The sequence below is a fragment of the Silurus meridionalis genome, chromosome 17 (assembly GCF_014805685.1).
Source record: "Silurus meridionalis isolate SWU-2019-XX chromosome 17, ASM1480568v1, whole genome shotgun sequence".
Classification (NCBI taxonomy): Eukaryota; Metazoa; Chordata; class Actinopteri; order Siluriformes; family Siluridae; genus Silurus; species Silurus meridionalis.
In genome coordinates, this window is record NC_060900.1 from 17,738,361 (window position 1) to 17,879,259 (window position 140,899).

Sequence of the window (140,899 nt, forward strand, 5' to 3'; positions counted from 1 at the left end):
TAGGAGAGTTTTAAATAAATGTGCTGTGGACAACTTGTAAAATGCAGTGTCACTCAATACATGAGCTAAAAGGTCACAAGTACTGACAGGTCTCCACTTTAGGTCACACTTATGTGTTGTCTGTCACACTTACACATTAGATCTGTTTATTTAATAGATACACCAACACTACATAGCAACCGAATGCAGACAAGGACGTAAAATATAGAAAATTAACTTTATAAATAACAGTTACAAGCGGTCATTTGTGGTCAGATGTCTGGAATGCTCACTAGTGACCTCTCTGTGTACTCTTTCATTGAAGATCCTGACAAACAACGTTTATTGTACTCACGATTTCGATGGCTAACGGCGACATAACACCTGCAGGTAAGCGGGACTGTCGGTTGTTTATTAACGAGCAGGAAGGCGCCTGCGGTTCTCCCAAAGCGACTACACAAACCCAAACGAGATGACAACGCCATCTTGTCACACATGGACCATAAGCTTTCTCTCCTTCGCATTTCCTCTGACCGAGTCACCGGAAAATTGTTGACGCGCTGCTGCCACCAAGCGGACAGTCACAGTACTACGTGTGGTACAAAACTCAAGCTTTAGGGCAGGGGTCCCCAAAGTTTTTTTTTTCTGGGAGTACCACATTATTTTTCTTTTCTTTAATGGGGGGCCGGGTCCTTCTGTAATTGGAGAATTTATTATGATTATAAATTATTTATTATGCCTCCTAATGATCCTAATAATAAAGTTAATTATTTTGTTATGCACCGAACAGACAAATGAGCATTATTTTTCTAGAGATGTATAGAGCATTATTACTATTATAATGACATATTTTATATTCATTGCTATAGAAATAAAAACTTTTACGTTTATGTTGTGTTGAATATAGCATTCTGTTGATTGGTTGGTGAATTTAACAATTAATTAGGCTATGTTAATAACTAAGGGAAATTTAATTTTAGTTTCAAAATCTATCATTGTTCAGAAGGCTGTAATAAATATGGGGGTGGGCCGTATTCAGCTGTATTCGACTCACGGGCTGTAGTTTAGGGACCCCTGCTTTAGGGGCTATAAAAAGTGAGGCAGTGAAAAGTTTTTCATTTTATTTTAAAATACTTTATTGATCCAACAAAGAAATTCTTATTTCAGCATCCCTGGAGCACAGAGGGTTAAGAGCCTTGTTCAAAAGAGTGGCAGCCTGATGATAGTGGGGCTTGAACCCCTGACTAGTAATTTAACAATACACGTATTCGTAAATAAATTTAAAAAATGTAAAATCCTTTTACATGTGGAAAATCAGAGTTCACTCGGGAGCGTAATAAGTGGCAGACTGCACGTTTGTTTTGTCTCCACATCATACTTTAAGTGCATTTTCATCATTCAATCTTATTAAACTATACACAACAAAGCCAGTGGTATAAAAAAATGAAACTAGCGTTAGCGCAGTGTCACTGTGGCTGCTCACTCCATACCAGAAATATGGAACCAGGAATGCCAGGAAGTGGCTAGCGGCTAATGCTAGCACTATAGATTCTTTAGCGTTTTATGTTCAGCTTCAAGAATTTCTCCAAAAGGAGAAAATCCTGACAATTCCTGGAGGAATGAAGACATTTGTTAAAGTATGATGAAATAAGTAAATCATATCTTAAGAAAATTCAATATTAAATGTAAAACACACACAACTGTATTATCCAAATGGGGTCTAACAGATGTACTATTGATGTCCAAAAATGCTAATAATAATAAACTGTGTTAAAAATATATATAAAAAAATAAAATGGTTTGTTGTTTTGCATTTCTTCCCCCCTAACGGTACCAAAATTGAACATAGGATTGAACTGAACAAGACTGAATAATTTAAATACAAACAGTTGTTTTTGGACTTAAACCATTTATTTTAAATGTCTTATCAAAATAGAAAAATAATTATAAGAATTTAAAAAATTTAATGTAACTGAAAGCAAACAAACAAAGCACAACAGTAACCCCCACAGAACCTATGGTTATGCTTCATGGATGTCACTTGAAAGCCACTGCCTTGTGATACATATGGAAGTACTCCATGAAAAATACCTACTTCACATTTTAGAGTTTTATCTGCTCCCCAATGAATCGGCTAATTACCAGCACTTCCTGAGTTTCTTTTAGTGGGTGTGTTAGATTTAGTTAGATTTTGTGTGTGTGTGTGTGTGTGTGTGTGTGTGTGTGTGTGTGTGTGTGTGTGTGTGTGTGTGTGTGTGTGTGTGAAATGGTTAGAATTAAATCTATGACTAAAATGATCCAGCCATGAGCAGGTCCCCGGTCCAAATCTGACCCCTTTTACTTACTGCAAGAAACATGAACAAAATATTGGTATGTAATATAAAGTTTTTATTTATTGTTTGTTACCAAAAGGAGATTATAAATAAGCAAGTTTATGAATACAGGATAGATACATCCCTCATTATAAAATGTGGCTTTTCAAATGTAATAAAGATTATAAAACACATAAAGAATGGCAAGATGATTTACTATGCATGAGTTCATTGCTCTGTTTGGCACTGTTTAATACGAACTGATCTAATCTACCACCATAATAATGTTCAAACAACTATGCAAATAAATAATATAAATAAACACAAACAAACAAATATATATATATACACACACACACACACACACACACACAGTATATACACAGGGATCGCAGTATTTATGATGCATGTATTTCAAATAAAAAATAGAATTTTGTCAATTGTATTTGATAGGGTTGATGAAAATGCCTTTATATTTTCTATCAAAATACTTTAGTGTTTTGTATTTTTGTAGTTTTAAAATACTGTAAAATACTTTAGAATTCTACATGTTGACATCATAAAAATGCGGCCTCTGATCGGTGCCTACTCAGTAGTAGTAGTTTGCCCAGACTTGTTGAAATCAGAACAGAGAATGTATTTATATGGAAGAAGGTGGTGAAGGTAAGAAATGTGCAGGCTGCCAGCTTTCAAAAAGGTGTCCAATGATTGATAAATAAATATTTGTTTGCCGAATATTGTATCCTATTTGAAGCAACTGTTTAGTAGGATCATGATTTTGCACACCAATGCATGAATGACTGCCTGACACATAATCTATTATTATATTTATAATTAACTATCAAATGATTAACTATTTAGAAACTAGTTGATATGAATAGAGGTGCCATCAGTTGTCTTTTTATGAATGACTTGTTTGTCATTAAGTCCGTGTTGCTGATGCAAAGTAGCCCTTCTTTACCAAACACCAAGTAACTAAATTAGGATACAATTATGAGTCATTCGCAAACTGTTAAACATTAAACTGTTGATTAAAAACAGCTTAACAGATAAAAAGCTTTAAAACTAACCTTAATCTGGGATATATTTCAGATTTATTGCGTGAATCGGCCAGAGAAAAGCTGTTGCTATTAAACATTGTTGCTATTAAACATTAATCAACCGAATCAGTTTACTTAATCAACCGAACAGATCAAATATGCCAATTAATGGTTTGCACAGAAATTTCATCCCTTGTGAAAGTATTTTTTAGAATTTTTAAAATACAAAAATACAGTATCTTATTTTGTATATAGTGTATCTGTTGTATTTTGTAGTTTATTTCTTAAATAAATTTTGCTGTATCTTTGCCCAACCCTGTGTGTATGTGTGTGCTATAATGTATAAGATAAAAATATTAGTACAAGAGGAAGAACATAGAAATTAAGTAATAGGATTTGCTAATCATCTACCTAATATTTAAATATCTTATTAAATCCGGTAAAAAGTCCAATACTTGAGTAGTTTCATTTTATTATGAAATACACAATACAATCTGCACGGGCTCATAGTCACTATGAAAATAAATCCAGTTCTATTTGATTGGGCAAATGCAGGCTGTAGTTATCTGTAAAATATTTGTCGGATCTCCCGCCCTAAACACTAAACCTAATTTTCTCATATGACATAAAGTCTATCGGATTTTGCACACAGTTGGTGTATAAACCTAGATAATACTGTATATGTGCTAAGATTTGGGTTTTATTTACTACATTATTGCATTTTTAACATTTAATTTTGTATCACCCTTTTACTTGAAACAAATCTGCATTATGATGGCAGCATGTTTATGATATTTAATCTGTGGACTACAATTCAATCCAATTAAATCAATACACAGGTTTGAATTTTTTACTCCGCCTTTGAGAATCACCCTAGGTGACCCTAAACAATATAAAAGCGAGCCAGATTGAATCCATATCCATCTGGAAGTGGGTTTTAGTGATTTTTTCCAAATCATTGGTGGAATGATATGGTTCCAATTAAGGAGAAGTGTAAATCAAAGGTTTGTTCCCCAGTTTAACTCACCAAGCAATGCTTTTAAAAATACCTTAAAATCCTTCATTTGTGTAAAGACAATGCAAAGTTAAATATAATACTTTAAAAGTTTGCATGTGCAATACAGTGTTCATTGATTAAAATTAAATAAAATTGTCATTATCTAATCATTAATACATTTGTTTATATACTAATATTGATATAATTATTTAAAATTATATATACATACAATGAAGGAAAGTAGATTATAGGTCTTGCTGCTTACTCTTGGAAGAATGAATTGTTTAAAGAATCCACAGAGAAAACTTGGTTCTAATGGTGCTAATAGTGCTCATGTGTGTGTCCATACTGATGTTGTACTGATGATCAGATAAAGTCCAGATTTGTCAGAGGTTTTAGTTCTCTACTCCTCCAATGCATGAGGAATTCACAGTGAAGTCATGTGGAGGTGCCCACCACCGCAGATGCAAATTATAAATTATCTTTGCTTCCTGTCCATCTAATCTCTTTACATAGTCTGTGTTTACATAATAATGCGGTATACAACCCAGAGGCCAAAGGTCAGCCAGTGACTTGTCCAGTTCAGTTCGCTCCATTTATAAATAGTATGATTGGCCATGCCGTCCTGTGGACCAAATAATCAAAGATAAATAATTTCATGTTTGCTATGTATCTTCATGGGTCATATTTGTGTTGCTAATAAAAAAAAAATTAAAAGGAAATGCATTACCTCATCTGAGTCTGTATCATCATCACTTGAGCCGAAGACTGAGGCCAGGTAAGTGAAGTGCAATACTGCTAGCACACTAAATGCTCCATTAATAAAATAAACCCAAAATGCCTAGAGAAAACAGGAGAGACAATAGCAGACATGCTCATTAGTACAATCATTTGAAGCTTTAGGATGTTTTGTGGACACAAAAAAAAAGATCATTATTTAATCAGAGACGATGAAATGTTTCTCCATTGCAGCGAGTCACCATAACTAATCATAGCGTGCAGTTGGAAAGCAAAAGCTGTTACAGGGCATTGCTTTCTAGTCTATTTTATTAATTTATTACAGATAAATGTTAAATAACAGCAAGAAACAATGTGTTAAACTGCACTTTAATGTTGTGCTCTTTAAATGCTACAAAATTAAATGAAATGCTTCATAGCTTTTTTCAGATTACACTGATAGATCACTGATAGGTCAGTGCAAAGAATGTTTTACCAATGATTTACCAATTGTAATATGAAAGGTTTAAATCTTCTGACACTTGAACATGGAACTCAGAACTAGAGATGTTCAATAGAATCAGGATCGTATGGAATCCAACAAAATTCATTTTCATAGGAATGTGCAAATAGTTAGATATGATGAAAGGCCACAGTGATTAACATGGCAGTTTAAACTTTTTACTAATTTGTTTGTCCATAGATTTATCTTTATTTAATATTTTATCCTGTTCATGGCATTGGTGTTAATCATTGATTTGTTTATATATTTTTATTAGACGCTATTGTGGATGAATAGAAAAATAAAAAAGGGCATAAAGGACATAAGCGATCATAAGAGTGTCATATGCTCATATCATATTTCAAGAGTACAGAATGATCATAAAATTTATATCAAAGTTCCTCAAATTTTTCCAATTGTAGTTTTACTCAATATGAAGTTAGTTGTAGTCCTGGCTTCATTTCACCTCAAATATTTTCTTTGCCATCTAATCCATTATTGATTCTTCACTGGCTACATCAATATCAGTCAAATCACAGTCAACAGCTCCCCACAATGGTAACGCTCAAGTATGCATTTTGACTGGTCAACACTGCCCCTAATTCATTTGCAATAAATATATTTCATCTTTTAAGTTCTCTTCTGAAACACTGCAAAAAATATCCTTTTTATAATTTTTTTTAAAGAAATACAAAACAGGCTATAACAAGCATTTTAAATGTCAGAGTGTGGTACGTGTTACTTTGGTGGTCGGATGTAAAATCTTTTCCCCACCTTCTTGTTTTGGTGTTTGCAGTCTGATGGACATCTCTTGGAAAGGACACATGCATTTAGCATAATGGACAGTTTTTTCCTCAATTCTGCAAAGATTAGAATGGGAGATTAATGCTGAACAAATGCCCAGCTATTACTCAATAAATATATATGCAATATAGTTTACAATAATATTTTTATTCTGATTTAAACATAAATATTAAAAAAAAAATTACTATGCATACTCACCATACTCAATATATGTCAGGAAGGCGAGGCTAAATAACACAGCTGCAATGTGAAAGCTTAATCCCTGAAGATAACAACAGATGAGTCACAAACTCTGAAATGTTAAATGTTGGGAAAACTTTGAGGGTTTATCGCAGTGACACTGCTAAACGAGGGTGCAGAGACTCACATGCAGCAAAGTGCTGGTTGTGTAAGTGATGAGGATGGCCTGAAATGTCCCGAATTTGAGAGCCTTCTTGAATACATCTGAATATGCAGATTCAAGCACATTAAAGTATATGTACTAATTGCAGTTAAATAAAGTACATGTTACATGAGCTCAAAACCAACACCAACAATTTAACTTACAAATATTGAGCCACTGAGACATGGGCAGGTTCCAGGAAATAACAGCCTCTGACATAGACCTGGGAAACTCAACATTTATTGGATTAGCCATTGAAAGGTCCCTGCAGAATAAAAAAAACACAAATAGTGATTAATAAGGCAAGACATACTTAACCTAACACTAGGGTGCAGTGTTATTTTGTTTAGTAGAAAATTGCGTTTGTACAAACCACTTGAGGTGGTCCTTCTCTTCTGTAAAGCCTGCACCTGACAGTGTGGTTGTGGTTTCGCTCAAATAGCTTACAAAATAATTGCTATAAAAGAAGCCCATCCTGTGTTGATAGCCCATTAACCACCTGATGAGAAAAAAATGGAGGGCATCATAGACATGAGAGAAACAACAATTAGCTGAGATACTTAGGTGCAAATTGAGAAAGGGAATACAAAATTTGCTTTAAAATTTTACCTTGCAAAAAAACCTCTGAATAGAGCAGTAGTGTGAAAAGAAATTCAATAACTGATTAGAAACGAGGAAAAACAAATGCTGCCATTTGTAAATGTGATGTAATATACACTGTAAATTATGCATACACATACAGTAACAGAAATTAATCAATTTTAGACAAAAATATTTAATTATTTATTTCAGAATCTTTGCGTTAGTATTTATGTCACACACATACACACACACATTTTATATATATATATATATATATATATATATATATATATATATATATATATATATATATATATATATATATATACATATATATTTGTTTTTTGTTTGTTTCTTTGTTGTTTTCTTACCTGTAGAGTTTATTGTTATACATAGAACTTGATCTTAGTTATACATACTGTACAGTTCAGTATTGTACTGTACTGAACAGTGTCTCAGAAACTTTCCCTCTCATACCATTCACCTTCACATATCTATTTGTGCAATTGAGACCTGCATTTCCAGATTCTAAAGTGTTCACAATTAATCATGCAATGTAAATAAATGTAGTAGTACCTGTTCTTTCTCCTCTTCTTACTGCAGTAATAATAATTGGATAAGTTAATTTCAAAATGAAAGCACCACAATAACTGTATGCAACAAAATGTGGCTGCAGTTTAAAGGCTAAGCCCACAGTGTATTTTACTGTTTAATACTATTTATTTTCTGACAGAAAAAACATGCACCATATAAAAATGATTATGCCCATAACATGCAGTATGAAACCAACACAATACTATTCAATTATTCTATGCTCTTATCTCACACTTTGACCAGATCTATTATTTACTCACTTTTTCTGTAGTTTGTCTCCAAAGACAGGAATGAAGTAGGGAAAGAGGTAAGGAGCAACACAGTTGGAGATCACCAGGCAAACCTGGCTCTTTATCCAGCTGCTGATCACCTTCACCAACCAGGAGACACTCTATTGAAAACAGGGCTGAGCTTTACAAACTGGGTTCATACAGTGACTGAGAGCTGCTTGGAAAAGATTTGATTTGAACAGTGATTCAATGACTCACAATCTCTTTGCTTTCTACTGCCTCCCTGTAGCTGCTGAAGCTTATCCAGGGCCCAAATATGACAGTGCCAACAAAGTAAATATAGCCCATAAACTCCACTGGAGAGGGAACCTTTTCCACTGTGCCTTTGTCCAAATCAAAGGCAAGAGAGATCGCCTTCATAGCAACTACCATCTGAGAACCTAAAGAGAAATGACAATTATTAAAATATTTCTATTTCTTTACAGTTGGAATTCCCAATGTATTTTATTACTACAACATTACAAAATGATCGTTTGAAAAGCACCGTTCGAAAAGCACTGTTAAAATTAGAATAACATTCAGAAAACTCTTGCCTCTCATTTTGTGCCAACTGTTCATGTCCATCATATGCAGCTCCCTGAAAAACATTATAGATTAATTTTTTTATAGATTAGATCTTTTAGGCAGTATGTGGACATAAAGGTACAATATGGTCGTGGCTTATTGGTGAATTTAGATTTTTTCCTAAAGAATATATGATACATAAACCTTCTAAAAACGTACAATGTTGTCTCTAAAAACATCTCTAGAGCATCATGTGTTTGAATATTTGTATGTTACACACCCCAGCAGGAGGTAGATGAGAACTGTGATAGAAAGAAAGGGGCCACGAGTGTTGGAGTGGCGGCACAGGAAGAGGATGAGGTAGCAGAGAAGACTGAGCAGCACCACCCACACCATGTGCAACTCAAAGAACAGGTAGAGGGTGTAAAAGCCACATGCAATTGTGCTGAGGTGCTTTATGTATGTGGGCAGGTGACCTGTCAGTAGTGAGAAGGACAGAGAGAAAGAGAGAGAGAAAGGGGGGGTGGCGGGGGTCCCACAGATAGTTAGAAGTCAGACACAGATAAGAGGATGTAAGTAAAATCACTATGTGGCTTTACAATCATTTAGTACCACCTTTATTTTATAATAAGAACAAAAATTTTCAACCCACATTCGTAAACCAATGTAAATAGGCTAAATCTTTTGTAAAGAGAACTTTATACAACATAGAAAAATACATTCATCCCAAAATTGTAGAATGTACTCCTTTTGGTTAAAAGTTATCTGCTGTGTATATACATGGTTAATCAATTCAAAAGCTATTTTACAAACATGATGCCAAAACAGACAAGTAAATAATACTGAATGCTTAATCTCGCCACTCAGTGTTGGTTAATTAAATAAAACTGAAACAGATATATCAAAATACAAAAAACTCATTGCCCTGATATCTCTGTTATGAGATCCACATAATAAAACACAAACTGAATTACACGGAAGAAAAGGTGTAGGAATGATCCATTACCCTAATCCTGATTCAACCTCGCAATAGAAGGTATGTTTTTGGATACGTCTGTATAAATCATCCCTGCCTCAATCCTTCATCTTACCAATTCTCCACAGGAGTCTGCAAGCTAAACACATGATCAGCAGCTGCCACACTTGCAGCAGACCCTGCTGAGCAGTTGGAAGCAAGCAGCCCAGAGGAAGCTCCTCGAAGAATTTCTGTCGACTGAGAGCCCCCATGGTTTTCTTTTAGTTGCTGTGGGAAAAGAATAAATAGTTTTTTTATCATTATAAATGACTAAAACTAGTTCATTTTTTAAATGTGCATGACATCTTTGTAAGGTGAGTGACTGAAATTTAGATTGTGACTGCACACCACACCCACACCACATCCCACGACAACAGCTTCAGGGTCCATGGTTCACATGTGAGCATAGGTTATTTATCTCTATGGAGTTATATGTGTGCTACTGTGTCCATGTAGGTTTGTTCAGTTTCTTTAAAAAAACTTACTGAACATTTTTGTAGATCAATCATCCTAAATTGACCTGAGTGTGAAATGTGAGGAAAGTGGTAGCTCGGGTTAATGGTTGGAAGGTCAGGAGTTCAAGGCCCAGCACCACCCAGCTGCCACTAATGGGCTCTTAAGCAAGCCCCTTACCTTCTCTGCTTCAGATGACACAGTATCATTGCTGACCCTGCACTCTGACCCCAGCTATCAAATAAGCTGGAAAGGAAATTTACTGTTCATGTACATGTGACCAATAAATGCATATACAGAATCTATATGAGTTTGGACTGGCAACCCATACAGGGGTGTCCCTCACTCATGCCCAGTGTTTCCCCTGTGATTCTGACCAGAATAAAGTGGTACCAGACAGACTGATGGATGGATGAATTGATAGATGGATGACTGGATGGATGAATAATGAATGAATGTCCATATTATCAGAACAAAAACGGAAACAGTCTTCCTCCTACACACTGGCTGTTTTCTAAAGAGCACAACACCATACACAATATAAACAAACAATTCATTACAAAACGCTTCTATAATTATAGGAGGAAAAGATACATAAGGCTTCGTTTAAATCATTCTTACAACATTATTTGCTGAATGAATAACCTTAAACAATAGTAAATTAAATATAATTGCTCAGTCAGTAATATTCATGTCGAGTATAAAGGAAGGAGAAAACCCCATTAGCATCCCCGCTAGCGGCTATGTGAATGAACCCGGACTGCACTATTCACCGGGAGATGAAACGTGTCAGATTTCTGCTCACCCAGATTTCTCCCTTCTCAGACTGGTTTGGTTGCGGAGGCGGAGATTCCGCTACCGTGTCGGTTTGGTCAGTAAGATCTACACCCTGCACGCCTGGTCCTGATGATGCTCTTATCCTGATCTACACTGAGGAGCTCATGTGGGGATGAAGTTGCAGATCATCACGTAAGCTCAGAAACCAAGCAACCAATCAGCTTCTAGAACTGGTCATGACTGAACCAATCAGAACAGACCAGGCTTGCGCTGTTGCTGCTGCTGCTGCTGCTCCGCTCATCCCCCATATGCTGGAAACTCAACGCATTTTTGACTCTTTGCATTTATTTTTTTGTAGTAGTAGTAGTAGTAGTAGTGGTAGTGGAAAAAATTAATTGAATATTGAAATATTATAATATCAGCATGGTTTAAATGTATAATTTATATACTATACATTGCCTCCTAGTTCTATAGTGTATTTATTTATTAAATACAAATATAAGGCACTGCTCATCTCTGAAATGGATTTGGTCTATGTATATAATAAATAAGTTTATTTAATAGTGCTGTTGGATGCGTGATTTTAATTGGTCAGAAGGTGAAGGTCATAGTGGTGCTGACTACAAGGCATATCATGCTTTCTTACTGTTTATACTGCATATCACATTGTTTGATTGTTTTTAATTTCTTTAAAATTCAGAGTCAGAGCTTCGTAGCAATCAGAAAACTACAGGGTAATACAGGGGGTGAGGAGCAAGCTACTGAAGTTATCTTCATTAAAAAATATATAATAATATAATGAAATCAATATAATTATATCATCCTTCTGTCCTTCTCTATACTTTACCATCAACATTCAAGACAAATATTGCATCTGTAGTGCTCTTCCTCTGCATGAAACCATACGGTTGCTCACAGATGGTCACCTCTTCTCTCAGCCTGGCTTCCACTACTCTTTTTTTCCATAACTTCATGGTGTGACTGATCAACTTTATTCCCCTGTAGTTACTGCAGGTTGCACATTTCCTTATTCTTAAAGATCGGTACCAGCACACTCCTTCTCCATTCCTCAGGCTCTCACCTTCCAAAATCCTGTTAAACAATCTTGTTTAAAACTCCACTGCAAACTCTCCTAAACATCTCCATGTTTCTACCAGTATGTCATCTGGTCCAATCAACTTTCCACTCTTCATCCTCTTAATTGCTGCTCTCACTTCCTCCTTACTAATCCTATCCACTTCCTGCTTCACCATCTCCAAATCATCCAACCTTCTCTCGCTCACATTTTCCTCATTCATCAGCTGCTCAAAATATTTCCTCTATCTTCTCAACACACTCTCCTCACTAGTCAACACATTTCCATCTCCATCCTTTATTCTTCTAACTGGTAGCACATCCTTCTCAGCTCGGTCTCTCTGCCTGGCCAATCGATACAAATCCTTTTCTCCTTCCTCAGTGTTCAACTTCTCATACAGATCCTCATATGCCTTTTTCGTGGCTTATGCCACATCCCTCTTTAGCTGCTGCCTCATCACCTTGTACTCCTGCCTACATTTCTCATCACTCTGTCGATCCCAATTCTGTTTTGCACAATATATTTTTACAAAATAATATACAATGCAGTATAACAGCATGTAGGTTGTCTTTGCAACAGTTATATATTACTTTTTAGAGGTTTTGTGTGACTCATCTATGTGGATAATAATAAAAAAATAAAACTGTAAATTGAACTATAATTTTATATTAAATGCCGTTGGAGTTTTACTACACAAATATTAAAATGTGCGTCTCAGAAGATCGACTTCATGCTTTTTACTGAGCATTGCACTTTACAGACTACTGAAGTTGGACATAAAACATTTGTGATTAAAAACAATTAAAGTTTTTTTATATATATAAATAAAATTCATTGCATTAAGCAAACAATCGAAAGTACAAAATGGAATGAGAAAAAGAAGAAGAAGAAAAAAAAGCAACCCTAAAGGAGTTTACAATAGTAGTGATTGTATAAGTCATTTTTAGTTGGAGATTTGTTTAGGACTTTTATTTCAGCAAACCTGAGCCAATCAGAGGCAGCAGCGCGGAGTGACTTTGACTCGCGGAAGTGGCAGCTGGATGAGAGATGAATAGAGTTTGGTTGAGGCGATCGGTTTTATATCCAGGAAAATACGAGTTAAAGTTTGAGATCAATTGAATTTGGCAATTTATAGACAATCCGCTTTACCTTCTATATAAAGAATTAATTAGATGACTTTGTAAATGAATGACCTTTTGTCCACAGGTAGTAAGTAAGCAAGTCTGCGGGGACATTGGCGTGTGTTCAAGAGCGCAAATTGTAACATTACGTTTTCAAACATCGGACGCCTTTACCCGCTTTGTATTAGCAAGTCTACCTGTTCGTTTCTAGTCTAATTTTGGCTTGTAAACATTAATACTTAGTTAGCTAAAAAATAAAACTAAAAGATGGCATATATGTTGTGTTCTCAAATAAATACAACACTGAAGCCCCTGGCATTGAGGGCTGCTTGTGCTTGGTCGGGGATACCTGTAATTCACCGTACATACAGCAGTAAACATGAAGGATCCGAGTATTTGCACAGGAGTATTGTTCCGACTATGCATTACCAGAAAAGTTTACCGAGGTAAGGAAAGCTTGATTGGAAATTGCATTAACCAAGGGCAGTATTCAGGACAGTATCATTGCTGGACATATCACAGCAGGGTCTCCTGGTACATCTGCATGTGTTCTGAGAGTCATGTGCATGCTGATATATCTAGGTTAAAGAGCACAGTGTAAACTTGTGGGGTGGGACTGGTACTTATTACCATAGACAGATCAACTGAATTTTATTTCATTCATATACAATACACACATCTGTTATTAACATATTGCTGATAGATTGCCAGTTCCGAAGCTGGAGGACACAATGAGGAGATATTTGGCAGCTCAGAGACCCCTGTTAAATGATGAACAGTACAGGTAAGTAGTGAAGACATAATCCTACTGGTTTTCTCAGGATTTACCAGTGACAGTGTGTGTGTGTGTGTGTGTGTGTGTGCGTGCGCGTTTGTGAGAGCAGTAAAACAGAGAAGCTGGGTCATGAATTCCAGAATGGTGTTGGAAAGCAGTTACATGAGGAGCTTGTGGCTCAGGATAAAATGAACAAGCACACCAGCTATATATCAGGTGAGAAAGTGCAGGCTACTCTCATTCAGAAATTCTAATTACATTACACATAATTAAGTGTCTACTATGTCTGTGTGATGCTGGTTTTATGAGATGATCCCAAAAATATCAGACTGTGTAGTAACATGTTACCTATGTTAAATTACAGTGCCTGTCAAAAGTTCGGAAGCATCTAGTGTCTTATCATGTTTGAGAGACACATGCATGCACCTTTCTTTTGTTTATATGCAATAGGGCCGCAACCAACAATGATTTAGATATTCGATTCATCGAGCGGTTGATTTTCTTCCTTGATTAATCGGATTACCAAAGATTTTTTTTAATGAGATGTTTTGCTTATTACAAGTATATAAAACCCTAATTTGGGGTATTTATGTATCGTGGCTGCTTGTTGAGGAGTGCATGGGCGATTTCTCCTTTAACAAATTCACTCATGATGGGTTGTTTCTGTAAAAAAAACAACAGCATTTGAGTATGCAAGGTGAAGCAATTTGTGAAAATCAACATTTGTATTGTACAGGGTTATTATTGAAGAATGAACTGATTTCATGACGCAATATTTAATTAAGGAAAAGTCAGCCAAGTCACATAACCCTGTATTTTGCAGATGGCAAGTTGACAACCAGGCTTAAAAAAAATCTTTATAAAATTAAATACAACATTGTTCTGACAATTTGTGTTTAAAAAATACACACACAAATTTTGTTCAGTTGTGAAGATATAAGCATCTAGAATATATAATTCATTTAATTTTGTGTAATAATTGAAACATGTAAAATAAGCATTTGAACGTAGTAAAGCCGGAGTAAATCACGTTTGAAAACAGAGGTTAACAGAAAAAAGCTATAAAAAGAGAATGAAACAGAGAAACGCTTCATTAAAAAGAAGAGATTTAAAAAAGTGCTTCGGTGTAGAAATGCATAATCATTCGCTGAAAATCACAACAGTGACTGAAAAGTCATCTTTTAATGATGCCGTTATTTGCTGCTTTTAGATTTAGTGTTTGTTCGCACCGTTTTAATTGAATCCATCACAATGTTGCGAGCGAGGTGATTGCGCAACCGAATGCTCACGAGTCCCGCCAGAACAGATCCAGTGTGACTGTCCCGAAGTTAACAAACAGTTTCCCACAATAGCACTTCATTAAACTATACCATTTTCACATTAAGATATGAGGATTATATCGTTTTTACTTTGCGTGCTAATGTTTTTTTTCTCTCCTCTTCTCCATCTTACACAAGTTATTCTGTTTGTGCCAGTCCAAATGTCAAATTTGGACTCCTGTCTACAGAATTATCTTCCAGTTATTCACTGTCTAATTTTTGTTTTTTCTCTTTTACCTTGTTTGTTGCATGGAAACATACGTGTCGCAAAAAAAGAAAAAAGACTAGGTTTGAAGAGACTTGGTGTTTTCAAACTTTTGACAGGCACTGTATAGGATAAAGATACTCTAATGGTAGACTTGTGATTAAATGAAAAATGCTATGTGTTTATATCATCAATCAAGCTTTATAAAATAGGCTTGCAAAAGAAACATTCTTCAAAGTGACCCTGAGATAATAAGGATAATTTTTTGATCATTAGTCTTTGTTTCATTATTGCCACTACTATGTGTAGCTGTCCTATGAGTTTTGTCATCATATACCATACTCTTATTGGTGGTGTATAGACCAGCATCATAGTACTGATCTAACTTTGAGATTTTAACTTTAACATCTCAAATTAAAATTCCTATTGAGAATGTAGCCAACAAATATACGCCACAACTGTAGATCAATCAACATAGACACATTAGTTGGATAAATCTATAACATTGTCTTTGGGGGTGTCCATGTTTTACTGCCATTACTAAATTCCTGCTTTAGACTTTCCATTTCTGAGTTAAGTCTAATACAGCACTATTTGGCTTTCAACCACATGAAAATTGTACAGTATAAACCTGAGTTCATGGTAAATCGTGCATTATATTAAATATCTTGTCCTATCTTTGTCTTTTTTATTTTCCCAGCTCCATGGTTTGACATGTACCTATCTGCCCGTGAATCTGTGGTCTTAAACTTTAATCCTTTCATGTCATTCAACCCTGATCCCAAACCTGAGTACAACAGCCAGCTTGTTCGGTCTGCTAACATGGTGTGTTCTGCAGTTCGGTTTATGAAGACCCTGCGTGCTGGACTCCTTGAACCAGAAGTGTTCCACCTAAACCCTGCCAAGAGCAACACTGATACTTTTAAAAAGCTCATCCGATGGGTGCCATCATCCATCTCATGGTTTGGAGCTTACATGGTGAATGCCTATCCACTGGATATGTCACAGTACTTCCGTCTTTTCAACTCTACAAGGATTCCCAAACCCAATCGGGATGAGCTTGTCACTGATCAGAAAGGTCGCCATGTGCTTGTCATTAGAAGAGGTAATATGTATATATTTGATGCTCTAGATCGGGATGGGAATCTGGTGAAACCTGCAGAAATCCTGTCACATCTCAAATATATTCTTGCGGACACGACACCAGCTCCTGCTTTTCCTTTGGGTGTCCTGACGAGTGAGAACAGGGATGTTTGGGCTGGACTAAGGGAGAAGCTTCTACAGGCAGGGAATGGTGAGGCTTTAGGTTTAGTGGACAATGCTTTGTTCTGCCTGTGTCTTGATGATGAGGAAATGCAGGATCATATACACATCTCCCACAATATGCTTCATGGGGATGGCTGTAACCGATGGTATGACAAGTCATTTAGTATCATCATGGCCAAAGATGGACAAGCAGCCATTAATTTCGAGCACTCTTGGGGTGATGGTGTGGCTGTCCTCCGTTTCCAAAATGAAGTCTTTAAAGATACCACAGAAACGCCACTTATTGGTCCTGGCACCCAACCTGCTGCTGTAGATTCAGCTTCTGCTGTCCGGAAGCTGCAATTCAAGCTAAACCCTGAACTTGAACATGGGATCAGAAAAGCCAAAGAGAACTTCCAGGCTGCTGTTTCACAGCTTACTATTGATGCCATGGAGTTCAAGCAAGGGGGAAAAGAGCAGCTGAAGAAAAAAAAGCTCAGTCCTGATGCCATTGCACAACTGGCTTTCCAGATGGGATTCCTGCGGCAGTTTGGGCAGACCGTAGCTACATACGAGTCCTGCAGCACTGCAGCTTTCAAACATGGCCGTACAGAGACCATCCGCCCTGCCAGTATTCACACACAGCGCTGTGCCCAAGCCTTTGTTCAACAGCCTGGTCAGCACAGTGTGGAGCAGCTCATGGGTCTGCTGGATGCATGTTCCAAATATCATGGGCAGCTCACTAAGGATGCGGCCATGGGTAAGTGTCATCACTATTGTTTGTTTTGTGAACAACAAAGCCTTGTAGACTTGAAGGCATTTTAATTACTATGCCCTTAATGTGGTTTCTTAAGAGAGCTGATCAGGTTCACATAACATATATACTTTAAATAAACTTGAAATTATTGCATTTGAAAAAACATTTTGGTTTATAAGCAAATTGAATTAAATACTTCTTATTTGGGACAGGGGTGTTCTATTTTTAAAGTTAGATCTTTTCTGATCCTGATTTGAGGTGTGAAGGGAAATGGGAGCACCTCAAAAAACATCAGTTACATTACATTTAAAAGTTAGTGCACACACATTCCTAATCTTTCGTTTTGTGTAACCTTTCGATCTTTCCAACTAGGACAAGGATTTGACCGGCATCTTTTTGCCATACGCTACTTGGCAAATTCTAAAGGAATGCCTTTGCCAAGTCTGTACCAGGACCCAGCTTATGCAGCCATAAACCACAACATCCTGTCCACAAGCACACTCACTAGCCCTGCTGTCAGTTTGGGTGGCTTTGCTCCTGTGGTCCCAGATGGCTTTGGAGTAGGCTATGGTGTACATGATGATTGGATAGGTTGCAATGTTTCCAGCTACCCTGCCAGGAACGTCCATGAATTTCTCAGATGCGTTCACAAATCTTTGGAGGACATATTTACTGTTCTTGAAGGAAAGCCGATTAAATCCAGCTAAGTGTGCATCAGTAAAACAAGAGTGGCTTTTGAGGATTCATACAAAGGACTCATTTTAGAATTCTCATAAGTTAATGTTTTCATCAAAATACTGTTTTTTTTTTTTGTCTGCAGTTAAGTAGGCCAGTTCCTATAGACATTGTTCTAACAATAAAGGTTTCTGTGAAGTTGTACATGACATGAATGGTGAACATTTATTTTGAGGACGTGTACACCATTTAAGGTTGTGTAAGGTATAGAAATTTAGTTAATACCTTTTGTACTTACTTGAGTGATTTGTGCATTTGAAGGCAGTGCCTTTTTAAACAGAATAATTAAAGTTAAGACTTCAGAAATGAATTGACAATGTTTTATTTAAAAAAGAAAAACTGCAAACAAGCCAGAAATTACTGTACAAAATGTTGTTAAACGAACTAAAATGAACTGTGTAGAAACTGTCAAACTTAGATTGGCTTGATCTTGAAGTGGAGGCCGATGAGACTGAAGACGAGACACTTAAGATCCTGTACCAGGTAATAGAACACTCTGAGGCCTTCTGGATCCCTGAGTAAGAATAAAACCACAAATATTTTAGCATGAATAAATACATAATGCTTCAGAATCTGACGCACTTCATTTAAGTAATTTTTAACATTTAGGAGAATAGAAATTTCATTGTAATGAGTTTCCATGTGTCTAGGAGTTTCCAGTTGCTTCGCATGCACCAACATTTCAATTGTTTATTCAAATTGCCTTTTTGATGTCCTGTCAGTTGTTTCCTTGTGCATGTGCCCACCCACTTTCACTCAGTGTAATTACATGGGAGAAATATATATCCAGCAATGTTTAATAAAAAGAAGGTATATTACAATTATCCCACAGTGCATTAACAGTAAGCTTTTTTTTTTACTTCCAATACTACTTGTCCCAACTAGAGCATGTCCCATAAATATTTTTCTGTGCATTTAATTCCAGGCATTTAACTGCCAGGGGAAGTTTAATTGCAGTGTAAATCATATTGATTTTGCCACATTAAAGAAATTTTCCACAATCCATGCATTTAAACCAAATTCCCTTACGTAGTCTTAAATATGGTAAAATCATTTTTACATGTTCTCTGATATTTAAACATGTGGACTCACAAAATAGTAAACTTATACAAATTATTCTCAATGAAAAGAAGTATTAAGCAATAACATGGATAAAATATATATAATTCTGGTCCCAACGTGATGAAATGTGTTTACTGTATGTAATGAATCATTAACTGTGAGAACGGCAGGACTCGCACAACAACTAACTAGGCATCTGTGCACTATACTCACTTAGACTGGTTGACATCGATCAGAGAGCCAATTTTGGAGGTTGTGAATGAGATATGTTCGTCACCGATGACTATCTCCAGTTCCTAAATGAGAAAAGAAATTAAAGGATGGAAAAGTGGGTGGTTTTCCAAAACATCCTGTCATGCAGTAAACAAAGAGAAAGAGTAGAAAATTCAGTCAGTGGAGAGTACAAACCTGTCTGCCCACTCTGTCAGGAGGCGGCCAAAGGGCATCGTCTTCCTTCGTGATTTCACTGTCATCAATGATCCTCTTCAGTTCTTCCATCACGCTCTTGTGAACATATGCCTGAGATGAAAATTACATGTTAGAGGGATTGCTTTTAAGCAGAACGTGGTAGAAATCTGCACAGATCTGCGTTACCTCTTTCCTGATCATGACGTCATTTTTGTAGTTACTGTTGTTCGCGTATCTTAGCTTTCCTGCAATTAAAAGAGAACTGCTTATGACAAGTTACAACTGGAGATGGAACTAAATGGCTGGTCATTCGTCACATGCATTAGAGCAAATTGATATTTCTTTGCATATTCCAACTTTTTGGGAAGCTGGGACCAGAGTGCGTGGTCAGCGATGATACATATTTAAGGGCCCAACAATAGTAGCTTGGTGGTGCTGGGGCTTGAACCCCCGACCTTTCGATCAATAACCCAAGGCCTTAACAAACCATTTCCACCTTGCGTTCAGGCATCTATACAATTGCGGCGCATTTTCGGAAATATCCTCAAAAAACAAGCCAAATGTGCGCACATATAACCAGAATTACGAAATATACCGCCGACACATTAAACTCGCTCTTTCAAAAACGACTTAAGGCATTTTAAAGCGTAAACGCAATTAGCATGGTTAGCTAGCTAGTAGTGTAACTAGCTAGTTTACATGGCGCCTTACTTACCGTCCGGCCTGAATTCAAACTCCAGAAACTCGTGACCGAATTTCCCTTTGTGTCCTACGTAATATCTTAAATAAAAGTCGTTCGAAGACATAACTGCGTAAATAATACAAGAATGTTGTATATACGGCTATATGACTTTACCACCGTTTCCTGAACAAACGACTGAACCGTCTCACCGCCGATTAGCAACTCGCATACGCGCTCACAGGCAGCGCAGAGTAATGACGTCAAGATGTTCGCGTTTTGATGATGCGCGAAAAACTGCTTGCAATGACTGCGTCCACCACATGGTGGTAGCAACGTTGAAAAAAATCGACTCGCATGCAATGGACGGTACAAAAATGTTTTTATTTTTTATTTTCTATGTTACATCTGTTTATACATTTCCGTAAATTTCAGTACAATGAGAAACACTATTACAAAGGAGTGCAAACACATGACCCATCTTGTCTTTCGTTTTTATATAATAGTGTTTATTTATTAATATTTATCAATGAAATTGATTTACTGCAAGACACCAGTCACAGCTCTTCATCCACTGCCAGTACCTTAACTCTTGACTTGCACTTCTATCATACTGGTCCATTTTTAAACCTGCTTTATTTTCTGAATCAATACATCTACAGTTTGATTATATAGACACAATGATGCACACAAAAAAAATGCAAATATGTATTAATAAATGCATTGCACAATAACTAAAAAGAATATTGTACAACAAAAATGGATTGCCCCATAATGAAAAACTGCATACTTTTTACATAAAGATACAAAACGTGAAATTGAATTGCAGCTGTTATAAGGCATATTGTAATTTTCTACAGCTGGTGTCTGAAAGACTTAAGGTATATATTATAAAGGTTTTTTTCTTTTTGCATTAGTATTTGTAAATACAAGCAGCACCATCCACCAGGATGCAGTTGGCAATTCAAGATTAACATTATACTGATCTGTGTCATGACATTTATGCCTAAAACATGAAACAGTGGCAAAAAGTTACTTAAACAACATATATTTAAAAGGGAAAGTCCTTTTAACACCATTAAGGAATGACTTGCTATTTGGCCCTGAGAGCAGAGCGCATGTTTTATTGAACTGCAGCCTCCTAAAATTACAGAAACATAAATTCTCTTGCTTATATCACCACATCATTTTTATAATAAAATTGCATTACACTATTCAGCCATTTGCCAGTTACCCTGTAACATAGCAGCAGTGTAGGTATAGATGTGTAACAGGGGGAAAAAAGTGGAAGTATGTCAGGACAGAAAAGACCATGCAGGAACATCTACAGTACTGATTCATTTCTGAAAGTAATATAATTAGAAATAATAATAAATATAAAACAAAGTCTGTTATAGTCTAGACAGAAAAATACTCTCAGAAGAGGTCCATATCAATGAGCCCTTGTAAAAAAAGGAAATGAAAGACACTGGATCCTGAGTTAAAGAGAAAACCGAACCAGTGTTTCCTTCCGCAAAATGACTAAATAGATTTGCCGACAATTTTTTTTGGGTTAAATAAACATACATACTGAGTAAAAAGCTATCATAGTCTGTGCTTATATTTATAGCTGACAATTAAAAAAACTTTATTACAGAAATAAATTTCAAAATAAAAATTCACAATCTTTTTTTTTTTTTTGCAATTTATCATCAGTATGAGTGTTGTTTGGAAGGTGTAAAAGTACTACATTGAATAGAGCAGACCAACTAATATGAGTTTGTGGTTTCTTTACTGAATATGCATATACTTTAAGCTGTGTTAAGAGAACCTGTTTTTTGACATGCTGCATAGGACCTGGAGATCATCTAAACTTCTCTTTGAAGTATCTCTATCATCTTAACATACTCTTCCTTACATGGCACTGAGATTTATTTTACAGTGCAAGATACAATACGAACCCTGATTTACTTATAATAAAAATGGAGGTTAGCAAAAATTAAGTATTAAAACAATTATTCTTAGAATCTAGTCACATTGCTCTTGGAATAACTAACATAAAACACAGAAATGCTGAAATGCTTTGGAAGCAATTAAATTAATACAAACAGACAGAAGTTGTACTTTAATCTTGTAAATATGTTGAAGTTTTTTGTTTAATTCAAGTCATAAAACTCAGGTCTTTATCAGCTATGGCCTTTGGCAAATTCTGAAGTGACCCATACAATTTTTTTTTTTTTTTTAAATACTCATAATCTGGGGCCAGATGAACAAAATGCACAAATGAATAAATTAATAGGACAGGAAAATTGTTTCGACCAATTGTTTTCAGCAAGGAACATTTGCTTCCTCACTAATAAGTGCAGCAGTCATTCAAAACAAACAAACAAAAAGAAAAAACAGTAACACTAGCAAATCAAAGAAGGCATTTCTTGATTTTTTTTTCTTTGTTTTAAATACAGTTTGCAAATTGTCAGTATATACACAGAACTGTTCTTCAAGTCCTTTGTCCATTGCCACTCTTCTTCAGTTCTCTTGTAGGGTCTATTAGTGTGGCCTGCTGCTTGACTCTGATGGCTGCCGCTTGCGAGGAGTAGTGTGGCCATTAAGACAACCGTTCAGTCGCTTGGTCAAGCCACCATTCAGAATGTCCTGGATGTGCTGCACAATCAGGTTAATGGCAACTGGAAAGAAGGAATGAATACATGAATAAGAAAAATCTCATCAAATTATCAAAATATTATTCAAATATTTGTAAAAGCATAATGTTAACTTTGATTATAACATGGCTGCTATCCAAGGTACTACAAATCCCAATTCTACCAGGCATAGTGCCTTATCTGCAATTCAATTTCTTTTGGGCATCATACCAAGTAAGATTTTAAATGAAACCAGGACTATTATAGAGCATGATAAGTCTAAATGTATCTAGTTTTATTAATAATATCTCTTTAGGGCCACTAAACACGTGAGAGTGGGTGGAAAGGGCAAGGCAGCTAAAAGGAATGTGTAGAGTCTGGGAATGGCCTTGCTGAAAAACATACAGCATTCCAAATCAGAAGAGGTGATAACTAGTACCAAAACATTTATGTAGTTCCACGGTCATACACCAATCTCACCTAGATTATCAGCTCCCCTTGGGATGATCACATCAGCATACTTTTTTGTCTGGAAAATAAAAACAAGAAGCATTTCAGGAAGGTTCTCAAGATAAAGAGGAACGCCCATGTGCCCAGGTGGCTTTTGGTCAGGGTTTCATAACAATTTCCTGGCTGGCACTATTCCAGAGATTTCTATTGTAGACATTTCTAAAGGAAATGGAGATCTTGTTAAACCTGCTAATATTCTTATGGCTTTTAAAATAAATGTTGACAAAGGGCCTACAAATAGCGATACAAAAAGAATAACATGAGATATAATATACCATAATTCCGCCGACAGTGGGAATATTTCTATGTTACATCAGCGAAGAAAAATTTACAAATATAAAGCAGAGACATATTACAAATATATACAGTACAGTGAATAAATAGTTATATAGTATACAGTAGTTACACTTTTAAACAAATTGCACTAGGTAGGGAGCTGCTGCAACAGGCTGCTACTCTGGCGGTGCCATCTTAGTGTGAGAAAACCTAGCAAGTAGAAAGATCACTACATTTCAGAGGTCTTAGTGCATAGCACCAAACACCACAATTATTTAATACACAAATAGCAATGGCCACACTAGACACAAAAGAACGTGTGCACATCCTATTTTGGCATGCCCTTAATTATAAATACTAACTAAGATAGCCAGACACGTTAGTAGTCTGCTCTAATGTTGCACAATTTACAGCCACCTTATGTTATATATCCAGGAGCAACTTCTTGACTTCACCAACTTTACTTATACAGGTACTAGCTAGCTGGCTAACAATTACACTGTATGGACCCACAGTCAAATTTATTTGAAAGCTAGCTACCTATTATACAATATCTCACAAAGTGAGTACAACCCTTACATTTCAGCAACCATTTTGGTATATCTTCTTAAGGGACACTTGAGGATGCCGCACAAGTGCTAAATATGGCTCAGGTTAGAAGACATACTTGGCCACTCCATCACCGTCAGCATCCTCAGCAAGGCAGTTGTTATCTTGGTGGTGTACTGCGGCTATTATTTTGGAAAACTGCTGTTTGGCCTAGTTTCTGAAGGGAGGGAATCATGTTGTATAGTACACAGTACATGTTGAAATCAATGTTTCCCTCAATGAACCGTAGCTTCACAGTACCAGCAGCACTCATGCAGCCACAGACCATGATGCAACCACCACCATACTTGACTGTAGGCAAGACACAATTTTCTTGGTACTTCTCACAAGCACGTCACCACACATGCTGGACACCATCTGATCCAAACAAGTTTATTTTAGTGTCATCAAACCACAGGACATGGTTCCATTAATTCAAGATCTTGGACAGGTTGTCTTCAGCAAACTGTTTGTAGGATTTCTTGCCAGCTTCAGAAAAGGCTTTCTTCTCAGACGACAACCATGCAAACAAACTTGTAGTGTGTGGCGTGTGGTCTTAGCACTGACAAGCAGGCCTTCTGCTTCTGCAACCTCAAACATTGCTGGCAGAACTCATGTGTCTGTTTTTTTTAAGCCAGCTTCTGCACCTGACCAGTTTCAGAGTGATTCCGATCTTCTTATAGCCCTGGTCATCTTTGTAGAAAGCAACAATTCTAATTCTCAAATCCTCAAAGAGTCTTCGCCATGAGGTGCCATGTTAAACATCCAGTGGTCAGCATGAGAAAATTGCACTCAAAGCACCACATTTTAACTGCTCTAATACAAGACACACACATTTGTAAGGTCCTGTCAAGCAGACAAAAACATGAACATGATGAATAGGACATGGCTTTGCATGGTTATACGATGTACAGCTGTCATCACTTAGGATGTCCTCACTTTTGTTGCCAGCTATTTTGACAGTAAATATACAGTATACTGCCATACAAACTGCATATTGACTACTCTAAAATATATCCAAGTTTCATTTCTATAGTATTGTCCCTTGGGAAGATATAATAAAATGGTTACCGAAATGAGAGGGGTGTACTCACTTTTATGAGATACTGTATTTTGCTAAACAAATTCCAAGATCAGAACTCTGATTAGGCTAATAAAAAGACTAACATATAAATCATTATAATACCATTAAACAAGGTTTCTCTCTATTATATTGTGCAATCTGGTAGCTGTTCATCAGCAACCATTTTAAGTGCTAGGTTAAGTGTTATATTATGTAAACTAATAACCATGTTTGCTGGCAAGTTTGGCCCCCATTCTGCCAAACTGGTGTTTATGGTGTAACAAAGAGACAATATAACTACACGATGAGGCGTAGCAATGATTATATCAGGTGCAACTGTGTTTTTTTTTTTTACAGCAGGTTGCAGGTAGCATCAAACTAAAAGATTTAAGCAAAAGAAAGACATGTACAGACAAATTAAGGATACGCAGTAGCAATAGCTGAGTTATTTAAAGAGATACAAGAGAAAACCTGGATTTCTTCATTTTAAAAATGTATTTTAATTGTTTGCTGATTAGCTAGCTTTCTAGAAAAACTGTCAGCCAAAAAAAAGGTAGCTAATGTTATTTAATTGTAAAGTTATACATCGCTGAAGATGGAATGCAGGAATAAGGTAAGGACATTTATTTACACCAATTCCAAAACAGTTGATACACTGTTTAAAATGTAAATAAAACCAGACTGCAATGATTAGAAAATCTCATAAATCCATTCTATTCACAAACATATCAAATGTTTAAACGGAGGAAATGTACCATTTTATGGAAACATTAGTGTAAGCTTGAATTTCATGGCTACAACATGTCAACAACATGGCCAAAAAGTTGGGATGGGGAAGCATTTAGCAGTTTGGTTAATTGGCAACAGGTCAGTAACATGATTGGGTATAAAAAGCAGGTAGAGATCCAATGTTCCTTTCCTTTCATTGCAGATCAATGCATTCTGTTTTTAATTTACATTTTACACAGTGTCCACAACTGAAATCGGGGTTTTAACTTATATAGTAAAGTAGCATTTCATTTTGTAAAAGATTTTGTGGGAAAAAGGGAAAGAATGCATAGCTGGGTATTTAGATGTGATATTAACACAAGAAAAAACAGGAGCCGGAAACACCTGCTTCAGGAAGGAGCAACGACAGTTGAAGCTCACTAGTATACAGGAAGACAGTTACACCAAAATGTAAAAAAACAAACAAACAAAAAAACAACAACATTGTGTCTATCTGATCAGGTCTCAAACAACCTCCTTGTTCATTTCAAGAGACCTGTCTTATTTTCTTTTGTATATTTAGTATTGCTCTTTAATAAAGAAAAGGTATGTCTTATCCGATTATTCATCTAAATAATAGGTAGAATACTTAATTACTAATTCTAATAAATAAAACTACTTGTTTAATTTTTCCAATAAATTATATTTATATAATATTTTGTAGTCATCTTTATCTCTGACTTATAAAACACCAAATATATATTTAAATAACAGTACAAACTGTTATTTAAAACTATAAACCTTGTTTTATAGGTAAAGACTTGTTTCACAATTGTGAATCCGCATATTTGATTTGGCACGTTTGATTTGGCACGTCTCTGGATGCCCTTCCTAACACAACCCTCCCCATTTATCCGGGCTTGGGACCGGCACTAAGAGTGCACTAGCTTGTGCAACCCTAATGGCTGGGTTGTAAATAAGAAATTATACCCTTTTTTTTCTATATGCAAACAATGTATTTTAAAAAGTCAAAATAAAAATAAAAATCAGGTTTATGATTTCTCAGTTTTTCACCACAGAAAGGTAACTAACAAATGGGAGTTTTTGTATAGAGACATTACACGAGAAACATTTCAGCACTTACTGGCAGGCAAAACTCTTCAAACGCAGGCTTCACAAATGTGATATATTGACTCAAGACCTGCTCCAGGTCCCGTCCTCTCTCACTGATGTCACGCAAGACTGAAAGAAAAAAACAAACCAGGAAATTAATAACATTTATTTGATGTCAAAAATAAAAAAAATGGCCTTGGCATTCAATAATGCCATACAAGTTCTAAAACTATAAACAAGACTTAGTAACATTAGTGCTATCCTTTCTAACCTCTGCGAGATAGTCGTGTATCAGCGTCTGTGTCTACAAACAGCTTCATTTGGAAGAGATCCCGGATTTCCTGCGAATAAAACATAAGAATGCCTTCGAACAGCACCACGTCAGCTGGGTACACTGTCACTGTTTCCTTTTTTCTATAGAGAAACACAGGACAAATTCTTAAGAAAATCAAACACTTTCTGAGTCACTTATCACGTGAGACACTGCATGGACTTACCTGGAATGGGTTACAAAGTCATAGACCGGGATCTGAACTGTTCTTCCCTCCACGATGTCCCACAGAGTCTTAACTATTAACTCATTATCAAATGCATCTAAGGAAAATAAAGAATATGGTGAATGAGAAAAAACTAACCAAAGCTTGCCAGGTCTACAACTGGTTTAAAATCAAAACAACATCTCTGAGATATCAGGAGCCTTTAAAAAATATTCCAGCTCCCAATTACATTACAGTTACCTGGGTGATCAAAGTTGAACTGTCCTTTAAGAGCCTTGGCTTTTTGTTCTGGGGTAAGAACTTTGTAGAAACTGTCCTGACTCAGGATGGCAACCTGCCGCTGGTGGTGGTCAATTTTATTCTGGCCAAGAAGCTCCATAATCTTACCACACACAGATGACTGTATGGAAAGATATACAAAATATCATTTAAATAATCTAATTTAAATAAATCTGCATGATGTATCCATTTGTGCATCAAATTGTTTGCTGTCTGTTTAAGGATATTTGAAATAATAATGAAGCATTTCTGTAAAGTCTTCTTCTACGTATTATATGACCACTGACTAACAGGAGTCAGCTTATTCTTTAGACCGTAAACACAACTGAAGGGCACATTGATTCAACATGGCATCATTCAAGTGAAAAATACACTATATCATCAGACTTATGTGTGCTTTTTGAAAATCTTATTGTTCTATCCATGCTGACATGCTGGGAAGGATTTCTACATACATTTTGGAGTGTGGCAAAGTCTTAACAATTATGCCACAAGAGCTAGTGAGCTCAGACACTGAGTCAGGGCAAGAAGATCTTGGGTACAGTTAAAATTCATCCCAGTGGTGTGCATTCAATTTCTTCCACTCCAACCTTGGCAAACCAAGACTTTATGACATTTATTTTGTACACATGGAGATGTACAGGTTTGGTGCTTAGTTGCATTGAATAGACATCCTATACAATTGTGTGCTTCCTACTTTGTGGCAATAGTTTGAGGAAGGCTGAAACAAGAGGAAGGGTCCATAAACCCTTAGTCCATGCGATGTACATGCATTGACAGACTCTTCATATCCTGTGCTTTTTAATATCCTCCATTACAATGTAGGACTATTCATAACCAAGCAAAAGACAAAGCATATATGAATGTGTTATTACTCATATATTATTACTCGAATATTAAATGTGTAATAGCTAAAACAAAAACAGTTGTCACTGTCTACACTGTGAAACTAGCATCTCCCTCAAATCTACTTAAGTCAAATAAAGACGAGCAAATATACTGTGCATTTTATAATTAATTATATTATTTTCATCATTAATTATTATGTATAACCTCATCAAATGCCCTAGAAGGAGATGTTTATACTTAAACCTATAAATAAATTGTGACTTCAAACGTTAGACCACATGTTACAGCTTATCAAAGCAAGTTTTAAAGTATTTTATACTGTATCACTTAATTTCTTAATCCTGATTGATTTTTGTTGGGTCTCTCATTTTACAGTTAACAGTGTGCATGTCATTTCATGTGACATATCAGTGCAAAGGTGGACTAGTTATAAGATATTTAGATGTGTTCTGGATGCACCATGCATGAAGATTTTTGCAGAAAACAATATACATACAAATACAGAATTATGGGCATGTCTGTTATGCAGTTATTTAAAAAATTCTAATGAACATATAACTGAACCATTTTCCAACGTATGGATAGCCCTCTGAAATTCACCTGAGAGTTCAGTACCTCATAAAATGTCACATATTACTTTCGGTTTCATTAAGGAAACACAGAGAAACCACATACTGAGGTAACACAAGGGAACGTTACATTTTAGAAAGCTATTTTGAGAGGGTGTCATTATTTCTTTACAAAAATGGAGCTATAGTTCAAAAAAAGAAATAGGCAGTCTTATAATTGTTTTGTTAAATTGTACACATTTCCAAGGAAAGAATAAAGTTACAAATGTGGCACTTCTGAGCTGTACATGTGTAACTACAGAGATCATTTTGATATTTTCCAGAAATGTATCACCCACACAGCAGATACCCTTATCTGTTTGGTGCTTTAAAGAATTACCTAATAAAAGTGAAAAATCTAGCTCCTTTAACCAACAACACTTAGCAACATTATAGCAATATGCAGAAGTTATTTCTAATTTGTACATAGTTTTACATTTGTTATATGGGCAGAGAAACCTATGTTTATCAATGATTACAATGCAGTATAAATACAGCTAATAACAAGAGAGAGCATGAATATTAATTTATTGGTTAATTAAAGTCATAGTACTTGCATGTCAGAAAGAGATTATAGTAAAAAAAGATTCTTAAAGGCACAGTCAATAATTTCACTGTTTTAAGATTTCAGAAAGCTAAAACAAACCAAAGATTATTCACACTGTTTTTCTATCCATCAGCAAACATTGTTATAGCTGCTTATTGCTAATTGTTAACTGCAAATCAATATCACATAAAAATTTAAATAATGCTATGTTACCAAAAAATTGTTATTCCATGACCACAATGTTTGACATACACAGAACTCAGTTTGTGTGTCTTTCTCTCAGGGCTCTTTCACCATGACTTCCAAAGCTTTTATCAGCTGCAATGCTACTTGCCTCAACCCATTTAACATAATCTGTGTGCATCTCCCTCAAGTCATTACTGGGCAATTCTAAGCAAATACAAACAATCTTGATCATTTAAGAGAAACTGACATCATAAATAAGTAAACTTTAGGTCTTAATTGATCAGAATCCTTTGTACATAAATATTGGGTAGAACACTACAGAAATTAAGAATATATATTTTTGAGTTTTATCCTTTGGATTAAAGTCGTTATATTCTAACATTATTTTGCAAAATGCTAAGTATCAAATAGAACAAGTTTAAAAACTGACAATAATGGTATGCAATTGCCCTATTTTTATGTTGGAGCTTTATTGCACCCACTGACCCAACACTAAAAACTATCGCATGCTGCATCAGGGCACAAAAAAACGGCAGCTGACCAGCCCTCATCAACGCTGACTAAACATTCTTCTATCTCAGCCTAAGGCCCAGTACAAACAACAGGCTATGCTACACTTTGGAGATCCAATGCCAGGGCCAGTGAGGCTGTACTCAATACTTTAATTATGGTGTCATTTCATGAATTTATAACATTTAAATGTCTGCACATTTTTTGACTGCTGGAGCCTTTATATTTATGTGCTGTACATATATTTACACACACACACACACACACACACACACAGGAACACACACACACATATATATGTATATGTACAACATGTTATATTATATACTTACATATTTATCTGCACTTGTCAATTTGCACAACTGCTACTATTTGCACTTCCGGCAGATGCTAAACTGCATTTCGTTGCTACTTGTACTATGCAAAATTCTGTCTCTCTCTCTCTCTCTCTCTCTATCTATCTATCTAACATGAGACAAATGAATCACAAGAACCAGCAATTCATGTATCCAATATTAATAGGCACACTGTATTAAGCCACATATCCTTAAATCTAATTGCAAATACTTTTACAAAATGCCTTTATGCATCAACACAGTGTCCTTACAGAAGCTGTCTGAAGACATAGCATACCTTTTAAGGTCTATAAATAAAAGATCTAATCGAACAAGACGAGGTCAGTAACAAGCTATATCTTAGGCAAAGCAGTCAAAGCACAAACATGGCCACAATAAAACTTCAAGTAAGAAAGAGGGATGTAGCAAGGCCACCTGCCATTTGGTGAAATGATGACACAGAAAAGCAACACACCAAACACCATAGACAACTTAATGTATAAAGAATGATAAAACAATAAATTCCTAAATTATAAATTATACAATAATAGTAAATACATTTAAATGTTATAATATTTATATATATGTAATGCACTTGTTGAGAGTCCACTGTTGATAAATCTTGTGGTAAACTGAAAGCACTAAATATAATGTAAATGGATAACTGAGAACTTAACTTATAACTGTCATCCTCCAAGTATTACAAAGTAGGGTAAGGTAGGTTTTTGCAATGTTCAGATTACATAACAGGTCCTAACCTTTAAGTAACATATGAATTATGTTTAACAGTTTAACTTGGTTATTGTACTCTTTTTTCAGTTTTACTATCTGCTCAATCCCTTGCCATGTTGACCCATGATGGATTAAATATAGCCCGAAAGAGACTACATTTTAGAAATGTCTGCTATAATGCAGCTTAATAAAAAAAACAATTGCCACAGCTGTCATTGGCAGTGAATCAAGCTATCGTTAGGCTGAAATATCAAGCCACACCCATATAGCAAAAACCTTAGCTGGGGCCAATTCAGCTCAAAACCAAAAGATCCAGGTGTGATGAACCACCTTTTTTTATTTTACTAGTGAAAAAAATCCATTATAATAGTTGTCTAGATAAAGACACTCTAAATTCCCCCCGTTGTGAATAACATCCATCAAGAATTATTCTCCTGCCTGGTGCCCAGTGTTACAGGGATTGGCTTCGGGTCTAAAGCAACCCTGCTCAGGATAAAGCCATGTTATGTGTATCAGGAATTTATTACATCAATTGTGTAATATTCATCTTTTGATCTCGAACCCAAATGTCTTCAGCATACATCGAAAACAAAAATAATGACCTTGACATTCCAATACATTTAGAGAACACTGTTTATAAAACACAGCGATAGGAAAATGATTGTAGCATGTTGTCTGAAATCACACATGAGCATTCAATTGGGTAGATGGCAAAATCTTAATGCCATAACATGCAATTTACACCATTTCCCACATCTGTTTAGTCCTCGTGTCCTGTAGACAAGTCAACTTTGTCGTCCTCATAGAGGGCACTCGCAACAGGAAAGAATGGTTTCATCATAGTATGAAGCTGATGAGTCAGAAGAACTTTGCATTGATTTGAGGGGGACAAGTGGACCAAAATCATGCCAGAAAAAAATGCCTTCCAATGCATAAATAGGATACTACTTTTTTTTCCCTTTGTCATGCATTGGTATGTAAGATGGAAATGCTTTTTTCTCTTGTTAGATATTTGGAGAAAAAAAAAATGTTAGGTGTAAAAAGTATCTGGTGCACAGCACGTGTCCTCTTTGACACACATTATATGTGCTACTGACCCCATTACTCTTTACCTACTGAACACATCCAGTGAAACATTTAGCTTTATCTTTTATATTGCTTTAATAAAACATCCAAACACTGTAAGAATAAATAACGGACATACAAGTGTGAAAGCCGTGTTCCCGATCAAACAAAGGATGTTCTTTGTGAATGTGTCTAACCGGTAAATCCACTGCAGGGCACTTGGGATCTTAAATCATAAAAATGCATGCTTAATGGAGTATTTTGTGCAACTGTATATCTAACAGTGGTCTTTTAAGGGAAAGTTGTTACCTCGTTTGACCGAAATGTTTAGATTGATACTGTCGGGTATCCGGGTGAGTCAATCTGATGGAATCTATAAGCGAGCAAGAGAAGTGCGCGTGGCGCTTCACACAGTAACAAAAGCTAGCCGGCTAACTAACCTTTTACATAATAACATTAACCTTGAAACTCCACGAGATACAAAATAAAATGGATTTTAATGTATTACATCTAATTATGCTTCACATTCGTAGTACGTGTTTGTGAACAGGGTGGGTCAGTCAAACGTGGCTGTTATAAAACATTACACGATATTACACAAGGATGGGATTGAATAACGTCGCCTGTGATCAAAATCATCATCCTGGGCTTTGTGATTGTTATTGTATTATACAAAACTGTTTGTGGTAGTTGAACACAGCTAGTTAGTTCAATTCATGTAAAAAAAAAAAAAAAGTACAAATGCTATAATGGGAGTGCTGTATAAGTATATGACGCTGTTAGATTTGCTTTAATGGTCGCTATATTAGGTATCAAACTAATCGTGATGCCGGAAAAACCCGAACAGATGGTAAGGATACGGTAAGGTCTGGTGTGAACCACGCGGTCGTGAGATCACTCTTTCTCTCTGCCTTATAGCTACACAAACCAAGATTATAAGATTGCAGGAATAGTTCAAAACAGGTCGGGGAGAAAAGGATTGCCGACCTTTCCGCTGGCAGTGCCCCCCGCCACCCCGATGAGGAAAGGCTGTCGGATGGTGTGTGTGTGCTCGGGTTCACGCTGCTCCAGATCGGCCTCGCTTTCTCCTGCCATGCTGCCGGTCAGTGTGAACACGATTAGCGCCGCTCCGAGCAATGGAACATCAGCGCTACTCCGCCTCCTTCCTTTTTCCTTTGTGTGTGTGTGTGTGTGTGTGTATATGCGTGAGTGCGCGTGTGTGTGTGTGTGGGTACGTTTTCTTTTTTAGCTCCAGATTAGATTAGATCAGTGTTATTCAATCTGTTTTGGTGATACTGTTTATAATGTTTCAATCGTGAAGTTTATAGATATGATCGAAATTATAGGCAATTAAGTATAGTCGGTTATCTAAACATCTACCATAACGAATTGTTAAAATTGCTACATTTATTCCCCAGTGCGATAGAATATAATATAATAGATAGAATAAAACATTTCATGTGTATAGTGTTTTAACAGTAGACACTGCATCAAAGCAGCTTTACATAAATAAATAGATTATAAATATCAGTCCTAACTGTATGAATTGGTTTCCAATTTTAGCCCTAATGAACAAGCCAGTGTTGACATTGGCAAGGAAAAACTTCCTGATATGGTATGAGGAAGAAAACTTAAGAGAAAACAGACTCAAAAGGAAATCCATCCTCTTTTGGGCGATTTCTAGGCATTTATGAAATAGAATATGTAAATAAGTAAACAAATTAAATTGGTATTCATGAAATTCCATAAATTCTGAGAATCTGAGATGATTCTGAGGATGTTTGTGATCTTTGGGCCCTCTGATGGCACTGTATTCGGCATGATGTTCTCTGCATGGGCTCAGAAACACCTTTAAAAATCATAGTCTGTGAACACAGTTTGTTGTGTCTTCCACAAATGCAGATTAAAGCTCTATCATACAAAAAAGGGAGTCATATGTGAAAATGATCCAGAAACACTGCTGTTTTTTTAAAATGGACAAAGGCAAAGTGAAAGAAGTGTTTATTGATCACATAAATCTAAATGTGAAATTCTTTTTGGAAACCATGTGCCATCTGACTTATTATCAGTGCTCAGGTCAAAAGCCTACATTTCTGATGGTATGAGGGTACTTTAGTGCCTATGGAAAGGGCAACTGGCACATCTGGAATGCCACTATTAATGCTGAAATGTATATACCTGTTTTAAAGCAAAATATGCTTCCAACCAGACAACATCAAGGGAAGGGAATACCTTGCTTATTTTAGCAAAACAATGCTTAACTGCATACTGCATGTATTACAACAGCATGACTTTGTAGTGGAAAAGTCTGAATCTTGAAGTGGCCTGCCTGCAGTCTAGACCTTTCACTATTTTAAAAACATTTGGGGCATAATGAAATGTAAAAACAACAACAATAAAGACCTAGACCTGTTAAGTAGCTAGAGTTCTCTGTCACAGTTGTGACAATGCTTCTTGTCTAAAAACTCTAACAACTGTTCTCCTTTGTTCCCAGATGTATGCAGACTGTTGTTCGAAGAAGAGGAGATACTACACAGTGGAAAACATGGCCAACATTTTTTGAGATGCTTTGTGACCAAAAAAAGTAAACATTTTCCTTAAAGTGTACATTTTCTCAGTTCAAACATTTAATGTTTTCCATGTTCCATTGTGAAGAAAGGCCAACTTTTTGGAATTGGGGTTGTGTTACTGACATTCATTTACACAAACCCATTATAAATAAAGTAGTGCTGATTTTTAAACGGAGTCTGTGCATAGCCATAAATGGTAAACAAATGCATTAACTAGTGAAAGATTTAGATTTAGATCACTGACTATTATTAATAGTATATATGTAATTGGATAATTTGATGGCATCTAAGTGAGACAAAATAAATTACACTTCTGCTTTTATTGATGACATTTATGCTCTCTTCAGTGCTTGGCTAACGTTTGGAGTCTTTTTTCTTTTTTCTATAACAAAAGTGTCATCTTATTAGCAACTTAATCTAAATCCCTTTAAATCTGTTTTTGGGAGTGTCCATCATTTCATGAAAACATCGCAAAAAATGTGGAACGATGCACACGATGCAATCTATATATTTTTTAATCCAGGTATTACACTTTATTTAAGAAAAGTTACAAAGTTCAGTTTCCACAAGCACAACTGATAATCCCAGATCTCACCTCTAGATGGCACAGTCACCAGCATGCTGATCAGTTTAGCCAGCATCTTCTTCAACCATGTGTATTTCACACATAAATGATAATATGGTTTCTGGTGTTAAACATTTTGCCTACTTTTGCGATTTCTATTTTTGTTTGTTTTCTTTTTAAACCTAATCTTTCAGTTTGGATAATTTGGCTGTTAATTCAGGGAAATTCAGTTAGTTGTATTATTGTTTTGCCCCCAAAAACTAATACCACATAGCATATGTTTTGGGGCATTGTTTGGAAGAGCAGGATTATTATTATTTTTTCTTTTTTTACAATCCTGTTAGTACATCAAAGCTCTTACCCCAGTGCACTAAAGTGTTATACAAAGGACCTATACAGAGGTATCTCTGTATCACAGTGTAAAATCTAAAGTTCAGTCAACTTTATAATAATGGTCCAAAAAGAAAAACCCAATACAACACAAATTGTTATTGAACCAACTGTCTTTATATGGGTAATATAAAATAATTAAGAGACCGTTTTCTATTTTTATTTCATCCAGCATTCTAGTTTGTCATCACAAATGTAGATTATCACTCCATTTTTAAAGTAACCTCTAAGATAGCCAATCTAAAATGTCACTAGACTGTGGTAGCAATGATAAGATGCCACTAAAGACCCTTCTACTTCTTTTGACCCCAATTTCCAGACAAACTGGGATATAAAAAAGGAAATCTTTACTTCGTATTTGAATGTACATACAATACAATACAAAATAAAACAATACAATCAATAATAAATGAATAAAATAACAAAAACATGGTTTTTATATTATGTATATGTCCAGCTGGTTTTATTCACTATTGTAGAAAAAACTAAATACAGTACAGAACAACTACATGTCCTGATAGAGGGCGACATCGCCACTTAAAAAAAAAAAAACAGCGGTCGCATATTGATGATGTCACTTAATGCTGACGCTGTTCTTCGACAGAAATATCCCACCGTTAGCTATAGTGCGGTCCTGTAATCATACATTTATTCAAAATGAGTACTATGTTCGCAGACACAATACTTATTGTCTTCATATCTGTTTGCACTGCGTTATTGGCTGAAGGCAAGTATATGTTACTATATTTTACTATTCGTCACGGGTTCAAATGTATAAAATACAGCTCGTTAGCCCATTAGGTGGCTGGACAGGTTTAACCATATATGTCTAGCCAGTTATGTTTGGTGCATTTATAGAGCTTGACGTTTTTTATCGTTTCTCTCTTTTTAAAATGACTAGGTATAACATGGGTTTTGGTATACCGCACTGACAAGTACAAGAGGCTCAAGGCTGAAGTAGAAAAGCAAAGTAAAAAATGTAAGTATGAACTGAGTTAAATATCTGAATACAGGGCTGCGTACATTGATTAATGCCTTGAGGTCAGAAGATTTCATTCTCTATTTTTCTATCTGTTAAAGTGGAGAAGAAGAAAGAGACAATTACAGAATCTGCTGGTCGTCAACAGAAGAAAAAAATAGGTGAGTGGGAAAAGAGGAAAATGTATTTCTTTTAAATATTTCTGCAGAATCCTATTACATACAGCCTTGTGCTGCTGCTGAGATCTGAACTCATAACCTTCTGATCATTAGTTCAGAGTACTAACTAAGGAGCCGCTACTGTAATTAATGTCATATTTTTATTATGCAAAATTTGGTGTCATATGTTCTCTATATTTTCAAATGTACAAAATGATAAAATAGGGAGATCATATGTTTGTTTTTGCTCTTGTTCTACAGAGAGGCAGGAGGAGAAACTCAAGAACAACAACCGAGACCTGTCAATGGTGAATCAATTTTATTTAATACAGCTTCCATCTTTCATTTATATTTTGGCTGAAAAAAGTCATTTCTTTCTTAAACTAAAATGATCTTTCATTACAGGTCAGAATGAAGTCAATGTTTGCCATTGGTTTCTGCTTTACAGCACTAATGGGCATGTTCAATTCCATGTAAGTGGGTTAATTGGTTACCTTTAAATGTTAAATACCATAAATTAATCGTTTTGTTTTATTGAGTTCTGTTGACTTGCTTATCAAAATGTAATGATTTTTTTTTATTCTTTCACCTCAGCTTTGATGGGAGGGTTGTAGCAAAGCTTCCGTTTGTTCCCCTGTCCTATATCCAAGGCCTTTCTCACCGCAACCTTCTGGGTGAAGATTATACTGACTGCTCATTTATCTTCCTGTATATCCTGTGCACCATGTCTATTAGACAGGTAATTTCACTGTCACTCAACACACTGTCACTAGTTCACGGAGAATAGTCAGAGGGACGTTATTGAACACCATCAGTTACATGAAGAAAGTCAAAATTTTGAAATTGCACAGTTGTTGTTAAAATTAATGCTACTGCATTTGTGTAGGGTATTTATTATGCACTTTATTATGGTTAAAAAAAAAAACTTTTCTTGTCTCACATTTAGAACATCCAGAAGATGCTGGGTCTGGCACCATCTCGGGCTGCCACCAAACAAGCTGGAGGCTTTTTGGGACCCCCTCCACAAGCTGCAAAGTTCTCATAATATTATTAAGCAGTATGCTCTGTCTCTTGTTTTGGTTGCAGAAATGCTTTGGACAGACTTGATGCAACCAAACTCACTCTTGACAAAAGAGAAAACAATATTTAAATGCAGCTACCACTGCCTGTGGTGACCTCACTGTATATATGTTTTTTCTATGTTTAGATTTGGCTTAATGATTTTATAACTAGAATGTTTAAATGATGGCAAAAACCTAACCTTTTCTTTTCCTTACATTTTGTTGGTAAATTAATCTTCTTTTTTTTTTTTGCTTGCATACATTTTGAAAAAAACAGCTACATTTAGAATATTAATCAGTAGTATAAATTGGGTCACCTGTTACCAATCCCAAGGAAAAAGACAATTCTTTTAAAATACTTTGATATTAGTTATTTTAAATGTTAAATGAAAAATTATGTATTTAACAGTGTCTTGAAATATGAACGATAATAGTGCTGTATTAAAATAGAACAGTATTAGAAATGATTTCTTCCAAACATCTGACATTTTAAATGCCACATACAGGTTTCTGTTATTCTAAAAATAATTCCATAACTTTAAAATAAGTTTTCCTGCTCAATGTTGGACCATACAGACTTTATATATTATTGAATTGTTTTATATGGGGTCCCCAAGGACAGGAAAACTGTACTAGTTCCCATAGGCTTTGGCATCATGTTTGTAGGCTTTTACATAATTTCAAACTACATGCTAGAGTTAAGAAGGAGCACTGACCTGGGAAAATGGGGTAGGAGTCATCGAATGTTTTCATTTTAATTTGAGTACTTTGGTTATGCAATACAAATTCCGGGTTCTCTGGGTCACCACATGACTGCACTAAATAATGATCAGATTGTGGGCATTCTCTTTTGTTATAGTTTCTAGATTAGTGACCTGACAAACTGCTACGCTTTCTCCATTTTCTTATTTTATTTGAAATGAAAGACTAATTATTGGTAAGGAATTTATTTATGCACACACATGAACATGTGTCCTAGAATGATTAAAGGTTAAATTGTATGGAATCTATTGCTGTAATTTTTGCTTTTGTAATTGTTTTATGGTGATCATGCTTGGTGAATAAAAATGGTACAGGTGTCTCACATGGTTTACTTTATTGTCAGGAAAATTATTCATGTTGGAGCCACATGCTCTTGGTCAGATTTGCACTTGGAATCATGCAATTAATATGATATCCCAAAGCTAGATGATCAGATGAAAATGATCTGATGATTCATGTCTACACACGTAAAAGGATCAGTTTAGGAGAAAAAGAGGCTTTTTACTTGTCACATGTACATTACAGCACAGTGAAACTCTCTTCACATATCCCAGTGATGTTAGCTGGGGTAAAAGCACAAGGTCAGCCATGATACAGCATCCCTAGAGCACACAAGGTTAAGGGCCTTGTTTAAGGGCCCAAGGTGCCATCCTGAGGTTCGAACCACTGACCTTAAGATCAGTAGGCCGAATCCAGAACTACTGAGCTACCACTTTCCCACTTAATTACAGGTTCCCAACCGTGGTCCTGGAGTACTCACTGTCCTGCACATTTTAGTGTTCTGTCTGTTATAACAGCGACTTCAGTTCAGGAAGTTCTGTTGATCAGGTGTATTCAGGTAAAGTGCAGAACAAGGGTCAGTGCATGAGCAGGGTTGCGAGACTGTGATGTAAAGGTTTACTCAATTTGCACAAAGAACCCTTTCAGGAAAGGTTTCAAGGAGGACACTGAGAAACACTTTTATTCTACTAGTGCACATTTGACCCATTTACGACGTGCAACGTCTTTGAAGGTAATGATGCAATGAAAGATCATAATCCTACAGATTATGACCATAAAACTGCAGATTGTAAAATTATATTCCCTAAAACGTGATTGGATGTTCGTGTGTCAAATGTGCTGACGTGCCAGAATACAAACCAGTGAAAGCGCGTGTTTAGTTCACAGCCCACCCTGTTACATAATCATGACTTGATAAATGGATTCGCTTTGACGACATAACTGCACGTTGAAGCGCCACGGCCATTTCATCTCAGCTCCAGGAGGGTGAAGTGAAGTAGCTTCTCACTTGCTCACGCCGCATTTCCACTAAGAGACCATCTCCTATCCTACACGGTAACGTCAAATTTACTGATGATTTCTAGATCAAATAAAGCATGTGATCCACAATGAAAATGGCACTCAATTCAAACCGTTAATGCATATCGTAAATCGGGTTGATTTATCATTTGAGACTGTTTTCGTGCTGTATTTTCATGCATCACAAACATATTTTACCGCTTAAATGTTTTGTGTGTGTGTGTGTGTGTGTGTGTGTGTGTGTGTGTGTGTGTGTGTCCCTGACATACTTTTGTTTGTTACTTTTTTATTACCGCGTATGAAAGAATAGGGGGCGTGTTTTGTTGTGCAACTTCTTCCCAACTTAGCATACTGGTTAGCATGTTATGAGCAGACAGGGCTGTAAAAGTGAAATAAATGCACAATCTGAAATCACAAAAACGGCCATTAGATAACCGACTGGCTGAGCTGTTCCTATAGAAATATAATAATAATAATAATAATAATAATAATAATAATAATAATAATATATATAGGAATTCTTGGAAAACCTCTGTCGCCCATTTTGGCGTTGCTTGTTATACACTACTGCATATGTTGTATGCAAATACTGCACTATAGCCCTATTATCCCCCTAAAGTTATTTCCCAGCTTTACTTTTCAAGTAGTGAAGACGGATGTAAAAAAAAGACAGATAAATAGCTCATAATACAGTCTCTCTGTGAGAAGGAAAAACAAAATTACTTACATTTTATACATATTCTTTTGAGCAAATCTGCTTATCTCTTAACCACACCCTGCTGAAGCCCTGCATGCAGGACAGGCCTGTATGAGTAAAGAGAGAGGGGTTGGAAATGGGGGCCCCTATGTAGACAAATGGCCCAAGCTGTCTAAAGGAACAGGAATAACAGGAATAATCTGGGAGCATAAACTTTCTTTTCGATACAGGTCTCATATTCCTGCTAGCACACCATGCTCTGGTGATTATAATCAACTTTTTTTCCACTTTCAGCAGTCTAAAATGGCTCAAACACCACTTCTTTCACTGCCTGAGTTTCGCAACGTGTCTACTGGGAGCCTGGTAGTGAAAGAACATCTGAATTTCTGGGGTGGAGCTCGGGTTCAAGGCAAGGACACAAAGAATTCTGAGCCAGTATATGAACCTGCAACTGGTAAGTGTTTGAGTGTACATTTACAACATTTTTGGACGGCATAGTGGTTTTTTTTTTTATTATTTACTTATAACTGATTAAAGGGCTTTGCCCTGCAGGTTGTGGACCGTATGTGAAAGTATTCCTAAAATATTTAGACATGTTCAAACATTTTGTGTTTGCATTAAACAATACTTTGCAATCTCCAGGCCGTGTGCTGTGTGACATGATACCCTGTGGGGAGGAGGAGGTTGATCAGGCAATAAAGAGTGCACACGCTGCCTACAAAAAATGGAGTAAACTTGCCGGTATAGAGAGAGCTCGGATCCTGCTCGAGGCCGCACGCATAATTAGGGTATAGACTTTTATCCTCAGTGTTTCCTAACAATAAAATTACAAGATCCCAAAGGTTCTAGCTGGGTGTGTATATAAGATACTGTATAACATGTAATGTATTGTAATATTTATGTATATATTTAAGACATATTTGTATTGTTTAAAGGTCAATGCAAAAAGTGCAAATGATATAAGTGAACAGCACGTGGCACCTTTTTAGTGAAATGTAGTCCCCCCTGAAAGTATTTGAGTGGAATGGGAAGTATGCTGGAGACATTTGTGTTGGACATAAAATGAATTATAAAAAATTCTGATTAAAATAATGTAAAAAGCCAAAGTATGGAGGGTAATAAAAAAGATCTGCTTGTGATGCAAAACATATGAGCTCATAGGTAATACACAGGAGCTGTAGTTTAATGGTTTAAACAGCAACAGAATGAATTGAACCCAAAACAGACTGTCAACACAACAATGACTTCTTTGGGTTGGGAGGATGAAGATTTTATATCCTGGCCAAACCAAAAAAAAAAAACTACAACTGAAGAAAAGAAAAATGTCAGAATGCAACAGTTGGGCAATTATTGACATGGATGTCAATATTAGATATAATTCTATATACTATTAGCTCTCTAACCCAAATTTGTTTCAGTTTGGAGCAACAGCAATTAAATTGACTGTGTTAGATTTATATCATGCCCAAACTAAACTTGATTCTTGGAGAGGTTTTCCATACGACCTGCGATGCCCGTAGGCCTTTCTGAATTCAGGGAAGAATCACACCTCTTAATACTAACACTATGCCATTCCAATACTTTCATGGGAGATTGTCTTTTATAGGCTTAATATAGTAAAGTGAAAATCTGCAATAATATTTAAAAATGTGTCTTGATGTTTAACAACTGACAGGAGAGGTACAGTATGTGTCGAACACTCTCTGCTACACATTAAGTAACACTGCAAATTGGTGTCAGCACATCGATAGCACTGTGCGGCTGGTAATTCATTGGGTGTAATCTTAATCTCTGCATGAAGTGGCTTTGCATATGTTATCTGCTTTTAGGTTGAATTTGGAAAGTAAATTGTAAACGTTACTCCATGTTTCATTTAACAGGAGCGCAGAGATCAAATCGCTATACTGGAGGTGATGAATAACGGAAAAAGCATCACTGAAGCTAAGGTGGACATTGATGTGTCCTGGCAGACTATTGAGTATTATGCTGGAATTGCTCCTACACTAGCTGGTATTTTTTATTGCTATTCATTGTTAAACTACAAATGCATTTATTTGCAATATCTTATTCAGAACATATCTCTATGTCTACAATATTGCATTTGAAAACACATGAAAATGTTTGTATTAGGCCAGCACATTCAGCTTCCTGGAGGATCTTTTGCCTACACTCGCAGAGAGCCACTGGGTGTATGTGTGGGAATTGGAGCCTGGAACTACCCTTTCCAGATTGCTTGCTGGAAATCAGCCCCAGCACTAGCATGTGGTATGTAAGGAAAAGTTAGTTACTTCAGGCAACTAGAGTATATCCATTTCACAGCTTTCGTATCTTATATAAGACTCCAACATTCGAACTGGTACCGACTTTCTCTTATGTTTTCACTTGCATAGGTAATGCCATGGTGTTTAAGCCATCTCCAATGACACCAGTGACTGCGGTTATTCTGGCAGAGATCTATAAAGAAGCTGGTGTGCCAGATGGGCTGTTTAATGTTGTGCAGGGAGCAGCTGGGACTGGAACACTACTGTGCCACCACCCCATGGTAGCCAAAGTGTCCTTCACTGGTAGTGTGCCTACTGGAAAGAAGGTAACAACTCTAGAAGATTCTGTTTATGAAAAAGTTTTTGGCCTTTTTATTTTATTTTTTTGCCTGCCCCTGGAGTATTAGGGAGAAGACTGTCTGCTAAAGTAGTACTTTATTTAACAGGTTTTTGTTGGCCATCTGTTTTAGGTAAAATGTCTTGTTCTGCTGCACCACCCAGTAAATACAGAATGCCTGTGTCCCCTTGTTTCATGTATGATTCTTGCTTAAGTAAAGGAGCTGTCAAAGAAGCAACCAAAGTTTTAAATGTGGTTTTATGCTTATTTCACATGAGCTGAAGCATGACCTATATAAAATATTAAGGTGCTGTTTTCTTTCCATGCACACTTGTCACAACATGGAAAAACTTAAATAACTGTAGCAACAAGACAAGTCAAAGCAATGGTATTGTCACTGGTGGTCACTAATACTGCTAATTTCACACACAAAAAAAGTAAAAACGTTACGTTAATGTTAGAATACAGGAAGTGAAGATTAGTGTTGCCTGAAAAGTTTAAATGCCTTGTGAAAATATGTAATCTGAAAGAAAGCTTCTATACCACCAGAGCGTGTTTATATCCAGGGTATTATAATGGAACATTACATTTCATTCTGTATTCCCTGGGTGTAAGGTCATGGAAATGTCTGCGAAAGGTGTGAAGCAGGTGACTCTGGAGTTGGGAGGAAAGTCACCACTTATCATCTTTAAGGACTGTGAGCTGGAGAATGCTATCAGAGGAGCTCTAATGGCTAACTTCCTTACCCAGGGAGAGGTAATAAGAATTAATATCAGCTTGGTTTAAAATGTGGTTAGAATATAATATGTGGTCAAATATTTGGTTATATCTAGATGTCCTTCCCCAAACTTTGAAAATTAAATAAATAAAATGGTATGGGGCATTACTGTATGCAGTTGACTGGGTATGCTAAATTTGGTGTGGAATAACTCAAGTTGCCTAAACAAAGCCCTGGCCTGAACCACACTAAACAACTTTGGAATGATTAGGAACACTGAATACATGCCAAGTCCAACACGCATCAGTCTGATGTTACTATGTTCCTAATGCTTTTGTGGCTAAATGGGCAATCCCCTCAGCCATACTACAATATCTAGTGGTAAGCCTTCCTGAAAGAGTGGATGATATTATAACTTCAATGAACAATCTAAATCTAAATATTTGATAGAAAAACCATTATGGATGTCAACAAATTTTGCCTTTTTTTCACCAGTTATTAGAGTGATTAGTAAGCTCACCGTTGCTCTTTTTTTAAGTTGACCTTAAATAAGTACAGTCATACTGCAGGTATCATGAGTGTTCTGTTTGTTGCAGGTGTGTTGCAACGGGACAAGGGTCTTTGTGCAAAGGGAGATTATGAAGCCATTTATAGAGGAGGTTGTGAAAAGAACAAAGGCCATTGCTGTTGGAGATCCTTTACTCGATGGGACACGGATGGGAGCTCTGATCAGCAAACCCCACATGGAAAAAGTGCTGGACTTTATTAAACAAGCTAAAGAACAGGTATAACTGCACACCAGCTCAAGTGTTTTTTGTTTTTAATCTAATTCCTTTGTTAAAAAGAGAGTAGAACACCTTAGGACCACTTCAGACTATGGACTTGCATTAATATAAATGAACATTTCAGTGATCTGTATATGTATAGATTTTCTGTGATTCATGACATGACTTGTATCCAACAGTTACAAATCTTCCCCTGTAGAATAATGTTGGCATGTGACTACACTATCAGAATTTTAATTTGGTTTATGATTTTCATACAGTTAATTTAATTGTGAAAGTTTCCAAGGTAGTACAAGTTACTGTTATGCTGATGTCTGATGAATAGAACAATAATCTAATCAAAACAGGTGACTGTACACAGCAGTAATTGTAGCAATATGTAAAATAGAAGTGTAGTTATATTGTCTTGCTTCTTGTTTTAGGGAGCCACAGTGCTTTGTGGTGGAGAGCCATTTGTTTCCAGTGACCCTAACCTGAAAGGAGGCTACTTTTTGTCCCCTTGTGTACTAGGTAAGTAACATTTACATGTAACCCTTAAAAACTACAAATATAGAACAACAATTATGTCTTGATTGTATTCACATGAGTAATGTTACATTTAATGTTCTGCCAATTGGAATTATTATTATTATTATTATTATTTTTTTTTTTTTTTGCACATTGTAAACATGAAACCAGTTGGACATTTATTTTCATATGTTGCCTCGTTTACAGATAACTGCAGAGATGACATGACCTGTGTGAAAGAGGAAATCTTTGGGCCTGTGATGTCCATTTTGCCATTTGACACAGAAGAGGAGGTTTTGCAAAGAGCCAACAACACAACTTTTGGCTTGGCATCTGGAGTTTTCACCAGGTAAAGTTTTTTTGCACTAATGTCACCTTCAGATATCAAATTAGTCTATATCAGAAAACTTAATGTAACCCTGTTTTTCACATTTTGTTTCACATGCATTTAGGGATATTTCTCGAGCCCACAGAGTAGCTGAAAAGCTTGAAGCAGGAACCTGCTTCATCAATAATTATAATATCAGTCCAGTGGAGGTCCCATTTGGAGGCTACAAGATGTCTGGTATAGCTGCTGCTGATTTTTTTTTTATTTTATTTCAATTACAATGATACTTTTTAAGTCTTTGTTTTTATTTATTTAAAAAATTTGTTTTCTTCTCTTTAGGATTTGGCAGAGAGAATGGAATGGTGACCATTGAGTATTACTCCCAGCTGAAAACTGTTGTGGTGGAAATGGGAGATGTTGATAACTACTTTTAAAAGGTTATGTTGTATTATTGCAAAATGACAGGTTTGCCATTCAAAAAACTATCCAGTTGTTTATACAAAAATACAAAAACCCATAGCTGAACATTTAGTAAACTTGTACCTGAATGACCAGTTTCAAATACCTCAATAGTTCTGAGCCAAAACCATATTACACAGAAGTGCCTAATACACTAGTCATATTTGCATTAAAGATTTTTATAATGCATTTCTGAGGTTTATCGTTAATGACTCTGTTCTGAAAGATAAATAGCAATATTTTTTTTCTATCATTGTAGAACTTGTCCATGATTCAGCTACATTTTCTGAGTTTTGCAACATTTGTTGCAAGTTTGTTTGCCTGTTCCTATTTATATAAACATGTAAATGGGAACTGGCTCCTGTGATAGTACTATCAATCAGTGTAGATTGTGGTAATGTCACCTTTTTCACATTTCTGTCACTTAGAATTAAATGGGAATGTTACGAGTCTCTGTATTTGTGTAATGTTGATTCATGTACTTTTAGTATGAGTCTGAAGATGACACTTGCAAGGTGTGGGTTTTTGGGGTTTTTTTTAGAAAAATTAATATGGTAATTTAAACTGTCAATTGAGCAGTTCAAAACAACAAGAGAAATTCTCACCTGTCTTGAACAGGGCACTTTTTTTTTTTTCTTTCATATGCAATGTGGAAGATCAAGACACTTTTTTTAATGTCTAATTATGCAGACATTTATCATGTGATGCATCAAGGATTTCTATAATTACTATAAAAACTAAAATAGTTCATATGAACATAAAATCTCTTCTCAACCTACTCCCTACTCTCGCCACAAATCATATCATCCGCAAACATCACAGACCAGACTCTTGTCTGACCTCGTCCAACAACCTGTCCATCACCACTGTAAACAGGAAAGGGGTCACAGCCCATCCTTCACCTTAAACCAGTCTGTTGTTCCTACTGCACACATCACTGTTGTCACAATGTCCTCATACATGTCCTGCACCACCCTCACATACTTCTCTGACACACCTGACTTCCTCATACAATACCACAAATCGTGTTTTCGGCACCCTGTCGTACGCTTTCTCTAAATCCACAAACACAATGCAACTCCTTCTGATCTCCTTTATACTTCATCAACATTCTCAAAGCAAATAATGTGTCTGTGGTGCTCTTCCTCGGCATGAAACCATACTTCTGCTCACAGATTGTCACCTCTCAGCTTTGCTTCCACTACTCTTTCCCATAACTTCATGGTGTTTAACTGATCAGCGTTATAGCCCTATAGTTACTGCACATCTCCCTTATCCTTAAAAATTCGTACCCGTGCACTCCTTTTCTATTCATCAGGCATCCTCTCACCTTCCAAAATCTAGTTAAACAAACTAGTTAAAAACTCCACTGCCATCTCTCCTAAACATCTCCACACTTCTACAGGTATGTCATCTGGTCCAACCAACTTCACTCTTCATCCTCTGAATAGCTGCTCTCACTTCCAGCTTCACCATGTCTACATAATCCAACCTTATCTTGCTCATTTTCCTTATTTATTAGCTCTTTAAAATAATCCATCCACCTTCTCAACACAATCTCCTCATTTGTCACCACATTTCCACCTGCATCCTTTATTACCCTCACCTGCAGCACATCCTTCCCAGCTCGGTCCCTCTGCCGGGCCAATCGGTTTAAATCCTTTTCTCCTTCTTTAGTGTCCTACTTCTCATACAGCTCTTCATATGCTTTTTCCTTTGCCACATCCCTCTTCACTTGCTGCTGCATCTCCTTGTACTCCTGCCTACTTTTCTCATCACTCTGTCGATCCCAATTCTGTTTCTCCAACCTCTTTCTCTTTATGCACTCCTGCACTTCCTTATTCCACCACCACGTCTCTTTTATCTTCCTTTCTATTTCCAGATGTCACACCAAGTACCTTTCTAGCTATCTACTTTATAATTTCTGCAGTAGTTGCCCAATGATATCACACAACATTCTTCACTTTTCTCCTCATCTTCTTCACCTACATAGCCATCCTACAGACCACCATCCGATGCTGTTTACACCTTACAGTCGACAATGATTTTCAGTTTGCATCTCCTAATGTAGTCCACCTGTGTGCACATTCCTCTACTCTTATACGTCAACCTGTGCTCCTCCTTTTTCTTTAAACATGTATTCACCACTGCCATTTCCATTCTTTAGCAAAATCTACCACCATCTGCCCTTCCACATTCCTCTCCTTAAGGCCATACCTACTAGAGACCTGCACGGGACGGATTTTTTAGTCTTGCTCCCGCCCTCAAAAGCCTGCGGGTAAACTGTATAAGTAGTTTTATTTCAATGCACTGACTGCTTCTTCTCGCTACTATGCTTTTTTGTACGTTTTTCTAGCTTCTCTTTTGTATAAATGATGAACATGATTTTTCAGAACATAGAAAATCAAATAAATCAATATCTTACAAATAAAATAAAAAAGAACAGGCCAAGAATTTGTTGTGTTGTATGTCCCTTTCTTTATTAATGAAGTAATATATGTAGCACTCCTTGTGCCTGTAAATCGTTTTATTTTATTTTAGTTGCCATTGTTGCTTTTGTGCCGTAGATACATAGTTTATTTCTTTTTAGTAATTTATTTATTTCTTTTTCATATTTTAAGACCATTTTGCGGGAGTCCCACAAATTATTTTATTCCCCCGCAACCCTTACACAGTATTTTACCACCCGCACCAAATCCCCATCAAATCTTGTCCCACGCCACACTCGTTTGCACTCTAATACCTACCCATACCTCCTCGAGACCCCTATTCCATTCACCTACATGCCCATTGAAGTCTGCTTCAATCATCAATCTCTCTTTCCTAGATACACTCTCCACCACTTCTAACTTACTCAATTTTTTCTTTCTTCTCCATCTCACTATCCTCTTGTGGAGCATAAGCAGTGATGACATTTATCATCACCCCTTCAACTTCCATCTTCACGTTTATCAGAAACTCTCTTCACCTCCACTACACTCTTACTGTACTCTTCCTTCAGGATCACCCCTACACCATTTCTCTTTCCATCCACACCATTAAAGAACAGTTTAAACCCCCTCCAATGTTCATGGCCTTACTACCTTTCCACTTAGACTCCTGAACACACATGTCTACCTTTCTCTGCTACATCATATCAGCTACCTCTCTTTTTTTTACCAGTCATAGTACCAACATTTAAAGTGCCCACCCTAACCTCCACTCGCCTCCACTTCTCCTTTTCCTGCACTCTTTGTAGACATCTTCCCCCTCTCCTTTTCCTTTTTCGGCCAACAGTAGCCAAATTTCCACCAGTACCCTGTTGGTCAACAATACCTGGGCCTCGACTGATCTGGTATGGACTTTTTTGATTTGGCACATTTTATGCTGGATGCCCTTCCTAAGACAACCCCATTTATCCATTGTAACATAACAAAATGTGAAAAAGTGAAGAGCTTTGAATACTTTTCAGATGCACTGTATATAAAAAAGTTGGAATGGAATAAAATCAATCATTTTTCATCTTTAGTGTCTAATTCAGTTGTAGTAACTTCTAGTGAGATCTTGGTTTATTTCAGGCAGTTTTTTTCATAAGGGCTTATACCGTCATTTTAACACAATTCCAGACAGCTGGTGGTCCTGGAATTTGTTTAACAAAGTAATAAGCCAAACTACAGTTCTGAAACAGTTTGGGCACGTTTAGAACTGTTTAATGCATTTCGTTATAGCCCCAGTTGTGCTAAATTATACGTTTAACTGCTTTTTCAAAATTATCTGATTTGTCCATGTCAACACGTCTCTTTTACTTTTAAATAAAAAGAAAATATTTTTACATAAATGACGATTTACTTAATGCAACTTTAAAACATCATATTTTTGAAAGTAGTTTAAAAAAATTAGTGTTTGAACAAAGAGAAACAGTTTATCATATTTGTGTGGGAATTTTAATTAATTAGTGTATTGTGGCTTTTCATGCACAGCGCAAAACCACCAAGTATCCAAAAGTTTCAGTGAGTCGACACTAAAACCTCCGAGGAAACAATGGCCCAAATAATACGTTCCGCCATGTTAAGAAAGAACTGTACATCAAATAAATTAAGGTAAATGACTATACATTTAGTCCAATAATTGGATTTTAGGAGAACACTAATAAAAGATGAGGTAGATGATTTAACCAAAAGAGAAACCTTTGGAACTTCCGGTTTGCTGTCACTCTGAGACGGAATTCGCCCTCCGTACACAGCATAATGACGTTATAGACTCGCTTCAGTCAGTTCGGTTAGGACAAAACAGAAAACAAACTACTGATGAGGGACCAAAAAGAACTGGTGAGTATTAAGCATTTTCATAAAAATCTTGTTTTTAAAGTCTAATTTTAATCATATCAGATCATTCGGCGTCAAAAACGCACCTAGCAGAACTTAGTATCCTAGCTAGCTTGGGTAAGTTAGCTGTAAAAGCATAGTTAAGCATAGTTTAGCATAGTTTACACTGAATTTGTGAACTGTATTTACACTATATGTATTCTTAGTAATGTTTTTTTAATTATGTTAATGGGTTCAGGACAGTTAAGAATAACATTAACAATGACATGCTGTTCATGGCACTATTGTTATATTAAAACTATATATGATAATGTTTATTTCTTAGTTATGATTGTATTTTTTCTGTAACAGCAGCTACACAGATTTTCAGTGATTTGACACACAGCTGGAGAGTGCTGAAAAATGAATGGTAATTACTTGTGCATTGTCCTTATTCTCTTTGTAATGATCATTATCATAAAGTTATATGCTATGTGGACAAAAGTTTGTGGACACGTGGCTATAAGTGCTTTTTTTAACAGCCCATTCCACATTTATAATAATCTCCAATCTTCTGGGAGTGGTTGTGGAGATTTGTGCTCATTAAGCCACAAGGGTGTTAAAGTCAGGTACTGATGTAAGATGAGGAGGCCTGGGGTGCAGTCAGTGTTCCAGTTCATCCCTAAGGCGTCCACTTGGGTTGAAGTTAGAGGCCAATCGAGATATTCCATCCCAACCCATGTAAACCATATCTTCATGGCGCTGTCTTTGTGCAAGTTTTGGTCTAATCGTTCATGTGAAGGGAAGATTTAATGCTAGCATGTTCAAAGACATCATAAACATACTTTTATTTGCAATATATGTCTTTTCTTACTTCAATATGCATTTTAATGTAGGAATGGACACTGAGCAAACAGAGGAAACTGATACAAGACTGCATAACCAACAGAAAGAGAGTGAGAAAGGTATTTATCTTGCCTACACATATTACACTACTAAAATGAAAAAGAATTCAAACATTAAAACATATATAATATGCTCTAATAATAGATACATTTGGAGTTAGTGGTCAGTCTGATGCAGAACAAGAAGACAATGATGCACTAGATAGAAAACGCATCCAAGACAAGAATGAAAACCAGGAAATGCCACATGCTGGGGATGGCCCGAGATCGAGAAATTTCACTGAGCAAACAGAGGAAACTGATACAAGACTGCATAACCAACAGAAAGAGAGTGAGAAAGGTATTTATCTTGCCTACACATATTACACTACTAAAATGAAAAATAATTCAAACATTAAAACATATATAATATGCTCTAATAATAGATACATTTGGAGTTAGTGGTCAGTCTGATGCAGAACAAGAAGACAATGACGCACTAGATAGAAAGCGCATTCAAGACAAGAATGAAAACCAGGAAATGCCACATGCTGGGGATGGCCTGAGATCGAGAAAATTCAACAACAAACAGAAAATAGGTATAATCTGCTGCATGTATTTTTAAATGTGTCTGTGTGTGTGTGTTTAAAAGTCAATCTACCAAAGAAAAGTAAAAAAGTTAATAGAATTTGTTGTTTATTAAAAACTTTAGGTTGACACTTTCTAAAATCTTACATTTAAAATCTTTAATAGTTTCTAAGTATTTCTTACAGTCATGTTTGGTTTCTTTCAGCTCCAATTGCATTGTTGTCCATAGAATTAAATAATGATTTATTGCATTTGTTTTTCCTTTCTGTCTGTTGCATTTCTTTAATATCTACTCTTTACATTAACAATATACTTTTACCTTCCGTTTTACAGGTGGAGATGCAGACAGTGGTAATTCTGAAGAACGACAATGTAACTCAGATGCTGGTGATTATAATAATGGGATTTTTCTGTTCCATTTGCATTTATTAAATCCACCACATTCACAGGCTCTGAATGCTCAGATTTGGACAACTACACAGTAGCTGATTACATTTCTGTTAAAATAAATGATAGTGATAGTGAACAAAATAATTTTCATGCGGAGGCATGAGCAGCCAAGAACCATTTTAGACTTAGCACACAGTTTGTATGTAGAAGCATTAGAATACTGTAGTTCTAATACATTTCCATTAATTTATCTAGGATCTTCTTTGTTCTGGTTTTGAATTTACTTTTGAAATAAAAACCTCATTTTGCATTTTTAATGTAGGACCAGACACTGAGCAAACAGAGGACACTGATACAAGACTGCATAACCAACAGAAAGCGAGTGAGAAAGGTATTTAACTTGTGCATAATGAATTACTGAACGATGCCTACACATATTACACTACTAAAATGAAGAGATTTCAAACAGTGAAACATGTATAATACGCTCTAATGATAGATACATTTGGAGTTAGTAGTCAGTCTGATGCAGAACAAGAAGACGATGAGACACTAGATCTAAAGCACATCCAAGACAAGAATGAAAACCAGGAAGTACCATATGCTGGGGATGGCCCCAGACTAAGGACATCCAACAAGAAAGAGAAAACAGGTATAATCTATTGCATGTATTTTTGAATCTGGGTTTGTGTTTAAAAGTCATGTGAAAAAGAAAGTAGACCATCTTTGAATCTATAGTTTTACATATCAGAATATATTATAAATGCTCTGGGATTTATCGGGTTTTAGAATTAGGCAAATCCAACCTCAGATGAACAACATGACATATTACACTGTCAGGATTTATTTCAACCTTTCAATTGTGTTCCTTCAACTTTGTGGTAACAGTTTGGGTAACAACATATGGCTGGAAATATCAGGTATCCTAATACTTTTAACCACAATGTGCAATTCTAAATCGCCTCCTATGTGTTCTTTCTTCCCTGAACATTTCCCTGTTTTGCTGATATTAGATATAGTGTTTAGTGTTACACCCAAGTCTAGATTTAAAATGTAATTCTTTTAACCTCTTCACTAAGATGTTGTTGCTAGTTAAGTAAATTGCCCCAACATGATAAAGAAAATATGATAATACAGTTTCAGGCACTGAATGCTCACAATCAGACAACCACACAGCAGATGAATAGTGATCAAGGACATAATGATTTTCATTTAGAGGCAGCCAAGAACGATTTAAAACTGTTTTCACACAGGTTGTGTATATAAGCATCAGAAACTGTAGTTCTAATACATTTATAGAATTTTTCAAAGATTTTTATTGTTCTGGTTTTAAATGTATTTTAAAAATAAAAAGTTTTTGTTACATCTTTAATGTAGGACTGGACACTGATACAGGACTGCATAACCAACAGAGAGAAAGTGAACGAGAAGACCATGACACTTCAGACGGAAATCGCATCAAAGGCAAGAATGAAAACCAGGAAATGCCACATGCTGGGGATGGCCCAAGACAGAGGAAAAATAAACAGAAAACAGGTATAATCTACTGCATGTTTTAGTGTGTGTGTGTGTGTGTGTGTGTGTGTGTGTGTGTGTGTGTGTGTGTGTGTGTTAAAAAGAAAATACATTGTCATTGAATTATGTGGTTTTATGTCTAGTCCTTAGCAGGTTTTGGAATTAGGTAAATACAACCTCCAGTGAACAACACATGATATTACACTCTCATTTTTTATTTTACAAACTATCAAGCTGAAAAAAATATGAGTGGTAAAAGGGCCATCAGGTTCTTGTCATGTGTTTTTTTGTTGTGAAAAGACTAGAAGACTATGTTTAAAATGTTTTTTGTTAAACTTCTTAAAACATATATGCTTCCTTTTTTAATTATAAAGCAGATCAAATGATGATGAGTTTGTTATTATACATTTCAAAATCCAGATTCATATGCAGAGGAATAAACATCACTCTTGCATATTCTGGTCTGTTCAAAGCCAATTACAATTTCATACAGTAATCAATACACCTATATTTTCCACTTAACATTAATAATGCAGTATTTGGAATAATTCTTTTTTTGAATGAATATTCTTTTATTTTTTAATTTTTATGAAGATTTCTGTTTGTGTGATCTTATTACAGCCCACCTGGACAAAGGTGACATTTTTGACCATGCTGAAACAAGCAGCCCTGATGTCATCGAAACCTGCAGTATTAATTATCTTGGTGTGGTCTCATATGGTCAGTAGCTTGCCTTGAAGAAACAACATTTACTATGCGAATTATTATTTTCAGTGTAACATTGCTGGTGTTTTGCTTTTTCTCTCACAGGATTTTGCATATTACTTGCGATATACCTTCTTCTGGTTGTGGTTCCCTGGTTTACATCATCTCCACACCCACAACAACAGTTAAACTTGCTGGAGGTGTTTTGTCAAGAACTGAACAAGGTCCAAGCCAGTTTTCCCAGTCAGCGCCGTGAACTGTGGAGGAGAAGCAAAATCCACCTCCAGAAACATCTGAATCTGACTAATCCAACTGAACCAGTGAGTCTCATCCTAACTTCTGGTCATGGGGCTGAAAAGACTCTGCAATGTCTGGCTCAACAGTTAGCTGCAGCATTTTCTAACACTCTCAACTCCTCTGTAATAAATATTGATGGAAGCAGCAAAAGAGACCAAGACAGCGACCAGGTTAAAATGGACATTGATACAACACTGAAGAATGCCTTTGCGGGCGGCAAACAAGCGGCTGTTATTCACCGTTTTGAAGAGCTTCCTCCTGGATCTACTCTCATCTTCTACCGCTACTGTGACCATGAGAATTCTGCCTTTAAGAAAGTCTTTTTGGCTTTCACTGTCATGTTACAGGAAGAGATGGATTTCCCACCAAATGTCAGTCTGGGAATGGTGGAGGAGGCAGTTCAAGAGTATTTAAAAGAGAAGTTTGTCTCCTCAGACAGGACGGCTAAGTTTAACCAGATGGATTTAGACAAGCTAAGTGGGCTGTGGAGTAGAATCTCCCATCTCATCCTACCGGTAGCTGCAGAGCAGAAGATTGAACAACACGGCTGTCAGACATAAATACTAACTTTCCATGAACAAAATGGGCTTATTATAGTAAATCTATAGAATTGGTGAAAATAAACAGGGATCTACTGATTCAACATATAAAGTTTCAACGTGTGTGTGTGTGAGAGAGAGAGAGAGAGAGAGAGAGAGTGTGTGTGTGTGAGTGTGTGTGAGTGTGTGTGAGTGTGTGAGTGTGTGTGAGTGTGTGTGTGAGTGTGTGTGAGTGAGTGAGTGTGTGTGTGTGTGTGTGTGTGTGAGTGAGAGAGAGAGAGTGAAAGTGAGTGTGTGTGTGTGAGTAAGTGTGTGAGTGACAGTACTTAAATTAATTAAAAAATATGCCTTAAGGTTACAGATTTTAGTTTGTATAGCTTGAAATTATGTAACATTGAAGAGTTTATATGTTAGAAAATCTGTCATTTGAAATATTGCAACAGATTAATCAATTCTGAATTCTCACTACATTTTTTGACAGAGTCTTCAATAACTTGTATGGCATGTGAGGTTTTAAAACTGTAGATGGTGTAAGATGGTGTGAGTTCACCAGCAGTGAGCTCAATAAATTACACACTGATCCTATGAGGAAGAAATTGCACTGTAAATGGATTATTGTAAATTATAATGTAAATTTACTGAAAATGCTTTGAGCAATTAACTGTTTTTTTTATGTACATTGACTTGATTTCAAATAAAATATTGAACATTTTAATTGTTTCATTTCATTTGGATTTTGTTTCTACATTTTATTTTACAGTATCTTTATCTAATTATTTCGGCTGTTCCCATTACGGGTCACCACAGCGGATCATCCTTCTCCATAATACTCAGTCCTCTATATGCCTTAAATTTACAACTGAATGTGTATGAGATTGATTTTTTTTTTTGTTTGTTGTTGATTATCAACTTGCATACAGTTACAGCAATGCAACAAGTCCTAAATTAAAATGAAATTCATAGAATTTAATTTAAAAAGCCAAAGTCGCATCTGTCTCTAGTAACATCCAACAGCAATGGCAAAAAGTATACAAATTGTTTTCTACATCAATAAATTTTATTAAATCCTTATATACATAAATATTATAAAGAAAACTTATTTCTGGATTTATTCTCATTTGTTCAGTGGGTGAGATCTTGACTTTATATAATACAAATCTAATTATTGTATTTATACTTTTTTTTTTTTTACTGTCATATCAGTTTTGGGTTTAATCACTAAAATATAGCAATTTACTATAATCTCTTCGGGGATTTCTAGGGTATCTCTGTCTTAAAGTGAGTTTGACGTGTTAAATTCTGTCATTCCCGAACTTATCTACAATGCCTGTGGTGTCTCCTGATCAGGGAAGAAGCACACAGAATGGTACGTATTCTTCTTCAATTTATTACAGGAAACATACAAGTATATGTGCGTACTCGCATCATTATGATCCTATACACATTGCACAGACACCATAGAAATGTGTGAATAGAACTAGTGTGAGGCCTATCTTAATGCATGTAATCATGGTAGTGATTCTAAAAGTGAGGTCTGTGTAATGTGTTTTTAAATATATGGTTACAGTGATAGAAATGACAAGCCAGCTTTATAATAGTTGGTATATTCATGTTTTGAGTGCTTCTAATTAAGCTACATTCAAAAGTAATGCAACTTTTGCTATACACTATGACAAAAAACACAACAGATGAATATATGACCATTGATCAAAAATAAATAAATAATATGCCTTGCTATTCTAATAATGTAATGTGTAGTGTGTATATATACAGTTTGCAGAGTTTAGTATACACTGACTTAGTTCACTGGATAAAAAGTTATGAATGTGCAGTGTGTTGTATACAGTATATACTGGTGTACTGATGTGTAGTTTGCGTATACGATGCAGTGTGTATAATACACGGTATGTACTAGTATATGCAATATACAGTATACACATCGCGATCTACATGCGCATGCGCGCCGATGAGGAAACAAGAACTGAATTCCCCGAAACACCGGAAATGACTAGTGTTCACGCAAATGTTTCCTCAGAAACACATTCTCCAGGAAGTTTTACTCTGATGGAGTTAAAGTTTTATTCAAAGTGGTTTGATTTTATGTGACCCAAATGGATTGCGTCAAACTGGAGAGTGCTGAATTGAGAAGAAGCACCAGACTATCCCGGAATAAAGGTTTGTCTGTACAGTCTTTCATCAAATGATCACTGTTGGCCGTTAGCTTTTTAGCTCCTTTATGGCTGAAATGTATGTATGGACTTATTTTATGTGAGGGTACTAATGACGATTCTGCCACTTAATGAAGTGATAGAGTTGATGAATATGTGGCTTGGAAAGTTGGTATTTATAGATTTTACTATTTGAAGACACCAGAAAGAACAGGTTCAGTGGCGGATGAGGCATAAACTGGAGTTACTTTCGTTTTGCTCTTGCTTGCAGCATCTTATGCGACATTTCGAAAGATAAAAGAAAAAGTTTTGTGGCGAAGGAGGGCATGTATCTTTGATTAATAATAAATTAATTTAATAATAATAATAAACTGGCTTTTTGTGTGTTTACCAGTCTTTGCAATAGAACTAAAACCAAGAGAAGCACTGAAGAGGAAGAGAGACATCAAACATGTTCCTACCATGGAAGAGTGTAACACAGATGAAGGTAGCCATGAGTTTAAAACAGAAATGTCTTTCACTTTGTGCTTGTAGATTCAACATAAATCTATCTGATATAATGTACACAATCAGTCAGAAATAAAAAAAGAATGTAACTATTGACCATTTTGCCACCCACTTTATAGGTACACTGCCAATTAAACATCTGGACACACCTTCTACTTCAGTGTTTTTTCTTAATTTTTTCTTTTTAACATTGTACATTATTACTGAAGACACCAAAAGGACTAAAAGGACACCTATGAAATCATGTTGTAAACAAAGTGTTTAACTCTGAATATGTTTTATATTTTAGATTGTCTAAAGAAGCTACTTCTCAAGAATTAGTTTGTGACCTAAGTTTCTTTCTTAATAATACGAATGTGTGTCTATACTATTGTTTGGTATTGTATACAAATATGTTTCTGACTGTATATGTTTTTCTGATGTCAGACCTTTAATCCGTCCCATAATTTAAACTGACCTTCAGTGCTGACATATATTCTGTATTTACCTTCAGAAGAAAAACCTCTTTCTTATGGACCTTTTTCTTCCATTCCACATGAATCTTTATTATTGTATGATCTAAATCTATTACAAATTGTTATTTTCAACAGGATCTCCTGATAAAATCCCAAAGCTTCAGGTGACAAAGGATGCAGAAGACAGACCTGAGAATGGGGACCAAATTAATACAGTGGAAATGGATGTAGAGGAAGAGGAAGAGGAAGATGCAGATCAAAACCAAAACATGAGTTCAGAGGATGAAAGTGAGAATTGTGGTGAAGGCATGAAGAGTAAGACTTTTACTTCCCTCTTATACTAAGCTTGATTTAATTCAATAAGATACTACCGAATATTTATTTAAAGGTATGTATAAAACTCAATCTGTGTGTTCACCTTTGCCAGCAAAGCCTGTTTTCAATGAGGATGTGGTCATCAAAACACTGCATGTGGGGAGTCAAAATACAGAGGAGATAAGGGCATATTTACGAAAGCAAACAAACAAACATCAAAAGTCACAGGTGCCTGAGCTGCCCAAAATGTCAGGCTGTGGAGACACTGTGCATGGTTTGTCAACATTTCATCTCTAAAATATAAATTTATAGACATTTATTTTATGAGGCTGACAAATGTTTCTCCCTTCATACATTCACAATGACCTTTTCATTTATTTTTGTCATGGTCATTCATGTTTCTCCACAGAACCCACCAGAACAGATTTTGCTTCTACCAATATCAAACAAGTGAAAAATAGGACGGACATTTTGACATTGAAAAGCAGTATAAAAGAATATCAAAACAAAATGAAGGAGAAAGCCAGAGGTCAGAATCACACTGCAAGTATCACTGTCACAAATATCACACTAAGTTTGTAGTGACCACAACTATTATAGCTTGTATATATTTAATGTGCGTACTTTATCATTTATATTACTGTATTATATATGTAAATTGTTTCATGTAGTAAAGTGTTAAATAATCGCTGACTCCTGAGTGTTAGACCTCGTTTTGACTGGTCTAAGGAATCCAGATAATAAGATTGAAATAATAATTAATGAACACAAAATTGAGCAAAATTTTTATTTAGGGAGATGCATAGGAAATAAACGGTCACACATTCTTGCCTGCTTGAGTATATCAGTGTTAACACTTTATTTCACATGCATATCTCTAAGTATTCTTCACTTCACCTAATTTTTCTCTAGGTTATTCTGGTCCTAATCTTCAGGACATGGACAGGTACCCATATGTGGAAGACCAGAAAACACACATCACACACAAGACAAATAATCTTTCTGCTGAGAAACAGTCCCTGAACTACACAAACACAGGTAATTGTTTAGCTTCAAGCCTTGTTTTTATGTACAGAAAAAGATAAAAATGTAAAAAAAAAAATTCTCTTCTTTTTAGAATCAAGGAAACGAGTTTTAAAGAAAGCAGGGTTAACTTCTCCCTCAAAAGGTATTATCTGCATTAAACAAAGTCGAGCACAATTTTACTCTCATTACACTTGAAGATATGCAATAACTCTTGTTATTACTTTCCACAGCGACTGCATGTAGTGTATTCAGGTGGCTTCAGTGGGCTGTGTTCCTGCTGGCCTCACTTGTGTTGGGCTTAATGGGTTACCAACACTTTCCATCCTCAATCAAAACAACTGAACTCCAAACCAGGTCATTGTACGGTGCATCTTTTGGAACCCACTTAGGTCACCTGAGGCAGTTATTCCCAAGTCAGCGACCAGAACTTTGGAAAAGGACTGAGGTGCATGTTAGGCGTCACCTTAATCTGACTGATCCAACAGAACCAGTGAGTCTCATGCTAACTTCTGGTCGTAGGGCTGAAAAGACTCTGCGCTGTCTGGCTCAACAGTTAGCTGCAGCATTTTCTAACACTCTCAATTCCTCAGTCCTGGAGATTGATGGAACCAGCAAAAGTTCCCAAGATAGTGACCAGGTTAAACTGGACATTGATAAACTGCTGGAAGAGGCCTTTGCAGGCGGCACACAAGCAGCTGTTATTCAACGTTTTGAAGAGCTTCCTCCTGGATCTACTCTCATCTTCTACCGCTACTGTGACCATGAGAATTCTGCCTTTAAGAAAGTCTTTTTGGTTTTCACTGTCATGCTCCCTGTTGAGGAGCTAGATTTTAAACTTAGTCTGGGTGCAGTGGAAGAACAGGTGCAAGAGGCGTTAAAAGAGAAGTTCGTCTCCTCAGACAGGACAGCTAAGTTTAACCAGATGGATGTTGACAAGCTAAGTGGGCTGTGGAGTAGAATCTCCCATCTCATCCTACCAGTAGCTGCAGAGCAGAAGATTGAACAACACGGCTGTGGAGAGGATGGGTCCTTATAACTGAGGGTTTTCAAACATTCGTATTGTTCTACTAGATGGTAATAATTCTATTTGTGCAGCTAAATGGCTGGGAATATGTTCCCTTAGCAAGATTGTTCTTGACCTCTGGAACATGCCTAACAACAACATACCTAATCAAAACTAATTCTGTGAGGTTACCATTGAAAGTAGTTTATATGTAAAATATGTGTGGTTTTTGTTTCATGTTTTTGTTTTTTTGTAAATTTGATTTCTTCAGACTTATGCAATGAGATCTTTAGAAGCAGATGCACTTAATGTCATGGCACCAGTGTTGGAATTAATGCCATGGAAAAAATGCTTTAACATACAGTGTATATGTGTAAATAGTTTGTTGTGCAGTTTTCCCCTAGTGTAAACCAATGTAAACATTCCTTCTTTATTCAGCTTTAGTTCTCATTTGTTTGGTGTTTCTCTGATTTACTCTTTTTAATACAGCTAGAGGCATCAGGGATATCTACAAGACTCAATTTCAACTAAAGTGCAGGTGTAATATTCAGCTTCTTTGGACCAGTTCATTAATTGACTGAATTTATATTTTGAATTAATTTTCATATGGTAAATATTAGTGAATTTAGCACAAACTTTGTTCTGGCATTATATTCTGCACTTCACAAAATGTATGATTAAAACTGAAAATATCTTTTATATGCTTATTAGGTGTTTTACTGCTTTGTAGTATGAGATGTTTTTTTTTTTTTTGACTAGAGATGCATGTATGTACAGAACAAGCTGCTTTTTTATTGCATCACAAAATATACAAATCATACAAATTAAGATAAACGTAAAAGCACGTTTTTTTTAAATAAAGATTTAATGTTGTAAACAACTGTTCTGCTCTAAGAGTTTGAGGAAACAGTCATATTTCAGTGGTTAAAATTATATTTCAGTATTTCAAATTATGGGGCTCGGCCCTCTAGTGGGGAATAAATACATGACAGGTGGGACGCAGTGAACGGCAGGATTTATATAGTTATTTTTGTAGTTTTTAATCTTCATTTGATTTTTTTTTTCTCACTATTAAATAAAGTTCATACTCTCAAAGCAACTACAAAAAAAACAATTAGATCATTGATTAAATTAAATTCATTTTTATTTGTATAGCACGTTTAACAATGGACATTGACTCAAAGCAGTTTTACACAGATTATGTGGTAAGAAAGAATGAATAAGATTGTTCTTTATAAGTGTAGGTTGGTCCCTGATCAGCAAGTTGTGACTGTGGCAAGGAAAAACTCCCTAAGATGGCATAAGGAAGAAACCTTGAGAGGAACCAGACTCAAGAGGAAATCCATCCTCATCTGGGTGGCACCCAATCTCCATTAATGCAAGTAAATTAAAACATTAGTTAGAGTATCTAACACAACTACACTTTCTCTAAAAGCTATTTTACTTAAAGCTATTTGATGTTATTGGTTTAGAATTTAAAATTTCAATAAATTAGACATGTAAATATGGCTTGAAAATCCACCCCGAGTGGAGAATTCTGAGCAAACTTGGATATGTGAAGAAAGAATTTCACTGTGCTGTAATGGATTTGTGACAAATAAAGGATATTCTATTTTAGTAAAAAGAAAACATGGTCTATGTAAAATATAAAGGTGCATCTTTGAAGTCTTAGGGCCTTTTTTGCAGGTTGTGGTTCATGGCCTTCTGTGTTGGATTGTCATCATGAGTTCTAAAATAATTCATCCCAAAACCCGATTGTATTTGGCAGGAGGTAACTAGGCCACAAAAAAGGTAATTTAACCATTGTTTTAAATAAATACAAATAGATTAAGAAGGACAAAATCATATGTCTACAGATGTAACATTCTGTTTAAATCCTGTGTTCCAGATGAACAAGCCTGTAATAAAGTTTCAAATTTAGTGCATAGAGGACAGAACAAAAAGTCACTCAAACTATAAAAGACGTTACAGAATGACAGGGTGGGGATCACAATATATTATTGTAGGGCTGCCAAGCATTTTGCACTATTGTAGATTTGTCATGACTGAAGTGAACTGTATCATGCACTTAGTAAACACAGTGCACTGTAATTGGGTCAGAGTTAGTAAATTATTATCATGCTATGTTGATAAGAGTCTTCCAAAGAAAAGCTCTTGTCAAATATAAGTTATAGCCCCCTCCTTAAATTAGTCACAGATGTTTAGATGGATAACTGGTGTAACTGGTATAAAATACACATTCCATCAAAGAAAAGACATTTATGGTTTAAACATTGTGGTTTTATTTATTAAGAATTTAAGCGTAGAACGTGCCACTCCATGAAGAAAATTAGAAAAGTATTTACAAGTGTAATAAGTTTAAAAACTATATGAATAAGCTATTGTATATAACAAATGTTTGCATGCAGTCCCCAAGGAACAATATTAACTGAACATAAATCAACCGGTTCACAAGTTTACATACACAGCTATTAAAATAGGTGATAAAAAAGTAGGAAACGCAAATGGATGGTCAGTGTAAATTGTTATTCTTTTGTAAATTGAAAAACATGTAATTATCTTCTATAGTTTTAGAGGGGCACTGCTAAAGGGAAAAAAAATTCCTTAACAAAATAATACTAAATCACACATTCTTCTTTTTCTTCTTCGGCTTCTCCCATTCTCCATACCCCCCTGTCCTCTACATCTGCCTCTTTTAAACCAACCACCTGCATGTCTTCCCTTCACCACATCTATAAACCTCCTTCTTGGTCTTCCTCTTTCCCTCCTTCGTGGTGGCTCCATCCTCAGCATTCTCCTACTGATATACACCATGTCCCTCCTCTGCACATGTCCAAACCATCTCAATCTCGCCTCCCTCACTTTGTCTCCAAAACGTCCTACATGTGCTGTCCCTCTAATAAACTTGTTTCTAATCCTGTCCATCGTCGTCAATGCCAATGAAAACATCTTCAGTTCTGCTACCTCCAGCTCCACCTCCTGTCTTTTACTCAATGCCTCATAACTCCTGCTATCACCCCATGTACTTAAACTCCTCCACCTTCTCCACCTCTTCTCCCTCCAAGCACCCTCCCCCTCTAATTCACACATGTACTCTGTCTTACTCCTACTGATTTTCATTCCTCTTCTCTTCAGGCTCTTCTTAACCTGCTCCCTAATTTCACCACTAATCACAATATCATCCGCAAACATCATAGTCCACTGGCCATCCTACTGAAAAGTGCTGATATGTGTAACTCTCAGTATTTGTCTCACACTTATTTTATATCAAATGTCTTTAGTAGATTGTGAAAAAAATTGAAAAATGCCTTTGTATTCCAGTACTTTTGGTAGTCTATTCTGAGTAACTATTGATATAGAAAAGTAGCACAAACAAAACCTATACATAATTAAAATATATTATAACCTTTGTCTCTTCAGGTCTCAACCTTATAGTGGCACAAAAAAATTCCCAATACCAGTGCTACCGTAAATGCTATGTTTATCACACTATAAATGCAGGTACACCAGCAAGATACCTGTAACAATAAAAAAAGAAGAAGTTATTCATGCTTGCTATCCAACAAACCATAAACACATAATTGTACTGATTTTTGTATGTAGTTATATGATTAAACATTTTGGTATGGAGCAAAAATCTTACTCTGCACTTTTGTTTCTTTGAGGCAATTTGTTGTCCGCTCTTTTGTTTTAGTTCCCCGTATAGAAAAAATATACATGACAGCAGTTGACACCCTAAATATACTCCCATTAATATGTAGGGCCAGAAGCAGGAGCTTTTAGAGCAATGCTCCACAAGACCTACAAATAGTATAGCAACTATACAAAGAAAAAAATAGAAACTGATCATAAAAATACATCTGGACTCAATTCCACAAACATATTGTGGTTTAAATAAATAATAATAAAAATACAGTTAAAAAACAGACATGTTTACACTATATGAACAAAGGTTGGGACAGTTGGCTTTTCCAGCCATATGTCGTTGTTCCACAAAGTTTGAGGCACATAATTGTATAGAATGTTTTTGGTTGAAGTACTATTAAATATTCCTTTCCTTGAACTAGGAGATCCAATCTTGTTCTGGAATGTTCTGGTAATGTCCTTTTTTAAAGATAGCGTTGGGATAGAATATTTTGAGAACCCTGCGATAGAGCTCAACCCTACTAAACACCTTTAGGATGACTGCTGACTGCACCCCAGGGCTCCTTATCCTACATCATTACCTGACTTTACTAATGTCTTTGTAGCTGAATGATCACAAATCTCCAAAGCAAATTCCAAAATCTAGTGAAACACCTTCCCAGAAGAGTGAAGGTTATAATGACAGCAAATGGGACTTAATGTGGAATGTAAAAAACTAATACAATTCTGGTCAGGTGTCCACAAACTTTGTTCATAAAGTGTACAAGAAGAATACAGCATGTAGATCACGGTGTTTGGTATTCTTACTTGTAAAACAACAGTTTATGACTGCAATGATCCTGAGCACCCAGCAGAAAATCTTCCTTCTGAAATAACAATAAAATACAATTTTATATATGTGTGTGTGTGTGTGTGTGTGTGTGTGTGTGTGTGTGTGTGTAAAAATATATATATTTTTTTTTTTTTCTTTCTTTCAGTCTTATATAAAATATAGATATGTATAAGAAATAAAAAATTATTTATTTTGATACATTTTTATTTACATAAGTACATATAAAATCAGTGCCACACGAAAACAGTTTAAGAAAACACTCACAATTCATGGCTCGGTCCACAGAGAAGGAATACAAGAACGGTTTGGCACAAGTTCAAGCTTGCTTCCACTCCTGCCAGAATTTTGTTTTCAACCTATTCATGTACAGTTTCATGTACACACATACAAATAAATAAAAAGACAACTGGACTGAATTCTCAACATTAATAATACTTAACATCAGTATTTCATGTTTGAGTAATTATAGCATGTTAATAATAACCTTAGTGCATTTCCTAAAACTAGAAATATGACAATACATTATATAAAATTACAATAAGAATATGGCAGGGTAATTAATTTATGTAAATTTTTGTGTGAATTGAAGTAAAATAAATTTACAGAAAAATGTCCTTACTTGTTTGGTGTCTATTAATAGGAGAATGAAAGCAGCCAATGAAAATGCCAAAGACATAACTGATGTCACCTGTAAAAAAAAAAAATATATATATATATATATATATATATATATATATATATATATATATATATATATATATATATATATATATATATTTTTTTTATGTATTTTTACTATGCACTTGGGCTAAATAATTTGTTGAGGTAAAAATGAACTGCATATGTCCTCATGTTTCAGGTGAAATAATTGCAGAACAGTGTGAATTATGGATTTTACCTTTATCCAAGCACCTATATGTGCTTTCACTAGGAAAGGACTGCACATAGCAAGGGAAAGATAACTCAGGAAATGTAGAGTCAGAGATGATTCAAACTAAGATACAGACAGAAAAGTATATAAATAAATACAACTTTTCTTATTACAACACGATTTAATTTTCTAGATGAATTTCTTAAATCAAAATAGCAAATGTAATTACTACAATAATACAAAGGAAACATTAATGATGCAATAATTTCCTCATGCTGAGATCACCTGAAATATAAATAGCACCTTTATTGGTCTATTTGTGCTTGCTGTTGCTTTGAAATTGAAAAATGTCAAAAATAATAAATAAAGTATGTCTTAGAAGTTTACATTTCAATTTCGATATCAATGAAAAATAAACCTGAAATAAATGTTCATTAGCCTCCTGCTTTTTTCTGTGGTTCCAGTGTCAACAGTTTATTGTGGACATGAGTCCCTACCATATAAAGTTGAATCTTATTCTATTCTTCCCTATATTAATTGTTCTTTTCTATGTTAAAACATGTACTGGCAACATAAATTTGGATTTAAACACACTACCTTAAGATCTGTAACTTATTGAACTTATTGTTTCCTTTACATCGAGATTTACATGTAAGAATTAATGATTTAAAACATTTCTATAGTTTGCTAATTTTACTATATGCTTTATTTTTTTTGACATGCACAAAATTAATATATAAATGCAAAGAAATATGATACTAGGCGAAGAGAAAGCATAATCATTTTTATAATTAAACAAGCAAATTTATAATTAGAGTCAGTCAGCAAAATCTGTTAAATTCAAATAAATGAAATATAAGTAATATAAATTATATACCAAAAATGTTGGCGGTGGAGCAGATTCTGTGACGACAAAAGCAAGAATTTAGACATAGCATTATTTATATATATTTTTTAAGTAATTCAATATACAGAACAGAACAGAACTCTTAATGTACACTATGCAGTTGCAAAATGTTTGGGCTTCCCTTTCGATATTTGATTAATTTTGAAATTGAAAAAAATTAAAACCTTATCATTTGGCTTCATGTGGTATCCAGTGGCTCAGAAGATATTGCACATTTAGGTATAACAAACATCAGCAAAATAAACTATTTGTGACACCATCAGGAAACTGAAGCTGAAAATAGAATGGCTTCGACAAGATGACATGTTTTTGGAAAAGACCACATAATAATCTGACTTTAACTGAAATGTCTTAAAAAGAGAAATCTTATTCAAGGGAAAAAAAACGAAAAAAAAAAAAAACCGGAACATTCTTATTGGCTACTAATTACAAAATAACATTTGCAAGCTATGATACATGCTAAAGGGGATGCTTCAGAGGTTATATACTTCTTCTCACTACAGAAATCACCAGGGTGAATGAATATTTATAAAAACAAGGGTTAGTTGTGCATAATTAGATATTGTGTATTAAATGTCATTACAGGCAAATGATTATCTATTTTGTAAATCAGAAAGATATTTACTTTAGGGGTTCCATTAAACAGACCACTTAGACACAGTTCTCACTTGAATAGATAAGCCAAGCTTATTTCTGTTTGAGGATATGGTAAAATATTGTCAAAACACAGCTGCATGAAATGTCTTTAGCTATTCTGTTTTTATTTTGTTTTTTTATTTGCACAGTTATTGTATTTGTATTGTAACAGTCACTATTCTATGACTAGTAAATTTTTTTTTTTCTATTTAAATTTACATTTATTTCTATAATATGATAGATGTATGAAGCCTATAATTCAATGTCGATACCATTCTATAACTACTGAATAATGAATACTGTAAGAGAGTCTATTAAGGGGATATAAATAAAGCTTTAGAGGTACCAATGCTGGATGATTTGGGTAGTATTTGAATGAATACACCTGGGAATAATGTTGATGTTGATGCTGATGTTGGTATTGACGCTGATGCAGATGTTGATGCTGGTGTTGATGTTGCTATTGTTAAGATGGTTGTTGTTGCATGATTTGGTGTTGTTAGAGGCACTGTTGTTGTTACAGGGTCTGTTGTTGTTACAGGGTCTGGTGTTGTTGCAGGGTCTGGTGTCGTTACAGGGTCTGGTGTCGTGGCTGGTGCCGTAGTTGAGGACAGGACTGCTTTAGCATCCCAAAATATTTGAAAGCTCTCAGTAAATGTAGCTCTGAAATCAAACAATAACAATAATATAATAAAGATTATAAAGATTATACTTAAAGATAATATAACAATTAAGATAATAACACAATCTATAATTTGTTAATCTGTCAATTACATCTATATAACAAAGCAAAAAATTAACCTGAAAAAATATAATCCCGTTTCCGAAGCTTTCCAGCTGACTTTTACTTCATTCTTTTTTTTGTTATTAATTTGGGTTACAGCTTTATCCTGGATAAAAGAATAGATATTTTAAATTGCCATGTTGTTCTTCAACTACACACCTTTAACAATCATCTATTCCTTAATGTATAATCACTTAAATATAACACATAATTACACTTAAATTGAATAAGCAAATGCATATTGGGTCAGAGTTAGTAAATTATTATCATGCTATGTTGATAAGAGTCTTCCAAAGAAAAGCTCTTGTCAAATATAAGTTATAGCCCCCTCCTTAAATTAGTCACAGATGTTTAGATGGATAACTGGTGTAACTGGTATAAAATACACATTCCATCAAAGAAAAGACATTTATGGTTTAAACGTTGTGGTTTTATTTATTAAGAATTTAAGCGTAGAACGTGCCACTCCATGAAGAAAATTAGAAAAGTATTTACAAGTGTAATAAGTTTAAAAAATATATGAATAAGCTATTGTATATAACAAATGTTTGCATGCAGTCCCCAAGGAACAATATTAACTGAACATAAATCAACGGTTCACAAGTTTACATACACAGCTATTAAAATAGGTGATAAAAAAGTAGGAAACGCAAATGGATGGTCAGTGTAAATTGTTATTCTTTTGTAAATTGAAAAACATGTAATTATCTTCTATAGTTTTAGAGGGGCACTGCTAAAGGGAAAAAAAATTCCTTAACAAAATAATACTAAATCACACATTCTTCTTTTTCTTCTTTCGGCTTCTCCCATTCTCCATACCCCCCTGTCCTCTACATCTGCCTCTTTTAAACCAACCACCTGCATGTCTTCCCTTCACCACATCTATAAACCTCCTTCTTGGTCTTCCTCTTTCCCTCCTTCGTGGTGGCTCCATCCTCAGCATTCTCCTACTGATATACACCATGTCCCTCCTCTGCACATGTCCAAACCATCTCAATCTCGCCTCCTCACTTTGTCTCCAAAACGTCCTACATGTGCTGTCCCTCTAATAAACTTGTTTCTAATCCTGTCCATCGTCGTCAATGCCAATGAAAACATCTTCAGTTCTGCTACCTCCAGCTCCACCTCCTGTCTTTTACTCAATGCCTCATAACTCCTGCTATCACCCCATGTACTTAAACTCCTCCACCTTCTCCACCTCTTCTCCCTCCAAGCACCCTCCCCCTCTAATTCACACATGTACTCTGTCTTACTCCTACTGATTTTCATTCCTCTTCTCTTCAGGCTCTTCTTAACCTGCTCCCTAATTTCACCACTAATCACAATATCATCCGCAAACATCATAGTCCACTGGCCATCCTACTGAAAAGTGCTGATATGTGTAACTCTCAGTATTTGTCTCACACTTATTTTATATCAAATGTCTTTAGTAGATTGTGAAAAAAATAGAAAAATGCCTTTGTATTCCAGTACTTTTGGTAGTCTATTCTGAGTAACTATTGATATAGAAAAGTAGCACAAACAAAACCTATACATAATTAAAATATATTATAACCTTTGTCTCTTCAGGTCTCAACCTTATAGTGGCACAAAAAAATTCCCAATACCAGTGCTACCGTAAATGCTATGTTTATCACACTATAAATGCAGGTACACCAGCAAGATACCTGTAACAATAAAAAAAGAAGAAGTTATTCATGCTTGCTATCCAACAAACCATAAACACATAATTGTACTGATTTTTGTATGTAGTTATATGATTAAACATTTTGGTATGGAGCAAAATCTTACTCTGCACTTTTGTTTCTTTGAGGCAATTTGTTGTCCGCTCTTTTGTTTTAGTTCCCGTATAGAAAAATATACATGACAGCAGTTGACACCCTAAATATACTCCCATTAATATGTAGGGCCAGAAGCAGGAGCTTTTAGAGCAATGCTCCACAAGACCTACAAATAGTATAGCAACTATACAAAGAAAAAAATAGAAACTGATCATAAAAATACATCTGGACTCAATTCCACAAACATATTGTGGTTTAAATAAATAATAATAAAAATACAGTTAAAAAACAGACATGTTTACACTATATGAACAAAGGTTGGGACAGTTGGCTTTTCCAGCCATATGTCGTTGTTCCACAAAGTTTGAGGCACATAATTGTATAGAATGTTTTTGGTTGAAGTACTATTAAATATTCCTTTCCTTGAACTAGGAGATCCAATCTTGTTCTGGAATGTTCTGGTAATGTCCTTTTTTAAAGATAGCGTTGGGATAGAATATTTTGAGAACCCTGCGATAGAGCTCAACCCTACTAAACACCTTTAGGATGACTGCTGACTGCACCCCAGGGCTCCTTATCCTACATCATTACCTGACTTTACTAATGTCTTTGTAGCTGAATGATCACAAATCTCCAAAGCAAATTCCAAAATCTAGTGAAACACCTTCCCAGAAGAGTGAAGGTTATAATGACAGCAAATGGGACTTAATGTGGAATGTGAAAAACTAATACAATTCTGGTCAGGTGTCCACAAACTTTTGTTCATAAAGTGTACAAGAAGAATACAGCATGTAGATCACGGTGTTTGGTATTCTTACTTGTAAAACAACAGTTTATGACTGCAATGATCCTGAGCACCCAGCAGAAAATCTTCCTTCTGAAATAACAATAAAATACAATTTTAAATGTGTGTGTGTGTGTGTGTGTGTGTGTGTGTGTGTGTGTGTGTGTAAAAATATATATATATATATATATATATATATATATATATATATATATATATATATATATATGTATATATATATATTTTTTTTTTTTCTTTCTTTCAGTCTTATATAAAATATAGATATGTATAAGAAATAAAAAATTATTTATTTTGATACATTTTTATTTACATAAGTACATATAAAATCAGTGCCACACGAAAACATTTTAAGAAAACACTCACAATTCATGGCTCGGTCCACAGAGAAGGAATACAAGAACGGTTTGGCACAAGTTCAAGCTTGCTTCCACTCCTGCCAGAATTTTGTTTTCAATCTATTCATGTACAGTTTCATGTACACACATACAAATAAATAAAAAGACAACTGGACTGAATTCTCAACATTAATAATACTTAACATCAGTATTTCATGTTTGAGTAATTATAGCATGTTAATAATAACCTTAGTGCATTTCCTAAAACTAGAAATATGACAATACATTATATAAAATTACAATAAGAATATGGCAGGGTAATTAATTTATGTAAATTTTGTGTGAATTGAAGTAAAATAAATTTACAGAAAAATGTCCTTACTTGTTTGGTGTCTATTAATAGGAGAATGAAAGCAGCCAATGAAAATGCCAAAGACATAACTGATGTCACCTGTAAAAAAAAATATATATATATATATATATATATATATATATATATATATATATATATATATATATATATATATATATATTTTTTTTTATGTATTTTTACTATGCACTTGGGCTAAATAATTTGTTGAGGTAAAAATGAACTGCATATGTCCTCATGTTTCAGGTGAAATAATTGCAGAACAGTGTGAATTATGGATTTTACCTTTATCCAAGCACCTATATGTGCTTTCACTAGGAAAGGACTGCACATAGCAAGGAAAGATAACTCAGGAAATGTAGAGTCAGAGATGATTCAAACTAAGATACAGACAGAAAAGTATATAAATAAATACAACTTTTCTTATTACAACACGATTTAATTTTCTAGATGAATTTCTTAAATCAAAATAGCAAATGTAATTACTACAATAATACAAAGGAAACATTAATGATGCAATAATTTCCTCATGCTGAGATCACCTGAAATATAAATAGCACCTTTATTGGTCTATTTGTGCTTGCTGTTGCTTTGAAATTGAAAAATGTCAAAAATAATAAATAAAGTATGTCTTAGAAGTTTACGTTTCAATTTCGATATCAATGAAAAATAAACCTGAAATAAATGTTCATTAGCCTCCTGCTTTTTTCTGTGGTTCCAGTGTCAACAGTTTATTGTGGACATGAGTCCCTACATTATAAAGTTGAATCTTATTCTATTCTTCCCTATATTAATTGTTCTTTTCTATGTTAAAACATGTACTGGCAACATAAATTTGGATTTAAACACACTACCTTAAGATCTGTAACTTATTGAACTTATTGTTTCCTTTGCATCGAGATTTACATGTAAGAATTAATGATTTAAAACATTTCTATAGTTTGCTAATTTTACTATATGCTTTATTTTTTGACATGCACAAAATTAATATATAAATGCAAAGAAATATGATACTAGGCGAAGAGAAAGCATAATCATATTTATAATTAAACAAGCAAATTTATAATTAGAGTCAGTCAGCAAAATCTGTTAAATTCAAATAAATGAAATATAAGTAATATAAATTATATACCAAAAATGTTGGCGGTGGAGCAGATTCTGTGACGACAAAAGCAAGAATTTAGACATAGCATTATTTATATATATTTTTTAAGTAATTCAATATACAGAACAGAACAGAACTCTTAATGTACACTATGCAGTTGCAAAATGTTTGGGCTTCCCTTTCGATATTTGATTAATTTTGAAATTGAAAAATTAAAACCTTATCATTTGGCTTCATGTGGTATCCAGTGGCTCAGAAGATATTGCACATTTAGGTATAACAAACATCAGCAAAATAAACTATTTGTGACACCATCAGAAACTGAAGCTGAAAATAGAATGGCTTCGACAAGATGACATGTTTTTGGAAAAGACCACATAATAATCTGACTTTAACTGAAATGTCTTAAAAAGAGAAATCTTATTCAAGGGAAAAAAAACGAAAAAAAAAAAAAACCGGAACATTCTTATTGGCTACTAATTACAAAATAACATTTGCAAGCTATGATACATGCTAAAGGGGATGCTTCAGAGGTTATATACTTCTTCTCACTACAGAAATCACCAGGGGTGAATGAATATTTATAAAAACAAGGGTTAGTTGTGCATAATTAGATATTGTGTATTAAATGTCATTACAGGCAAATGATTATCTATTTTGTAAATCAGAAAGATATTTACTTTAGGGGTTCCATTAAACAGACCACTTAGACACAGTTCTCACTTGAATAGATAAGCCAAGCTTATTTCTGTTTGAGGATATGGTAAAATATTGTCAAAACACAGCTGCATGAAATGTCTTTAGCTATTCTGTTTTTATTTTGTTTTTTTATTTGCACAGTTATTGTATTTGTATTGTAACAGTCACTATTCTATGACTAGTAAATTTTTTTTTTTCTATTTAAATTTACATTTATTTCTATAATATGATAGATGTATGAAGCCTATAATTCAATGTCGATACCATTCTATAACTACTGAATAATGAATACTGTAAGAGAGTCTATTAAGGGGATATAAATAAAGCTTTAGAGGTACCAATGCTGGATGATTTGGGTAGTATTTGAATTAATACACCTGGGAATAATGTTGATGTTGATGCTGATGTTGGTATTGACGCTGATGCAGATGTTGATGCTGGTGTTGATGTTGCTATTGTTAAGATGGTTGTTGTTGCATGATTTGGTGTTGTTAGAGGCACTGTTGTTGTTACAGGGTCTGTTGTTGTTACAGGGTCTGGTGTTGTTGCAGGGTCTGGTGTCGTTACAGGGTCTGGTGTCGTGGCTGGTGCCGTAGTTGAGGACAGGACTGCTTTAGCATCCCAAAATATTTGAAAGCTCTCAGTAAATGTAGCTCTGAAATCAAACAATAACAATAATATAATAAAGATTATAAAGATTATACTTAAAGATAATATAACAATTAAGATAATAACACAATCCATAATTTGTTAATCTGTCAATTACATCTATATAACAAAGCAAAAAATTAACCTGAAAAAATATAATCCCGTTTCCGAAGCTTTCCAGCTGACTTTTACTTCATTCTTTTTTTTGTTATTAATTTGGGTTACAGCTTTATCCTGGATAAAAGAATAGATATTTTAAATTGCCATGTTGTTCTTCAACTACACACCTTTAACAATCATCTATTCCTTAATGTATAATCACTTAAATATAACACATAATTACACTTAAATTGAATAAGCAAATGCATATTTTCATACAACGTAATAAGTTATAAACAGTTATAATATATAGTTATAGACTAATTATACATACTAAGATAAACATAAATTATTATTATTAATAAATACTTCTCATTCAAAGCTTTGTATAGTATTAGAATCATTATTGTAAGATAAGAATTTTTGGAATTGTTGGTCACATTATACCCAGCTGTTTTTTGGTTTGTTAAGCCTGTAGAATTGGAAAAAGACAACACTTACATTTATATCATCACATTTCTGAAGTCTGCTGCTACTTGTGTCCAACAAAATAAAAATTCCCTGAGGTGTTGTGTTGTCTGGTTTGCGCGCTTCCAACATAAAGCCAGTGAATGATCGAGAGCCATCAGCCTTCAAAGTTACTTCAGATGAAAATAAGATAATAAGATAATTTATTAAATATATCATCTTTTATATATGTATATATGTGTGTCATTTTCATAGTGTATGTATACAACTGTCATTGTGATAGAAGAGTATCTGCAAGAGTGAAAGGGAAAGTTTATAGGACTGTGGTGAGACCTGCGATGTTGTATGGATTAGAGACAGTGGCATTGAATAAAAGACGGGGTGGAGCTGGAGGTAGCAGAGCTGAAGATGTTGAGATTTTCATTGGGAGTGACGAACGAGGATGGACAGGATTGAAAACAAGTTTATTAGAGGGACAGCGCATGTAGGACATTTTGGAGACAAGATGAGGGAAGTGTGATTGAGATAGTTTGGACATGTGCAGAGGAGGGACATGGGGTATATATATATATATATATATATACACACACACACACACACACACACACACACACTAAATCTCTAAAGCTAAGAAAGAAAGAGAAAGTCACTCACCCTCAAAGATTGTTCCTATATTTGAATGATTAACAGAGATATAATCTGGGTAAACTTTAAAAGGTGGTTCAGTGTTTTGAGGCAAAAAGTTGCCGTGAGCAACTGCCATCGTCTGACATATACCTACAGTGTTGTCATAAACTCCACCACTGAAACATTTCACTATGTGTAATAAGGGTCCTACTAAACATAAAAAGATTATAGCTTAAAGTTTCATCTATAAAGCAAAAGAGGGAAAATAAAACAATATTTAGATGGATGCTGAATTCATTTAAAAATACAACAGTGTTAAAACATTTCCAAGTGTGTACTAAAAGGCTTTATTTAAAGTTTAAAAAAAAAAAAATTATATATATATATATATATATATATATATATATATATATATATATATATATATATATATATATATATATATATATTCCTGAACTATATATATATATATATATATATATATATATATATATATATATATATATATATATATATATATTTATTTATTTATTTATTTATTTATTTATTTATAAACAAAAACACGTCAGCTGATTTACTGAAACTAAAAAACTCCTTTAAAATGTTATTCATTTCCAGTTTTGAAATTTAAATGAAATATCGTCCAGCTGAATTTCTATTTATTTTAATGCAGCACTTTTAATTGCAGTTTGTTAGCTAAATTATGTACACATATACACATACAGATATATACACACACAAACACAGAGAGAGAAAGAGAGAGAGAGAGAGAGAGAGAGAGAGAGAGATCTGTATTCTTGTCAACACAAACTTTTCAAAATATAAAAAAAAAAAAAAGTGATTGGAAGTTACAATAATAAACTAAAACACTTTACCTTAAATGAGTAGGAATATCTTAAGAGTGATCGATGTCTTCTCTCTCATTTCAGGAAGTTTATCTGTATATTTTCCTGATACAACCACTCCTTTATTATTTTACAACCAGAGTGATTCTGTGTACTTTAATCCATGTTGAGTTTCTGCAGTGAGAATGCAGTGGTGCGGAAAGGTGCGCTGATCCACAAATCTTTAGATATAAGTGAAGCATTCAGTAGCTAACAAATAAGTAAATAATGATATGACTATGGATGAAAGAAGTTTCTTTGAGCTCTTAAGCTAAGTTAAGAGGTAGAATTATGTTTTCTATGTTCTACTGTGAATAGAATATGGGTTAATGAAATTAAACTGCTTTTAACTGGTTGCCTTACAGTGGATTCTGCAAATAATGTTTGTGTCGAATTTTGTGTCATATTTTGCACATTTTCTCGTATTTATATACTAGTGAGAATGACTCCAGATTAGTCTTGAAATGCCACCCCTATTACGGCAGAAAGGAACCATAATGCCTTAAATATATTATAAAAACCTCATAGTTTTAAACAATAATTGTCACTTTTTTTATCTGTTTTTGCTGGGGGTTTTGTAATGATTTCATGTTTTTTCTACAGTCAAATGTTTTAAGTTATTTTTTTTCCCATCTCAGTTATCCTCTAAAGGATTTCCTCATTCTTTAACCATGAATAACTATTTCCACATATTTATTATATCAGGACTTACAGTTTATCATACATTGTTTGTGCTATAGGGACACTTTGTTCGGAATATTTTAACGCTTTTAGACCATTTAATTAAAAAGTCCACTATATGCTGTCATTCTGATACAGCTGCATGTTTTACCACTATCTAGGAAAGTAACCCAGTAGCAGCCCTTATCAATTGGTTATTAAATCATTGCAATCAAGTGCAATCTAATGCAGGCCACATTCCTTCTTTTACAAAGGTTCGTGGGCCATTTACAGCCTATAAAACAGACTGGATGTAAACGTTTGACTGCATAAATGTTTAAAATGTTCACATTTCATTGGTCCGATTTCAGTGTTTAAAGACATTGTCCCATGTGACTTCCTATATGATTTTGATCTGCTGATCTCAAAATGCATTGCTTCCTAAAGATACATTTAGGAAAGGTGTATAGTATGCTGAATTAGCAGCCCTTAATGTAATCTATCATTTGTCCAGAAGGGGGCAGCTCTGCGATCAATGTATATGAAAGCAAAACACGGTCACGTGTCCAAACAAACGCTCCAATCAAAATGCTCTCGAGCGCAGCGGAATCGATTCAAACAGTGCGTTCGGGTTGAAAAGCTGCAGCCACGTTGCGCACTTATTTGCGCGTCTGTGTAGACGTTAAGTCGCGAGCTTTGGTTGTGTTCTCTCTCAGTTTATAGATGTTAGGCGTTTATTGGGAATAAACTAAACATAGAATATTACTGAATGTGTCGCTAAAGGCTTCTTTTCGTCTCGGATGTCAGTGGCACCGAAACAATGGAGTCGCACATTATTACACCAGGTCCTTACCGAGCTACCAAACTGGTAAGAGGAAAACACAAGCAAACGCTGCTTCATAGACATCACACGTTTCTTTTAAACATTTAGACTCTTCTTGCATGCATTTCTTTCTACTTATTTTCCCGAATGTAAGTTCAAACTTTCTGTACATTATTGTTATGCTGTTTGTTGTGTTGGAAATGATCATTTTTGAGGAACGCATCAAGCCATTTCCCTCTTCATCAGTTGCTCTAAAATTCTCATTTTGATTTCCCCCATACAGTGGAATGAAGTCACTAAGCTTTTCCGGGCGGGGATGCCTGTGAAGAAGCATCGGCAGCACTTGAAAGCTTATCCGAGCTGCTTCACCGCCACCGCAGCTGTGGACTGGTTACACGATCTCCTCAGACACAATTGTAACTTTGGACCTGAGGTCACCAGGCAGCAGACTGTCCAACTTTTAAAGAAATTCTTAAAAAATCACGTCATTGAGAATGTGAAAGGACGGTGGGGTGTCGAGGACTTTGAGGACAACAGTCAGCTGTACAGGTATTCCACATTTGAGAAGTTGTACATTGTTTATCTTTACTAGCTTTATCCTGGGTCTAATTGGATCATGGGGCATGACGCATGAATACACCCTGGACATCTATTCAGCACTGGGCATCGCACAGTCAAACTTGGAGTCATGCTTGGGTGTAATTTGGCTTTGTTGGTTGGTACTAGGAAAGCCATTGAATGCTGAAAACATGATCACAGGGTTGATCGGGGGTCTCTAAACCACCATGCTGGCCTTGTTGTACATTTTTGTTTGCTTTGAGTGGCATGGACAAACTAATAAATTACTCGGCATGCTCTTCAAATATTTTCCAGGTTTCCACCAACATCACCGCTGAAGCCGATCCCAGCTAGTTCTCAAGGCACAAGGAAAAAGAGTTTGTCTTTGAAGGACAGAGAGGGCTTCTTTAAATTGAGAGCTTCCAAGAAATTTGACAAAGAAATCCAAGTGAGGGTTTAAAGACACTTGCTTTTTTTGTTGACTTTCAATATGATTGTTTTACAAATCTCAAACTGTTATGTTTCCTCAAGGAAAATATAGCTCCAGCTGTAGAAGATTCTTCCAACAGTGCATCCTCAGAAGAGGCTGTACAATGTAGAGAAATTACAGAGGAAGAAATTCAGGATATTTGGAAAAATGCAACATTAACACAGTAAGCATTAGGGTTTCTTATCAATTTAAGAAAAAACTTTGCATGCTTGCTGCACTACACTGTGAAGACGGTGAAGAAGAAAGATCATCACTTGATTTGTGTTTTTACCAGTTTGCAGAAGTTGCTTGGTTTGCCATCTCTGGAAGATGTTTTGAATCCAGCAGAAGTCAATTCCCACTATATTGTGTATAACATGACCAAAGTGAACAAACATGGAGTTGTAACTTTGGAAGATAAGAGCGGTAAGGCGTTTTTGTAACCATGTTTATTTATAATCATGTAATCATTTCTTTTTTCTTTTTTTTTTTAAGATGTTTATTTTGTTTTTGAGTTTTAATTCTGGTTTAACTTATCTAAATAGCACAATGGTTTTGTTCACAGAAGATCTACCTCACTGGGTTTTGTCAGCCATGAAATGTCTCGCAAACTGTAAGTATGAATGTAAATGTAACCGCTGATGATTAAACATTTTAGATCTTTTGAATGCATATTAAGTATAATTACTGAAATAAATCATTCATTCATGTTGCTCAGTCTATAGAGTATGCAGCATCATCTGACTTTATTTTTACATTATTTGTGTAGAGAAGTGTTGAAGGCTAGATGTGCCTTTAAGATCTAAAGATATTGCTAATATAATTGGATTGTATTCTTTGAATCGTCTGAGTGTATGACCAAAAATAACAACACACTGCATAATGTTTAATTATGGGGGACATAATTTTTTTTATTAACAATGCACCATAGTTGTTAAGTCTAACTTCTCTCTAATTTAAGATGGATATTTTCGTTTTGATCTTTTTGTGTTTTTCTTGCATTCTAAAGGGCCAAAATTTGACCAGCCATCTTACCCAGGCTTTGAAAGGGATGTCTTCAAATCAGTGTCTGACTATTTTCACAGTCTTCCCCAGCCAATGCTGACCTTCCAGTACTATGAATTGTTTGTTAATGTTCTGGGTATGTATAAAACTGCTATTAATATTCGGGAAATGGCTAATATATGTTGCAATGTAGAATGTAGTTGTTAAAAGTTTTGTTGGGTCCTGTTAATGTTTTCTTAGCAAAATAAGGGGAACCTACCTAAATGGTGCTTTATACTTATGAAAATAATATTTCAGAATTTCTTCCCTCTAATTCAGGCATCTGGAAAGTTTTTAGTTGGCAGACTTAAACATTATAATTACCGCCTCCCTGTTTGTTGTTGTGTAGCCAACACTGGCTTGCACAATTTCTCTGATTGTAGGTTCAACCATTTTTTTTGTTTTTATTTTGTTTAATAAAAATATAGCCATGTGTTAATAAGAGGCTGATTAGCTTCCTCACTTTGAAAACATAAAACTCTTATTTTGCTAAGCGAAATATTTTAATGATCATTGAAGACAAGTTACATTTCAAACAGTCTGATGACTTTATTTTCTCTAGTCATGTTTGTATTCTCATGCAAAAAAAAAAAAAGATCCACCATAAATGTCTTTTTCTATAAACAAAAGAGTTTATAATTTACATTTTACATTTGTGGCATTTAGCAGACGCCCTTATCCAGAGCGACGTACAAAAGTGCTTTGAGTCTCTAGTAATGAATAAATCTACACTGGTATGCAAGATTACAAACTTAATATAAATATAACTCGAATTCTACAAACTATAACTCGAATTCTACAAACGAATGTGATATCCCGTGGTATCCATTTATGCCAAAAGTGCTTTGAAATCTTTATCAATAAATAGTTACTGATGCTGGTTCATTATGTTCTAGTCTAAGAAAACCACCAGTCTAAACATTTTGTTGAAAGGAAATTTAGTTGGAAAAGCAAAGATTTTTTCAATATTTTTTAGAAATAAATAAGGTGACTGGTATAGCCATGCTTTAACACTTAAATCATTCTAGGTTTCTCTTCATCCTAGCTGTTCATGGTGCTAAAACTGCTTTAACCTTTATCCCAATAAGGACATCGCTTAGATTACTTATTAGCTTGAACCAATTCAGTCTGTGTAAATTAATTATTTAGCTTACATTGGCTGAAAACACACTGGCTGAAAAAGCAGTACTAGAATGAGAGGGAAGAAATAATAGCAGATGTTTTACTTCTCATTTCACTGAAAGGCAGAAAGTTAACAATAACTGTTTACTCCTGGTGCTTTTTATGTACTTTTTTTAAAAACTAACCCTCCTATGCGTCCTGACTCCTAAAACTTCCTGTTTTTTATCCTTCCTCAATCCTTGCCTGCTTGTTTGTTGTTGATGCTGTCTTGTCTGATCCTTTGCTAGTTTTGTGCGGTTATGCAGCTGCTCCCAATACACAGCGTGGCAAGCGTAAAAACCTGGAGGGATTGAGCTATCCACAGCCAGCTAAAGCCCCTCACCTGAACTCTGCGAATGCCTTTAGATCCACTGAGTGCCTCTTGTTGAGTTTGATAAGAAAGGAATCTTTTGAAGAGACAGATTCACCGATGAAAGAGGTGTTTGCCACTAAAATTAGGACCCAGTTTGCGGGTTCAAGGGCACGTTCCAACGGACGTCAACTTAACAGGTTTCCACGCAGGAGCTGCTCATTGGAAAGAATCCTGGACGAATCTGTAGATTCGTGCCCTAAATGGGAGCTTTTTAGGTCTGCTGAAAGTCTAGCATCAACAAGGACTAACAGCACTAGTCCCTCCTCTCAAGGAAGTTTTGAAGTAAATATGGAGCCTAAGCCTGATTGTTCTTCCTCCGTGTCCTGTAACACCTCGACAAGTGATACTTGTTCTGGTATAGAGACTTCTCAAAGCAACAGTAGCTCAAGCTCCCATCTCCTCTCAGAATGTCAACCCACCAAGCAGAGATCTGCCCGGCCTCGGCCCAGGAGCATCGGGAATTGTCTTGATATATTGGAGCACAGAGAAATGTCAGAAAGTTCCTTTAGCATCAATGCTCCAATAGCAGAAATTACTATGAGACCAGACTTGTCCTCCTCTACCGTTAGTCTTAGAGGTCTTGGGTTGGTCCGTTTGCATGGAAGTTGCTTGGATGTCAGCACAGGGCCAAGCAATAGCAGACTCTGTCGTAGCTCTCTGGATCTGTGCAAGGCTGGTGTGCCGTCTCGTCCCTCAATGTCTTCCATTGCACGTCGCCCGAGTCCTGAGCAAAGTAAGACTTGCATGTGTCTGTCCATAGCATTGTGAGTGTTCTGCTTGTGTTGGTGTGGCTTGTGATTGTTGTGTGTGTTTAACCTTGCCTTTAACATGCATGCATTTTACTTTTTAGCATGTTATTTTCCTTTCTTTTTGCATGATATTTGGAACTGGGGAGAACATGTTTTTGGAAATAGTCTGTAAATTTGTGATGTATGAACAGATTTTTCGAATATTCTCTTTGTGCGGATTTTGTGTGTGCGTGTTTGTATATAAATGCTTTTCGTTTTATTGGTCGTGATTCCATATATATTTTTTGTAGTCATGCATGCAGGAACAAATAGTAAATATTTTTCCAAATTAAATGTAAAGATATGTTTTGTTTTTTTGCTGAAATTGATATTGATTTATATATCAAAACAACATAATGGAACAATAGAGGTAAAAACTAAATATGTGTGAATCAGAAGCTGAAATATCGGATTTTATATATTTTTGTCTGAATGACTTGCATGGATCAAATCACTGTACGACAGTTCTGTATGGCTGGCCATGTTGCTAAACCCAAAATTTCTATTTATTGCTGCATTTGCCTTTATATGTTGTGCTTCACTGGAAATCTCTTTGACTGTGGGGGTTCGTAGGCTTGCTCCAGCCTGCACTGGAGCGGCTTGCTATTGAGGCCCTGCAACTCTGCACCCTACTCCTTCCTCCGGTATCACGACGCAAACTGCAACTGCTCCTGCGCATGATCTCACGCATGAGCCAGAACGTGGACATGCCTCGGTTGCATGACACCATCGGGACACGCACGCTGGTAAGAAACATCTATGTCGTGTCTCAGAGATCATTCAGAAGTTGCAGTTGCATTCTCTTGGCCTGTCATGGCATTGCTTGTTTAGGTAGTGTGCCCCTTTTTGTGTGTGTAAATGCAGATGGTGCAAACATTCTCTCGCTGTGTATTGAGCTGTGAGGAGGAAGTAGATCTGGATGAGCTCTTGGCCACCAGGCTGCTGTCATTTTTAATGGACCATCATCAAGAGGTTCTCCAGACACCCATGTACCTGCGCACTGCTGTTGAACAACACGTCGCCTACCTCAGATCACAGGTGAAGTCACTTTTTTTTTTTATCATATCACTTAAATCAGTGGTCCCCAACCCCCCGGGCCGTGGACTGGCACCAGTCCGTGGGTCAATTGTTACTGGGCCGCACAGAAAGAATACATAACTTACATTATTTACGTTTTATTTATTTTCTGATTCTAAACGAGGTTTTATTTTAGAAAATTACCGGATTCTCTCCGCCACATCTGTCTATGACTCACTCTTGATGCATGTCAAGATGAAGCCTCGGTCACATGTCTTACCTCCATCCGCTACCTTCTTAAAGGGGCTGCTCCGGCACAAAAAAACAAAACAACACAGTTGATTCACGTTTATTATTATATTTAGAAAATACCAGTTTTAATCATTTTTATTTTATATCTGCCACACCTTAAAGGCCCGTCCGTGAAAATATTGTCCGACATCAATCTGGTCTGTGGCGCAAAAAAGGTTGGAGACCGCTGACTTGATATGTTGCTAACCAGTCTAAAAAGATTGTGTTACTCTGAGCGATATAAGCAAACTAGTGACATTAAAACTGACTTTAAAATGTAAAAAAAAAAAAAAGACCTTGCTTAGTAAAGTATGTGATTTTCTTTGCCACTATGCAAACTAGAAAAAAACTAAATGGACCGAGCTATACTGTTCTGTTATGACGGATCGTAAACCCGGTAACTCATGTTGGTATCAGCAAATACCAACAGAATCTGTCTGGGGGAGAGGGAACTAGTCTGTATGTTGAATTTAATTGTATTTTGATTTAAATCTTTTTGTTCCTCCTAGAAGAGACACGGTCTTCCAACCTACTCATTCTGCAAACAGATCAGCACTCAGGAGTTTGAGGAGCAGAAGCTGTCTTTGTCTCAAACAGCTGTTGCAGAGCTGCTGGAGAGCATCATCAAGGACAAAGGCATGTCAGTCAAGGAGAAGAAAAAGAAACTCAGATTGGTAATGACTCTACTAGTGGTTTCCCCAAAATTTTCCTGAAAGACTGCAATTTTAATTTAAAAAAAATTTCTTCCTTTTCAGTTTCAGAAAGAATATCCTGACATCTATACTCACCGCTTCCCCACCACAGAGAGTGAGGCACAGCTTTTCGCAGATAAACCAAAGATCAAACCACCAATGTTGATTGGCATGAGGAAAGCAAAGGCATTTAGCATTCGCAACTAAATACCTCTGGAAAAAAAAGTTGCGTGTGTGTGTGTGTGTGTGTGTGTGTGTGTGTGTGTGTGTGTGTGTGTGTGTGTGTGTGTGTGTGTGTGTGTGTGTGTGTGTGTGTGTGTGTGTGTGTGTGTGTGTGTGTGTCTGAGAGTCATGTCATGGATGCCTTAGGACTATGGGATTGTGTCATTATTTACAGTTACATTGTTATTGGAGCTTTCAATACTGCTCTCACTAACTCACCCAGTAAGAGCAGAGAAGTCGTCCACGTGACTGGGATTACCTTTTAGTTGTACTATTTCCTGGGATTGAAGTCTTTTTATGTCATGACATTTAAGGGATGGCAGTGAATTTTTGAGTTTTATTTTTCTTGCGTTATATATTTATTTATTTTGATGCACATAGTTGCCTTGCATTTGTTGGAGCTCATGGGTAATTTTAACTGGTGCTTTTTGGGAAACTAACTAAAAACATAGAATTTAACATGAAATGTTTACAAAAGTATTAGCAGCGGTTCGTTTAAGCAAGGCTGTGTAGAAACCAAATGAAGGTGTGTCTTGTTTTATAACTATATTTTTTTTTTGTCTATTATTTTATTTATACTTTGTGTTTCCCCATTCCTTATATAACAATTTTGTCTGAGAGTTTAACTGACATGTTCTTATAAGTTTGTTTGTTTTGTTTGTTGTGAACATAATTTCTGTGTTTTATCATTTAATATGAATTCATGCTGAATTGGCTTCTCAAAGAATCTTTAAAACTGAATTCAAACCCATGCTTTAAACCTTTAGTTTTAGCCCAATATGCAATAGAAATGATTTTTGCACTATTCTCATCTGTCCTCATAGATGTTTATCTAACCATTTAGAGATTATTTTATTCTGACAGTGCAGAATTTTTGTTATAGTATAGTGCATTGTTTTGATATTCAAATTAAATAAAAAAAAATACAAAAAAGAATGCTAAGTTGAAGTGTGATCATGAACAGTATTCATAGTGTGATGCTTTTGTTTAACACACTTTATTAACCCTGCCAAACATTTGTGATGTACAATGTTTATGGAATTTAAGCTATGCAATAAAAGGAACAAATTTTATTTTTGCCATTTGTCTGCAATGAATTAGCTCCTGTTGTAGTATAGTGTAGTAGGTTTTTGGATTGTTTTTTTTTTTTATTAAATATTTAGGGGTTTAAGCAAGTAGTGCTGAAACCCTATTGTAATTGTAGTGATTTTTAATTATTATTATTATTACTACTACTACTATGCCCTAAAACTGATCGTGCAGACCAAACTGTTAAGCCTAGAGACTTGAAACTTGGCCAGATTGTGGAGCTCAATTGTTGATAAAGTATCAACTCAATTGGCCAAAGGGGAATCTAAAATAATTTTTTTTTTTTTTTTTTTTTTTGGTTTTAGCCACAATGCGTTTGTCATAGCCTCAGATTTTTATATATATATATATATATATATATATATATATATATATATATATATATATATATATATATATATATATATATATATATATATATATATATATAATTTTTTTTTTTTAATCCTTGGGTCAAAACAAAGAAAAAACTCAGATTGTCTTACTTTTGCAAACCTGTCCTAGGTTTTTCACCCCAACTGAACCAAACCAATGCAGAAATGTTCCCTGGACAGTTACTATCAATAAATATTTAAAAAAATAATAACTTTTGACTGTCACAAAGGGTCACCAAAACGTTTTAAATAGGCTGGGCTGCTTTTACTAAAATGTCTATAACTCATGAACGGAATGAGATGTTAAATGATATATAAAATGTTTATATATATATATATATATATATATATATATATATATTTTATTTAACCTTTATTTGGTATGCTTTTTATTTTATTTTTTTAACCACAGATAAGACCAACCATAACTAACAAAAACTTTGTTGCAGAAGTTAGGTGTGTATAGCATGTGGCTCCATTTCTTTTGACTTGAAGTTACTGGTGACAGTGTAACTGGAAACAGTGGTGATATTTGTGCATTTTATTAAATACCTGTGAATCTGATTTGTAAAAGTTGTGCCTCTCAGAAATAATTTCACCATCAAGACAATCTCCTTTAGCTTGGGCCTGCGTTCTGTAATGAACCATTTTGACCTCTGATCCAACCTGTTTGATAGCCAGGCACAAATTTCAACTGAACACAGACAATAAACACAATAAAAAACGAATCTTATGAAATTCATGTACATGGAACATTAGAGATTTGATTTCCCAGCCAAACTTTCTAATAAAAAAATCACAGATTCAGGGCATCTCCACTGCCTTGTTAAGAGGGTCAACGTTTTACAGCCCTAAACCTGTAAACACTGAAGGGGTGAGATATACTGACAAACATTATATAAATATTTTGCTACCTTAACCATTAATAACAATAAACCAAACATTCTACAGTTGTAGACATAAGCAGCACTTAACTTTAACAAACCAGCAAACTCTAGTGCCATACACAAACGCTAAGAATATCAGTTTTGCACAAGAACTTTCAAAGCCAAGCTGATACTACAATCAGCCTTCTGTGTGGTACATTTAACTGACAGAAATAACTATAACTACATGTGGTTCAAAAAACTGAAGCTGAAATGGGATGAGTTAAACAAAGCCATCCTAAAAGTGCCACAGACAGAAGCATACACTCAAAGCCCGGGTAAAAAAAAAATCTAGAAAACTGGTTGCCCTAAAAGATTTAAGAAATGGTTACTTGAGTTTCACCTGAGTGAACATAACATAACATTTTAAGTTGTCCTAACAATTATCTTCAGTTGAATAGACTAAATGCTTTTAAGTATATTGTTCTGTCAAATTACTCAACCCAGCCATTAGGGAGGCACAAGCCATTACACTCTTAGTGCTGGTCCCAAGCCCGGATAAATGGGGAGGGTTGCGTTAGGAAGGGCATCCAGCGTAAAACGTGCCAAATAGAAAATGTGGATCACAAATAAGAATTTCATACCGGATCGGTCGAGGCCCGGGTTAACAACGACCGCCACAAGTATCAAAGAAATACCGAAGGAGGAGAAGGAGAGGAAGAAGAGGTCTACAGAGACAGCAGGAAAAGGAGAAGTGTGGAGAGTGAAGGTTCGGGTTGGTACTTTAAATGTTGGTACTATGACTGGTAAAGGGAGAGAGAGAGCTGATATGATGGAGAGGAGAAAAGTAGATATGTTGTGTGTTCGGGAGACCAAGTGGAAAGGGAGTGGAAGGCCAGGAACATTGGAGGTGGGTTTAAACTGTTCTATCATGGTGTGAATGGAAAGAGAAACAGTGTAGGGGTGATCCTGAAGGAAGAGTACAGTAAGAGTGTAGTGGAGGTGAAGAAAGTTTCTGATAGGGTGATGAACGTAAAGCTGGAAATTGAAGGGATGATGATAAATCAGTCATCAGTGCCTATGCTCCACAAGTTGGCTGTGAGATGGAGGAGAAGGAAAGATTCTGGAGTGAATTAGATGAAGTGGTAGATGGTGTACCTAGAAAAAGCGATTGGTAATTGGGGCAGACTTTAATGGGCATGTAGGTGAAGGGAACAGAGGTGATGAGTAGGTGATGGGTAGGTATGGCTTTAAGGAGAGGAATGTAGAAGGGCAGATGGTGGTAGATTTGAGTGAAGGAAGGTGCATACAGGTGGACTATGTTCTATGCAGGAGATGCAACCTGAAGGAGATTGGATTCTGTGAATCCAATCTCCTTCAGGTTGCATCTCCTGCATAGAACATAGTCCAATCTCCTTCAGGTTGCATCTCCTGCATATCCACCTGTGTGCACCTTCCTCCACTCTTATAGGTCACCCTATGATCATCCTTCTTCTTAAAATACGTATTCACCACTGCCATTTCCATATTTTTTAGCAAAATCTACCACCATCTGCCCTTCCACATTCCTCTCCTTAAAGCCATTCCTACCCATCACCTACTCATCACCTCTGTTCCCTTCACCTACATGCCCATTAAAGTTTGCCCAATCACCAATCGTTCTTTCCTAGGTACACCAGGTGTTGGGGGGGGACAGTGTAGCTAGACAGCATCGGATGGTGGTCTGTAGGATGGTTTTGGAGGCGAAGAAGAAGAGGAGGAGAGTGAGGACTGAAAATGGAAATGTGTTGACTAGTGAGGAAAGTGTGTTGAGAAGGTGGAGGGAGTATTTTGAGCAGCTGATGAATGAGGAAAATCAGAGAGAGAGAAGGTTGGATGATGTGGAGTTAGTGAAGCAGGATGTGGATAGGATTAGTAAGGAGGAAGTGAGAGCAGCGATTAAGAGGATGAAGAGTGGAAAGTCGGTTAGACTAGATGACATACCTGTAGAAGCATGAAATTGTTTAGGTGAGATGGCAGTGGAGTTTTTAACAAGATTGTTTAACAGGATTTTGGAAGGTGAGAGGATGCCTGAGGAATGAAGAAGGAGTGTGCTGGTACCGATCTTTAAGCATAAGGGAGATGTGCAGACCTGCAGTAACTACAGGGGAATTAAGTTGATCAGTCACACCATGAAGTTATGGGAAAGAGTAATGGAAGCCAGGCTGAGAGAAGAGGTGACCATCTGTGAGCAACAGTATGGTTTAATGCCAAAGAAGAGCACCACAGATGCCTTATTTGCTTTGAGAATGTTGATGGAGAAGTAAGGAGAAGGATAGAAGGAATTGCATTGTGTATTTGTGGATTTAGAGAGAGTAGTTGTGGTATTGTATGAGGACGTCAGGTGTGTCAGAGAAGTATGTAAAGGGTGGTGCAGGACATGTATAAGAACAGTGTGACAGCAGTGAAGTGTGCATTAGGAACGACAGACTGGTTCAGGGTGAAGGTTGGACTGCATCAAGGATCAGCCCTGAGCCCTTTCCTGTTTGCAGTGGTGATGGACAGGTTGACGGACGAGGTTAGACAGGGTCTCCCCTGACTATGATGTTTGCGGATGATATTGTGATTTGTGGTGAGAGTAGTGAGCAGGTTGAGAAGAGCCTGGAGAGGTGGAGATATGCGCTGGAGAGAAGGGGAATGAAAGTCAGTAGGAGTAAGACAGAGTACATGTGCGTAATGAGAGGGAGGGAAGTGGAGTGGTGTGGTTACAGGGAGAAGAGGTGGAGAAGGTGGAGGAGTGTGTTAGAGAAGTAAAGAAAAGAGTGCAGGCAGGGTGGAGAAGAGTGACAGGAGTGATTTGGGATAGTAGGGTATCTGCAAGAATGAAAGGGAAAGTTTTTAGGACTGTGGTGAGACCTGCGATTTTGTATGGATTAGAGACAGTGGCATTGAGTAAAAGACAGGAGGCGGAGCTGGAGGTAGCAGAACTGAAGTTGTTAAGGTTTTCGTTGGGAGTGACAAGGATGGACAGGATTAGAAATGAGTTTATTAGAGGGACAGCCCATGCAGGATTCTTTGGTGACAAGGTGAGGGAGGCATGATTGAGATGGTTTGGACATGTGCAGAGGAGGGACATGAGTTATATTGGTAGAAGAATGCTGAGGATGGAGCCACCAGGTAGGAGGAAAAGAGGAAGGCCAAGGAGGAGGTTCATGGATGTGGTGGGGGAAGACATGCAGGTAGTTGGTGTGAAAGAGGCAGATGTAGAGGACAGCATGGTATGGAGACAGATGATCCAAAAGTCGAAAGAAGAAGTTGTTCTGTCAAATCACTCCACCTAACATTTTACTTACATTAAAATATACTACTTATTATAACTACTTTGGCAAAACTTCCATTGTATTGTATTGAAAATGGTAAGAAAATTGTAGGTGAGAAAAGGCTTTTCCCTTGCATGAATCCTAAACAGCATATTGGCATGTAGATAGCATCTGATGGTTGTTATGGAAACTTTGTGACCTCTTTGATGAAGTTCTCTAACAATGAGCTGTGGAGATTATTTTTACTTCTCTTACCCTCCTCCTCACTGTGCATGGTGAAAAGATAAAATTGGGTCCTCGTCCAGCCTGGTTGGTCACTGTTCCAGTTGTTTTAAACTACTTTGTGATTCCTCTGATTGTAGATATGGGCAAGTTTAGTCAAATGGCTATTTTCTGTAGCCATTGCCTGACTTATAAAGGTAAACACACATCTGCCTCACTTAAATAGGGTGTTCTCTTGTCTCTCCCATGTTGAAGAGCGGATAAGAGAAATAGGTCTCTTTGTCACTTCATATTCATACCACAGGTAAACAGGAAGTCATGAATTATTAGTTAAATGTGTCTAGATACTCTAGTCAACTTTAAAAACTGAATTTGTTGCATGTAATCACTAAATTGAAAAAATCGTTTGAAGTGCATTAAAAAAAATCAAAATCTAAAATCCAAATAGCTTTTAAAAATGTTTTCATCACTACTATCAAATCTATTACAGACAACTTTGGTTCAAGTCAACATAATTTCATTAAAACCAGGGTAAAATAAACATCAATCTCCTGTACTTCTTTCACAGAAGAAACTTTTATATTATTAATTTACAGAAAAAGTAATCAAAAATAATATATATTATAGCACCCAAATAACACCTTCAGTGTTTGACATTTCAAAATGCATACACGTCTAATTATTCTATTTGTGGCAACCATTAAGGATTGTATATAAAACCCTTAAAATGTTCCTTTAGGAGCATGTAAAGCATTTTGTTTAGGAAGCTAACCATTAACAAACTTATAAGAAAAAACATGTTTTCTGAGATTGCAGAGCAAGATTTTCAGGGGTCCCACTGACTTTTCCTTCTTATCCATTTATACATTCCATACATAAAAGCTGGTCCTTAGCATTGGATTTGTTGACCTTGACCTTAATGAAGCTTATTTTCTGAGACAATAAAAAGCTAGCAATGAAGTCTCTGCAAAAAAAACAGACTCTCAAACAGAACAGATAGTAAAGTTTGCCTGCAGGTGATTTTTACTTGTTATGAATACACTGTTCTGAACTACAGATACTGTAAAGTGAAAATAAAGATGCATATACAATATACACACAACATAAATAAACATTGTACATTTCAGCACAGATGACCATAGTTTAGATGGAAATCAATAAAGAATTAAAATTAATGTGATTATAATGATGGGTCCATTATCATGGATTAAACATTCAAAAATAATACCCCTAATGGATATGATCCACCTGCAAATGAATAACTGAGACCAGTCATAATTTTCTCTGAAAATGTAAATGGAAAATACGTGTAAAATGTCTCATATTGTTGGTTTTAAAAGAGTAGCTAACATAATGATCCTGGTGCAGGTGGAACTTTTTTTGGAGCACTTCAGGAACAAAAAAATCAATCTGTAAGTAGAAATATGTTTTTTTTTCTAGGTGTAAAAAAACATCAAGAAAATGGATCCTGCCTTGCTGTTTTACAAAGGGAAGTCCTCATGACTACAAGTAGCCCAAACATTTTCAGTGAAATGCTTTGTTTAGAGATGTTACATTCGAAGAGGTATGTGGTTAGCCTTTTCTTGAGACAGCTGGTACTCCTGTTGCTTGATGATTTTTAAACATTTGCCCAGCACCTAATAAGAAAAACATATTTAAAGTCTAAAATAAAAAAGAAATAATATAAATGTCTATTAAGTTTTTTCCACACCAGAACATTACACCCAAATGTGGTTCTTCTCCAGACTGTGGCCATAAAGTAGGGAGGATGCAACTGCATTGAATGTCTTTATTTACAATTTACAATTTCCTGGAACATTTAATAGCATGACAAACTGAGGCCCTTAAAAACGTTGTGTGAAAAAGGTTGTGTAAAAAAAACCTGAGTGGTCAAACTGACACCATCACTATTAAACATCCTAAGGATGAACTGGAACACCAATAGAAAGTTTTTTGTGTTTTACCTTCCTTGTGTCTTGCGGAAGAATCACACCATCGTCCCATAGCCTGCCTGATGAAAAGAATGCTGAGCTCTCTTCTTTCAACCTCACATAGAAAAAAAATCAATAATCACTTAATAATCTTTTTGTGTTACTACTAGTTAATACTAGGAACTGGGAAAGTTCCAGAACTTCTGAAAAAAAGCACCAAAATGTAAACATTTGCAACAATATTTTAGAGTTAATAGAGAAACTATATTATACTTATAATTTATTGAACATTTAATCTGGTTTATTGCATTTTTTTTAAATTTTCTTAATGTTTAGCTAAAATGTGAGGAAGTGTACAGGTGCCTCTTACTGCTCATTAATGTGCAAGGCCTCCTCTTCATCCTGCACCAAACTACCAGCATGGCCTGGAGCTAAAATTGACACTCTAGCATTGGGCCACAGAAACAGGAAATTTGGATCAAAAGCCCTTCCGCACTAAAATAAAGAAGAAGATAAAGAAATTGAGTTTTTTCTTTAATGTTAAAAAAAAAAATTCCACAGAATGTAACAGACTTAAAACACTATGTCTCCATTTTGTGTTGCTGACCATGGCAAAGCTGTCACCACCATGGCAGCCTCCAATGACTACTGTGATCTTAGGAGTAGATGCACACGCCACAGCAGACATCATGGATCCCTGAGCTTTAAGTACGTTGGTGTTGGTCTCTGCCTGAGAGACAGGTACATTAAATAAGCTTAAGAAAGGCCTTAGTAAATTAATAAAACACATTATAAAACCAAGAATATGTGAACAACTGAGTGTCAGACCCTAATGTATGCCTAAATGTTGGATGCACAGAATGCTATGTATGCTATAGCATGAAATTTCCTTTCACTGAAACTAAGAAACACCAAAATCTGTTCCAGCTTATCATTGTCCCTCTGCACATGTTTATAAAGACATGCTTTGCCGACGTTGATGTGGAAGTATGTGCCTGACCTCACTAATGCTCTTATATCTGAATTGGCACATCCTCTAAAGCCTACAGGCTTTCTCAAAATAGTGAATCTGGAAAAGGGTGCAAAAGCAAAAGCGCATATTGTATGAGATGGTCAGGTGTTCACAAACTATTGACAATATGGTGTACATTGACATACAATATGTCTAAGTCACACTATGCTACAAATATTAAACTGAATTAAACTTTTGTGCATGTGTTTCGTGTGTATTGGTGTACAAAACAGTATACATACATACTGATCATACAAAATGAAATGTTACTATTACAGAAGCGATTATAATACATTATAAACCTATTAGAGATATTTTATTACATTTAATTGGCTCTTCAGATATTCACTGGCAACTGATTCAGAAAAACTGCAGCAGTTCACTGTGTCACAATGTTTTATCTCAACAACGTGATGCTGAATTTCACGTGTAATTCATAATATGAATTTTATACATTGGCAGTGCGACTGTACCTTCTCTTTGGAGAGAGTGTGCAAAGGCTCTGGGGCTGTGTTCTGAAGGAAGATGAGAGGGATATCTCTATGCTCACACAGCTGGACAAAATGGCTTCCTTTCAGACAGGCTTCATATGTCATCTTACCATTATTGGCTACAATGCCAACCAAATGACTGTTAAAACAGGAATAATACCACTGTGTTGGTAGTATTTACTGTAAGCATTTTCTCCACCACATCTGGACTTCACTGATAGATAATTTTGTTATTGTTAGTTTATTGTCATATGCACAGTACAATTACATTTTTAATTTGCTGTCCACAAGGAATGCCACAAAAAATTTAAATAAATAAAACCACAAATAAATGTATGCAGAGTAGAGTACAATGTACATGTGTACGCAGAGCAGAATACAAAACCAAAACCAATGAACTGTGTGTACCAAAGTACAAAATAAGTGTGCAAATTTTGCAATGTGTGTGAAAAGTCCACCAATGTGTGAAAAAAGGTTTTATATACTTGTGCAAAAAAAAGTGTCAATTTACAAGATACAGCAGCTTCTTGCTTTAGCAGATAATACTTAATGTAAAAAAAAATCCTACCCTTCAATTTTCGCAAATCCAGTCACTAGAGTGGTACCATAGTTAGACTTAAACTCCTGGAACCGACTGCCGTCAGTCAGCCGACTAACAATCTGAACATGTAGAGACAAACAGACATATGTTTTAGTGCCACACCTTTTACATGAAGTGTTGATGTGCATTTGGTTACGTGCAAATCTCACCAGTTTGACATCCATGCTGAAATTGTAGCTCCTTGGTGCAAGGCCCATAAGGTCCTCAGCATTATACAGGGGCTCCTCAATCTCAGTGTTGTCCTCCTCTGGGAGTTCAAAGTTTAGAGTGGAGATGATGTTCCTAGTACACTCATATGCCTCACTCTCTACAGCAGCAAAATGATCAACGCAGCCACTCACCCTGGCAAATATATATATATAACATTATCGTTTCTGTGCATTGACAATTAAATTAAAAATCCTAATACACCACATATTAAAATATAAGAAAACCACCTAGGCTCTATACCTGACATTTCTACTTTTCTATTACTGAAGTTGTTATAAATGATTAGTACAGTAATAAACGTTATACACCTAATTCATATCAATACCTCTATACATTTTAATAACTTACAATGATAAAATTAAAGTTGAAAAAGTAATTACAAAAAAATGTAAACAATAACTTGAAAATATCTAAGATTTTATTCAAACAAGATGAAGAGCTGTATTACATATGTTACAAATATAAAATAGTGTAATTGAAAGTCAGTAAAAAAAATAATTACATAATATTCCAGATATTAAAATTCTTGTATTACACACACACACACACACACACACACACACACACACACACACACACAAAATAAATACATACATACTTTTTAAGAAATCTGCCTTAAAGAACTCCTGTATAAGTTACTACTGATTATTACTGATTTATTGATAAAGAAGTACTGATTATTTATTGAAGAATTATGATAATGAATTTTGCCACATGCTTAAGGTTAACCATACAGACTAAAACCCTACATTAACCTAACCAGACCCATAACTAACTGAACACTTTATTGAAGTAATTCACTCACTCTGAGTGCAGCTTGGCACCTCCAAGTTGCTCAGGTGTCACTTCTTCCCCTGTTGCAGCTTTAACTAGAGGAGGACCAGCTAAAAATATTGTCCCTATTCTGTGCACAATGATCGCCTCCTCAGCCATAGTGGGGACGTAGGCTCCACCAGCAGTGCATGAGCCACACACTACTGCCACCTGTAGGCACAAAAACACAATGATGCCAGGCTATCACCATAAGCAAATTGAATATATTGTGATGGTTATACACCTAAATACAAAACAAGGTCATACCTGCGGAATCTTCATTGCTGACATTATAGCTTCATTGTAAAAAACACGGCCACCATGCTTTTTATCAGGAAAAATATCTGACTGTGTACAGAGTTTTAAGAACTGTTATTGCAACCACAGTGTTGTTATATTGTGGAAAAAAAAGCTTTGAGTTTTTTTACCATGCATCCTACCTGAAGTGGTAAAAATGCCCCCCCACTGTCAACCAAGTAAATACTGGGGAGCCGATTCTGCATAGCCACTTCCTGGGCCCGAAGCTGTTTCTTTACTGTAATAGGGTAAGCTGTGCCCCCTTTCACTGTGGCATCATTAGCAGTAAACACACACCATAGCCCATTTATTTTCCCAATACCTGTTATAAGCACAAACCACAGTATATACTGAGAGAAAGGGGAGGGGAAATAAGTACAGTAAATAGATGCAGATTATATAATTACATGTAATTTCTAGGTTCCTCTACTAAAAACATTTTTAACACTACTTTTTGAATGTGCAATAAACCATTGAATTATATGCATCATCTATTGCATATGTTATTCTTTTTATTTATTAATCTTTGTGCATTTTCATGAAGGGCATCCAGAATTTTGGATGGCACTGCAGCTGCTAGTGTTCACCAGGTTCATGAAAAATAGACATTGGTACTGGCTTTCAGGTTGGAAAAACTAAAGCTCAGATTTATTTTGAAACATGAATCATAGTCAGCTAGCATTACAGAATATGCTTAAAAGAAAGATTGAACAATTGTGGTTGAAATAAATACTCAGACTCTGTGTTTCAGCAAAATACCTGTGATACAGCCAGCTGATGGGATGTCCCCATAGGGTAAACCCATTCCAGCAAAGAATGACAGCTCTAGATAATCATCATCATCCAACAGCATGTGCAGTCTTTCCCTGACAAGAACCTTCTTGTTTCTCTGCGTATGTCGGGCAACAGCTTTTTCCCCACCTGCCTTTAACACTTTCTCCTTTAGCTCTAGATACCTAAACAAAAATATCTTAAGATATTAGGTCTTTAATATGAAATAATAAATTTAAAATCCCTGAAACTCTGTGATCACTGGGACCTATCTTGCATTGATAAAATAAGTCTAAAATGTTATATATAATTTGCAAGAAAAATCATGAATATATAAGGGTCAGTTTTAAAACTTACTGTTTTTACTGTATGACACATTTAATAAATCTATAGTTACACTAGTGACTATGTTGCGTAAAATGAGTGATAAATCACTCATGTTTTTTATGTGCTATTAGTTGACACCCAAAATTTATGAGTTATCGCACTTATAGAGTACATAGTGATATTTAGCACATTTTCTCATAAAAAAAGATATAAAACAAACACACAGATAGATAGATAGATAGATAGATAGATAGATAGATAGATAGATAGATAGATAGATAGATAGATAGATAGAAAAAATGACATTATACCTTTGCTGGCATTCCTTGCTGTTCTGCAAATTTGCTTCAAATACATGTCTGTGAATAAGCTGACATGCACCATCTACTACTGGAAAGGCACTGGGCAACCTCCTTCTGCGTGTACTTGAGCTTATACACCGGTATAACACTGCCTGGTGTGTGTACATAAGCTGTGGATTGTGTTCTAGGTATTGCAGTGAGCTGAAACGAGTGCACTGGCATTGAAAACTTTTCTTTTCTGCAGTCCTTGACAAACTTTGGGTGCATAATTGATTCGTGAAGCATATCCTTCCATTTAATAACCTGGAAAAAAAAAAACAGTTATTTACTGCACAACATCTTTTGGTAGATTTTCTGCCTTTGTTCTGACCTGTCATCCGGATTTGCTAAAGGTTACAGCAATCGGTAATCAAATAACCCTTATACTGAACTGCCATTTGATTCATGCAAGTGTGTCAAAGGTCATTTAGGTTCTGCAAAAAAAAAAGAGACTCGGACATGTTTGATTACGCGTCATACACGTACAAATATAACCGATCAGTTGCAATTTACTGTCTTACCTTAACATACAACGATACATTGTTGAAAGAGTCTAAAGTTTATTTTGCGCCGTGACACATTCAAACATGTCCGGAAGGAAACAAAACACCAGACGGAACGTTCCAGTCCAAAGTCATAAACGGAATTTTAGTGCATGACCAACAGAGAGCAGTGTAAACTTGTTTGACAACTCCTCTATCACATGAGAGGTAATTGAGTGTCACGAACTCAGCTAAAACTTAGTGATTGCCAAAACAATTGGGTGTACAGAAATGTTTTTTAGAACAAATGTTTATTTTGTTTTCATTCGAATTTTTTCAAAAAGGTATACGACAAAAAGTGTTCATTTCGGTCAGGACACGTAAATCAGTTTGCTGAATAAGAATTTGTCTTTAATTCTGCTGTAATACTCTGAGTATGTACAGTGGTTGTATAAACGCATGACACACCTTTTAGAGCGTGACGTAACACCTCTCGATTTTGCTCCTCCCCCTCAACCTCTGGTTGGTTTAAGTGCAAAGATGGCGTCCATCATGGAGGGGCCGCTGAGCAAATGGACTAATCTGATGAAGGGCTGGCAGTATCGCTGGTTTGTTTTGGACTATAACGCGGGGCTTCTGTCGTACTACACTGTAAGTAGGATCCCAGAAACCGCGTTACAGTAGTCAGGATTGTCATTTTTTTTGTCTAAGGGAGGGGTACAAACCGAGAACGGAACGAGTACTTGAGTTAAGAATCTCAGCTGGTTTTGGGCGGGGTTTTTTGAGTGACAAAGGGAAGAGACCAATCCTGGGCTTTACTAGGGGGCAGGTTAGCCAATGATTACCCGAAAAGAGCGACGCTGTGCCCTAGAATTTCACCAAGGCTACAACGCATTTAATATGTTCAGGCTCGATACGATTAGTTAGAAGAATGTCAGGGTGGTGGTCTCAGCGTCATGTGACACTTTTTGTCTGGACTGACCGAAAGACAAAGAATGTATAATTTCAGTCTTCAAACAGTTCACGTTCAAAACTAAATGAAGATTTTGGTGCAAGACAGAATCTAACATTGAGATTATAGCTTAAGGTTAAGTTGCAGGCTAATACTGCTGTCTAGTTATGAAAAAAAGTGGTGTAGTCTTGCTCGCTGGACGCAGGTCCAGTGCTGCCTTTTGTCTGGGATCTTATCTGTTTGCACTGCTGTTCGAGATATCAAACGACATAACTTGCAAATGTTGGTGGAGTGCACCGTCACTTGTTTATTTTGCAGAACAGGTGCTTAGAAGGGTTTTTAACTGTACGTGGTGTATAATTTTCCATCAGACTGAATATTTCTGCTGTCTGTAAGCAAGCAGTGCTGGATTTCTGATTCACCTTTCCTGGCAAAGTCCTTCAGGGTTAGGTAGATAAAATGTAGAATAGTCGATGAAAAGATAACGCACTTGTAAACACAATCCAAATCAATCCTACTGTATTGTTTAATGCACTCAGCTGTTGGAGGATGGAGCACACACACACACACTAGGCAGTACAATAGAACATGTATCTGTTGCTATGCCATATAGTTCAGCTCCATTAATGACAGAAAGAGGCCATCTTTTCACCTTGACTGTCTAGCAATTATTTTAGTGGATGACCTTTTTTCAGTGGTGATCACAGAATGCTATCATCTAGTTTGTTAATCCGTTTGTAAGTGTACAGATAGAGGTGGCAGCTGTCCCATGCACTGTTTCTGATCGTTATCAGAAAGCCCTTCATCCCTGTCTGATCAGGTTTGTGGATTGAACCTAACAGTGACACTGCGGTGAGCAACACTATTCTGCTCTTGATACATCCGTTCCAGCGTGACACCCAATAGGACGCATGTGTCAAATCAGTGTCAGTGCTGAGCTCAGGATTGCCCACAAGCTCAATAGTGCTTTCAGTTGCTTAGTAAGTAGAGCAGAGGACTGTAGGTGCTTAAATGGCCATGTTAATCTGGCTCGAAAGACAGTAGGCTCATGGGAAGTGGTAACTAGGTGCTTTAGGTTCTGGGTTGCTGCTAACAGCGTCAGGGGTTCAAGTCCCACGACACCAAGTTGCCACTTTTGGTCCCATGAGTAAAACTAAAGGCTTCAATCTGACCCCAACTTCCTAAAAGGTTGAGGTTCTTCTTCTAGTCAGACAGGTGGTCCCTTTCTACTAATGAAGTGGATCGTGTAAGTAGATGTACCAATAAATGTCATGGATGACAAAAGAAAATCAGCATAAAGTTTGGGTAGTGTGTCAGTACACCATGTCCCTTCATTGGACATTACTCAATCTCAGTTGTTGTTTTGAGGATGATTGTTAGCAGCACCACCTAATGCCAAAAGTATTACCATAGATGTTCATATGTGAATATGATTAAATCACCCTGAATGAATCCACTCCTATTAGGATTGAAACATTTCAGTATTGGGAAAAGGGGATAAGTAAAATGTATTGATTTGCAGTAAACTTTTCTTTAACTGGTCCCAAATCACACAAATAAAATGGCTCACAGCATAAACGAAGCAGCAATTTTGTAATCTATGTGTAGTGTGCATTCATATCATAAATCACATAAAACAACTGCTGATAATATAGCATACAATATATGATCATTGAAGAAAAGGAGTAGCATGCTGCAAATTCGAATGAGGTGGGACAGAGACATTTTTTTCAGCTGTCTCTTTAAATTGCAAAGAAAAACTGTCAGATGCAGAACACTGTGGATAATGTGGTGACTGGAAATTTGAAGGTAATCTTATTTCAGTGGTCTGCTACACTACATGTATTTTGAAGACAGCATAATAACCCCTGCAGGACAGATAAAACTAAAAAATATGATGGATTGATCGTATTTTTAAGTACATGGAATTGCACTTGACATGATGCTCACACTTTTGGGAATATTTCAGTCTCTTTAAAGCTTCACAGAGATCATTATTAGCAGTGAATTTAAGGGGTTTTCAGCATTTGTATATTTGTGCATTTGATAAAGACAAAGTGTTTTAGTTACAACCTAGGCTTAACACACAAAAAATAAATCTTTTGTCTCTGGTTTTATTCCATAGTCAAAAGACAAGATGATGCGTGGCTCTAGAAGAGGGTGCGTCAGGCTCCGGGTAAGCAGTCAGCTTTTACTCATACTTTGGTTTAAACATGGTTTATTTATTTATTTTTATTAAAAAATTTTCTTTCTTTGTTTTGACAATGAATGTTCTTGCAATTTCCTGACTCATCAGATTTGTATCTGCCAACCCACATTTACCATCATACTTTGGTTTAAATGTGCTTTCTTTTTACATTTTTTTAACTTTTTGTTTGTCTGTTTGTTTGTTTGTTTTTTGACAATGCATGTTCTTGCATTTTCCTGACTCATCAGATTTTTTTTTATCATTGAAAGATTTAAAAAAAATCACCAAGTTTATTGAGAAGTAAAGAAATATTTTCTAAACCTGTAGTGATTTAATGATTCTTGAACACCAGGTGGCATATTTGGGACACAATTTATGTAAAATTCACAAAAAAATCAGACACCAAATCAGACATTACATTGTATTTGACTTGATGTCAAACAACATGTAAGCTGACTGTTTGTAGGTGCAACATGAATAATATGTGATAACTGCCTAAATTCTTTTAAAAATTCGTTTCTAAAAAGCTGTTTTGGGAAGGATGTTTTTCCTTTCTGCAAAAAAAAAAAAAAGGTTTTGATAATTAAACAAATTCAAAATGCCACCCTGCATGATTTTGTCTAAAGTGACCGAGTGCAGAAGGTTCAGGTTTGAACATTCAGGTTTGGCCCTGTGGCCTCTTCTGATGCAAAACAACACAGACGGGTGCATTCACAAATGAAGTGGATTTTCAAATTAAGACCGCATGGAGGAGAGGCTTAGATCAGTGAGATGAACGATAATATCAAGACATTGTGAATGTGTCATGTATTTTTACTCTGTTCTTTTTCTTTCTTTTTTTTTTTTTTTGATATACATCTGTGATGTTTTCCTGTACATGTTCACGATTACCTTCCTCTTTTAAACTTGTTGATTTGTTGTTTCTAAATACCTATGTAGCCTTGCAAACTAGGGTTTGCTTTCTGTGCGTGTGTGTGCGCTGTCTAAATGACCTTTCAAACAAACTTCCTCTTATGGATGATAACGTTTGCAATTTTTCCTGTTGTTTTTAGGCATGTTCCTACAAAATTCCTTTGCCAGCTCATGTTTTCGCTAGTTCCTTTTTTTTTTTTTTTTAATCAGATCCACAATAAACTCTTTGTACTTTTTAATTTTTTAGCAAATGAATGCCTCACATACATTTTCAAAATCGTCTAAATGCTGTTTATCATTTGTGCCTTGTTGATGAAAGAGAGAGAGAGCACACACAGTTTTGCAGTTCCTATCTTCCCCAGCCACTTTTCAGTTTTTCCCCTTTCCTCCCCACATGTTCTTCCCCCTCCCTGTTCCTTGTCCCTACATCCCATGCTCCACCCATTCTCCCCCTCCTCTGTGTGCGCGCGTGTGTATCTGTGTGTGTGGGTCTGTGAGGGAAGAGAGCAGAAAAAGCGAGAGAGAATGACGTGGCCCTCTGTCTGATAGTCTCTCTCTCTCCGTTTTGCTTGCCCAGGGAGCGGTGATTGGAATCGATGACGAAGACGATAGCACTTTCACCATCACTGTCGACCAAAAGACTTTCCATTTTCAAGGTAAGCCCTCCTCTTACTGCTTTTTTTTTTCTTCCTTCTATCTTTCTTACATTCTCTTTCTTCATTTAAAGGTTTTTTCCAAGCTGTTGGCTTCTGCTGTGCTCTCGAACATTGTCTCGATCGCTCGTGTTCTCTTTTTAACTCGTATTTGTGTTCAGAGCCGATCATGGCAGCAAAACATCTGCAGCCTTGACTCTCACACTGTCACGCACTCTTACGCACATTTGCATTTCTCTCACACACATCAGACACATTGCGGCTGGTGTGATTAGTCAGCGGTATTCCAGTGTTTTGGAAGCACGGCTCTTCTGCTCCACTGGAGGGGAAAAATAGCACAGGCGTTACTTTTCTCTTTCTTACTGCAGCGTGGCTTTCCCATTTCTAATGGCAGCCTCACAACACCACCCACTGCATATTCTAGGACACAGCTGAGTGGTCCTTAGGCTTTGCTCTAGCAGATGAAGGAGCACATTTCTCGCCACTAGGTGCTCACATGTTCTACGTCTCTCATCTTCCTTAGACCTCCTCCTTTTTTTCTTTCACCCCTCCCTTTGTCCAGTGGCACTGGGCCGGGCAAGCTGGCAAGAAAAGGGCACTGAGTTCCAGGTCTTTAGTTTTTAGCCTCCACCCCCTCTCTTTTCATCCATTTTCACTCCACACCCTTCCCTCGGGGGCCCTCTCGCCCTCCCCATGCCCTCATCCATTGCCATGTTTCGGCACTGTCTGCTGTGGCTGTACAGTAGGAAGGGTAAGGTGATGCATGTCTGCATGCTTGGCTGGAGCTAGGAAGAATGTTTTTGCAGTCTTAGATTTGGCTCTCACTGTTTCCACTACTGAGCTATAGCTGAGTCATTCATTTATTTTCATTAATGGGACCAAACCTCTGTGTGTCTGTTGCTTATGCTCGAGTTCTGATACATGAGTGATGTAATATGTTTTTTTTGGAACGCTGCTGTTCTTGCTGGTTGTTAGAACAACAGCATGTAGTTTATGTTCATGTGTCGTGAATATGCTACATGGGTTGTCGCAGCATCAAAATACAAGTTACTTGCTTGTTTGACCTGGACAATGTATAGAAAGTGTTTTACAGTTCCATATATGGACATGAATTTCTGCTTAAATGTCAAATGTAAATGATTTAACTTGTTTTAAACCTTTGTGCATTCATCCTTTAATGTACACCAATCTGAGTCATCCTTGCGAAATTTGACCAATGATGATATGCATGCAAAATCCTTTTCCTTAAAATCCTTTCCAAGTGTTTAGCATCACCCGAGCCCCTCTCTGTGCATGTTTGAATTCCCCTGAGTTTGCAGCTGATGTTTGTCTTTCAGAGAGCAGTCAAAGGGGCTTGATCTCTCAGTTTCTCTTGTCCCTCCGTTTAAAAGCATGCTCCCTCAGGGACCCTTCTCTCTTCTATCATCTTTTAAAAAGGTACTATTTCGCTGCATCTTCCTTATCCTCAGAACTGCTGTCTCACTGATGTGTAACAGTTTGGATGCGGAGAAAGTGTGTGTGTTTATGATGTGTGCGAAAGTTTAAAGGGTGAGATGGTCAAGCTCAGCAGAGACGTTTCTCTAAAAGGGATTTATAAGTGCTGAAAAGTTTCAAGCAAGTGTAAAACTGGTGTGATTGCATTGTGCTAGGCTACCTGTAATTAGCAGAAGCAGCCAGCCAGCATTTATAAGATGAGCTGAGAAAGAATGAAAGGATGCACTCTAAAGGACTTTGGTGTTGACCAAATATACTGGAAGTGCCTTGTTTTATAATAATTGTAAGGATTTGAAAAAGCTATCTGATTACATCTTTTAATCGTGGAAAGGTTTTTCCCAGCAGTTGCAGCAGAAGTGCTGTATTTGCTATTTACAGGACCATCTATAATTCATTAGGTGCTTACAGGGGCCGATATTGGCCTGCCTGAAAGCGCTTTTATTTCAGCAGTCTGTGCTGAGCAGTAAGGTCTGCCCCATGCTACTAAGAAGCTACTTGATTCATTGAAAACGTGTGTGTGAGGGCAATAGGCTTGCCACAAAGATCCTTTAATGATGCCCTTGTTATTGAGAGCATAATTAACAATGGGTACTCTCACTCACATCAAGAGTGTGAAATAGATGGATGGATGGATGGATGGATGGATGGATGGATGGATGGATGGAAAGACACATGGTTATGATATAGAGGATGAAGCATAGATAATATAAGGTATTTATCAGTGACCTCTAATTCACAAGACCATGTCTATTTATAAGTGAATATTGGGATTGTAGCACATACACTCCTGAAAAATCTGTCAGTACGTTTATAATGGCTGATACTATTACAATCCTGCACCGTCTAGGACCACTGTATTACTCCTAACATTTACTTTAATCACATTTTTACCATAAATCCAAACATATAAATATAATTAGTTTCTTAAATGTTCTTTGCTTCCTAAAAGGTTTTAACCTAAAACCTTTATTGTGGTGTTGCTCTTAAATTAATTTGGGATTGCATAATTTTTAAGCGTTTTCAAAATAGCCAGTAGTGTTATCACTATTATAGATTTAAATAAGTTTCTTTGAATTGAAACTTTTTTTATGTTGTTTTTTTGTTTTTTGTATTTGTATATTGTTACTAATATTCACCACATAGCAGTCTGTATTGTGCTACCTTCAATGATAATTACTTTATTCTAAGAATAATATGAAAATGTTGTAGAGAAAATGTTAGATGCAAGACGTGATGCTTTTATTTATCACCCACCTATGCCATTAAATTACTTTCTCTCTCTGTCTCCATCCATTAGATGTACCCTGTTGTGTTTACAAGAAAAAGGGTATGTCTAATTTTACCTAGAATATGGTTTTTAAAACCCGTCTTTCCTGCTGTGTTCCCAGAATCTTGTGCAGCCTTTAGAATGCTGAAGTCCTAATAGTCTAGAATTTTCCTCCAGGAATCTGTATTGAACTGCCACGGTCTCAAGTCAATGCTCCTGCTCATATTTCATAAGCATTAATTCAGTGCAGCCATGCTGTTATTGATTTATCAGTTATTTGGGGAATATAGCATGTTCTTTTTGCTGACCTGCTTGTAAGGTAATCTGTCATGTTCATAAGCGGTGTAGTAGAGGATCTGATCATACGACTTAAGTCTTTTGTTAATACTGTTAATATAAAGACGGGTCGTGTTTTGTTTTGGGCTCTAAATACCTCATGGATATAGAAGATGATGGTTTTTGATAGGTTACATAGTGGAGCGCAAATAAAATGAACCGTAGCACTGTTTTCAAGCACCGTTTAGCATAAAACATATTTTAGTGACTTGACTGTGTCTGTGAAATGTCTTCCCTATTTAATGTGACATTTTGTTAGTTCATTGTTCAATCTTTTTTGTACTGATCCTGCCATAGATGTAGTGTTTGGAAAGATGCACCGGATGAAGCTGAAAGGACTTACTTGTAATGTAGAAACAGGCTTAATTTTTTCCTTCTTGGAACTGAGTGTGTATGTGAGAGTGTGTGTGAGGGGGTTGTGTTTGGCATGGATAGATTGAGTTAATGGCTTTTAAAAGCTTTGAGCTGTTTTTGCTGAGCTGAGTATCTCCTATATTTCACATCATGTTCTATTTTCTCTGCCTTTCTTAAGGAAAATGTTTTAAAGTACGTGGAGAAATACAAATATTCACTAATTTTGTGCAAGTTTTATGTTTAGTTTGAGCACATCCTGCAGTTCAAATGAATGCATCATGGTTAAAACTGATCAACTGTCAATATTCAACAAATATTAACATTTAGATGAATAAAATCAAATTTAAGAAAATCTAATAAAATATTTGTCACATACACATTCACACAGAGTATGACATATAGTTAAATGCTTTTTTGATCCAACTTGTAAACATGAAAAATAAATACAATATAAAAATAAAAAGTGTATACACATACATGAATTAAACAGAAGGGATTGATGGATATGTATAACAGATATAGACAGAAGTACAGATTAAAGTGAGCCAGCATGATTGTGATTGTCATTAAAGTGTCCATGTGCTGGTATAAAAATGTAAAAGTGAAATGGTATAAAGTGACGCTGTGCTAGTCTAGTCCAGAGTTAGAGTGGCTAGGTCCAGAGGTAGTTTTTTCCACTAGTGCAAATAATAGTGAACAATTGTAAATATTTGTACATCATGTTTTAGCTAAAAACAGAAGGGTTTACTATATAAATCTCAAACCTTACCCTCCACCATGTTCTCTCCAGATATGAAGAAGAGCACTGATTTAGTGCAGTACCAACTCGTACTCCTAGTACCGGTATATCTTTCTGATGGAGACTACCAAAGATATTACGGCCTAGATGGGACAGCTTCAAGAAGTTGGACATTTTTATTAAATGCAGCAATTGTTCTAATGATACATGATATGATAAATGAATAGATTATACCAAAGGTTACAGGGATTTAATATAATTTATCATTATCATCTGTAACTCATTTATCCTGCCCAGGGTTGTGGTAGACACAGAGCTTATCATATAAACACTGGGCATGAGGTGGGAATATACCCTGAAGTATAGTTTTACTTTTCTATGATGGTCAAAACATAAACGGGTCTAACATTTTAGTGTTAAACTTTAGAAAAAAGACTAAGGAAGGTGAGAGTTCTTTGGAAAGGCTTTATTCAGGCTTCTGCTTTCTGCCTTTCAATGAAAGATTGTGTTACATGTATGTGTGAGAGTGCATGGTTATCATTATCATGGAGTGAAGAAGTTTGGTTTGTTGTGGGTGTGTAACTGTAGTCCAGTTTATTCATTAGTTCTTCCTTTCTGTCTTCTCGAAAGCAAACAGTGCACAGCCAAACCTTGGTCATCTATCACCTCTACAAATATATTAAGCTGTGCTATTGTTGGCCTCGTTCACTACTGTCTCTTGTCCTACCCTCTACCCCTCCTTCTCCTTTTCCCCCCTTGTGTGTGTTCTGTGTCTAACGGACTGTGTTTTGGATGTTCTATCCCGGCAGCCAGAGACGCAGATGAGCGGGAGAAGTGGATCCACGCATTAGAGGGGACGATTCTGCGTCACGCGCTCCAGCTACGGGTAAGAGTTTTCTGCTTTCTGTCCAGGTGTAACATTCCTGAATTCTTTTGTATACTCAAAGTCGTTCATCAGGCTTAAACATGAATTGAAGCAACATATGTGATGAGTCAACCAGGAATTGCTGCATGGTCCTGTTCAGTTAGTAATAGGGATAATTATATTAACCTTATTTGTAACATATTTAAAGATTTAAATAATAAAAACCAGAGATGCCTGTTGAAATATTCTGTATTTGCGATGCAAGACAGAGAGGATGGTTATGGATAAACATGGCATACAGACACTCAGAAATATGCTAGTTAATTGTTGCCGGATAGATGCATTGAAAATCTAGTTAGAGATTAGAGAAGTTGATTGGGGAAGAGGTGTGTCTATTTACGTACATTCAACTTCAGAATACTAGTAATGTTCCACAAACATCAAGTGTAAAGTTTTTTTTTTTCTTTTTCCACATTTAATTGCTTTCCGTCTGCTATAGACTTGCTTATGCTGCACACGAGCTTGTACGGTTGAAATCTCAGTTTAACAAATGAGCTCTGTGGATAATATTTTTCTGAGAAAGTAATATATTAAACGGGTACATTAGTTAATCATGATGGTGCCTTTTTAATAATTAATTTGAAGTCATATTTCACCTCGCCGATAAAACCCACACTGAGCAGATAGTATAAATGGACAGCTCAAACTTATGGATCACTGTTTATCTGTTTTAGATTTTCCTGTTTGTTTTAAATGTGACCGTGATAATATTGTGCAATGGATTTATCTGAAGAAAGTTAAAATCATGATCTTGTGTTAAATGCACATGAGGTGCCGTGGTTTATAATAACAGGCAATACAACGTCTTTGCAAGATCGAACTGTACTTGCACAGTGTAGATGATGTAATAAGCAAAATAATTAAAAAATAATTAAGCATCATTATTCCATGATTGGAAGTTGTTGTAAATGTGAGCAGTTCTGATACTAGAACTGCTTGAGACAAGTAAAAATCCTACAGATATACTTTGTGAGCATTGAGTTTGAATGTGTAATCTTCTATTTATCATTTATGCAATGAAACACAAAACTGTCCTTTGTGCTCTTTCCTGTTTTAGTTCTGTATATTTGTGTATTGTTTAATGCCACATTATTCCTTGGAGGCAAATATGAAGACTTCACCCTAGTGCTGGTTCACACACACACACACACACACGCACACACGCACACACACAATGCCATGACATGAATACGTGCTTGCAGATGGATAAATCAGCCCTAAAGAATGAGATTCTGTGTGTGTGTATATATGTGTGTGTGTATATATGTGTGTGTGTGTATATATATATATATATATATATATATATATATATATATATACACAGACATACACCAAGCACAGAGCAATTATTATACTTTTTTCTTCTGTTTTGTTCTGTTTCTCTCCTTTTTAAAACATTTTGAAAAGATTTCATCCTCCTTGTGTCCTGCTCGATGTGAATAATTTTGCTGACTGACTGAGTGCATGAATCGACTTGCCTGGCAATATGAAGCCTTCCTGTCACATGACCGGAAAACCCTTAATGATCCAATCCCAGCTCAGCAGACTTAGCCAGTCTCTCTTGTGCAGCAAATGACTAGCCAATCAGAGCAGATGCATGTATATGTTTGACCCACTAAGGGGAGTTCCTTATCTTTTTTTTTCCATTTGAGGAAGTCTGCACTTCCTGTCATGAGTTTCTTGTAAACTTGTGTTCCTCATGTAGTAGAGGAGTAAACATTCGCACATTTAAGTTACTGTTGTTTTGGAGGTGGATACAGAGGTGGACGACGGAGGAAGATTTGGCTTGTACAGACAGTTTGGGGGTAATTTTTTGCTGGGACAGAGACCGGGAAACTGTTGGCTTCTCTAATGTCCCAGTTTAGCAGAATTCCTGTGAGTATTTTTGTTGGAGATTTAGTGTAAATATCTCTTTATAGTGGGTTTGTTTGTTTTAAACGTGAAGATCAGGGTATACCGTATGACATGCATGTTTAAAACTTGAATGTGTGTTTATTTTCTATGGGTATGTTCCTTTGTGTGTGCTTGTGTACATATGTTTGCTCATGTTTGAATAGGTTCTGGTTAAGGATGGTGTTTTCCTCTGGAAACATCCTTCATGTTAAAACAAGTTTCTGTTTTAACATGCTAAGTAGAGACAACCAGAGGTGCTAGCAAATGTTCTTGTTAGTTTGATCGGCCTAGTTGACTCAGGCTTGACTGTGAGTCAGGCTTTCTACAGTTTATACAGCCATTTCCTGTTTTTTTTTTGTTTTTTTTTCTTCCATTTTTTCTTAAGCCCTAAAAGTGCAGGTGTTCAAACGGTTAGTCACTAGCATTCTGTTAGCACCTGCTTTTCTACTCGTGTTCTAACAAAAGCGTTAAGATTTTTTAGATACATTCCACAGAATATATCGGGGTTTTTTTGGCTGATGACATGAATTTTACATAAAAAATTCAGCAAGTCTCTTTTCACTGCAGCCACTGAGCATTAACCTCATAAAATGACAAACTCGCAGTTCACACCGGGTTTTCCATGCATTTTTTTATTTACATTTTTTTACATTTTTGTGCTTCAAGGCAAATTGTGTTTGGTTTTTTTTTTTTGTTTGGTTTTTGCAAATTCTAAGGAAAGAAAATGCTAAAGTATAAATGGTTCTTAAAAACAAGTGTTTTCATCTGTTTCAACTGACCTTTCCTCACACTGTTCAGCTTGGCTGAACCCTGCAAGCACCCGCAGTTGTGATTTTTGACGTTTTCATCGCAGATTTTGATGCTGGCAACAAACAATGTAACGGCTGAAATCTGACTGAATAGAAACTCCAACATAAACAGACACTCCTTGTAGCAGCACACCCAAGAGAACAATTATGGAATGAAGATAATAGATTGGATAATAGATTATTGCCAATTTTATTTACAAAAATATATTTAAATGTAAGTCGTTCATTTTGATAGTCTTTAGGTTAGCAGAAAAGGTTTTGCTGGCCCTTATGGCCTGCCGCTGATAATGTATATAAACATAAACAAAAGGATTATAATCTGATTAGATCTGCATCGGTTTTCTGGGAAGAGATACATTTTATAACAGCGTGACACACTGGTTAAATTTATGTGGAGTTCCCCTTGTGGAATGCAACTGCACATCTGGGGAAAGTTAGTATAGTGTATATGTCGACCTGTATGTATATAGATAATGAAATGAACACCCAAAGTATGGGAAATCAGACCGTTAGTAATCTGAACTGTAAAGCAGCAATACTACCCCCTGTGCCAACAATATATATATATATATATATATATATATATATATATATATATATATATATATATATATATATTCAAATAATTATTTATATAAACAATAAATGTAAAGTTGATCGACACTGGGATGCATGTCAAATATTTTCCAGAGATTAATTGAGGATGAACTACAAGCAGATTATAGAAACATTTACAAAAGATTTTTACTTTTTGGGTTATTCCTAAACAATTAATTTTATTGTTACCATGGTAGAAGGTGATTAAAGGTACATTAATTATCAGTATAATGTGTACATTTTATGGTGTTGGGCTAATGCCGTCATTAAACATGCACATTAGTTTTACGGTAAGCAAACGAGGTCATCTTGTGTTTCCTGGCAGGCTATTAATAAAATTATGGTGACCTACCATCTCGGTCAAATGGGTACTTTCTCACATATAATGACAAAACCTTACAGAAACATGGCTTGTGAGTGGAGTACCTCAGAAGATCTGTAATACAAGAAGGCACTTCCTTGTCCCAACCCAATCCTTAGCTCAGCCAACTGTTGCTCCTAGTGGAGATTTGCTCGCTATTGCTACAGAGGAGACTTTGACCTCTTCTATAAACTGTTTTCAGCTTTTATTTGGAGTGCAGTAAAATGGCAGGGAGGTGTCAATGGCTTTTCTTCATGTCCCTGTGACGAGGTTCCATTTGCCCAGTTCCCGCCCTGGAGGTCAACAAAAAGTTGCTCGAGTACCTCTACGCAGGACAGACTCCAGATTGGGGAGTACTTTATATTTTATTATTAATATTTAGCTGTTGCATTGACTCTTTTTACAATAGCTGCTAATATGCTGGTTAGTTTAGCCACATCTCTGGAATTCTCTTCTTTCTGTACTATCAGTGCAGACAATTAGTTTTTCGAACAAAACAATTGTCTGTATGGCTGTACTGTAGTGAATGGTTGCTGAATACTTTGTGTTAGAATGAGTCTTTTAAAGATGGAATTGTGTGTAAGTTTGTTTGTACCTGAGCTCAAATAGAAATGTATACTGTTGGTACACAATTTGGTCATTGCCAACTGTCACCAGGATAGTGGCTTTATTTGCATTGTAGTTGACTTGATTCTAACTAGCTTGCTAACAAACTTAACCATGTTTATACAATATCACAACTAACTTGCTTGCTAGTAACCTTAAGTGTTTTTTTGCATTATACATTAGTTTAAAATGACTTATTTTGTTGTAATTACATGATATAATTGGTCTCAAATGAGCTAACTCATTAATTAGCTTGGCTAGCTAAGTAATGAATAACACACTTTAGACCCTGTTAAAAGAAATGTTGCGCACCTGAAGGGTATTATTTTTCATATAAAAGCATGTTCTGGAGAGTGTCATCTGCTTATGCTGCAGCGAATTGCCAATATATAAAATGATTTATTAATGCCACATTCGGCTATCGTTTTTTTTCTCGCCCATCTCACCCTCGTGCTCACTCTCATGCACCTACTCACTCACCCGCATTCACTCTCATTCTCACACTCGCTCTCTCGTATATTTTAATATAAACTGCACCTTCTCATTTTACAGAACAAATGGTGGAAATGGAGAGCAGGCCAGAGACCAAGATCGTTTGTTTTACAGCCTAGGAAGCTTCCAGAAATGTTAAAAACATTTTAGATCAAATAGATGACCATGATTCAGTGATTCTAAGAATTACATTGTTCAACAAAAGCCCAATTCTAAATCCATTTATTAGTGTTGGATTATGTAATGCATTTACTAAAAAAATCTGTGTATAACTTAACATAGAAACAATAACATTAAAAGGATTGCATTAATATTAACATTTTTGCTAGGTCGTACCACCTGTGCTAAAATAGGAATAATGTGCACATTCTGACCAATAAGACTATAGCGTTCAGCTGTCCTGTGAAAGGGTTCTATTATAAAAGTTTACTACTTAGCCAGAAACATTAGTGTTCAGCAAGTGATCTTGTCATCAAAATGGTCCAAAAAATATTTGCTCACCAATTATTTAGTGTTAGTTATTGTAATGCAATTGATTTGTGTCGTAACTACTGTGTAGTTAAGTTACACTTAATCGCTTCACAATTTGCCTTATTTAAGTGTTAAGTGCGTTTGTAATAAGCAGATTTTACTTTAAATTCATGACCTACAGGATTCTCCTTAACAGGAATTGAGAGCACTCAGTGAGTGAAATCTAGAAGACAGCATGTGACAAGTGGATGGGGCTTTCAGGTGTTGTCGGCCCATTTCGGAGTGTTCAGATCAGTCCAGATTCATATAAGTACTAGCTTATTTGCCCTTATGTTCTGTGTAGCATATTTTACACACAAGGTATCACATATAAATACAAAATAAGTATAATAGAGTTATGCACAAGTATAATTAAGGTAAAGGTCACTGGATACTGTGGCAACATTACATTGTGTAGAGAAAAAAAATTATCTCTGTAAAAGAGTTAATTGTTTTTACTTTGAAATCTTTTTTTATTTATTTAAATTTATTTAAAATTAAATTTCCTCTTTGTCGATAGTAATTTCCTTTATTCCATTAGGGAATGAGGGAACTCATATTCTGGCTCCTTTTTTCCCAACCTCCATAGTCCACTGCTGTCCTGCTACATTTGATATAATATTTTTAAACATATTGTAGCATTTATCCAGTGTATTAGCCTACAGTTCTACAGTTAAATCTAACTGTGGCGGCCTTTCCTCAGTTTTATTGCTGTTTAAATGCTATTCTAACGGAAATTAAGCTAATCTCATTAGCATGTAGAAGAGAACAGCCTGGGGTCAGTACTGCTTGCTCCCCTGGCCTTTTCTTGAAAGTGGAAGCGAAACAAGACAAAGGGAAGCACAGCATGAAGGTGTTTCAGGCAAGTGCAGTAATTTAAAACAATCTCTCCTGTTCTCAATTCCAGGAGGCAGAGACTACGATTGTTCCAAGCGTTCAAGACTTTGACAAAAAGCTCGCTGAAGCAGATGCTTATTTACAGATACTGATTGACCAGCTAAAGGTAAGCTTTTTTGTTTGCAGGCATTTTTTAGAGGTCCGTAACAAGTATTACCAGGGTGTGTCTGTCTGTGTGTATCTGTGTGCGTTTTATTATGAAATTGCGTTATTAGCATGGTGTTATTGGACTTTGTTTTTCATCATCTAGCTTGTCTGTTCTGTTTTCTGTCATCCTCTAGCTCTTTGATGAAAAGATAAAAGACTGCAAAGATGAAGAGTCGCGCAAAGTAAGTCATTATCATCTCGTCTGATGATATGTTTATTGTATACAGCAAGTGTTTTTCTCTCCAAACCTGAGGTGTGTGCGTGTGTGTTTTTGGTATCTCAGGAGTGTGTGGCCAATGTTTTGTTAATACTCCTTCTGATAGTTAAAAGACATTGGTGTAACATTACATTGCATTTTATATTGCAAAACAGCTTCTACAATTAGAGGGCTATACAGAGTTTCAGTAATCTGGGAATCACACAAATTTCCACACTGTATCTTCACCTTTTCACTTCCCGTTTAAAACTTTTTTTTGCTTAGTTTTTTTAAACTGAACTGTTGTTCATGGTTCCTGTACTAGAATAGGTATTGGTATTAACAGCTTTAGACTATTTCTTCTAATCATGTCCTCCTTTTATGTTAAAGAAAATTGAGAACTTGAAAGAAACAACTTGTGTAAGTATATGTCCTAATGACTTCTTTCTTGTTTGTCCTTTAGTAGAACATTAATAGCAAAATGTCTCACATATATTTTTTGTATGTTTTTTTTTTTTTATTTTATTTTTTTATATAGAGTATGGTAGAATCTATCAAGCACTGCATAGTACTGCTTCAAATTGCCAAGGTAAAAACTTTTTGTTACGAATCAGTAGTGCTATGTGAGAGTGTGTGTGTGTGTGTGTGTGTGTGTGTGTGTGTGTGTGTAATCCTTTGTAATCCATGTTAGAGATGGCACAGTACAACATTTTTTTTTATCTTTTTTTTTTTTTTTTTTTAAATGTTTAACCAGTATTGAAATAGATGATACTACTGATACTAATTCGATTTGCTTTATGCTTTAGAAGTAGCGATTTTATTTACTCAAGAGATTTCGTGAGGTCAGACACCAATGTCACGTGAGAAGGCCTAGAGCACAATTTAGTGCAGGCCACTCTAATTTCTTTACTCCAGACTTGGCAAAGCGTGTCTTTATAAAGTTTGCTTTGTGAACAAGTACATTGTTATTCCGGAACATGTTTTAGAGTCTTATTTCAGTGGAGGAAAATTGTAATGCCTAAGCATACAAAAATATCTATTGTATTTCTCCAAATTTTTGGTATTAGTTTGGAAAAGAACCATGAGTCGTTCTGTAATAGTCAGATGTCCACATGCTTTTGCCAATATAGCATATAGGATATTGAATGGAGCAAGTAGGAAATATCTAATCACTGTTTAATTTTAGCTAGCATATTAGTTAATGAATCAGACTGTATTTTTCCTCAGATTTTTTCCCATCTAGACCCTAATACTGAATGTTTTATTGGTGCCATCTCTAAGTGCAGTAGTTTTCCACTTGCCTGTGATTGCTCAGATTAGTTTGTTTCTACAGGTTCCATTGAAATGGTTTGGAGAGGTGCTTCTCGCATAAACACTCAAAAGCCTAAAATATTCATATATATATATTTATTTATTTGTTCTATAGCATGCTGATATCTTAGTAACAGAACCATTAAGAATTTTTATTGCGACTAAAGGAGGGTAGTGTTGTTGAGAAAGTAAATAATGCTTGAGATGGTTCACCTATGTTACTGAGCTGCACATTCTCCAATACATGTTTTCTTTTTAAAATTTTAAGGATCAGAGTAATGAACAGCAACACGCAAACGGAGTGATAGTAAGTTGTGACCTTCCTCAACCATGGATCAATCTAATTCGAAACATTTTCTTTCTCTTTGCTCTGGAAACTCTTCTTCACTTTGGGACAATTTGACTTGGCAACAAGTGCATGTTTTTCTCTTTTGGAAATTGGCTCTGCACATCTTTTCCTAATGCTCTCACTTTCATCATACTCTGTCAAAAGTGACAGCATTTTTTACAAATATTCTATCGAATGAGATGTTGCAAACATATCCGTAAAGATATATAACTGAGCCAATCCTCAGGTCATCTTCACTGATTATATGACCTCCACATGCACATTAACTGCACATAAAAAAAACCCTAACGATCCTTCCTCCACCATCATTGCTTACTCAGGCATTTCAGGACTAATAGATCATAGACTATTTAGTGGCTGTCCACCCCAAACTGCACATCACATCAGTAACTGATCTAACATTTACATTTGATTTAACAATGATCAGTCTTTTAGTATTTGACATTGCACTCAATTTTGTCTTTAATTTGACAAAAAAAAGCCTGCCAATCATGGATATATCTCTTGATACCTTAGACTTGTTCATTAATTTACTCATTTATATTTTGTAACTGCTTTATCCTGGTCAGGGTCATGGTGGGTCCAGAACTTTAGTTGAAGTGCATCTTGGATGGAATGCCAGGCCATTGCAGGGCACTTTGCACACATACATTCTCATACCTAGGTGTAATTTAGGATGGTCAATCCACCTACCAGCATGGTTAGAGATTGAAAGAAGCAAGAGAACATTAACAAAACTCACACACAAAATCAAAGGGATGCATAACTACGCACACAGACCGTAACTTAAGTTCAGGGTTGAACCAGGAAACTAATATGCCATCTGACTATGTGTAACATATTACATAATTATAAAAATAAAAAGTGATATTACACAATCCAGACTAATATTCAAAGTAAATAAAAGCACTTTTGTAATAGACTCAACCTTAAGAAGCTATAGTGTTAACCCAATCAATCTATACCCTCCTTAACCTTCTCTTTTTGCTCTCCATGTCACCTCGCCTGTTGGTTTAAGCCAATTTCACCTGCCTCCCATCACCATAAGTCAAATTTTTCTAATTGGATTTTAATTAAACGTGACCGGCGCATTTCACCATATGGGAAAACTGGGGAGACTGTTCCAATTGCAAACACATAATCAGGACTGAATGTCTCAGAAGGAAAAAAACCTCTCCAAATTGCATTCATGTTAATGGCTGCCATCATAACCCTGCTCCAGTAAACAGACAGGTTTCACTTCATGCTAAATTCCCTTCCATTTTCCTTCTGTTGCATGTTTTCCCATTTTCCTTTATTTCTTGAATGTACAGCTGCTGTAAGGTCTGCACAATGGATACCGCAGAAAATGATTTACCTGCATCTTATGTCCAGTCTTAGTATAATGGACTTCACTTGTCACCATGGATGCTGAGCTAACAGCCTGTATTTGAGTCTTCTCTGCTTGTGTTTGTGTGTGTGTGTGTATTGGTGCATTAAAAATGTAGAGTGTTGCTGTAGTGATTGTTGTATAATTAGATTGTGTGTCTAGTGCAATGACCCAAACAAGATCAAACTGCAGCTTTATAAATACCCATTAATGTACCATTCTGCAGAATGATTTATTGCATGTCTTAATTATCACAACATAAACGAGTCATTTGTAATCTGTTCACATAAGCCGTATATGTTAAAGTGGATTAACAAGAGTACATTTTAGCTTTTTTCCCAATTTAATAAACCTGTTTCCTGCACCCCTTTAAAATAGAATAAAACCCACCATTCTGCTGAATAGAATCATCTGCTGTAATATTAAATATAGCTTCTCAGATAGAAATAGATAGCATTCATTTCTAGAGAATGAGGAGAAACATTGTAGAAGAGATGTCCTCTGAGAGTATGTGTGTGTTTCCTGTGTTACCCTACAGAGCACCATAAACCCAGTGGATGGAGTTCACCAACCCAGCCCCCTGGATGCCTCTGTAGTCAGTGCCGTTGCCATGCCAACGCAGACCACCCTCCCCACAGGTATTACCTTGTTCTCTCTTAATTTCACTTATGCACACTTTCAGATCCTCTATTTCTTTGCCTTGCTGTAAACAAGTATTCAATTTACTCTAATGCAAAACTAATATGAATATACAAATATCCTTTCTACATGACTTATATATAATGATGGTTATATTGTTTTATATTGTAATTATATAGTTATAGAAAAACAAATATAACCTTATGTTGTGGCCAAATGCAGGCATGTGTGTTGAGAGGATACCACGTGTGTGTCTGTGTGTGTTCAAACATGTAGATGGGGCTCAGGTGTGTAAAGCAGAACAGAGACCTTCTTCTCTTCCCATGGGTCCCGTCGTCACGGTGATGGGCAGCCTTCAGACGCCCACCCCAAACAGCACAGGTACAGATTGCAATTCTAAGATGTTATGTAATGGAAAAGTACAGACATGAGATGATTATATCTTAGCTCATGTCCTGGCAAGATGCTATAAAGGAAAATAAATAAATACGTGTGAAACAGAAAAATAAATAAAATGAAATGAAGCCATTGCTTGGCTAACTCTCTAAAGAGGGGAAAAAAGGTTTCAGAAAAATAATGCTTAAAAGGCTTATATTTTATTGTTCAATTTATTGCTTAATAATTACCAAAATCATGTTTTTTTGGCCTATAACATACTTTTAACACCATCATAAATATATTTTCATCAAAATAACTTTAAAAGTGTTTTATTTACATTTGTAAGGACCATCTTCTTAGAAAAATAATGTTTGCTAGGAGCCAGTGAGGTCAGTCTGCCTTAAAAATATCCAAATACATGATGTATGTAAATGTGTTATACTAAGTAAAGGGTTTTCCCCACCTGTCTTATATATTAGCATAATCAAATTGCATTCTTTTCCATGTGGTTGGCAGACAACCCTTTGGTATGTAAATGTAAAGGTGCCAATATAAGTTCATTAAAGATCAAGCATTGCACCAAGCATGTCCCCAAAATGATAAATTATACCCAGATTAAATCTAATAACCAAACAAGAATTTTCAAGCTAATTGTTGGACTACTTCTATTTTTGTTTCAATTAAATTTAATATACATGACATAAACCCAGAATGTGTTTGGTCAGTTCCTTGCATTTGTACTTTCCATGTCTAATATGAGTGTGTAGCACCTCTCTGCAGTGAATCTCAGCTCTATTCTAACAGTCATTAGTGCTGCTTAAGTCACACTTCCTATACTTTTGCTGAAATGGTGCAAGAAGTGATGAGCTCTATAGAGAGTGCAGCTCAGCAGCTCTCAGTGCAGCCTGAAAACTGCAAACCAAACAGAGGAGGAGGAGATGAGTGGTCCTTCAGTATGCATTAAGTAGATGGGTAGAAGTAGGTAAGGTTCATCTATACTTAGTCATATATTATGATGGCTGTTTTTTTCCTGCCAGAATACATTTCGACATGGTTTTAATGCTTGAATAAGCAAAAGAATGGTGGTACCAAATGATAAGTGAAATGATAAATATTTAATGATTTGCTAATTAGCATCACAGTGCCATATTGAAATTAATAGCTCATTAGTTTAGGCTTCTAGCAATTAGGTGTTTTTTTGTGTGACTGTTGGATCTTTGAGTGCCATTAGCATACTTGGGCATTGCTCACTTGGATGATTGTAGCTGCCAAATGTAAGAAATATTACCCACGGTATTTAAAATGTTCCATACCATTTACTTTTTTTTTTTTTGTGTGTGTATAGGGAGTGGTCCTTCTGCACCCAGTAGCAGTGTCACTACCCCCAGTCACATGAATGTGCCAGCCCACACTGTCCCAGATTTCTCCTACTCCAGCAGTGAGGATGAATTTTACGACGCTGATGAATTTTACCAGAGCAGTGCCTCACCGAAGCACTGCATTGAGTGAGTTTGAATGTGTACACACACACACACACACACACACACACACACACACACACACACATAAATACAGATCTGTTACCAAAATAGTGCATAGAGATAATTATACATTAATCCCACACAGGTTATTCTACAAACAATGGATTGAACTCAATTACTAACAATGGTTAAACAAAAGACCTCCCTAATTGCAGCATGATATTACACACATTCTTATTTTATACCATATGGCTTTGCAGACACACACTGTGTAGGCAGTAGAGTGTAGTATTGTTTTACATTTGTTGCTTTTGGCTACAGCCCTTCCAGGACCCCTGCTGTTAACAGTGAAGGAAATGCAGCTCTCAAGCGACCGGACACCACCGAATCCCTTAACTCTTCTATGTCCAATGGCACAACTGATGCAGGTATTTGAAGATATATACATGACTAAAAAAATAGCAGTTTTTGGTCCCTCTATTCAATCTGGACTTGAAAATATATAAGGTTGCATTTAAAACGAAAGTCCAGGTGAAGCTGGATCTGATTCAACTCCTATCATCCCTAAGCCTAACCCACACAATGCTGCACTGCGTGAACAACACATTCTACACTATTATCCAGCCTGACACACATACACACACACACACACACACACACACACACACACGTCACTCACACTCTGACCAACAGGACATTTGTCTTGGTTCCATCAACTTTGTAGTGTTAGGAGAAGATCAATCAGGACAGACTCAACACTATGGATTTTTTTGTTCTGCCACAAAGGGTACTTGAAAACATAGCTGCATACTTCTACACACACAATGATGATGAGTATCCAATAAGTAACATGGTATACTAAAAATCAGGCAAATTGAAAATGATTGCATTTATGCATAGGTGAAAAAGGGCATCTGATGGGACACTGTTTTCAGTATGACCACACCTCCTCTTTATGTTACAGTGAATAAAAAAAGATGCCTGGTTGTGTATATATAGGACTACATATAAGTATTAAATTTGTAATTTTTAATGAGAAGAGATTAATAATTTAATAAAAAATACAACTGCAAGCAATGCCTTTAATGTACTTTCAAGCAGTTTAAATGTATACTGATCATTCACCCATTTGATAAGGTCCAAAAGTGTACTGCAATACATTTACAGGTTACAAGTGTATTTGCCAGATGGTTTATATGATAAAAACAGGTTACCGGTATGTACACTGGCAATCAAAATTAGAGAACAATTTATAAACAATTGAACAATTCTGAAATAATGTCATCTACACTGCTCAACAGTTGAGGGAGTTTTTGTCCTGTCTATACCATGCCAACACCTTTTCCACAAAATTACTAAGGCATTTAAAAAAAAAACATTATTTTGCAGAAAACACACTGATCAAAATTAGAGAACACTTTCAGATACCTCCCAGTTATTGGTGTTAATCTGGCACCTGGTGCTAATTTCCTTGATTATCTGTAAACCCCTATTTACCCGGCAGCCTAACTTCCAGTTTCACTGACTCTGCAAGATGGTGGGCCGATCTAAAGTGACTGAAAGCCTCCGGCAGCAGGTTGTCCAGATGAAGGCCAAAGGGATGACCCTATCAGCCATAGCAAGACAAGTTCGTCGTTCCAGATCTGTGATTTGAAGAATATTAAATCTTTACAACATTACAAACTTATTCAAGTCCACTAAGAAGGCTGGTCATCCACGGAAGAGCAGTGAAGATGACATTATTTCAGAATTATTCACTTGTTTATAAATTGTTCTCTTATTTTGATCGCCAGTGTATGGTTTTAAAAAATTATAAAGCTATAATCAGATATTTTAGTAAATGCAAAAGTTATAAGTAAAATAGCAAATATACTACATTGATACAATCTCACACTTTCACTTTTCCTTTTAAACCATACATCTGCACAAGCGTTTAGTGTAATGCCATATACATTCAAATAATTATAAGGAAGGTCAACACATAGCTGTCAAATACCTTAAAAGTTATTCCCACATAAATTACATTTTATACAAATAAGTCAAATGTGTTTAATATAAAACCAATATGAGGAGAGATATGTAAAGTAAAATATTTAGGATTGACATCCAGCTGCCGGAAATACTGATGAGGTTTGTAAAGAGAGGTGATAATTTGACCCTCCTATTTTCACTAATGCAATTTATTATTCAGGGTTCAAGTTTATATGGTAGCCAGTTATATAGTATGCCAGAGATGTTATTGTTTGTATTTTTTTTTTTCACTGCTATCATGTATACCAGTATGCATGCTTGTGAATAGCTGACCACAACGGAATCCCCGTTTTCATTTGCATGGGTAATGAACCATTTATTTATGGTGTAATTGGATCCCACATAATAGCATTTTCCGTAGTATCATTTGACATCTCATGTATGTCATGTGATCGCATGGAAAATGTACAAGCACACACGTCTACCCATAATACTAAACTTCCACTATTGACCTCTTCACCTGCTATACATCCGTTTAGATCTCGACTGTAAGTGCAGAATTTCATACATGAATACTTGCATTTGAAAATCGCTAGCAGATTACGCACACGCGCGCGCACACATACACATTTACAGGTACACTGAACCTTGATATGTGGAGCACATGGTTATGTGCGCTCAGTCTGAATTACTGTGTGTTTTGTCTTGCTCAGATCAGTATGACAGTCATGATGAGCGGGATGACGATGGTGAGGGAGAGTCGGTGGAGGAACACAAGAGCGTCATTATGCATCTGCTTTCACAAGTCCGATTAGGAATGGACCTCACCAAAGTAATTCTTGACCCTACTTCTATATGCCTACTGCTCCCTTTCCTTGTCTATCCTCTCTCCGTGAACTTGAAAATGTCTTCCCTAGGTGGTTTTACCTACATTCATCTTGGAGAGAAGGTCGTTGCTGGAGATGTATGCAGACTTCTTTGCACATCCAGATCTTTTCGTCAGGTAAAGCATTCAACTGTGTTTTGCACCTAGATGTCCAGAGAATGTGAAAGTGGTCTGCTGTGTGCTATACAGTATCTCAGAAAAGTGAGGATTTCCCTCACATTTCAGCAACCATTTTAGTATCCTATCAACAGACAATACTATCTAAATTAAACTTGGGTATATATTAGAGTAGTCAACGTACAGCATTTATAGTCTAAATAGCTGGCAAAAAAAGAGAGTACACCCTAAGTGTCAAAACGGTGCCCAAAGTGACAGTATTTTGTGTGAGCACCATTATCTAGCATTGCCTTAATCCTGCTGGGCATGGAATTCACCAGAGCTGCACAGGTTGTTACTGGGATCCTCTTCCACTCCCCCATAATGAAATAACAGAGCTGCTGGATGTTAGACAAATGGCGCTTCTCCACCTTCCACTTAAGGATGCTGCACAGGTGCTCAATATGGTTTAGGTCTGGAGACATACTTGGTCGCTCCATGTCCTTTATAGTCAGCTTCCTAACAAAGCAGTTGTCAACTTGGATTTAAATTTCATTCCAAATGTGTTCAGCTGAGGTCAGGGCTCTGTGCAAGACACTTTGACTTTGAGTTTTTTGACTTTGGAACGTCATGCCTGCTTGGAGCTTGCTTTGTTCAAAAGGGCATTGTTATGCTGGAACAAGTTTTGGCTTCTTGGTTCCAGTGAAGGAAAAAGATGATTTTACAGCATAGAAAAACATCCTGGGAAATTGTGTGCTTCCAACTTTGTAGTAGAAATTGGGAAAAGTGGATGTATATTTTCTGAAACTATAAGAACTCAATTTAATGTTGAGAATGAGGTATGTGCTTTTGTGACCTACATTAAAAAAATATATTAACTCATTGTTTTTGTCTGTTTATCCTCAGCATTGCAGAACAGTCAGAGCCCCGGGAGCGCATGGCGCAGGTGGTGAGGTGGTATCTTTCAGCCTTTCACGCGGGACGGAAAGGATCTGTGGCTAAGAAACCATACAACCCTATACTGGGAGAGGTATTCTATTGCCACTGGGACCTTCCTTCAGATACAGAGGAGCCTGCTTCTGGGGTATGTATGGGATAATATAAAATTTGTCAATACAAATAAACCAGGAATTTGTTCATCTGTTTATTTTCGGACTATTAAGCGCACTCAAAAATAAGCCGCACCCACTGAATTTGACAAAGATTTTTATTTTTAACATAAATACGCCGCACCTGTCCATAAGCCGCAGGTGTCTACATTAAAACTAATGAACTTCACACAGGCTTTAATGAAAGACAGTGCCTGTAACATGGCTTGTATCTAAACAGTAGCCTACCAAGAAAGTCATTGGTCACTGTCTTCCTCCTTCCTTTCACAACAATTTCTCTCGAGAGTTTATCTTTTGGCATCGTCGTGCGTTTAAAAATCACCATCGGTGAATCTTTTCTCCGAACACAGGTGAAGTGTGTTTTCAGCGTGACGAATGATTCGCATAATCCTGTTTACAGTCTGAGTGAGCGGCAGGTCAAACGTCAGAGGAACCTCATCCATATTTATGATGTGGTGTGGCCCGGTTCAGTGGGAGCTCATCTGCTTTTAATATAAAGAGTTTCATTGGTTCACTTGAACCCGTTCAGCAATTTCATTAGTCTAATGTTATGGGACTCAGTTTTTTGGCATGAAGCTTGTGAAACCGGGAAAAACCCCGGAAAAATCCATATATTAGCCGCTTCATTGTTTAAGCCGCCGGGGTTCAAAGCGTAGGGTACTATGTTCACATGTTGGTAATGGATGCTTTCTACTTTTCCTGTCTTATGAAAACTGTTATTGCTGGATGATGAGTTGGATTTGCAGTTCTTCTTCTGGTACTTGAAATATGTGTGACTAGTATTTCTTTATTTCTAAAAGCAAACGTATATAAATACTTGACATACAAGGCAATAAGAGCGAGTATGAACCTGTTTCCATTTTTAATTAACCATATCTTTTTAAGTAAATGAGCACCCACAGGTGTGTGCGTTACCATGGTAATTTGAAGATCATGATTTTACTGTATAATCTATTCAAATTCAAGCCATATTCTGCCAAATCACCATAGCAACATTTACTGGTTCAGCTCAGCAGTAATAATCTGTTACACCTCACCTTGCCAACATGTGAACACAGACTAACACTTCAAATAGTGGCTTTTTTCAAACAAACATGTGCTTTTTTGGACAGGAACCTGTGTCAGAAGGGCCAGTGCCATATTGTAGCAGGGGCAGTGTGTCATTTGTGGCAGAGCAGGTTTCACACCACCCACCAAGTAAGTACTCCATTTTAATACCTACAAACAAACTAAAAAGCCTCTAACCACATTGCTGTTGAAATGGTCAAGAAAACTCTATTCAACTATGTGGCCATCTAAATATTTATTTGATTAAATATTGAAGTAATAAAATAATTAACAAACAAAATAATAATAATAAATGAAAGGATAAGTATTATGATGATTGATAGTCCTGCACCAAGGAAACTGTTATTATAGCAGCTGTAAACCTGTATAGACTTCACAAGAACAGTTGTTTTGTCTCTTGAGGAAACCTCTGAAGTGATGCTTATTTCTGGCTTTGCTGTTGCAGTATCTGCCTTCTATGCTGAGTGTATAAGCAAGAAAATTCAGTTCAATGCACATATTTGGACCAAATCCAAGTTCCTTGGCATGTCCATTGGTGTACACAATATTGGCCAAGGTAGGCAAAGAGACAGACACTTTATGACTATGTTTGGGTATAACAGTGCTAATGCATCTTTTCCTGATCTTTTCTTGTCTGCTGCAGGCTGTGTGTCTTGTCTAGAACATGATGAACACTACATTTTGACTTTCCCAAATGGCTATGGCAGGTGAGGATTCAACCATTTGGTTCTCCATCCTCACATCACATGAAGAGATTTTCTGTGTTTTGTGCCTCAGTGGGATGCTGTCTTTCATTATCCCGCATGTGCCCCTGCAGATCGATCCTGACCGTTCCATGGGTGGAATTAGGTGGAGAGTGCAATATTTCCTGCTCCAAATCTGGCTACAGTGCCAACATAGTGTTCCACACCAAACCCTTTTATGGGGGAAAGAAGCACAGAATAACTGCAGACATATTGTGAGTGCATTTTGCAGTAAACAGTAAAATATATTAATCTTGGTGATCCTGGTATGAAAGTGTTTACCAGTATGTCTGGGTTTATGATGTCTCTATCCCTGTATGCCCTGACATATTCACTCTCTTGCAGTGGCCCCAATGATAAGAAATCATTCTGCTCCATTGAAGGGGAATGGAATGGAGTGATGTATGCAAAATGGGCTTCTGGGGTAAGTCAGATGAGAAAGAGCATGACTGATTTAACCTTTTGATTGTAATATTTACAAAAAATACTTTTGTGTAAGCACACTTTATTATGTGTATATATTATATTTGCTTTTTGTGTCTTAGGAAAACACTGTGTTTATTGACACAAGAAAAATTGGCATTATTAAAAAGAAAGTGCGAAAGTTGGAGGATCAGTTAGAATATGAATCAAGGTGGTGAGTATCTTCTCTCATTTACATTGGTGACTTTTGCCCAGGATGTCCCAATAGACTCCATACCTATATTAACACAACACTTTTAGGAAATTAACACTTTTTAGTACATTGTAACTTTAATTACAAAACACCCTGTAGAACTCTTTGCCATCCCCAATTTGTTTATTTACCAATTCCCGATGACTAATTTGTAGTTTGCTCAGGGGGAAGTACTAGGTGCCCCCCTAACATGAGGTTACAAATGCCCACACATGACTGGTGTCACTCTGACTGATGGCACAGAAAGTATCCCTCCCACACAAAGAGCACAGTTTTTGCTGTCGGTGGCATCGTCAGGCACTTTTCTGTTGCAACTCAGAAATGCTCAATCATTTTGAATAGTTAACTTGCTACATGCTTTTCAGACCTTTTGGATACCAAAATCTGTTGAGATACCCATACCTTTATAAGCACATACTTATCTGGATAATTCATAAACTGTTATGATTATAAATGATTGTGTTTATTGCAACAACATAGCTTTTTATTCCTCAGAAAATACATTATATAAAGAGTACATTATTTATAATTGTATGTTTTTGAGTTATCGGCGGGTTTGAGTAAATTATTCAGTTTAAGTGACTAGTTAAACATTTTAATGATTATAAGAACTCATTAGTATAATCTCTTTTAATCAAAGACTTGGCTATAATTAAAGAGAGCTACACCATTTTACTAAATACAGATAGACCCCAAAGTACGACTAGATAGGGACCGAAAAACCGGTTGTATTCGAGAAGAGTGACTAATAAATGAAAAACATTTTTAAAAAATTTTACATAGTACAAATAAAGAAAAATTAAGTGTAATTATACCTTAGTCATTCTAAACTGAGAGGGATTTTAATATTTTGGACAATTCTTTAGGACAGTTCTGTTGTTGTTTACATTATATAAGATAAGAATATGTAGGCTAATATGGCTGCTTCTTTAATGATTATTTGTAATGCCAGCTATTTTTCCTTTGGCTTGTCAGTCTGTGGAAGGATGTGACGTTGAACCTAAAGCTGAAAGACATTGATGCTGCCACAGAGGCCAAGCACAGTCTGGAAGAGAAACAGAGGGCTGAGGCCAGAGAGAGGAAGGAGAAGGAGGTTCAGTGGGAGACAAGAGTGAGTTGGTTTCCGGTCTTTGAATGTGTTTTTTGCTGTCAATTGATGTTTTTAAAGAAGGCAATTTACTCTTTTTAAAAAAAACTTTCCATTTTTCCCTGATGTTGGATTGTTTTTCTTTCTTGCAGCTGTTCCATGAGGATGGTGAGTGCTGGGTTTACGACGAACCTCTTCTGAAGAGAATGGCCTCACTACGACACTAGTGCAGCCTCTCTGCAACAACGGAGTCTGAGAAAAGAACTCTTTTACAATTCACCTTTTATGTGAAGCCTTGGAATGACTGATGAATGAACATTTACACAGCTTTGCATTTTGGAAATGAATGATAAGAACTAGACTCTATACAAGTAAATATCAAATAAAAACAAAAAAGTACTCCTTCCTCGCCAACTGCACCACTTCCACGCTCCACTGCTCCTTCTAATGGAAAAAAATCCCACACCACAGAAATACACTGAGGTAGTTAATGGCTCCTTAAGCCAAACGAACGCTTTTGTTTCGACAGGGTGGGTCATTCCCACAGGCATGAGTCTCCCACTGCGGAGAAGAAGGGGTTTTAATCGAACAAACTAAAAACAGCGTTCTGTATCTCAGGGAATCAGGTGACTGAGGAATGAAGGCTGTATCTCCTGATGTTTAAAAGCCTTGGGTGGAACTGCAACATGGAAGAACTTGGCTCGCCTACAGCTAGCTACAGATATTTATATATACATCTATAGAACTTACAATTATATATTATATAATGTCCTTTTTTGAATTTTTGTTCATCTGCAATAGTAATGGTTTAAAAGTATGAATTTGAAAATGTCAGCATAACAACCATTCCATTTACTTCCCCTCTCTCTCTCTCTCTCTCTCTCTCTCTCTCTCTCTCTCTCTCTCTCTCTCTCTGAGTCATTAACTAGAGAAAAAAACTCATGCTCTTGTCCTTTTAAAAGGTTATCGCATTATGTGTAGCTGCAAATGAGGACCAGTTAAGAAAGGAAAAATTACAAATGAGCAGGTTACATCTGAAGAATTGCTATCTCCACTTGATACATGATCATGCTGAAAGTCCATTCCAATTCAACTACTCTTTGTTTTAAATGAGTAAGTTAGTTGTTTTTTTTTTTTTTAGCGCTGTCCAATGGATGTATGAATGCATAATTATGCAACATATGCAGGGTATGCCATGTAATAAGCCAATGGTAATCTTTAAATGCCTGAAATAAACATCTTTCATTTCTATCCCTCTCTCCCCTCCTCTAGATTCGCATTTTTATTCTCTCTTTAATTATAACAGATGTTACCAAAAACCTAAACATATCTATTACCTAAAAAAATCTTAATTGTAATATTCTGAAAATGGTTTTAATTCGGTTTATGGTCTTCAGATGGACTCTACAGGAATAATGTAAGTCTAAAAGTTAAGCAATGCTGTAGTACAGCCATTAGGATCAACATTATGACTGAGAGTGTTGAACTTTGCACCTGTGGTGATTTCATGGGTAGGATGGTGTTGAGAAGGATTCTTCATTTTCAGCAAACATAGTGAATTAAGGTGGACAGAAGATTATTAAAAAAAACATTTTCTTATGTTTGTAAAATTGATATCGAGGCCTTGCCATATACATACATTTATTTCACTGTCATGCAGTGTTGCTTTGCAAAAGCAGTCTATAAATTGTTTTCCTCTCATTTTGACATAACCACTGATTGTACCGAATTTTCATGTTTATTGATGCAAAAATATTAAATCTCAATGAGACCAACCTGAGTGTTTTTTTTATTTTTTATTAATTACCGAGAACAGCAACTTGATGTGTTATTTTGTTTAAACAATGAAATACTAATGATGTTACTTTGAATGAGCCGTTTGTATGAACCGGCTCACATTTCTAAAGATTCGGAATATATATATATATATATAAACATACTGAATTTGTGTCCGATTGCATGTAACTTGTGGAGTTATAGGGTAAATCTTTAAAAGACTTTTGCTTTAAACTAATACAAACACGATAATGTCGATTTAGGAATATGAAGGGCATTTAAAAAGGCAAATATGTAATACCTTGAAGATTAGATTTCAAACTGCTAGCACAAACAACTAGTCTGAAGATTTTAAAATCATTTGGCCAGAGATATATAAATATGTTCAGTAACATACTGTACATCAATGTATAATAGTGTACCTTCAGGGTCAGCAAGGCCTTATCTTCATCATCATCTTCTTTCGGCTGCTCCCATTAGGGGTCTATTACAGTGTGCAGTGTGTAGGAGAAATGAGTACAGGTGTGTACCTTGTAATTAAACAAAATGTAAACAATAAGGTTTACAAAACAGCAATAGCAGCAATCAAAAAGATGTGCAAAAACAGCATGTAAACAGTTTGTATAATAAAGTGATATACTTTGGGTGCTGCTGGGACATGGATGTGTGAAGTGAGTACGAGTGTGTGTTAAGTCCGGGTTGTAGAGATCAGAAGGATCATGGAAGATCCATCGATGATTGGTCGCTCTGTGTTCTTCTGAAGTCAACAACCATCTCATTCGTTTTGTCAACGTTCAGAGACAGGTTGTTGGCTCTAAACCAGGCTGTTAACTGGTGCCCCTTCTCTATGTATGCTGACTCATCGTTTTTGTTGATGAGACCCACCACGGTCATGTCATCGGTGATGATGTGATTCGAGCTGTGCATTGCTACACAATCGTAAGACAGCAGAGTGAACAGCAGTGGACTAAGCACACAGCCCTGAAGGGCCCAAGTGCTCAGTGTGGTGGTGCTGGAGATGCTGTTTTCCAGTCTAAATTAAGCTTATTTATGCACTTACTCAAACACCCAGACAGTAAAGCATTACAGTAGTCTAATCTAGATGTAACAAAAGCATGAACTTGTTTTTCTGCATGAAGGTGAAAGAAGGCGATCCTGGTAATATTATTCACGTGAGCCTCAAAGAAAAGACTAGGGTCGAAAATCACACCCAGGTTTTTGACTGCTGTACACACTGAGATAGAAACACCATTCAGAGATGCTATGTAATTGGAACGTTTACTTCTAGCTGCACGTGGTCCTAGTAAAAGTACTACAATGGACATGAATACCATATTTATGTATAATTTTACCCAGAGGCAGCATATATAAAGAGAAAAGCAGTGGGCCTAAGACAAATCCTTTGCGGAACACCAAACTTTACCTCAGAGATTGTGGAGAACCATTTATATCAACAAACTGAAAGCGATCAGTCAAATAAGACCTAAACCAGGAGAGAGCTGTTCCCTTTATTCCAACAACATTCTCAAGTCTAGTAAGCAGTATAGTATGATTAATGGTGTCAAAAGCTGCACTAAGGTCGAGCAAAACAAGTAAAGAGACAAGACCCTGATCAGAGGCCAATAACGGGTCATTTACCACCTTAACCTATGCCGTCTCTCTGTGCTATGATGAGGCCTAAATCCTGACTGATACATTTAAAAAATGTTATTCCTAAGTAGATGTGAGCATAACTGCTGTGCTACAACCTTTTCTAAAATCTTGGAGATAAATGGGAAGTTTCATATTGGCCTGTAGTTGGACAGCTGACATGGGTCAAGGTCAGTTTTCTTAATTAGAGGGTTAATAACTGCAAGTTTAAAGGATTAAGGTACATAACCAGTGCTAATGGAAGAGTTTATCAATTTTTAAACAGGTTCAATTACCTCTGGAATTATCTGTTTGAAGAAACTTGTAGACAAGGGAACAAGAATGCAGGTTGATGATTTTGATGAGGAAATAAATGAAATTAAGTCATTCTTTTGAATAGGAGTCAAACTTTGTAATTGATTACACTGCTGTCTACAAAGTTATTTATAAAATAGTTTGGATTTATATTAATCGTCTGGATTTCTTGCCTGATGTTTTCACCTTTAATATTAAAAAAGCTCATGAAATCATTACTACGTATTGATGGTGTGCATGTTAGTGCAGTGCTTTTATTTCCTGTCAATTTTGCTACCGTGCTGAATAAAAATCTAGGATTATGCTTGTTATTTTCTATGAGGGTAGAGAATTATGCTGATCTAGCAGCGCTAAGATATTTACTATAATTTAGGAGGCTCTCCTTCCATGCTATTTGAAATAGCGTAAATTTTGTTTGACGCCATTTACATTCTAATTTCCGAGTGGTTTGTTTTAAGGTGCGCGTATGATAATTATACCACTGTACTATTTTTTTCTCCCTGATTATTTTGGTCTTAAGGGGAGCTACTTCATCTAGAGTGTAAGAGAACATTGATTCTTGGTATTCAGTGGCCCAGTCAAGCTCTGCGGGGTCAGACGGAAATCTAATTAATATCGTCATTTCCAGAAGATTATTGATAAAACTCGCTGCTGTAGCTGACGTGAATGTACACTTAACGTGGTGAGGTACTAATGCAATGACTGAGGCAGATTATAAAAAAATGAGGTAATGGTCTGACACAACTGCTGCCCATAAGGAGTCTTCCTGATTATTAAAATTAATATTAAAGTCACCAACAATTAAAGCTTTGTTTAAAGAAGTAGCTAACTTTGTGATGAAATCTGTAAATTCTATGAGAAAATCAGGGTAGGGCCCTGGGGGTCTATGAATAATAATTAATGGAATTGACTGACTAGACTTAATTTTGGTCACTAAATATTTTATGTTGGTGTAAAGAATTTCAAATGTTTTACATTAGTGTTTAGTCTTTTGTGTGACGCTTAGATTATTATTATTATAAATAGCTTCCTCCTCTGCATCTGTTTCTGTTAAACACATTATTTTGAACTCCTAGTTGGTAATAATTTAGTTTATAGTAAGCGCTTTTGATGTGAGAGATCTAATATTTAACAATCATATATTTAGATCAGAGGTGCTGGCTGTGCATTCAGTCCTATTTAATTTAATGTTAATCAGATTACTTAAATAGACTTACTGAGAATTCCTACATTTTGGTTTTGCTCGGGGGACAGACACAGTCTCAATTTGGTGGATCCTGAGTGACGACTCTGTGCAGCTAGCTGATGGTCGGTTTAGCTTGTCTGTCTGCTCCCTGGCCTTGGCTCTGGACAGTCACTTGTTAACTAGTGTTCTGAGACTATGACCTATACTACAAGAAATGAAAGCAGTACCTTCCCGAGTGGGATGGATACCGTCCCACCCTAACAGGCCAGCCTTGCCCTTAAAATTGCTCCAATTATTTATGAAGTTCACATGGTTTTTGGAGCACCACTCGGACATCCAGCAGTTCAGCTGTAGGCTACATCGCCACATCACATTGGGGTGGGGCCAGAGCATGTTACTGCATCGGACATTGCCTTCGCTAATTTACACACCTCTATTATATTATTCTTAGTATCCCCTGACTGTCGAAGGCATATATCATTAGCACCTGTGTGAAAAATCTTAAAGAACCAGTGCTTTTCTAAAAACCTGAGCTGACCTGCTATGTCCAGCGCACTGGCTCCCGGTATACATATGACCTGTGCTGCTGGTGCCCTTAAATGGTCTAGCTAATTTCATGTGCCTCAGAATAGAGTCTCCTATAAACAGAGCTCTTTCAGGTTTCTCAGCGGGTGCTTCACTGAGAAGAGCAAACCTGTTGGACACGTGAAGTGGAGAGGAATGGTGCTCCCGTGGGCGAGCCTTAGTGTTATCTTTGGCTTTGCGAGTGTGCCGCCGAGTCGTCACCCACTCGCCCCGCTGCGAGGGCTTTAATGCCGGAGTCAGGGGAATCCTAAATTCACCTAAGGCATCCAGACTCACTCTTGCACTCACTACTTTTCTCTAGACTCTGGATACGCTCATCTAATGCTAAACTCTTCTCCGTCAAAGAGCAAACTAACTTACACTGCCACATTTATTATCACCCATTCAAACTTCCAGCTTCACGTTCATAACACTATCAGAAACTTTCTTCACCTCATTACACTCTCACTGTACCCTTCATTTCATTACACTATTTCTCTTTCTATCCACAACATGAAAAACGGTATTATGAAGTGGAATATTTGGAATAGGTAAACCACTAAAGGCCTACGTGTGAAATGCACGGCCCGCTACCATACGACAAAGTTTAAGAGTCAACTCTTATTTGTGTGTCGTATCAATCCAGTCAATGACTTTCTGCTACTACAGGTTACAGTGAAATGGTGAGACATTGTCATCTAGTGTATGGTGTGTGTACTGCAAGCTACTGCGCCATCTTTAAACTACCCACAAGGCTTTGCGTGAGTCGTATAAATGCTCGCGTGCCCCTTTCTCCTTCCTCTTTCCATCATTGTGTGCAGTAGAGAGTAAGTCTGTTTTGTTTATTAGCTCTTTTTTTTTTTCTTTTGTGTGTTGTGTAATTTATTTTTGTAAGGAACTTATACTTTTTAGTTAGCTTTATAGATTTTGTCTGATTTTTTTTCTTAGAAATGTTTTTTTTAACGTTCTTAAATACAGTCAGCCTTTAGCTACACGTGTAACTTAGTTATGTACTTCTGTGTAGATTATTTAATTTCTTACTATTATTGTTGACTCGAGTGTATACTTATTTTAAAAACGCAATAGGTATTCAATACCTGTACGAACCTTCGCGCTGAATTCGTTAGCTAGCTAGTCACTGCTTTAGCTTAGCTTGGGTGGCTCTCCTCTCACGCCCTTTTTCAGTTTCTCTCTGTATTATATTCCTCGTGTATATATGATGAAAATTATGTTGGTAGGGACATCTGAGAAAATCTGATGAATGCCAACATTTCTGACATTGTGTATAGAAGTTTCTAATGGATTTTCATATGTAGTTTGCTTCCTGAGTCCCACGTGGTCATGCAGTACAGATTAACTTTTTTTTTTTTTTTTGTCCTCTTCTGTTGTGCAGGAGGAACTGGATCCAGCAGGCATTCCTCATCCAGATATGGGTAAGCCAACTTATAAAAGCATTGCATTTTAGTTTCTATACACAAATCTATCCTGCCTGTGATGAAGAAAATGTATAAGAGTAGTGGACAGAAGTGGTTTCTGAAAGATCCTTATCTGAGGCTAAACTGTGCATTGCATGCATTACTTATGTTCCAATCATTAATTAATAATGGCTTTGCTTTTTTGCAGCCTTTAAAAAGAAAAGACTGCTCTTCATGAAGGTATGCCTTTTTAAAGATTGTTCCCTCTTTTTGCCTGTGATGAAGAAAAATGTATAAGAGTAGTGGACAGAAGTGGTTTCTGAGAACTTAAATCTGAGGCACTGAAATAATTTACTAATTTATTCTATTAACATGAACATGAAAACTGAATCTGGTTCTTTTTCTTATAGTGCTGGGAAATTTGTATGTGCTACTTGTGCACAGGTATGTTTGGCTCCTAAATAAATTTATATTGTACTTGTGTGCTCTATGATGACTTCATTTGCTACTCTTGAGTCAAAACTGATGAAGTTGCAACCACCAAATTTTTAATCTGAGGCACATTTTTGTTCCTCCTGGAGTTGACCTGATTTTTCTTGAAGTGATTTAGATTTTTTTTTTTTTTCCCCCCTCCTGCTAGAATGACTTGGCTTTCTGCTGGGATGTTGGCTCGGTAAAATGAACATGGTGAGCATTTAATTTATTGCTGTAAACCTGTGTACCATTTACTGTCTATGATGAATGTTAAAACAATGGGAATCTCTCTGAATAAGAGTGAAAGAGATATTTTGTACTGAGACAGTAGTGCATAATTTTCATTTAATTGGTTTTGTTATGCATGTCCTGATGAGTCTCTCTCTTGTAGGGTTCCTATGGCAAGTTTGTGATGTGGCCAAGTGAAGCACACACAGGAGTAAGGATTAGTTTTTTCACACGGAAATGCGATTTTAGTGCAAGTGATGACTGCATAGTTCAGCAGAATCTCCATGTAGAACCATGCGCAATGTCTTTCGCTCCTAGCTGATGCATTACTTATTGACCTGTACAACTCTGTGGTGGAATTATGCTGTTTTAAATGTTTGTTTATTTTTTGCAGTGATCGTTGCTGGAGGACCTGTGCTAGGGTGAGTTTAGATTAATTTTTTAGCTATACTTGACATGATACAAGTGATGACTGCATAGTTCAGCAGAATCTCCATGTAGAACCATGCGCAATGTCTTTCGCTCCTAGCTGATGTATCGAGTAAAGACTGATTCATGTGTTCACTACTTTTACTAGCTTTTAAAATGGTTTCTGTTTATTTTTAGCATCTTCATGGTAGATGGAGGAGACCTTGTCTATGGTTGGCTTGACTACAGGTATGTGGTTATTTGGTTTTGTGGTCACTTTCCTCAAACCCAGAAAGGATGATCTTGAATCAGGTCTCTTATCTTGTTGAGGACACGTTGGTTTAATGACTGATCTGGATTTAGGGGTCTTGGTTTTTCATAGCTATCTTATCTTTGTTTTAATCCTGTGTTCTCTTTTACAGGTGGCTGTTTTGAATGGTGAGTTCTTATCAAAGTTCTGTTTGTTTTTAGCTCAAATGATCAGTGGGATGATTTTTTTTGATCCATTGACTTTCCCATGGAGAGTGGATATTAGCTCTGTCTGATGGTCATTTGAGTAGACTTCAGACCTCATGGGGAATGTTTTCTGTTCTAACAGGAGTATACTCATTGACAGGTGAAGTTGTCTGCATCCTGTATCAAGACGCACGAGGCTCAACAGGTTTGTATGATAATGCAATAATGAACCCACACCTTGGGTTCGGTGATGTTTTACAAATGTCTGACCTGAACACAAATGTGGACAGCCTTTTGCTGATGAACCCATGTTTTTAATCTATTTCACACTGTTGTGATTTACCTTGTTGATCATAACTTTCTATTACCCTCAGATTGACATGCAGTTTGATGGCTGAGGTAAGTAATGTTTGTGCTTGTTGATTAGTGTTCTGCAGCCTGTGATGAAGAGATTCTGCCAAATGATTCTGCTGATTATACCCCTTTCCGTTCCATTTATTCTGAGGTTGCCTTCTGGTTATGTCCTATTTGTGCTGGTCAGGTAAACCTTCCTGATGTTTGATTCCTTTTTTTTTTTTTTGCAGCTCTAGCTGTACTGTGATCTGAACAAGACCTGGACATTCTGGCGTTTTCCACTTCGTTAAATAGATGTTTAATTTGATTGTATTTGAATCATTATCCGGTGTTCAAAATTGGTGCCACATTGTTGTTCTGGTTTTTAAAGGCCAGTAAGTTAAACTGCTGTAAAAATAGAGTTGAAATTATTCAACCTCAGTTCTAATCATGACTAATTGTTTAATTTAGGCTTGTAAAGTGCCAATTTAGTGATCACATATGGGGCAGGGGAAACAATTTCATTTTAATATAAAATTGTCTTTGAATGTGGAATAGGTTTTTTTTTTTTTTTTTTTTTTTGGGCAAGTTAGTAGTGGTCCATGATGTTAGTGGTTACCTTTGTGCCTTTTTACTGTTTACTACCAACTGGGTTGTGTTAAGTATTCAACATTTTGAGCAAACATGGTGAATTAAGGTGGACAGAATGGATGGGTTCTTTTTAATGTTTGTAAAAGTGATAGAGGCCTTGCCCTTTACATACAATTTTTCACTGTCATACAGTGTTGCTTTTGCAAAAGCAATCTATAAATTGACAACCACTTTGTTCTGGATATTCATGTTTATTGCTGCAACGGTATTAAATCTCAATGAGACCAAACTGTAGTTTTTTTTTTTTCTAAAAATAAATTAGCCTGAGATCTGTCTAAAGATCAAAAACATACATACTGAATTTGTCCCACTGCATGTAGCTTGTTATAATGTGGAGTTATAGGATAAATCTTTGAAAGAATTTATCATGTTTGTGTTAATTTAAATTTAATGTCAATTCAGGGAATATAAAATGTGTTTAAGGCATCTGTAATACATAATCAATGATAATTAAACATTGTGCTAGCAGTTTGAAATCTAAACAGCTAGTCTGAAGATTTTAAAATCACTGAGCCAGACATATATATTTAACATACAGAGTATAATAATGTATCTTCAGGGTCAGCAAGGCCTTCTCTGCTGGCCTAAACACTCAAAACCACTGACTTGTGGTTAAATATGTTTCTGTTGAATATGTATTAAATGTTTCCCCATAGTATGTTTTCTTCATTCCATAGCTTTTCTCTTAGGTGTCTTGCTTTCAGAGGCAGTGCAACAAAGTGAATTTTAGGTTTGCATTTCTGTTCAGATTTCAGTCGTCACATCAAGTGTTGCATTGGTCAAAATATATCTGCAGTAAGCCCTTCAGGATGAACTCTGCAGGCGCTTCTCTCGTACAATCCATGTTGCTTTAACCAATCAGATTTTGAGTTGCTGATTCCGTGCCATCTAGCAGGCATCCAATAACGTCCACTAGCATTTTCACAACCTTTGATGGGCTTCATCTCAGCACGCAAACAGCATCTATAGCAAACTGCACAAGCTTAGATATGTGTGTGAATACTACACAAATGATTTATAAAACATTTAATAGCTGTTTTTCATTCTACAATGGGTGACAAAGGAGAAGAAGAAATTGATTTGGTCACAGATATACTTACAAGATGGACTTTTCAAGAAAAGCTGGACATGGTGAAGAAAGGTTGGCCAAAACAATTAAGCTTTTTGATAAACCATTTATTTTCTGTAAAAATTTGGACAAAAACAGACAATTTCAAATCTACATGAAAACCATACTGCACTGAAAAAATGCACAGAAAACCCAGGATCATTTTATGAGGTTATTGATGCCTTTGCTAGACATGTATGCAGGGGATGCAGCTGCAGTAAATGAAGAATTGTTGAATTGTGTTCATTGGGTTTCTTTCTTTAGTAATAGCATTTATTCTTACTACATGAGAGAGCTGTCTGTGAGGCAGCGCTCTGTTATTCCTCGTTGCTGTATAATATTGATGGTTTCTATAGACGTGGCATCATAAAGAGGGAATTATGAACAGTGTTGGGCAACGTTACTTTTAAAAGTAATGCGTTACAATATTGAGTTACTCCCCAAAAAAGTAACTAATTATGTTACTCAGTTACTTTTTATAGAAAGTAATGTTATATTACTTTTGCGTTACTTTTGCGTTACTTTTGCATAACTTGTATCTTTTTCACGCCTAACAGGTGTAATATAGATAATTGCCATTAAGAAATGTCTTTTGTCCTAATAAAACTTGTCTCAAACATTTAAAATGCTTAATAACTTTTACGAGGACAATAAGATAATCGACTAAATTTTGAACACTTTCCAGTCGCACTTCTGTACACTGCTTTGCAAGCTGCCTTCGCCGTCAGAAATGTAACTATCGTTCGTGTATATAAGGTTATGGGTGTGGGCTGCACACCGGTGATGTGGAGGGAGAACATACCTTTCGCTGTCATCTCGTAAAACATCGTGCAATTCCGTAAATATGACCTCGGCCTCGTCTACATCATTCTCTGCTTCATCATCAGTTTGAAACATTCTGAACACTTTTACAGAGTTCGCACTATTATCAGTGACCGTGGCAGTTTATCTTCCCACAAAGAGCAAAGGAGCTGTGAATTTGCTCTCTCTCTCCGTTGGGATGGCATCGTACATGTGTCTCCCACAAAAAACTTTTATTCTGAGCAGTCAATAGATCTGCAGTGGTGGAAAGTCGGCAAAAGTTTTCTATATTTCTGTCTCCATTTCCATATATGCAACATTGCATAATGTTGCATATATTCAACATTACACACACATCTGTAGTGCTGTGCTTTGCATGCAGATTTTTTTTTTTTTTTTAAGTGGTATTTTTTGCAGTTGACAAGAGCTTTTCACCAACACATAATCTACACTTAACCATTATTCCTTTCTCTTTTTCCTCGACTATTTCAAAAATAATAAGTATACTTCCATCACAGTAATGTAATTCTCTGGTTTGCCATCTCCTCTTCTGACCAGCTTCTGTTCCCGTTGCTCACACGTATGCGCGATTCTACGTGACTACGTTCATTTTAATTCAATATTTATTTTTTTATGCAAAATAATTTAACTGAAAAGTAACTCGCATTACTTTTTTAAAAAAGTAACTCAGATATTATTGTGTAAATGTATAAAGTAACGTGCTACTTTACTCGTTACTCCAGAAAAGTAATATTATTATGTAACGCACGTTACTTGTAACGCGTTACCCCTAACATTGATTATGAAGTGGAATAATTCAGGCAGTTCACCACTGAAGGGCCTAAGAGTCGACTCATTTGTGAGTCGTATCAATCGAGTCAATGAATTTCTGTTACTACAGGTTACAGTGAAGTGGTGAGACATTGTCATCTAGTGTATGTAGCGTGTACTGCGAGCTACTGCGCCATCTTTAAACGACCCACAAGGCTTTGCGTGAGTCGTTTAAATGCCCTCGTCCCATTTGCTCCCGCCTTATTCCGTGATTGTGTGCAGTGGAGAGTAAGTCTGTTTTGTTTATTTGCGTTGTATAATTTATTTTTTGTAAGGAGATTGTAGTCTTTATTTAGCGTCAAATTCGTTTTTGCCTTTACAAGTGTACCTAAGTTTTGCATCTTCTCCCGTCGTGGTGTAGATTTAATTTTTGTTGCTATTATTGTTGAATTTGAGTGTATACTTAATTTTAATAACTTTTTGAAATGGTTAGCTAGCTAGCTACTGCTTTAACTTACCTCTCACGCCTTTTTTTTCTCTCTGTTACATTCCTCGTGTATATATGATGAAAATAATGTTGGTAGGGACATCTGAGAAAATCTGATGAATGCCAACATTTCTGACATTGTGTATAAAAGTTTCTAATGGATTTTCATATGTAGTTTGCTTCCTGAGTCCCACGTCGTGGTCATGCAGTACAGATTAACTTTTTTTTGTCTGTTGAACAGGAGTGCAGGAGGAACTGGATCCAGCAGGCATTCCTCATCCAGATATGGGTAAGTCAACTTATAAATAAAAGCATTTTAGTTTCTATACACAAATCTATCCTGCATGTAATGAAGAAAAATGTATGAGTAGTGGACAGAAGTGGTTTCTGAGAACTTAAATCTGAGGCACTGAAATCATTTACTAATTTATTCTATTAACATGAACATGAAAACTGAATCTGGTCCTTTTTCTTATAGTGCTGGGAAATTTGTATGCGCTACTTGTGCACAGGTATGTTTGGCTCTAAAAATAAATTTATATTGTACTTGTGTTCTCTATGATGACTTAATTTGCTACTCAAGACTGAAGCTGTAACCACCAAATGTGTAACCTGAGGCACATTTTGTTCCTCCTGGAGAAAATTTTCCCCTCCTGCTAGAATGACTTGGCTTTCTGCTGGGATGTTGGTTTGATAAAATGAACAAGGATGAGCTTTTAATT

The 140,899-nt window shown here is 36.1% G+C and overlaps 11 protein-coding genes, 3 long non-coding RNA genes, 9 other non-coding genes and 1 pseudogene across 38 annotated transcripts in view; 17 read left to right on the forward strand and 7 right to left on the reverse strand.

Annotated features, from left to right (window-relative positions):
• Positions 1-561, reverse strand: part of spryd4 (SPRY domain containing 4) — a 1,636-nt gene extending 1,075 nt beyond the window's left edge. Inside the window, exon 1 of the mRNA XM_046872215.1 lies at positions 335-561. Coding sequence (XP_046728171.1) covers positions 335-503 — 169 coding nt within the window. The 5' untranslated portion in view covers positions 504-561. The remainder of the gene's footprint in view (positions 1-334) is intronic.
• Positions 562-2,725: 2,164 nt separating this feature from the next.
• Positions 2,726-11,120, reverse strand: porcn (porcupine O-acyltransferase). 3 transcript variants are annotated; one of them, XM_046870292.1, is made up of 15 exons: positions 10,977-11,120; positions 9,795-9,946; positions 8,984-9,179; positions 8,733-8,776; positions 8,398-8,579; positions 8,170-8,300; positions 7,892-7,912; positions 7,343-7,357; positions 7,107-7,232; positions 6,898-6,998; positions 6,719-6,795; positions 6,550-6,613; positions 6,322-6,407; positions 5,059-5,169; positions 2,726-4,953 (listed from the first exon to the last, which is right to left on the reverse strand). In XM_046870292.1, the coding sequence occupies exons 2-15, from the start codon at positions 9,928-9,930 to the stop codon at positions 4,852-4,854; spliced, it is 1,392 nt and encodes a 463-aa protein (XP_046726248.1). In that variant the 5' UTR covers positions 9,931-9,946; positions 10,977-11,120; the 3' UTR covers positions 2,726-4,851. The 3 variants fall into 3 exon arrangements, with proteins under 3 accessions (XP_046726248.1, XP_046726249.1, XP_046726250.1); XM_046870293.1 differs by lacking the exon at positions 7,343-7,357; XM_046870294.1 differs by lacking the exons at positions 7,343-7,357; positions 7,892-7,912.
• A 1,913-nt stretch (positions 11,121-13,033) lies between these two features.
• cpt2 (carnitine palmitoyltransferase 2) lies at positions 13,034-18,324 on the forward strand. The gene is made up of 5 exons (XM_046870932.1): positions 13,034-13,590; positions 13,848-13,928; positions 14,029-14,135; positions 16,144-17,448; positions 17,818-18,324. The coding sequence occupies exons 1-5, from the start codon at positions 13,412-13,414 to the stop codon at positions 18,150-18,152; spliced, it is 2,007 nt and encodes a 668-aa protein (XP_046726888.1). The 5' UTR covers positions 13,034-13,411; the 3' UTR covers positions 18,153-18,324.
• Positions 18,325-18,486: 162 nt separating this feature from the next.
• On the reverse strand, positions 18,487-20,598 carry magoh (mago homolog, exon junction complex subunit). Its single transcript, XM_046870935.1, has 5 exons — positions 20,366-20,598; positions 19,837-19,895; positions 19,651-19,761; positions 19,456-19,538; positions 18,487-18,694 (listed from the first exon to the last, which is right to left on the reverse strand). Exons 1-5 carry the CDS (start codon positions 20,454-20,456, stop codon positions 18,595-18,597), a joined length of 444 nt encoding a protein of 147 aa, XP_046726891.1. The 5' UTR covers positions 20,457-20,598; the 3' UTR covers positions 18,487-18,594.
• Positions 20,599-21,415: 817 nt separating this feature from the next.
• Positions 21,416-33,992, reverse strand: uck2a (uridine-cytidine kinase 2a). Its single transcript, XM_046870934.1, has 7 exons — positions 33,801-33,992; positions 27,943-28,102; positions 27,703-27,799; positions 27,477-27,619; positions 27,237-27,334; positions 23,428-23,476; positions 21,416-22,992 (listed from the first exon to the last, which is right to left on the reverse strand). The coding sequence occupies exons 1-7, from the start codon at positions 33,906-33,908 to the stop codon at positions 22,856-22,858; spliced, it is 792 nt and encodes a 263-aa protein (XP_046726890.1). The 5' UTR covers positions 33,909-33,992; the 3' UTR covers positions 21,416-22,855.
• A 2,909-nt stretch (positions 33,993-36,901) lies between these two features.
• On the forward strand, positions 36,902-39,620 carry tmco1 (transmembrane and coiled-coil domains 1). The gene is made up of 7 exons (XM_046871361.1): positions 36,902-37,065; positions 37,240-37,317; positions 37,419-37,478; positions 37,737-37,783; positions 37,881-37,948; positions 38,070-38,214; positions 38,422-39,620. The coding sequence occupies exons 1-7, from the start codon at positions 36,996-36,998 to the stop codon at positions 38,518-38,520; spliced, it is 567 nt and encodes a 188-aa protein (XP_046727317.1). The 5' UTR covers positions 36,902-36,995; the 3' UTR covers positions 38,521-39,620.
• An 855-nt stretch (positions 39,621-40,475) lies between these two features.
• Positions 40,476-47,147, forward strand: aldh9a1a.1 (aldehyde dehydrogenase 9 family, member A1a, tandem duplicate 1). 2 transcript variants are annotated; one of them, XM_046872218.1, is made up of 12 exons: positions 40,476-40,633; positions 41,589-41,748; positions 41,937-42,082; positions 43,175-43,304; positions 43,425-43,559; positions 43,685-43,881; positions 44,508-44,648; positions 45,207-45,395; positions 45,818-45,905; positions 46,110-46,251; positions 46,355-46,467; positions 46,570-47,147. In XM_046872218.1, exons 2-12 carry the CDS (start codon positions 41,598-41,600, stop codon positions 46,662-46,664), a joined length of 1,527 nt encoding a protein of 508 aa, XP_046728174.1. In that variant the 5' UTR covers positions 40,476-40,633; positions 41,589-41,597; the 3' UTR covers positions 46,665-47,147. The 2 variants fall into 2 exon arrangements, with proteins under 2 accessions (XP_046728174.1, XP_046728175.1); XM_046872219.1 differs by having other exon boundaries at positions 40,492-40,633; positions 41,592-41,748.
• Positions 47,148-50,702: 3,555 nt separating this feature from the next.
• On the forward strand, positions 50,703-62,071 carry zgc:112962 (uncharacterized protein LOC548348 homolog). 3 transcript variants are annotated; one of them, XM_046871378.1, is made up of 12 exons: positions 50,703-50,996; positions 51,345-51,402; positions 51,869-51,937; positions 52,023-52,217; positions 52,303-52,455; positions 52,778-52,831; positions 53,157-53,225; positions 53,334-53,486; positions 54,212-54,370; positions 54,971-55,069; positions 55,160-55,668; positions 61,146-62,071. In XM_046871378.1, the coding sequence occupies exons 2-12, from the start codon at positions 51,396-51,398 to the stop codon at positions 61,395-61,397; spliced, it is 1,719 nt and encodes a 572-aa protein (XP_046727334.1). In that variant the 5' UTR covers positions 50,703-50,996; positions 51,345-51,395; the 3' UTR covers positions 61,398-62,071. The 3 variants fall into 3 exon arrangements, with proteins under 3 accessions (XP_046727334.1, XP_046727333.1, XP_046727335.1); XM_046871377.1 differs by having other exon boundaries at positions 50,704-50,996; positions 55,160-55,854; positions 61,329-62,071; XM_046871379.1 differs by lacking the exons at positions 50,703-50,996; positions 51,345-51,402; positions 51,869-51,937; ... (6 more) ...; positions 54,971-55,069; positions 55,160-55,668 and adding exons at positions 57,895-58,065; positions 58,453-58,545; positions 59,156-59,335; ... (2 more) ...; positions 60,248-60,373; positions 60,453-60,503 and having other exon boundaries at positions 60,592-62,071.
• A 2,165-nt stretch (positions 62,072-64,236) lies between these two features.
• Positions 64,237-69,224, reverse strand: LOC124399526. The gene is made up of 9 exons (XR_006928245.1): positions 69,057-69,224; positions 68,641-68,918; positions 67,590-67,615; positions 66,740-66,835; positions 66,461-66,529; positions 66,106-66,197; positions 65,817-65,875; positions 65,008-65,183; positions 64,237-64,882 (listed from the first exon to the last, which is right to left on the reverse strand). It is a non-coding gene; the product is annotated as an uncharacterized LOC124399526 (long non-coding RNA).
• A 1,668-nt stretch (positions 69,225-70,892) lies between these two features.
• On the reverse strand, positions 70,893-72,670 carry LOC124399528. The gene is made up of 5 exons (XR_006928246.1): positions 72,616-72,670; positions 72,343-72,411; positions 71,989-72,080; positions 71,639-71,697; positions 70,893-71,004 (listed from the first exon to the last, which is right to left on the reverse strand). It is a non-coding gene; the product is annotated as an uncharacterized LOC124399528 (long non-coding RNA).
• Positions 72,671-78,129: 5,459 nt separating this feature from the next.
• depdc1a (DEP domain containing 1a) lies at positions 78,130-86,031 on the forward strand. Of its 5 annotated transcripts, none has more exons than XM_046872382.1 (13): positions 78,130-78,388; positions 78,627-78,892; positions 79,217-79,349; positions 79,433-79,554; positions 79,666-79,796; positions 79,936-79,983; positions 80,380-80,511; positions 81,824-82,681; positions 83,310-83,482; positions 83,601-83,774; positions 84,554-84,718; positions 84,800-84,988; positions 85,079-86,031. In XM_046872382.1, exons 1-12 carry the CDS (start codon positions 78,341-78,343, stop codon positions 84,941-84,943), a joined length of 2,394 nt encoding a protein of 797 aa, XP_046728338.1. In that variant the 5' UTR covers positions 78,130-78,340; the 3' UTR covers positions 84,944-84,988; positions 85,079-86,031. The 5 variants fall into 5 exon arrangements, with proteins under 5 accessions (XP_046728338.1, XP_046728340.1, XP_046728339.1 ...); XM_046872384.1 differs by having other exon boundaries at positions 84,800-84,966; positions 85,057-86,031; XM_046872383.1 differs by having other exon boundaries at positions 84,800-84,966; positions 85,061-86,031.
• A 5,777-nt stretch (positions 86,032-91,808) lies between these two features.
• On the reverse strand, positions 91,809-98,689 carry si:ch211-198n5.11 (methylcrotonoyl-coenzyme A carboxylase 2). 3 transcript variants are annotated; one of them, XM_046870578.1, is made up of 14 exons: positions 98,124-98,207; positions 97,934-98,036; positions 97,573-97,866; positions 96,923-97,119; positions 96,307-96,485; positions 96,134-96,214; positions 95,859-96,037; positions 94,993-95,185; positions 94,811-94,902; positions 94,225-94,381; positions 93,347-93,469; positions 93,110-93,234; positions 92,773-92,854; positions 91,809-92,445 (listed from the first exon to the last, which is right to left on the reverse strand). In XM_046870578.1, exons 3-14 carry the CDS (start codon positions 97,728-97,730, stop codon positions 92,359-92,361), a joined length of 1,653 nt encoding a protein of 550 aa, XP_046726534.1. In that variant the 5' UTR covers positions 97,731-97,866; positions 97,934-98,036; positions 98,124-98,207; the 3' UTR covers positions 91,809-92,358. The 3 variants fall into 3 exon arrangements, with proteins under 3 accessions (XP_046726534.1, XP_046726535.1, XP_046726533.1); XM_046870579.1 differs by lacking the exons at positions 97,934-98,036; positions 98,124-98,207 and adding an exon at positions 98,553-98,689; XM_046870577.1 differs by lacking the exon at positions 97,934-98,036 and having other exon boundaries at positions 98,124-98,246.
• On the forward strand, positions 98,587-128,826 carry osbpl9 (oxysterol binding protein-like 9). Of its 5 annotated transcripts, XM_046870571.1 has the most exons (24): positions 98,587-98,735; positions 101,162-101,212; positions 102,714-102,792; positions 107,789-107,865; positions 114,080-114,175; positions 114,351-114,398; positions 114,803-114,832; positions 114,951-115,001; positions 115,992-116,030; positions 117,980-118,079; positions 118,357-118,461; positions 119,804-119,963; positions 120,261-120,367; positions 122,624-122,742; positions 122,828-122,913; positions 123,799-123,976; positions 125,114-125,198; positions 125,515-125,625; positions 125,713-125,776; positions 125,887-126,027; positions 126,158-126,236; positions 126,358-126,449; positions 127,464-127,599; positions 127,728-128,826. In XM_046870571.1, exons 1-24 carry the CDS (start codon positions 98,625-98,627, stop codon positions 127,800-127,802), a joined length of 2,220 nt encoding a protein of 739 aa, XP_046726527.1. In that variant the 5' UTR covers positions 98,587-98,624; the 3' UTR covers positions 127,803-128,826. The 5 variants fall into 5 exon arrangements, with proteins under 5 accessions (XP_046726527.1, XP_046726528.1, XP_046726531.1 ...); XM_046870572.1 differs by lacking the exon at positions 115,992-116,030; XM_046870575.1 differs by lacking the exons at positions 98,587-98,735; positions 101,162-101,212; positions 102,714-102,792 and adding an exon at positions 111,767-111,913 and having other exon boundaries at positions 107,805-107,865.
• Positions 128,827-133,803: 4,977 nt separating this feature from the next.
• On the forward strand, positions 133,804-137,239 carry LOC124400502. Its single transcript, XR_006928395.1, has 12 exons — positions 133,804-133,872; positions 134,439-134,478; positions 134,669-134,700; positions 134,871-134,904; positions 135,101-135,147; positions 135,326-135,373; positions 135,557-135,584; positions 135,769-135,819; positions 135,993-136,008; positions 136,169-136,231; positions 136,401-136,425; positions 136,611-137,239. It is a non-coding gene; the product is annotated as an uncharacterized LOC124400502 (long non-coding RNA).
• Positions 134,251-134,331, forward strand: LOC124400543. Its single transcript, XR_006928403.1, has one exon. It is a non-coding gene; the product is annotated as a small nucleolar RNA SNORD74 (small nucleolar RNA).
• Positions 134,532-134,601, forward strand: LOC124400562. The gene has a single exon (XR_006928421.1). It is a non-coding gene; the product is annotated as a small nucleolar RNA SNORD75 (small nucleolar RNA).
• LOC124400560 lies at positions 134,732-134,801 on the forward strand. Its single transcript, XR_006928419.1, has one exon. It is a non-coding gene; the product is annotated as a small nucleolar RNA SNORD75 (small nucleolar RNA).
• Positions 135,187-135,264, forward strand: LOC124400567. The gene has a single exon (XR_006928426.1). It is a non-coding gene; the product is annotated as a small nucleolar RNA SNORD79 (small nucleolar RNA).
• LOC124400548 lies at positions 135,408-135,492 on the forward strand. The gene has a single exon (XR_006928408.1). It is a non-coding gene; the product is annotated as a small nucleolar RNA snR60/Z15/Z230/Z193/J17 (small nucleolar RNA).
• On the forward strand, positions 135,619-135,703 carry LOC124400549. Its single transcript, XR_006928409.1, has one exon. It is a non-coding gene; the product is annotated as a small nucleolar RNA snR60/Z15/Z230/Z193/J17 (small nucleolar RNA).
• On the forward strand, positions 136,269-136,331 carry LOC124400555. The gene has a single exon (XR_006928415.1). It is a non-coding gene; the product is annotated as a small nucleolar RNA SNORD78 (small nucleolar RNA).
• Positions 136,462-136,534, forward strand: LOC124400539. Its single transcript, XR_006928400.1, has one exon. It is a non-coding gene; the product is annotated as a small nucleolar RNA SNORD47 (small nucleolar RNA).
• Positions 137,240-139,626: 2,387 nt separating the features above from the next.
• Positions 139,627-140,899, forward strand: part of LOC124399662 — a 5,542-nt pseudogene continuing 4,269 nt past the window's right edge.
• On the forward strand, positions 140,242-140,322 carry LOC124400545. Its single transcript, XR_006928405.1, has one exon. It is a non-coding gene; the product is annotated as a small nucleolar RNA SNORD74 (small nucleolar RNA).

Bases quoted from the DNA above. Each gene is read 5' to 3' on its own strand.
- magoh (XM_046870935.1), bottom strand. From the start codon at position 20,456: ATGTCTTCGAACGACTTTTATTTAAGATATTACGTAGGACACAAAGGG. The intron at 19,896-20,365 runs GTAAGTAAGGCG...TTTTAATTGCAG, and splicing joins GTTTGAATTCAGGCCGGACG to GAAAGCTAAGATACGCGAAC. The intron at 18,695-19,455 runs GTGAGTATAGTG...ATTCTTACTCAG, and splicing joins ATCGATGTCAACCAGTCTAA to GGATCCAGAAGGCCTCAGAG.
- porcn (XM_046870292.1), bottom strand. From the start codon at position 9,930: ATGGGGGCTCTCAGTCGACAGAAATTCTTCGAGGAGCTTCCTCTGGGC. The intron at 8,777-8,983 runs GTGTGTAACATA...AATGTTTTTCAG, and splicing joins CTCATCTACCTCCTGCTGGG to GGAGCTGCATATGATGGACA. The intron at 6,999-7,106 runs GTTTGTACAAAC...TTTATTCTGCAG, and splicing joins GAGAAGGACCACCTCAAGTG to GGACCTTTCAATGGCTAATC.
- aldh9a1a.1 (XM_046872218.1), top strand. From the start codon at position 41,598: ATGGCTCAAACACCACTTCTTTCACTGCCTGAGTTTCGCAACGTGTCT. The intron at 41,749-41,936 runs GTAAGTGTTTGA...TGCAATCTCCAG, and splicing joins AGTATATGAACCTGCAACTG to GCCGTGTGCTGTGTGACATG. The intron at 43,882-44,507 runs GTAACAACTCTA...CCTGGGTGTAAG, and splicing joins GTGTGCCTACTGGAAAGAAG to GTCATGGAAATGTCTGCGAA.
- osbpl9 (XM_046870571.1), top strand. From the start codon at position 98,625: ATGGCGTCCATCATGGAGGGGCCGCTGAGCAAATGGACTAATCTGATG. The intron at 114,833-114,950 runs GTAAGTATATGT...TTTTTTATATAG, and splicing joins ACTTGAAAGAAACAACTTGT to AGTATGGTAGAATCTATCAA. The intron at 120,368-122,623 runs GTATTTGAAGAT...TGTCTTGCTCAG, and splicing joins CAATGGCACAACTGATGCAG to ATCAGTATGACAGTCATGAT.
- uck2a (XM_046870934.1), bottom strand. From the start codon at position 33,908: ATGGCAGGAGAAAGCGAGGCCGATCTGGAGCAGCGTGAACCCGAGCAC. The intron at 27,800-27,942 runs GTAACTGTAATG...TATTTTCCTTAG, and splicing joins GTTCAACTTTGATCACCCAG to ATGCATTTGATAATGAGTTA. The intron at 23,477-27,236 runs GTAAGTGCTGAA...TTTATTTTCCAG, and splicing joins TTGAAGAGTTTTGCCTGCCA to ACAAAAAAGTATGCTGATGT.
- cpt2 (XM_046870932.1), top strand. From the start codon at position 13,412: ATGGCATATATGTTGTGTTCTCAAATAAATACAACACTGAAGCCCCTG. The intron at 13,591-13,847 runs GTAAGGAAAGCT...TATTGCTGATAG, and splicing joins TACCAGAAAAGTTTACCGAG to ATTGCCAGTTCCGAAGCTGG. The intron at 14,136-16,143 runs GTGAGAAAGTGC...TTATTTTCCCAG, and splicing joins GCACACCAGCTATATATCAG to CTCCATGGTTTGACATGTAC.
- si:ch211-198n5.11 (XM_046870577.1), bottom strand. From the start codon at position 98,143: ATGTATCGTTGTATGTTAAG. The intron at 97,120-97,572 runs GTATAATGTCAT...ATTTTTGTTTAG, and splicing joins AGCAAGGAATGCCAGCAAAG to GTATCTAGAGCTAAAGGAGA. The intron at 96,486-96,922 runs GTATTTTGCTGA...TGCTTATAACAG, and splicing joins ATCAGCTGGCTGTATCACAG to GTATTGGGAAAATAAATGGG.
- depdc1a (XM_046872381.1), top strand. From the start codon at position 78,341: ATGGAGTCGCACATTATTACACCAGGTCCTTACCGAGCTACCAAACTG. The intron at 83,483-83,600 runs GTAAGAAACATC...GTGTAAATGCAG, and splicing joins CCATCGGGACACGCACGCTG to ATGGTGCAAACATTCTCTCG. The intron at 84,719-84,799 runs GTAATGACTCTA...CTTCCTTTTCAG, and splicing joins AGAAAAAGAAACTCAGATTG to TTTCAGAAAGAATATCCTGA.
- zgc:112962 (XM_046871377.1), top strand. The intron at 51,938-52,022 runs GTATTTATCTTG...CTCTAATAATAG, and splicing joins ACAGAAAGAGAGTGAGAAAG to ATACATTTGGAGTTAGTGGT. The intron at 55,855-61,328 runs CTCATCCTACCG...AGAATCTCCCAT, and splicing joins TGTGGAGTAGAATCTCCCAT to CTCATCCTACCAGTAGCTGC.
- tmco1 (XM_046871361.1), top strand. From the start codon at position 36,996: ATGAGTACTATGTTCGCAGACACAATACTTATTGTCTTCATATCTGTT. The intron at 37,066-37,239 runs GCAAGTATATGT...TAAAATGACTAG, and splicing joins CACTGCGTTATTGGCTGAAG to GTATAACATGGGTTTTGGTA. The intron at 38,215-38,421 runs GTAATTTCACTG...TCTCACATTTAG, and splicing joins GCACCATGTCTATTAGACAG to AACATCCAGAAGATGCTGGG.